The sequence below is a fragment of the Phascolarctos cinereus genome, unplaced genomic scaffold, assembly GCF_003287225.1.
Source record: "Phascolarctos cinereus isolate Bilbo 61053 unplaced genomic scaffold, phaCin_HiC Scaffold_4;HRSCAF=312, whole genome shotgun sequence".
Taxonomy (NCBI): domain Eukaryota; kingdom Metazoa; phylum Chordata; class Mammalia; order Diprotodontia; family Phascolarctidae; genus Phascolarctos; species Phascolarctos cinereus.
The window spans coordinates 698,943,234-699,087,412 of NW_027555847.1; the positions used below are offsets into that span (position 1 = coordinate 698,943,234).

At 42.9% G+C, this 144,179-nt stretch overlaps 2 protein-coding genes across 3 annotated transcripts; one reads left to right on the top strand and one right to left on the bottom strand.

Annotated features, from left to right (window-relative positions):
- The first annotated feature begins 28,533 nt into the window (after positions 1-28,533).
- CCDC63 (coiled-coil domain containing 63) lies at positions 28,534-82,971 on the top strand. Of its 2 annotated transcripts, none has more exons than XM_020970113.2 (12): positions 28,534-28,643; positions 36,058-36,142; positions 37,291-37,460; positions 40,163-40,352; positions 61,862-61,981; positions 64,544-64,725; positions 69,484-69,665; positions 71,836-72,056; positions 74,234-74,308; positions 77,986-78,178; positions 79,002-79,202; positions 82,841-82,971. In XM_020970113.2, exons 2-12 carry the CDS (start codon positions 36,134-36,136, stop codon positions 82,969-82,971), a joined length of 1,674 nt encoding a protein of 557 aa, XP_020825772.1. In that variant the 5' UTR covers positions 28,534-28,643; positions 36,058-36,133. The 2 variants fall into 2 exon arrangements, with proteins under 2 accessions (XP_020825772.1, XP_020825773.1); XM_020970114.2 differs by lacking the exon at positions 28,534-28,643 and adding an exon at positions 31,322-31,348.
- Positions 82,972-91,907: 8,936 nt separating this feature from the next.
- MYL2 (myosin light chain 2) lies at positions 91,908-104,254 on the bottom strand. The gene is made up of 7 exons (XM_020970309.2): positions 104,146-104,254; positions 101,202-101,291; positions 99,681-99,756; positions 98,603-98,707; positions 97,613-97,691; positions 95,077-95,125; positions 91,908-92,294 (listed from the first exon to the last, which is right to left on the bottom strand). Exons 1-7 carry the CDS (start codon positions 104,146-104,148, stop codon positions 92,196-92,198), a joined length of 501 nt encoding a protein of 166 aa, XP_020825968.1. The 5' UTR covers positions 104,149-104,254; the 3' UTR covers positions 91,908-92,195.
- Positions 104,255-144,179: the final 39,925 nt, after the last annotated feature.

Sequence of the window (144,179 nt, forward strand, 5' to 3'; positions counted from 1 at the left end):
CGTGGCGTGTCCCTCATTAGAGGAGGTCTTGTGCTCTATGAGCAAAGCAGAATTGAAGCAGCTCAAAAGAAACTCAAGATGGAGACTTAGAGAATCCACCCCAAAGGTTCACATGGACTCTTTGTGCCCGACCTGTGGTAGAACATTCCGCGCTCATTGGTCTGACCAGCCACAGTCGGACACACTGAAACTTGACTGTAGCACAGTGACGTCATTTTGGTCCTCTTGGAGAGGACAACCAAAAAAGCAGCTATGCTAGGTGCTGGGAATACAAATGCAATGAACAAGCAGTCCTTGCCCTCAAGGAGCTTACATTCTACCTAGGAAGACAACATGGACATTTGTCTATTTTATTTTATTTTAGAGGCAATCAGGGTTAAGTGACTTGCCCAGGGTCACATGGCTAGTAAGTATCTGAGGGTGAATTTGAACTCAAGTTCTCCTGGCTCTAGGGCTGGTGCTCTATCCACTGAACCAGACATTTGTCAATCAATGGATCAACAAGCATTGTATTATTTTTATTTATTATTAACAAGTGTTTATTAAGGGCCCACTGTGTTTCAGGCATTGTGCTAGGCACTGGTGATAGAGAGACAAAAATTATATTGTCCCTGACCTCAGGGAGCTTACATTTTGCTGAGAGATAATGATACTAATAACAGTAGCATTTATGGAAATGCTTTAAGGTTTGCAAAGTACTTTACATATGCTATTTTATTTGATCTTCACAACTCTGGGAGGTAGGTGTTATTAATTAACCCCATTTTACGGGTAGGAAAATTAAGGCTGAGAGGTAAAGTGCTTTGCTCAGGGACAACGCAGTTAACAAGTCAGGTCTTCCCTGACTTCAAGTCTCTCGCTGTCTCCATCATACAATTTGGCTGGTTAACTCAGGATACAACTTGGACACAGGTAAGTACATAAAGAGAAGAAACAAATAGAAAATCATTTCTTCTGGGCTGAGAAGGATACTAACAAGCGGAGGGATTAGGAAAGGCCCAAAGTAGGAGGTGTCACTTGAGCTTTGAAGGGAGCTAGGGATTGTAGGAGGTGGATATGGTGGGTGAGAGGACCCTGGAGACATGGCAGCTAGCCCATGTAAAGGGAGGTAGGTGGGAAGTGGCGTGCCATGGGCCAACAGCCAGGTTGGCTGGAACATAGATGAGGGGGAGTCATGTGAAATCAGTCTGGGATGAGAGGTGGCAGCCAGACTGTGAAGGCTCCAAATGCCAAATAGAGGAGCTTGTATCCTAACTTAGAGGCAGTGGGGAAAATATTGGAACTGCAGAAGCAGGGGAATAGCATGGTCAGACCTGGGATTTGGCCTGATTTTTCTGGCAGATGTGTGGATGGAGTCAGAAGAGACTGGAGATAGGAGGACCAATTAGGAGGCTGCTGCCTTAGCCCAGGAGAGGTGATGAGGGCCTAGCTGTGTCTGTGGAGGGGTAGGGAAGGTAGATTGGTGGGACAGATGTAGGCAGGGAGCGTGGACCAAACTGGGCAGCTGATTGGATGAGGGGAATGGGAGGTGGAAGGGCTGAGCTTCCTTCAGGTCCCTCTTCTCTAAGATGGATTTGTTGGGCCTGGGGAGCCCTCCAGTCCATTACTAGCTCTACACACTAGCTATGATTGAAAAGTCAAAAATGAGGAAGTGAGAGTTCTTTCTGAAAGCTGACAGAGATACAGGGCAGCTCCTTCTGAAACATGGGGGCCCAAATTGAGCCCTGGGAAAGACCTTGATTTAGAAAGGCCAAGGTCACCCTCTGCATCCTGGCCATAACTAGCCGTCCTGCCCCTGGACTCCGATGACTCTGGAGGCCAGAGTGAGGCTGATGACTTTGTGAAGCTCTGACTCACTTAAATCTGATTCACAAACAAGTCAAGACATCACCCTCATAATGTCATTGGTCTTCAGGAATGAAGGATGAATGACAACAACAAGATTCATTGCTCACATCAAGCCAGGGCTTCACTTTATGAAGCTCTCACGTAGAGAAGCAATGTGGAGCAGTAGAAAGAGAATTGGCTCTGGAGTCGGAGAAGCTGGATTCAAATCCTGCCTCTCATGTTTACTATCTTCAGCTGCTTTACCTCTTTCTATTTCCTCCTCTGATTGTTTCTGGTCATAATTGGAGAGTGAAATTTCCACTTAGGCAAGGCTAGTATTATAACTAGCCCTGTCTGACTGATAAGGAGAAAGGCACATACCATAGGGCAGCTAGGTGGTGCCATAGTGGATACAGCACCAGGCCTGAAGTCAGGAAGACTCATCTTCTTGAGTTCAAATCTGACCTCACACACTTACTATCTGTGTGGCCTTGGGCAAGTCACCATGTGTCTCAGTTTCCTCATCTGTCAAGCGAACTGGAGAAGGAAATGGTAAACTGCTCCAGTATCTCTGCCAAGAAAACCCCAAAGGGGGTCACAAATAGTTGGATACAACTGAAAATGACTGAACAAAACCCAACAAAATAGTAGACTTGGAATCAGCAGGACCTGAGTTCCAATCTCATTTCATAGACTTCCTGGATATGTGAATTGGGACAAGTTGCTTAACCTTTCTGTGCCTCAGTTTAGCCAGCTGCAAAAAGGGGTTCTTGGACTCAATGACGTTTAAGGTTCCTTCCAGATCTAAACCTATGATCCTGGAAATTGAAGGCCATAGAGGCAGGGGCTTGCCCAGGGTCTGACTGATACTTCAATGGATCTGTGATTTCCTCATTGAGGGTACTCCTTCTCAGAGCAATAGCTTTAGGAGGTATGACTTAGGTTGTACCTCACAGGTAAGAGAATTTATAGGTCACTCTCTGCATCTGAAGTCCTTCAGTCATGTCTGACTATTTGTGACCCCATTTGGGGCTTTCTTGGCAAAGATACTAGAGCGGTTTTGTCATTTCCTTCTCCAGCACATTTTACAGATGAGGAAACTGAGGCAAACAATTGCCCAGGGTCACACAGCTAGCATGTATCTGAGGCCAGATTTGAAGACAGCAAACTAATTCCAGGTGTGGCACTCTGTCCACTACAGCGCCACCTAGCTGCCTCTTCAGTAGGCTTAGAGTAGACAAAATAGAGGCTACATGGAGAGCTCCTCCCTCACCCCACCCCATACCTCCTTTGCATAAAATGGTCTCCCCCCTTGGCCAGTGTCCTATCTTCCTCTTCTCTCCACTATGTCCTGAGAGTTGGTTTCTTGTTGGACCTGGGAGCAGTTTATAGTACCTGCCCTGGGCTCAAACTTCCTTATTATACTTCTATTTCCTCCAGTGATAGAAAGGATTGTCCATGTCTTCCAGTAATGAAGCCACAGGACCATCTCAGGAGTGGTCCCATGTCTATCCCTTACAGAATCCTGGCTCTAGGAACGATCTCAGGGGCCATCTCATTCCGCCCTCTCATTGGCAGATGAGGAAGCTGTCCTGTCTTGTCCCGCATGTCTTCAGTTCCTCTGATGACATCCTTTAGTCAGTTTTTTCCTTTATGATTCCTCACCATAATATACTGCAGCCCACTTGCGCCCACCACACTCCTCTCCATTGCTCTTTGGGTGATGCTCAGAGGCCTTCAGACACTGGAACATTCCATGCCTTGTCTCCATATACCACTAGAAGAATATTCCCTTCTTTTCCTCTTTTCCTTCTCTGAGCCTCAGATACACACACACACACACACACACACACACACACACACACACATATATAAATAGCATTTATATCACATCAAAGGGTTGTTATGAGAACCATATGAGAAAATGCAGATAGATCACATTGAAAACCCTAAAATGCTATAGAAATATCATCTAATGATAAGTGACAGATATAGGCCCCAAGCCCAGGCCTTCAGAATCCTAGTTCCAGTGTTCTTTTTACCACATAAGCAAGATTAGAACTTAAGAGTTAGAAGAGACCTTGGTGACCATCCAGTCTAACCCCTTGCATGTACAGAGATGGAAACTAAGGCCCAGAAAAGGGGAAACTGCTTAATCAAATTCATACATCTAGTAAGTATCAAAGGTGGGATTCGAACCTGGGTCTTTGGGGATTTGATCAAACACTCTCTGGCTAGACTCTAGGGTCATAGATATAGAGCTGGTGGGGATTTCATCTGGTTCAATCCTCTCATTTTATAGATATAATTAAACTGACCTCAGACACTATTTATGAATTCATAAATAAATTCAATATGTAAGTTCCATACATCATTGAATTAAATACACAAAGAGGAAGAAAGGCACAGGGCTAGTAAATGACAGCCAAGCCTGAAATTAAGGACTCCTGACTCCAATTTCAGTATGCTTTCCATTCCACTATGTTGGAAATTGAAAGGGGCAATTGACATGAGGGAAATTGACATGAGGGAAAACTTCCTCAACTATGAGAGTTAACCCAAAGTAGAATGAGGAGCCCCAGGAAGTCATGGGTTTCCCTTCTAGAGGTCTTCAGCAAAGGCTGGAGGAAGACTTTCTCAGGAAGGTTAGAGGGGATTTTTGTTGGAGGGGTCTGGGGTTGGACCAGATGGCCCCTTCCAATCCTGACATTCTAGAATCCTGGGCTTCTAGTTGCTTTCTGGGGATCATGACTTCCATAATGTTTATTTTATGGATATTCTCCTGCCTGCTACCATCTAGCAAAATTGTAAAACATTGAGGGTGGAGGATAAGGCAAACAGGGGTTTTCATTCTAGATCTACCCTGAATGCCTTTGTGTCAGAGCCTGGGAAGGGGGGTAGTTAATGACAAATGAGCCAAGAAAGGGAAAATAAATTAGTGTAACTTTATGCACTGATCTAATCCATGGGGATTAACCAGGCCCTGTGTGTGTTGGGAAATCCTCGGCCAGGGAGGCTGGAGTACCTGATTCACACCCATAAAGTGATTATGTCTAAATCCCTAGCAGCTCAGTGGGCCTAGGCTCTGGGCAGAGGCACCTGCTGACCTCCTGACCCTTAAGCCGAAAATGAATCAAGGAAAACCCCAGAGACCTTGGGACTCAATTATCAGATTTTCACTTTCCATCACTTTTCCTTTCCTGGTACCTCTGAATGCAGGGGCTGCTTGGGCAGCACACACAGCTCCATCTACTATCCATCTGGGTCACAAAATGTGAGAATGTCATAGTTAGAAGGTCTGGAAGATCATGCGTGCAACATTTGCTATGTGTCTTCTGTGTGCAATGAATACCTTGCTTGACATTGGGAATGCAAAGATGGAAATGACCAGGTACCTGTCCTCAATGAACTTTCATTCTACTGGGAGTAGGAGGAGGGAAGATACAACATGGACGCAGATAAGTAAATTCTGTGTAGGAATTGAGAGGGAGATAGCATGGCATAATGGGTTATGCAGAACTGGATCCGGGAAGATCTGGGTTCAAATTCTACCTTGGATACTAGCTACGTGACCCCAATCCCTCTTAATTCTAGTGCCTCACATCTGTTGATTACTTACTGTTTACCTGTGTACTGCTTCTCTGTACATAGCTGTTTGCATGTTGTCCCTCCCATTAGATTGTGAGTTCCTTGAGCACAGAGATTGTCTTTTGTCTATCCCCAGTGTTTAGCACAATACTTAATACATTTTGTTGTTGTTTAGTTGTTTTTTTCAATTGTATCTGACTCTTCATGACCCCCATTTGGGGTTTTCTTTCCTTTCTTTTGGTGAGGCATTTGGGGTTAAGTGACTTGCCTAGGGTCATGTAGCTAGTGTCAAGTGTCTGAGGCCGGATTTGAATTCAGGTCCTCTTGACTCCAGGGCCGATACTCTATCCACTGAGCCACCTACCTGCCTTGACAAAGATCCTATTCTCCATTTCCTTCTCCAGCTTACTTTACAGATGTGGAAACTGAGGCAAACAGGGCTAACTGACTTGCTCAGGGTCCCACAGCTATTAAATGTCTGAAGCCAGATTTGAACTAAGGAAGATGAGTCTTCCTGAATCCCAGGTACTCTATGCACTATGGTGCCACCTGACTGCCCCTAACACATAATAGGCACTTAATAAAGGCTTACTGACAGACTGACGACCTCCTTGTGCATCTGTTTCCTCATCTGTACAATGGGGATGGCAGAGGATGAGATGGATAGACAGTGTCATGAAAACAACCAACATGAGCTTGGGCAGATATCAGGAGACAGTGGAGGATAGGAGGGCCTGTTGTGCGTGGGGTCCCAGAGAATTGGACATGACTGAGCAACAGCGACAATGATGAGGAGTTGGATTGGACTCTTTCCAAGGTCCCTTCCAGCTGTAGACCTGCGACCCTCTGAGAATGCCAGCCAAAATACCAGAGGAGCCTGTAAAGGAGGAAAGAACACTGAAAACTTCCCCAAAAGTCATCCTAGAACAGGGAACATCCAAATCGAGCCCAGGGGGAAAGAGGGATTTTGAAGGACAGGAAACAATTCGCAAGGAAGTTATGCAGCCATGATGGAAGTTCCACTCCACTGCAAAGTTACAAAGATGGCAAATTTAGGCTTGACATGGAAAAATTCCTCACGAGGAGAATTGTACCAAAGGGGAATGCACAGCCTCAGAGAGCCATGGGTCTCCTCTGCTCGAGATTGGTAAACCCAGGCTGGCCAGTCACTTCTCAGAGATGTTGTAAGGGGGGGATTCTTACTCAGGTACAGTAGGACTCGATGGCCCTTGGAGTCTTGTCCAGCTCTGTGACTCTCTGAATGTACTCTGGCTTGGGGCTGTGCATAGCAACAACAGTCAGATCCTAATTGTGGCAGTTAGAACATATGATATCATTTTTCTATACCCACCCCTGCCACCCCAACTAGACTACAAGCTTCTGAGGGCAGGGGCCTTTCATATTTTGAGTCCCCAGTGCCTAGAACAGTGCCTCTGATTGAGTCTACTATGGAATGTTAGGGCTGGAAGGGATCTGAGCATTCGTCCGGGGTTCTTTGCACAGGGTCCATGAACTTGTTTTAAATATTTTGATAGCTGTATTTCAATATAATTGGCTTCCTTTGCAATTTGGTTTTATTTATTATTAAAACAGTATTTTATTTTTAAATCTGTATTTTATTTCATGCATTTAAAAACACGACTCGGAGAACAGATCTATGAGCTTTGCCAGATTGAAAAAGGGTTCATGACACAGAAAAAGTTAAGAACTCCTCCTCTAGTCCAAGTCCCTTATTTTACAGATGAGGAAACTAAGGCCCAGTGAGGGGAAGGATGTGCCTAAGGTCACACAGTTGATGACCAAGTCAGAGCCAGATCCACCAGCTCCCTATCCTATGCTTTTTGCACTGTGTTAGCCCCAAATAAAACGTTTGTGAATGAGAATGAGTTGACCCCAAGATGGAAGAGTTCTGTGGCTGATTTGGAGAGAGATTAAAAACGGACAGAAAGCAAATTAAGTTAAATAATGTCTGAACTATGGTCCTCATGGGAGGGCAGGCCTAGCTTTTCTGCTCTTAACCCTGGCCCAACTGAATAAAGAGGAATTAGAAGGTCAGGCCTAGTCCATTACTTATGATGGGGAAGTCTCTGGTGTCTTGGCATCAGCCCAGGGAAAGTGTGGGGACATAGGGGAGGAGCGATGGTCACCTGTCATGAATGCCATGAGGTCCACCAGCCTGGATGTCACTTGGAGAGATTTCTTTCAGGGCCTGATATGGCCTTTACTGGCTGGAAGGAGAAAGAGGAAGGAGATCTAGAGAAACTAGAGGAACTGAAGTGTGGAAGGAAATAGGCCTTCCTTGTTTATAAAATTAAGAGGTCAGACTATCAGTGGTTCTCAAAGTGTGGTTCAGGGACCCTTGGGGGGTCCCTGAGGCCCTTTGAGGGATCTGTAAGATCAAGTTATTTTCACAAGAACAATAGGCCATTTAAATTTCTAATATGGTAAATATTGATAGACATAACCTTCATAAAGAAAAACTCTTGGGGGGTTCCTCAATAATTTTTAAGAGCATGAAGGGGTTCTGAGACCAGACCCATTTGGGAACCACTTGATCTAATCACTTCCATCTTGGACAGACTATGCTATCAGGTCATTTACAGCCCCTCCATTCTATGCTGGAAGGTTACAGAATCACAGAACCTCAAAGTAGGAAGAGATGTGAGAGGCCATGTGGTCCAACCCCGACCTGGAACATCATAGAAGCATAGATTCAGAAAAGGACATTAGAGACCATCAGATCCAACCTTGACCTGGAAGAGAACTCCTTCTGTAAAGGAATGTTGTTTTACACAGCATGTGATCCTCCAGCCTTTGCTTGAAGGCCTCCACTAAGGGAAAATGTGCTACATCCCCAAGCTGATTATTCCACTTTGGGGACATAAGAATTGTTGGGAAGATTTTCCTTACTAAAGCATTCAACTATTCACATGGATCTCATTGATTTAGGAGTTCCCTCCAACGGTGTATCTGTTAACCTTTCCATGTCTGCCTATCCTGTGTGGTTCTAGTCCATGTGACCATGGGGCGGGGAGTCCATCCAACATTCTGGAGACCTTGTATTCTTTCTCAGGCCCAGAATACACTACATCCTCATTCCCATCTCTCAGAATCCCCAGTTTCCTTCAACATTCAGTGTGGATTCCATCTTCTCCATATGAAGACTTTCCAAAGGCTGGAAGCCTCCATCAGATTGTATACTCTGTGAGGGTAGGAACTGCCTTTTGTCTCTTTTTGAATTGCTTAGCACTTAGCACATCACCTGGCACAAAGCAGGCACTTAAATGTTTGTTGATTGACTGATTGAAGCAGCTAGTACCTTCCCTAAGCCCACCAATTACCTTGCATTTATTTTTTAACATATCTTGTATATGTTTTTATGTATATATGTCATCTCCAACATAATTGTAAATTCTTTGAAGGAAGGGAAAGCTTCATTTTTGTCTGTCCTTTGCATTTGTCCATGCCATTTTTTTGATGTTCTGTGTTCTAAGGCCTCTTCCAGCTCTGACATTCCATGTTCTAGAGTCCCTTCCAGCTCAGACATGCTCTGGCTCTCTGACCTCCCTTTGCCCCTTTTGTCTCCTTGTGAGGTTATCTTCCAGGCCTGTCACACTCTTTGGTGAAATCTCAATAGTGCCTGTGGTCAATGCAGGGACAATAATCCTGGGGTCAATTTCTCAGGGCCAGCAGGGAGTGAGTTTCCCTTCCTCCTAATCTCAATCAGTTCTATATTATTAGCAAACCCCGTCACTATTTCCACTGAGTTCCCTCTTTATGAAAGAATTGCCTATTTCTAGCCACTTAATTTTTCTCCATCCAAGTCTGCAGCTGTGAGTCAGTGCCCATACTGTTTGCCACTCATTATAGGCAGAGGGGGTGGTCATAGGAAACCAACTCCCATTTCTATGAAGTCCTCTTTATAGGCAGTCCCCATAGACAGGGGACCATAAACAAGATATACCTTTGCTTGCTTGCAAACTGTGCGACGAGGGACAAATTGGGCCCCTTCTTTGGGCTTCTACTTTACAGAATCACAGGATTTATTTTTGGGAGGGTCCTTAGCACCTCCCCAGGATTACTCCCCACTATAACATATTCATCATTTAGCTTCCACTTGAAGCTTCCAGGGAGAAAACCCCCACCCCCTTAAAGGAGTCTCATCCTCCACTTAGACGGCTCTGATGGTTAGGAGTTTTTCTTGGTATCAAGAATTGGCCTCTTTGCATCTTTTATCCACTGCTCCTGCATTGGAACTTTGTGACCTAATAAAAAACCTTATTCTTCTGAAAGTCAGCTTCCATAATGCTTGAAGGCAACTATCATATTTCCCCAATTCTTTTCTTTTCTAAGCTAATTACTCCCAGTTCCTTCTAGCAATCTTCCTAAATGACATGGATTCAAGGTCTTTCAATATCCTGGTTGCCAATTTTAGATGTTCTCCATCTTATCAATGGCCTTTCTAAACAGTGGTACCCAGAAATAACAGATGAAAATAACAATAACAGCTAATAATAATAATAATAATAACAACATTTATTAAGCACCTACTATATGCCAGGCAGTGTGCTAAGCACTTTACAGTTATTATCCTCTTTTAATTCTCACAACGACCCTGCGAGCTAAGAGCTATGACTATTCCCATTTCACAGATAAGGAAACCGAGGCAGAGTTAAGTGACTTGCTCAGTGTTTGAGAGATTAGCACTGTCTGCCAAATGTGTTCTGACAAGGACAGGGTACAGAGTGACCATCACTTCCTTATTGCTTTCATCTGTGCCTCTCAATGCAGTTCAGACGCAGTTAACTTTTTTTTAGTTGCCACATCACATGGCTGACTCATAATGAGTGTGAGGTTCTTTAAAACCCTCAGATATTTTTCAGACAAACTGCTTTCAAACCGAGCCTCCCTTATCTTGAACTTGTGAAGTAGATTTCTTAAACACCAATGTAAGTCTTTACATTTTATTTGTTCAGATGCGTTTGACTCTTTGTGACCCCATTTTGGGTATTCATGGCAAAGATACTAGAGTAGTTTGCCATTTTCTTCTCTAGCTCATTTTACAGATGTAGAAACTGAGACAGAGTTAGGTAAGTGACTTGCCCAGGGTCACACACAGTTGGTAAATGTCCAAGGTCACATTTGAACTCAAGTCTTCCTTACTCTAGGCCTGATGTTCTAGATCCACTGAACCACCTAGTTGCCCTAAGTCTTTACATTTACATCTGTTGAATTTCTTCTTGTTCATTTCAGTTCAGTACTCTAGGCCAGTGGTGTCAAATTCGAATAGAAATGGATCCCTGCTGGCCACATATTGACTAGAAAACCACAAATTAGCAACATTATTTATGTTTTATTGAATTTTTATTTGTTTTGTGAAACATTTCTAAATGGCATTTTAATCTGGCTTAGGTCCCACGGGAAGGAGGGTTTGATACCTTTGTTTCTAGGCTGTCAAAATCTTGATGCTGGCAATGCTAGTCAGTCAGTAAACATTTATTAAGCACCCACTATGTTCCATGCATTGTAGTAAGTATACAAAGAATGCAAAGAAAGAGAAATGATAGTCCCTGCTTACAATCAAGAAGCTTACAATCGAATAGGGCAGACAATAAGCAAACTAATATATACAAACAAGCTACATACAGGATAAATTGGAAATAATCAACAGGGGAAAGGCATTAGAATGGAGAGAATAAGTAGGAAAGGTTTTCTGTAGAAGATGGGATTTCAGCTGGGATTAGAAAGAAGTCAGGGAAGCCATGAGGTGGAGATTAGGGGGAGAGAATTCCAGGCATAGGGGACCACCAGTAAAAATAACCAGAGTTAGGAGAGGATGTCTTGTCTGAGGAATGTTGAGGAGGCCAGTGTGACCCCATCAAAGGATTTATGGTACATGGAAGGATGTAAGGAATAAGAAGACAGGAGGGTGGGGGGAAGGGCAAGTTTTGAAGTCCAAAGAAAATATTTTATATTTGATCCTGGAGGAGTTTCTTGGAGTTGGGGGTGACACAGTCAGATATCATGTTAGCTCCAGCTTTGCATCATCTACAAATTTCATGAATATTTCATCTATACTTTTATCTAAGTCACTCATAAAAGGGGTTAACACAGAGAACTGAACACAAATGCCTGCAGCATCTCATTGGAAACTTCCTGCCAAGTTGACATTGAACCATTGACTTGATTTTTACTTTGGCGATTCAACCAGTTCCAAATTTATCAACTAGCTCTTCTCTCTCCATCTTTTCCACTATCATAGTATAAGATGCTTTATCAAATATTTTGCTGAAGTTGCTACAAACTATAAAGACTGCCTTCCCCTGAGCTTCTGGGTTAGTAACTCTGTCATAAGAGGAAATAGGGTTAACTTTTTTTTGGCCTTTCTTCATAGACTCAGTAAGGGGAATGGGGATCCTGTATGACTGGACTGAATCCTCTGTAAGAAGTTCCTGGACCTTACTATTATTTTGTGAGAAATCATAGAAGCAGGCAGTATAAAAGTTTGGAATTCATCTTAATGGCCTTAGTACATAGTACTACGTGCATAGTAAGTGCTTGATAAATGTTTATTGACTGACTGATTTCCCAGGAACTGTTTTCCTTAATTGTAAGTGTAATTTAAGACTAAGAAATTGGACTAGAGGATCTCTGAGATCCCTTCCAACTCTAAATCTACAATCTCAACATAAATCCAGGATAATTTAGATATCATACAATTTAGAGCTGAAAGGGACCTTAAGAATTCTCTGGTTCAACTTTCTCACTAAAATGTGTATATGCATACACACACACTAACACACACACATCTGTCTCAGTGTCTTTGTTTTATATCACAGTCATTTGGATATACACATATTTGGATATTTGGATATATACATATACACACATATGTGTACATGTGTATGTGCATGTGTGTGTATGTGCGTATGTATAAAACCTGTCTTTTACATCACCACACGAGTCTTCTTTTATTTTTATTTATTTATTTATTTGTTTTTATTAATTTATTTTGATTTATCAACAATCACTTCCATATGCTTTTGAGTCGAAAATTTTTCTCCCCCTTCCTCCCCCCCACACTCCCCAAGACAGCACACGATCTGATATAGGCTTTACATTTACATACCCATTAAACATATTTTCACATTAGTGAAGTTGTAAGTAAACATTAAAACCAATAGGAGGAACCATCAGAAAGATGAAACAAAACTCAACAGAAGGTAAAAATAAGTGATAGCTATTCGACTTCCATAGTTCTTTCTTTGGATGTGGACAGCATTTTCCATCCCGAGGCCTCTGGAGATGTCTTAGATCCTCGTAATGCTGAGAAGGGTTCAGTTTAACAATCTTAGTCATTGCATAACATGGCTGTTATTGTGTACAAAGTCCTCTTGGTTCTGCTCACTTCCCTCAGCATCAGACTATATAAGTCTTTCCAGGTTTTTCTGAAGTCAGCCTGTTCATCATTTCTTATAGAACAATAGTATTCCATTACATTCATATACCACAACTTGCTCAGCCATTCCCCAGTTGATGGGCATCCTCTCAATTTCCAATTCTTTGCCACCACAAAAAGAGCTGCTATGAATATTTTTGTACATGTGGGTCCTTTTCCCATTTGTTTGATCTCTTTGGGATATAGCCCTAGAAGTGCTATTGCTGGATCAAAGGGTATGCACATTTTTGTAGCCCTTTGGGCATAGTTCCAAATTGTTCTCCAAAATGGTTGGATCATTTCACAACTCCACCAACAATGTATTAGTGTTCCAATTTTCCCACATCTTCTCCAACATTTATCATTTTCCTGTTTTGTCATGTTGGCCAATCTGATAGGTGTGATGTGGTACCTCAGAGTTGTTTTGATTTGCATTTCTCTAATCAATAACGATTTAGAGCATTTTTTCATATGACTATAGATGGCTTTAATTTCTTCATCTGAGAACTGTCTGTTCTATCCTTTGCCATTTATCAATTGGGGAATGGCTTGTTTTTATAAATTTGTCTTAATTCTCTATATATTTTAGAAATGAGGCCTTTATCAGAGAGACTGGTTGTAAAAATTCTTTCCCAATTTTCTACTTTCCTTCTAATCTTAGTTGCATTGGCTTTGTTTGTGCAAAAACTTTCGAATTTAATGTAATCAAAATTATCCATTTTGCTTTTCATAATGTTCTCTATCTCCCGTTTGGTCATGAATTCTTCTGTTCTCCATAGATCTGATAGGTAAACTATTCCTTGTTCTCCCAGTTTACTTATGGTATCAGCCTTTATATCTAAGTCATGAACCCATTTTGACTTTATTTTGATATATGGTGTGAGATTGGGGTCTATGCCTAGTTTCTGCCACACTCTTTTCCAGTTTTCCCAGCAGTTTTTTTTGAAGAGTGGGTTCTTATCCCAGAAGCTGGGGTCTTTGGGTTTATCAAATAATAGATTACTATAGTCATTGACTATTGCGTCTTGCATATTTAGCCTATTCCACTGATCCACCTCCCTATTTCTTAGCCAGTACCATGCAGTTTTCATGATTGCTGCTTTATAATACAATTTAAGATCTGGAATTGCTAGGCCACCTTCCCCTGCATTTCTTTTCATTAGTTCCTTTGATATTCTGGACCTTTTGTTTTTCCCAATGAATCTTGTTATTATTTTTTCTAACTCTATAAAATAATTTTTTGGTGGTTTGATTGGTATGGCACTGAACAGTAAATTAGCTTAGGTAGGATTGTCATTTTTATTATATTAGCTCAGCCTACCCATGAGCAGCTGATGTTTTTCCAATTATTTAGATGTGATTTTATTTGTGTGAAAAGTGTTTTGTAATTGTGTTCCTAGAGTTCCTGGGTTTGTTTCGGGAGGTAGATGAGTCTTCTTTTATTAAAACAACAGCAACAGCAGTTAAAGCAAAATCAACCAACACATTTGAGAATGTATGCTTCATTCCATATCCATAAGTCCCCCCACATCTCTAATGAAAGAAGAGAGGTAATTTCCTCTTCAGGACCAAGACTGGTCATTATAATTACTCAGCACCCAACTTTGTTTTTATTAGTCTTTTCATTTACATTGTTGTCATTAGATCTCTTATTTTTCTGGTTCTGGTTCTGGTTCCATTACATCAGTTTAGCAAATCTTCCATGCTTCTCTGAATGACTTCCATTTGTCTTTTTTTTTTTAATGGCACAGAGACGTGCCACTACATTTATATGCTGCAATTTGTTTAGTTATTTCTCAATTTAGCAGACACTATAAGTCAGCTCTAGTTTTCTAGTTTCCTACATTGCACCATGTAAAGACTCTCTTTCCATACCCCCATGTCTGTGATTATATAGCCTACCACTGCCTTATATCTCCCCTGATCACTTTCCTTCTTCATCTGCCTCAATATCTCCTCCCTGTATCCTAAGTCCTCTTATTCCCCTAGGTGCCAGTTGTCCCTGTGAATTCCAAGTCTTCCCTTCCAGAAGCAGGAAGTCTTTTCAGGGACCAAATCCTCAACAGACAATACCCACCCCATGGTCACAGAATGTCTCTCTTCACCCATAGGAGCATTCATCAGTGGAACCCCCTTCCAACACCAAAACAAAGCCTCCTTCTTTTCTCCCTCCTTTAATTTTTCTCCCATTCTCCTCACCCAGTACTCTGAAAGCTTTTGTCTTTCTGAAAGACCACAAGGATCAACTTCCCTTTATTTCTAGACCTTAATTTGACTCAGACACATCACATATGCTTCTCTATTCTCTTTCCTCTTCCATACACACTACCATTTTATATTGTAGTTCTACAAAAAATGTTGATTCATCCACAGGTGGGATGTTGCAAGGTTTTTTCTATAATGCTCCAGGGCCACCTCTCCACCGTTTTTTCCACCTGACTTCTGCCTTTATCCATGTCTCCTTGTATATATTTAGAAAGAAGTCTCTGGTCTGTGAAAGAGAGGTGCACTAATACATTGTTGGTGGAGCTGTAAAATGGTACAAACATTTGGAAAGCAATTGGGAATTATGCAAATCAAGTGAGTAAGATGTCCATACCCTTTGAAGCAGGGACTCCGTTACTGGGCGCATACCCCATGGAAGCCATTGAGAAAAAGAAAGTCCCCATATACACCCAAATATTTATAGTAGCCCTCTTGTGGCAAAGAATTGGAAACAAAGTAGATACTCATCACTTGGGGAATAGCTAAACAAATTGTGGTACATGAATGTAATGGAAAATTACCGTGCTTCAAGAAATGATGTGTGTGATAGATAGATAGAAAGGTAGATAGATAGATAGATAGATAGATAGATAGATAGATAGATAGACAGACAGACAGAGAGAAGAAGCATGGAAAAATCTATACAACCTGAGGCAGAGTGAAGTTTAAAAAAAACAACAGAATACAGTATATGCAATAACTACAACAATATAAATGGGAAGAACAATCACACACTAAAAAATCAAAAGTAATAAAACAAAATTATAAAGATCAAGTGAGACCTGAATGAAGAGACATGAGAATACACCCTTCATAGAAGTGGGAGGGCTGCAAATGTTACACATTGCACACATTTTCAGATTTTTTCAATTTATCAATGTTGTACTGACTTTTTTCTTTTATAAAAAGACTACAGATTATGTGGGAAAGGGAAGTGGAGGGAAACTTGGAATAATTATGATGGTATAAGAAACAGAAGACATCAATAAAAACTTATTAAAAGATGAAAGAAGTCTCTTACAGGTCTTTCTTGCAGTCACTCTGTTACTGTTGCTATCCTGGGCTTCTGCATTTGCTCATCCTTCCTGCCAATGCACGTATGTTGTCTGGAATATTTGAGAAGCAAATGATCTCTTCATGTCTGGTTTTCTTTCTAAGAATATTTTGGATGCCTCTTATTATTGAATATCTATCTTTTTTCATTTATAGTTAAGCTCAGACTTGCAGGTTAGGTCACCCTGGCCTTCATCCTAGATCCCTTGCTCTTCAGAACATATTATTCCATTCCTTCTTATGTTTTCTGATAGGTACAGAATAGTCTTGTGTTATTCAAATTTCCTTTCCTTTGTATTTAAATTTAATCACTACATGTTTTGACAATTGTAACCTTGAATTTTATTTTCTTTTCTGGAAACAGTCTATATATTCTTGAACTGGTATTTAATTTTCTGTGCTCAGAAGTTCTGGACAGTTTTCTTGTATTATTTTTTTACATTATGGTGTTCAGGTTTTTTGACTTGTCGTGTTCTTCTGGGAGATCTAGAATCCTTACGTGGTCTCTATGCATCCCATCTTCAAAACTGATATGTTTTGCTTTTTGCTCCTTTTCTTCTAGATTGCTTTTCATTTTTATGTATTTTATTCACAGTCAGATGTTGCCCCTCTCCTTACCATTACAGATTCACATTTTTCTATTCTGTCAATTATTTTTGCTATGCAAGCCATACATTCTGCTCTCATAATTCTCATTTCTCTTTTAAATAATTTAGAAACGGCATGTTGTGGTTCCATGTTCTCTTCAAATTCCATGGGGTCCTCTGCCTCATTGAGTGTTGGATTATTTTCCTTTATTTTGCAGTATTTATTCACAGATGCCTGAACTTGTTTACTAGATCTGGAGGACATATTTCCTTCTGCTGTTAATGTTTTTCCCTATTGATTTATCTGCTTATGTACCAGTCTTTGATTTTTCTTCTTCCTGAGATCTTTGGTAATTTTAGTGTTTCCCCCCATTATTGTTCACATTTTGACTCCCTCCCCTCTGAAGGTGAGTTCCATGGGGACTGGATCTCAAAATATTTCAGCCTTCTCCACACTGAGCAATTAATTCACAGGTCTCTGCCCCAAGTGATTTTTTTTTTGAGGGGACAGAACCGGCCCTAGTTGGATGCTGGTCTTGTTCTCTAAGATTTATTAAAGTGCCTTAAGCCCTGCAGACAGCCCCTCCTCCACCCTCGATGCAGTGTGTTTTGTCCCAACCCCTTTGGTTCTTCAGATCTCTGACTCTGCAGCTGAGGTTAATTTCTATCCTTTGGAGTTTGGATCTCTGAGGCTGGGTGGTGGCGGTGGTTGAGAAGTGGGGTGGCATGTGGGATTGCCATCTATTTCAAGCCCAGATACGTGTCCTATCCCATCCCCTCTCTTCTTATGTTTTCCTGTATAATTTTTAATGACACAGAATGCTACGGGGCACTGGCCCCTGTGGCCCCAGCAAACTTTTACAGCTTGGAGCCCAGATCTCCATGGTATTGGACAGAGGGAGAAGGGACCAGGGTGTGGGGTTGAGTTTTGCTGCAAGTTCACAAGTCAGGTCCTTGGGACAGCTAGTCCAGCCTTATTGCTGGTAGCATGGTAAGTGGTGAAGGAAGGAATGCTAAGTGAGCCCAAGGTAGGCATTAGTTCATGGACTTTCTTTTTATCTTTTGGGCCTAGAGTCAGGAAGACTTGAGTTTGAATCTAGCCTCAGATGCTGACTAGCTGTATGACCCTGCACTAGTCACATAATCTCTGTTTGCCTCAGTTTCTGCATCTGTAAAATATGGATAATAATAGCACCTACCTCCCAGTGTTTTTGTGAGGATCAAATAAGATAATAATTGTAAAGGACTTAGTACTTACTGAGTTACTGACATACTTACTATATAAATGTTAAGTACAGTTATCCTAAGGCCTCACCCAGCTCAAAATCTATGATATGACAAAGTTCAAAGATTTAGAGCTAGGAGGGACTCTAGGGGCCATCAAATTCAAACCCTCATTTAGATGAGAAGACACTGAGGCCAAGAGAGATTAAATACCTTCCCCAAGTTAAACAGGGAGAAGTGCCAGAACCAGGATTCGAACCCAGGTCTTCAAAAAAAAACCTACACTGCATCTGGCCACCATATCCTTCAATGTTTGCAGGGTAGAGTAGCTCAAGGAGGCTCAGGTAGCCAGAGGGAAGAGTGAACAAGTGAACAGAAAACATTCTGGAGCATTTGTGAGTTTGCTGTATGCAAATATGTTGGGAGAAAGAAGAGCCCAACTTTGCTACCAGTTCCATCTGGTCAAGGACCCTACTGGAGTGGCTGGGGGGGAGGGAAGGGGAGAGGAAGAGTACACAGGCTAGCAGGGGCCACAGATCAGACAGATGACCCCTCCATTCAGGAGTTCTCATTGCTATCTTCAATCGAGGAGTACAGAGGATGCTTTCTGTGACTTCCCAGAAGGTGTCACAACTAGCTTGGCTGTCCTAGGATCCAGTGACATCTGTGCACTAGCAGTTCTGGCATGTGGGGCAAGCAGCTGGAAATGCATCCTCAAATCAACTTTGTAACTCCTGATGTGCACATAATAGGTCAAGTAATTGAGAAAAATTCTGTGTAGTGCTGGGGCTGAGAGGGAGACCCTGAGAACACCATCCCATGGTGAGGAGATAGAGAAGTCAAAGTGAAAGCCCCTGTTGGGAAAGACTGTGGGATACTGCAGGGTCCTGATGGTTGTCAGAGGACCTTGACTTCAGACTTTAATTCCACTATGTACTATGTGTGTGACCTTGGGCAAGTCACTTCCTCTTCGCATCAGTTTCCTCAATTGTAAATTGTAAAATGAAAGAGTTGGACCAGGTAGTCTCAATGGTCCCTTCTAGCTCTTAATCTATTACCCCCGTCCTTGAGATTTTTTTTTCTGGAGAGGCCACTATAGAGGAGGTAGGCATCAGAATAGGGATATATCAGGGGGCCATGGGAGAGGCAGAGTGGGCCAGCAGAAAGGGTATTGGCTGTATTATTTATTTATTTAATTTATCACATTTGGAGGCAGTTAGGTGGCAGAGTAGGTAGAGTGTTGGGCTGGGAATCAGAAAGTTAAATCCTTCCTCAGACATTTACTAGCTGTGTGGCCCTGATCAAGTTACTTAATCTTTGCCTGCCTTGGTTTCCTCATCTATAAAATGAGAGGTTTGAACTCTTTGGCCTCTAAGGTCCTTTCTAACTCAAAATCAGCGATCCCATTAGTCATTCCATCTCTCTGGGCCTCATTTTCCTCATCAGTAAAAACTGGGCAGTTGAACTAGACAGCATCTAAGGTCCCTTTCTTTGATCAAAGATCAAAGTGAATGATCTTACGATCCTTTCCACTCTAACTTTAGCTTCCACTCTAACTAATTATACTTGCTAGCTGTGTGCTAAGCTTAGTTGTTTTCACAATGCTGAAGGAGTGAAAAGGCTGCCAAAAAATAAATGTAACAACATTTAAAAGATGCAACATCTTTAAAAATCATTATTTAAAATTTTTATACCCATTGAACTTTGTCATCATGGAGCAAAGCCCTGGTTGACTCACCCTAGTTACGGCTCTGGGCTTCAATATAAAGCAGGCTTTCTGGTTTTCTCATATCTAACAGCCTCTTAGCTTGACAGGGCATAACTTTTTAAATCTCTTGTGTCCTTGTGAAGTAGGCAGGATAGTCATTCTCATGTTATAGACAAAGAAAACTGAGCGCGGTGAGAAGTTAAAGATTTTTGTTTCTAGTAAGGATGGGGATAGGGAGGGCATTGGAAAGAGTGGGGGGTTGTGTATATGTGTGTGTGTGTATGTGTGTACATGCACACACATAAATACACACATATGGATATATGTGTATGTGTGTGCATGCACACACATAGATATACACACATATGAGTATGTGTATGTGTGTGTGTGTGTATGAGCTCCACTGATAGCCAACCCTATTGCCAGGTTCTCCTTTGAATGCAGGTCAAACTTCCTTGAAGGCAGGGATTCTTTAACAATTTTGTCTGCTGGGCCCCTTGGGCAATCAGCTGGTGAAACCTACAGACCGCTGTTCAGAATCATGGTTTGTCATCTACATTCACAGTAGGAAGAAATGATCAATCTCAGTTGGACATCAGTGAAAATAAAGTTGTGTGTCTCTTTTACTAGCCAAGTTCATGGAACCCTGGAAAGCTATTGGAACCTCTTCTTTAAGGAGACCCCGAATGACCCTACATGCCCACGGGGACTTTGGACTCTTCATTGGTCTCATGATTTTCTTCTCCTCCTCTCCACCTCTTATTTGTGGGACCTATGACTTCACTGATGCACAGCTCACCTGGTGAGGCCATTTCTTGTCTAATACTGATCACTGTCACTTCTGCAGCTTGCAGTTAGAGAGGAGCTGCTTCTGTTTCCTCAGCCATGAAATGGGAATGACAACAGCACCCACCTCGAAAGATTGTTGTGAGGATCAAATGAAATAATATTTGTGCACAGTGCCTGGTGCACAGTAGGCACTTAATAAATACTTACTCTGCTTCCCCCTACCACATGGGGGCACTGAGGATAAGTGACTTGCTCAGGGTCACATAGCTAGTATATGTCAGAGCGTGGACTTGAACCCAGGTACTCTTGACTCCACTGGGCCATACAGCTTCTCGTATAATAAGAATAATTGGGGCAGCTAGGTGGTGCAGTGGAGAGAACACTGGCCCTGGAGTCAGGAGGACCTGAGCTCAAGTCCGGCCTCAGACACATAACACTTACTAACTATGACCCTGGGCAAGTTACTTAACCCTGATTGCCTTGCCAAAAACCCCCCAGCACTTAGGACAGCGCCTGGCACACAAGTGTTTAAATGCTTACTGATTGATTGGATACTGAGTGCTTTGGGACTCTAATCCTAAACCAAACCTATTCCAAACCCTAACCCCAACTTTCATTCTTTCAGGCTTCAAAGTTTCCAAAGTACTTTTATGTATGCCATCTCATTTTATCCTCACAACAGCCCATGGAGGTATTATCGCCGTTTTACAGATGAGAAAACTGGGGCCAAGTGCTTTCCATAGGGTCATATAGCAAGTGAGTGTCAGGGCCAGGATTAGAAGCCAGATCTCTCCACCTCACATTTAGAATGCTCTCCACTCTGGTATCTTTGCTGTCTGTGGCCTTCCTCGCTGCCATGCACTGGGGTAAGATTCCTGAATATGCCAGTCTTCAACTTCAAACACTGTCTGCCTGCAATATCTCTGGGCCTCTCTGAGGAGTCAATGTTCCCTGAGAAGAACAGGGCAGAAGGACTGAAGATCTTTCTTCTGGGAAGCTTGAGCAGTTAGCTGGGGACGGGCCCAAGTACAGGGATACAATCCTGAGATTGTTCTGACCGGCTGCTGTTTTTATCACGTCTTGATGGGTAATTAAGTAACAAGCAAGAGCAGGGTGTTGGAGGCTTCGGACAGAAAGGAAGTTTTGTTCTCTGCCTGGGCTCGAGGCGCTTTCCAATGCAGTGGACTTGGCATGAGGTGCTCTCAGAGCTCACCCTGCTGGTAGAGAGGTGGTGATGGTGAGTAGGTGGCTGGTTGTACAGATGGTTGATAGCTATTGGACTTCTTGTTGTTGTTGTTAAAAAGATGAACAATTTGGCAGCTCCAGCATGAAACCAATCTGTTTTAGTTTCAGCAGAACAAATCCCTAAGTGGGAGAAGGTCACTAGCTTTTTGTATATACTTACATATGGATATGTACACATATATATGTGTGTGCACATATACACACATATGTATACATACCCTCAAATATATATATATACATACACACACACACAAATACATATGGGGGTGTTTTTACAATGAAATTTCACCCCTATTGTGAGCAGACAGTTACAGACAAGGGAAAATAAATTGGTGATTCACTGGAAAAGGGGAAGAAGTGCCAGGTACATAGAACCCTGGACTTCCTCATTTCCTCTTCTATTGTTCACAATGGTCACTTCCATTTGTTAAAGAAGCACAGGATGCAGAAAGATATGTGTCTGCAGAACTGGAGCTCCATGCCTGCCACGTAGGAATGTGCAACGATAATGTTCTATGTCTGCTTCCCTCTCCAATGACTGGAGGTGAGAAGTGGTAGATTTTGGAAAAACCAATGGGCTGGTGACAAGGTTAGTAAGACAGTGCCTTTCCTGCCATCCCTTAGCTTTCACTGTCCTGGTCTGGACCTAAGAACCAGGGGAATGGATACAAACACTTCTCTGTTATGTTGAGTTTATGATACTAATCCCAATACAAATTCCTCACTATATTCCCTTGATTTTCAGGAACAGCACTTAGGACAGCGCCTGGCACACAAGTGTTTAAATGCTTACTGACTGATTGGATACTGAGTGCTTTGGGACTCTAATCCTAAGCCAAACCTATTCCAAACCCTAACCCCAACTTTCATCCCTCTATAAACTAAAAAATCATATCAGGTAGGGCAGTCATGAGGACTGGGTTACTGGTTGATTTCCCTCTGCAGTGTTAAAGGTTCATGTGATGAGGTGCTTAATAATTTCTGCTCAATTTTTGCAAAGTCAAAGAAACCATGAGTGACTGCATTCCATGAATGCTTAAGGGGAGGCGGAGAGGGATGTCATGTCATTGAATGAAAAAGGAAAGCCCAAGTCCAGGGTGGGGGCACAATCATAGAGTTTTCTAAATAATTACAGTAATTCTAAGGCATATTTCATCATCTCCTACTCTAGATTCAGAGTCTGGCCAGCACAAATTTTAGCTTGCCTCCACCCCTCTAACTCCAACTAGTGTCTGGGGCTTAGTAGGGTGGGAGGCTTGCACATTCAGACCAGGGATCAGGCTCCAGCTTCAGAGGCTATGACGAAATCGCTTGTCTGGAGGCTTGAGGAGATTGCCACCTGGTGGGCAAATCAAATATTAAAGCTCTCGCCCTGGGCAAAATCCTGCCTTCCTGGAGAGTTAAGAAGGACAATCCCTGAGCTACTTCTACGCCCAAAGAATCACATATGTACTCACCAAGTGCCCATGAAGCCTATACTGGTATCACATAAAAATTAGCTTTGGGAGGGAGGAAGAACTGGAGGAGGGGAACCAGGAAAGGAGATAATTCTTGAACTGATCTTTGAAGAAATTTAGGGAGGTAGAGGTAGAAGTAAAGAAGGAGACTCCCCCGGGTATGGGGGATAGCTTGTACAAAGCTTCATAGGAAAGAGATTGAATGTCAAGTTTAAGGAACAGCAAAAAAGGTCTGTGTACCTGGGGTTTCTATCATGAGAGGAAGTAGTGGGGAATCAGTCTACAAAGATAAGTTGGAGCCAGGTTATGAAGAGTTTTAAAAGCCAGTTCAAATCATACCTCAGACCCTTACTAGCTGTATGATCTTGGACAAATCACTTAACATCCATCTGTCTCAGTTTCCTCAATTGTACAGTGAGGATAATAATACTCCCTGCTTTATGGGGTTGTTGTACAAGGATCAAATGAGATAATATTTGTAAAGCATTTTGCAAACCTTAAAGCCATCATATTAGCCATCATTATCATCAATATTCTTATGCCCAACAGAGGATCATAGAATGTTAGAGCTAGAAGGGACTTCAGAAGTCATCAGCTAATCCTTAAATGCCCTAATTTTACAGAAAAGGAAATTGAGTCTCATAATTAAGAGATTTTCCCCAAATCCTCCAATCCTCTCATCTTATAGAAAAGGGAATTGAGGCTGAGAAAGAGTTTAATTACTTGTTCAAAGTCCTCCAATCCTCTCTTCTTATGGAAAAAGGAACTTATGGAAAAGAGAGTTAAGTGACCTGCCCCAAAGTTCACAAGTAGTGGCAATCAGGTTTTGAACCCAGTTCCCTAACTTCAGATGCGGTGCTCTTTTATTAGAGAGCAAGTGGCTGCATTAAGGGTTCCTGGTGGAACCATTCCAGCATCAACAACATGCAGGCAATTTTTCTTGCATCTCATTGGGAAGGTCCCAGAGAGGAAGGTGGGTAGAGGAGAAGGAGAGCTGGGAGTGCACCTAGATGAACTTTAAGATCCCTTCCAGCTCCAATGTTCCATGATTTTTTGACTCTGGAGAATATCTGAGTTCCCTGTCCTCTCTAGAATTCTGGTTGTAAGGGGGTTGTGAGGAAGTCTCCAGCTGACTCAGCTTTGACCTCATCATCAAGCTTGGCCCACCAGGACTCTTGTCTTACTTCTGCTTGACTCCTCGTAGATTCTCAGTATTTCTTGGCTCTTCCATCTAAACTCCTAACTATGATTTCTCCAATAAAATGTAACCTCCATGAAGGCAGGGACTATTTTTTAAAAATTTATGTACCTTCAACAGCTGGTACATAGTAAGTACTGGGCAAATGTTTATCCAATTGAGTAAAATGATTTTCTTTCCCTCAAGGGCCATAGCATATCCGTATCTGAGAGCTGTCTATGGTGCTGACAGTCTGAGGCACCTCATCTGAGAACCTCAAGGTAACTGAGAAGCTGGCCCTGTGTGACCTGGACCTTTCAACCTCAGTTTCCTCATCTGTAAAATGAAGATGGTTTGATGTCTTCCAAGGTCTCTAAATCTACTATCTATGATCCTGTAACTTTCTGGGCCCCATTTATAAAAGAGAATTGGACTAGATGATCTGCAGGGTCTCTTCAAACTCCTCTCCAAAAGATGATAACATGGCCAACTAGGATCCCTAACTTTTATGAGGTGATTTGGACCCAGAGGCTTTGGGTCTCCTAACATTCCTTCCTTATGCTGAAGACAATGTGGAGCAATGGAAAGAATGTTGGACTTAGAAGTCAGGAGACTTGGGTTCTAGGCTTGGCTCTGCCACTAATTCATTGTGTTACTTTGAACAAGTGACTTATCTCTGGGCCACAGTTTCCCCCTCCGTAAAAGGTGGAGAAGTAGGTCATGAGAAATGAGTAAGTTGATGAACTATGAACTGAGAAGTTAGGGTTTTTGAGGGAACATCGATATGTATGCTAAAGTACTCTTGGATGAAGGCAAGAGGTTGGGAAGGACAGATTGTGAGCCAGGTCCTGAACTCATTGGGGAGGAAGGAGAGAATGTTCTGGAGGAACGCAGACAACTGTTACCAGGATTTTGATTGGGGGTAGATATGGATTGTGTGAACCTCAGAAGAGGAGAGGTCATACAGTTAGTAAGGGATAGAAATGGGATCTGAACCTAGGTTTTCCTGACTCCAAATGCAGTGCCCTATGTGTGGGTCTCAGGCCTTGTGCTTTTCCTCAGGGTTCTTTTGTTGCTGCTGTCGTGCAGTCATTTTCAGTCACATCCGACTCTTTGTGGCTGCATTTTGGGAGTTTTCTTGCTAAGGGTACTGAAGTGTTTGCAATTTCTTTCTCCAGTTCATTTTACAGATGAGGAAACTGAGGCAAACAGGGTGAAGTGACTTGTCCAGGGTCACACAGCTAATAAGCATCTGAGCCTGGATTTGAACTCATGAAGATGAGTCTTCCTGATTCTAAGCGCAGTGCTCTGTGCACTGTGTCACCACCTAGCAGTTCCTTCAAGGTCCTTTGGTCTCCCACAAAAAATGAAAGGAAGGGGTTAAGGACCAGAACAAAAATCCCAGCTGGAGTTGTGAGGCATCATCCTTTCACTCAAACCTTTCCTCCAGATTCCAGCCTTTATTATGGATGTGTGGTCGGCAATAAGCCCCCCAGGTTTGGAGCAGCCCCTAGAGGAGTTCTACTTGTTCCTTTGGGTCAGAGGGCAGAACTAGAACAGTGGGCTTGGTGGGTGAGTGGAGAACAGAGGTGCAAAGAAGCCAGGAAAGAGACTGGGAAAAACTGTCTAGCAATTGGGGCTGTCAAAAAGTAGAACCGCCAACGGACACCCTCCCCTGAAATCTTCAAGGAAAGACTGGGTGACCCTTTGTCTGGTCTATTATGGAGGGATTATAGATTTGGAGCTTGAAGGGACCTTAAGAGGTCACTCAGTCCAGCCCCTGATTATACAGATGAAGAAATGGGGACTGAGAGCAGTGAAGAGACTTATCCAGGGTCACACAGCTAAGAAGTGTCTGAGGTGGCATTTCAACACAAGTCTTTTTTGACCCTAAGTGCAGTGTTCCATGCACTATTCCAGGCTGGCCTAGATGGCTGCTGAGGTCCCCCTTCCAGCTCTGTTATTCTGCTGTTCTACGGATCTCAGATGTTCTTGCTAAACATGATTTGTGATGTCAGCTGGGTATTTAAGGGGAAGATATATCAGCCAGTTCCATACTTAGCCCAATGACTCACAGGTTTCAAATGTCAATGTCTGAAAAATGATTAAGAGCAATTATGCTCCAGACTCTTTATAAATAGAATCCAATAGCAAGAATTTATTAACTTTGCATCAGAGGCAGCAGACCTCTGGGGCCCCTAACCAGTAAGGAGTAGTCATTTCAATTAAGCAACACAGCAATCCTTTTTGTTAAGTGATTCTTCAGTATCTATCAACTCTGGGCACATGGAGCCTCGTGAAGCATTGCCAAGCCAGCGAGGAACACTGAGACTCTTTGGGTAGCTGGCACTAGAGAAATATGGGCAAGAATAATAAATGGGCCCCTGGGAAGATTGGACAAAGTCGTTGGGCATAATGAGGTCTTGGCTAATATGTTATATATTGTATAGCTAACACTATACAATACAAAGTGATATACTATACAAAGTGATTTGCCTAGATAGGGTCACACAGCCAGTAAGTAATAGAGACAATATGGTATAGCGGCTGGTACACTGGACCTGGATTCAGGAAGACCCAAGTTCAAATCTTGCCTCACAGACTTACTAACTTGGTGACCCTAAGCAAATCACTTAAACTCAATGAGTTTCAGTTTCCTTCTCTATAAAGAGGGGATAATAGCACCTTGTGGTTGCTGTTCTTTGTGACCCCATTTGAAGTTTTCTTGGCTAAAATACTGGAGTGCTTTGCCATTTCCTTCTCCAGCTCATTTTACAGATGAGGAAACTGAGGCAAAGAGGGTGAAGTGACTTGCCCAGGGTCACAGAGCTACTGTCTGAAGCCAGATGTGAACTCAGGAAGATTTGTCTTCCACAGACCTGGCCCTCTATGCACTATAGCACCACCTGTCTGCCTCCCATCCCCCACCCTGGTTTGTTGTAAGGATAAAATGAGAAAATATTTCATAAGGCACTTTGCAAAACTTGAAGTGCTATATAAATGCTAGCTATTATTATAGAGGTTTTTTTTTCAGGTTTACTAAGTCTTTTACATATGTTTACTCATTTGATCCTCATAACTACTCAGTGAGTAGGTGTTATTATTCTGATTTAACCAATGGGGAAACCAAAGCTCAGAATGGGCAGGTAAGTGACCCAGCAAAGGAGTCAGGGAGATAAGTTCAAATCTGGCCTCAGACATTTACTAAGCATGGACTCTGGGAAAGTCACTTCACCTCTGCCTGTCTCAGTTTCCTCATTTGTAAAATGGGAATAATAACAACACCCACAACCCAGGGTTGTTGTGAGGATCAAATGAGATAATATTTGTAAAGCACTTAGCACAGTGCCTGGCACATAGTAGGTGTTATGTAAATGGTAGCTATTCTTATCTGTAAAATGGGGATAATAATAGCACCTATATCGAAAGGTTGCTGTGAAGATCAAAAAAGGATAATATTTGTAAAGTGCTTAATCCAGTGCCTAACACTAGCTATTATTCTTAAGTGACTTGCTCAGGGTAACAAGGCTGTTCTCCAGGACCTCATGTTCAAATTGGAAGACAAGATATAAATAACCAGGTGCATGCAAAACTCATACAGAATGGATGGAAGGGAGGCCATAGGCTTAGAAGGTTAGAGCTGGAAAGGAATTCAGAGCCATCTGGTCTAATCCTCTCATTTTCCGAAGGTGGAAGATGAGGTCCATGGAGATTAATTGCCCCAGGGTCTCATAAGTGGCATTAGAGACAGGATTAGAACCCAGGTCCTCTGATGCCATAAGCTAGTGTACCCTTGGAATCTTTGGCTCCAAAATCCAGCATTCTTTTTACACTGCAATACGCTACCTTCTGGAACTGCCCATTTTCCAGATGAGCAAGCCGAGGCCACAAAACACCTCGTTTTACTTGCCCCCGTATCACAGGGCTAGGAAGTGTGAAAGCTGAGATTCAAGCCTCCCCATTCCAATTTTATCGGGTGCCCTTTCTATCTCCTTTTTTCCCCCCTTGGGCTGGACAGAAGGCTACTCTAGTCTCCCACTAAAGTTAGCAAGGGACCCCTCAGAGTGAGGGTTGGAAGAGTCCTTTTTTCCTCGCGGCCCAGAGGCAAAGAATGTCCCACTTGGGTCACAAAGGCGGCCCGTTCCAGCCCCACCCCAGAGAACATCCCAGATTCCAGGAGGGAGAGGGCCAGTGCCCACCACCGCAGCGAAGAAGGGGCTCCTCGCCCGAGCCGGAATCCTAGATCCAGACCGGCCGTCCAGCCACCCCCTCCCCACATTCCTGCGTAAGCACAGCCCCCAGCGCCCCCGCGCTCTCGTGCTCCCCAGCGTCCAGATGTGCTCTGTCGACATCCAGAGGCGGCGGGACCCATCCCAGCGTGCCGATGCTCTGGGCGGCCAGTGGAGGAGCGGAGAGGGTCGTCCGCAAATCAAATCTCCTTCCCAGATTCTAGGATCGCATTGACCACTACTCTAGATCTGGAAAGGATCTTAGAGCTCATTCGATCTACCCTGGCCTTATTTTACAGTTGAGGAAACTGAGACTTCCAAGGTGTAAACAGCTGGGGGCAAACACTGCATCCGCCTTGGAACGGGGACGATTGTTCATTCTCTGGGCTTTGCAACTTGCTTTCCCCCTCCCTCCCCCCATCCAAGAAGCAAAATGGTGTAATGGAAAGAGGTTTGGCTCTGCAGAGGAAGTTGGTTCAAATCCTACCTCAGACGCTTAATTACTGTTCAAGTCACTTAATCGAATAGCTACCCTTTACGTAGGCAATGCTTTGCTTATGTTATCTTCTTTGATACTCATAACAACGTTCTGAACTAGGTGCTAGTACTATACCCATTTTACAGATATAACTGAGGCAGACAGTGGTTGAGTGACTTGCCTAGGGTCCCATAGCTAGTGTCTGAGGCAGGATTTGAACTCAGGCTTTCCTGACTTTGAAGTTCAGCACTCTAGCCACTGTGCCCCTTAGATGCCTCCTGTTAACCTGTTTGCCCTGCAGCCCCTGGTCTCTGAGGTCCCTTCCAGGTCTAGATTTATTTTCTATTCCTAAGTTTCAAACTCTGCCCCAGACACTGCCTAGGCAATCTTGGACAAGTCAATTAATTTCTCTGACCTGTTTCCTCTTCTGTAAATTGAGGACTAGACCTCCGAGGTCTCTTCCTGCCTAAATCTATCACCTTGGCTCTGCTTTCTGAAAGCTGGGGCGTACAGGATCCATTCACCCGATATAGCTTAGGCGCCCCGTGGTGAGCACTGGAGGGTGGTGGGGTGAGCAGAGACAGAGTGTATATCAGACATGGTCTCATTTAGCCCATTTTTGTTAGGGGGAGAAGGCCCCTGTACAGATAAGACAAACCATGGGGAAGTAGAGGCAGTGCCATATGAGGATGGGCTGAAGAAAATGGGGATGTTTAACCTGAGGAAAAGAAAACTTGGCGATACTTGGGTGGTGTGGAGGAGGGGAGGGGAGGGAAAGAAATCTGTCTTCAGGTACATAAAGACTTTCCTATAAGAGACAGGTTAGACATCTTCGGTTTGGCCCTAGGTGGCAGAACTGGGAACAGTGGGTGGAAGGTGGACAGAGGCAGACTTCAGCTTGATGGAAGGGAGACCTTCCTAACAATGAGAGCTATCTAAATGTGGTATGGGCTGTCCTGAGAACGTGGGGTTCTCCCGCCCCCAGCAGGGGGTGTGCGATCACTCATGAACAGGGCTTTAGGGGAGGTCCAGCTAAGACTAGATGGTCTCTCAGATTCCTCTTAATCTGGAGCTTCTGCACTTCTGTGATGGATGCAAGAGATGAGGGCTATGTGAGATCTGAGGGGATTGGGAAAGGCTTCTGGTAGGAGGAAGCATTTGAACTGAGTATCAAAAGAATGAGGAAAAAAGAATTCAATGGGTGAAGGGAGAGCATTCATAAACTCAAAAGCCTTAGAGATAGGAGAGATTTAGAGGCATCTAGTCCAGCCCCCTAATTTTACAGATGAGGAAACTGAGGCTGGAGAGGTCAAGTGATTCTGCCAAGATCACACACATTGCAGGCATAGGAAAGAGTGTGAGCAAAGACACAAATGTGGGAAAACACCAGGTATGTTTGGGGGTGGGGGGAGGAGGAGAGTAGTCCAATTGGGTGCTATTGAAAGTAGAATGTGTACAAAGAACTATGAGATAACTAGAAGGGTGAGATGATGCCATATGGTAGAAGGCCTTGAATGCCAGTTTAAGGAGTTCAAATGTCACCCATATATAATTTTATTTAATGTAATCAAATTATCTCACTACCTGCATGCAATTTTCAACTGCCTACTCTTTTCTTGAATGTGAAGTAGCTGTATAAATTAGAAGACAAAGCTAGACATACCATCCATCTTCAAATATCTGAAGTGTTGTCCCATAGATGAGGGATTATCCATAGTTGCCGAGAAAAAATACAGATGAGTTAGATATTACAAAGAAGGCATGGATTTCAGCTTGCTTCATAGTTTCTTGACTCTTATCCAACAATAGAACAATCTCTCCTCTTGGGTGGTAAACTCTCTGTCATTGGGATATCCAAGAAGTCAGATGATTCACTTGGAAAGGGGACTACTGCTTGTGATCCCCTTCCAGCTCTAATATTGGGTAGGGGATTGATCTAGGTATCTTGAGAGGCAGGGTGGTGCGGTGGGTAGGGCACTAGACTAGAGCTGAGAACACCTTGGGTCCTGTCTCTGACCCCAGCTGTGTGACCCTGGGTTTAAAACACATCAGCTCTCTGGGTCTCATTTGGCCCGTCTACAAAATGAAGGAATTGGTCTAGATGGCTTCTAAGATCTTTTCCAGCTTTAGAGCTATGATCCTATGACCTAGAATCCTAGAAAGTCTCTGTGAGGCTTCTTCTAGTTCTTAGATTCTATGGCTCTATGAAGTCACTAAGAACTCTACTCTAGATTGAAAAAGTTCTTCCAGAGGTGAGTAGGCTTTTCCCTTGTGGCAAGTCAGGTATTGTTGGCTTTCCTTTTTCCTTTGGTCCCAACCAGGGGAGGATTAGCCTGTGGCAACTATAGAGGGTTGGGGAAGGAGGGTGTTTTCTACCATTGAAAAACTTGGTGACTTTGGGTTCCTGGGACCTCATCCTCAAGGAAGACAGTGGAACTTAGAAAGTTTCAGAGAAGCCTAGCAAAAGGGAAAGCCATGAGTTTGTTTGAGAAAGCTAGAAAGAACTGGACTCTGCAAGACGGTGCCTGCATGGGTTGAATTAACAACAATATAACACCTTCTGGCTTACTTTGGGGGATCCATGATCTCACCGAAGTGTCCGTCACTGCTGAGGAAGTGGTTTCAGCAATTTAAAGATTGGGAAATGTTTCATCTTCCATGTGGGACTTGCCCAGAGAGAAGTGACTCACCCAAGGTGTCACGCAGGGAATAAATGGCAGATGTGGGATTTGAACCTGGCTCCTCTGACTCCAAATCCATTGTTATTTGTTTATTTTTGTTTTTGTTTTGTTTTGTTTTTGGTGGGTCACCGAACAGTTTACCCATGGTAAAATCCCCAGCCTTAAGCGTACTAGGACAGGATACAAGGTCAGTTGAATGGAGCATTCATTGGACCAGGGAGTCACAATTGGCCATACTCTGTTAACCATTTCATTGGATGACTTTGGGCAAGGGGCTTCACCTTTGGGAGCCTCAGTTCTTTCATTTTCAAAATGGGAATGGTGATACTTGCCCTACCTACCCCCACAGGGTTGGGATGAGGCTTTAATGAGCTAGGTCCATGATTCCGGAAAGCTGAGACACAGGTATTATCAGCACCCTGTGCAAGAGGCATGATACCCTCCTCTTTTGGGCACTTAGGGCAATAACAGCCACCTTAGATGTGCCTTTCAGAGAATATTCATTCCTGACATTTCTATAGCATTTTAAAGTTTTTGAGACACTTTGCATCCATCATCTCACCCAAGCTGCATAAAAACCACGGAAGATGCTATTATCCTCATTTGTAAAATGAGGAAATAGAAGCTGAGAGGTTTCATGACTGGTCCACTGGGGTCTAGTAAAGATTCGAAGGGGAATTTGAACCCAGAAATTCCAAGTTCCAAGTCCTCTTTTGATCATGCCTCTTTAAGAGTCATTGAGTTCAACCCCCTCATTTTACAGATGAGGAAACCGAGGCTCCAGAGAATTGAAGCAACTTGCTTGGTGTCACACAGCTAGGAAGCATTTGAGACAGGATTTGAACCCTGGACTTTCTGACTTTTAAGGCGAGCACTTGATCTATGCTTGGCTATCCACTGTCCTGCCTTGGAGTAGAATCACAGGATGTCACATGGTAAACGACCAGAAAAGGGGCAGTTTGAAGTTTAGTGGAAAGAATGATCACCTAGGTTTGAGTTCCAGCTTGCCTCATGAGGTCAGAGCCAACCTCTCAGTCTTCTGTAAAATTTGTAAAATGGGGGGCAGCTAGGTGGTGCAGTGGATAGAGTACAGGCCCTGAAGTCAAGAGGACCTGAGTTCAAATCCGGCCTCAGACCAAACACTTGTCACGTACTAGCTGTGTGACCCTGGGCAAGTCATTTAACCCCAATTGCCTAAAAAAAAATTAAAAAATTGAAATTTGTAAAATGGAAAGGTTAGACCAGGCTGTGGCAAAGGCCTCTTCCAGCCCCCCAATCCCACTGCAATCTTCTGATGACTGGGTGACAAGTATCTCTAGGTCAAAGACCAGATCTCCACTTCTCTCCCCTCATAGGTCCTACCACAAGACTGGACACAGGGGAAGAGTACAATAGCATAGGGAGAGGGGACTGGACCTGTGATTGGGATGGGGATCTCCTGGGTGAGAAAACTCCTATTTACCGACATAAGTCAGCACCTTCTCTGCAATCTTTATAATTTTGTATATTTACATATGTACTTAAAATCTTATATATTTGTATATATAAATTATATATAATTATAATCTTGGAGCACTTAGAGGATAGGTGACTCACCCAGGGTCATACGGCTAGTATATGTCAGAGACAGGACTTGAAATGATCCTCTTGGCTCCAAGGCTGGCTCTCTCTTCAGTGATGCAGTGGATAGAGTGCTGGGCCTAGAATCAGGAAGCCCTGAGTTCAAATCCACCTCAGACTCTTGTTAGCTGCATGACCCTGATGAGTCACTTCACCTCTGTCTGCCTCAGTTTCCTCAACTATAAAATGAGGATCATAACAGCCATGGTCGTGGTGAGGACCAAATAAAATAATCATTGTAAAGAGCTTAGCATGTTGCCTGGCACATAGTAGGTGCTTCCTAAACACTCCCCCCCCTTCTCTAACCATTATATTATGCTGACTTTCAGAGCTCTTACTAAATAGATCAAATGTAAACCCCTCCTTTTGGCATTCAATGCCCTTCATGACCTGGGTCCAACCTTTTCAGTCTTATTACACATTAGTTTCTTTTGCATATGGTCCAGACATTCCCTGGTGTTCCTCACACAGGACATTCCATCTGGCTCTGCACAGGCTGTCCTCTTTGCCTGGAATGCCGTCCCTTCTCCCCCCTCTCCCCCTTAGAATCCTGAGCTTTCTCGAAAGCTCAGCTTCTCTAAAGCTCATCCTCCTCCATGCAGCCTTTCTTGATTCTCTCTAACTGCTAGCCTCTCCCTCCTCAAATTACCATGTTGTTATTTGTAACTATTTTCTATATGCATACTTCTAAACACACATATTGTCTGTCCTTCTGGAATGAAAGCACCTTGAGAACAGAGACTGTTTGTATCTATCCCCAGTACTTAACACAGTTCTTGGCACATAGTAGGTACTTAGTAAATGTTTGTTGATTGATTGGTTGAATGAAATGAAGAGAGCCTCTGGAACTTTTCTGATTTCCAGACACTCAGAAACTGTGGTTTGATTTCAAAACTCAGGGAATCATAGATTTAAAATGGGAAAGGACTTCAGAAGTCATCTAGTCCAATTCCCTTATTTTATAGATGAGGAAATTGAGGCTCTAGGGCAGTAAGTGACTTGCCCAAGGTCACACAGATCATAAGTGGATGAGTCAGGATTCAGACCCAGGTCATTTGGATCCCAATCCACGGCTCTTCCCACAGAACCATGCTACCTCTCTCTTGTTCAAGAAGATTAATTTTTCAATCAAAATGAGTTGAAATTACTTTTTGTTCCCTGAGACTTCTTTGACCATTTCTCAACACCCCTTTGGATAATTGGAGATGCTTTGGGGGCTGCTGCAAAGCTCAGTTTGGTAACCCTGCTTTAGAAACTCTTGTTTACCCTGAAGAAGGGGAGACTCAGTGGGGAAGGGCGTCACGGCTTTCTGTCCAACATCTCAGGAGTTATGACAAGGAAAAGGGAAGAATATATTTGTTCAGCTTGGCCCCTGATAAAGGCAGCAGCAGCAGCAACAATAGGTGAAAGATGCAAAAAGGACAATTTTAAGCTGGTTGTCAGGAAGAAGCCATAGGTGGAAGAGTGACATTCAGCTCTCTTTTCACTAGACTTGGTGTTTCCACAAAGTGGAGTTTGAATCTAGAGGGTACTGGAACCTTTATGTGGAGGGAATTTGGCAAAAATAATGGGGATTTGGTGCATGTCCAGACCATTTCTGATGGTGCCACCCACGTGGAAGACACTAGTGGACGTGTTTGATTCCATATTGGGCACCAAATCCTCCATTAATAATAATATTATTAACTAACAGTTATATAGCTAATATACAACACTAATATATAATATATAGCTAATATACAGTAATAATAATAGTAACAATAATAATAGTTATATAACTAACAGTTATATATGTCAGGCATTGTGCTAAGCACTCTATTATTTTCTCATTTGATCCTCACAACATAAAGAAGGTAAAATGTTATTATGATCCCCATTTTACAGATGAGGAAACTGAGGCAAACAGGTTAAGTGACTTGCCCAGGGTCACACAGTTAGCAAGTATCTGAACCTGGATTTGGACCAAGGTCCAAATCTGTGCACTATTTCTTGTTGTCTTTTCAATATGTTGTAGAAGAATGAGTTCTCTTGGAGATGGTGGACTCCAAAAGTGGAATTACCTCTTATTATAAATGCTATAGTCTGAAGGGATCCTTGGTCAGGTACAAGTTGGGCCCCAGGGCTTCTGATGTGCCTTTCAATTCTGAGATTCTGAGAGATTTCTGCTATTCTATGAAAGTCACAATTTGAAGGTCAAAGCCTCACAGAAGCATGAAAAATGAATGCATTAATACTGCTTTGAGCTCTCCAGATTATATAAGGGCAAAATGTGATCCAAATGTAGATTTTTGTAATAATGATGATCTGCGTTTGTCGGCAGCAGATTTAAATAAAGGAAAAATTAACACCCACAGGAGAAAAGCAGACTGGCAGAGAGAAGAGTTTCACGTTAACCCCTTCGGTGTTTGGCCTGCCTGGGATGGGTCAAATTGGTCCTGTCCAAGTGACACACGAACATTCCTTCTTTATGGGATTCCTGCTTTCCCCCTAATAATAAACTCAGTAAGATGAACAGATTTCACCTTAACATTGGTTTTAAAAAAATATGCCTCTTCTATATGCCCAGGGAGCCATGGAGAATGCTGTTTTCACGAGCCAATCAGGATCAGGAGGGAGAGTGCCCAAGAACTAAACCCTAGGCCTGGACCTCAGCAGGCTTCTAACTATTGACTTCTCTTCCATTCTGGACAGGACATTGCTGAGAGGAATTTGCTAGACTTTATCTGGACACATTCTCTGTGCAGAAGAAAAGTGAGATATCTTCACAATGCCCCAGGTGAGTGGAGGGGAGGAAGCCCTAGTAATGAAGACAATTATGTAGGAAAATATAGTTGGTGCCATCTTTGGTTTTGGAACCAATAAGGTGGGGGTGCTATTTGGGAATTAAGGAGGGTTTGGATTTCAATTAATGAACAAAGGTATAATTGAGTAAGTAAATAACTATGTTTTTAACCCCAGCCACCCCTTTCTATTTCAGTAATCAAAAGTCCAGTTTCTAAGTTATGGGTTCTTAACCTAGCCATCCATGGATAGATTTTAGGGAGGGTTGTCAGTTTAGATGGGAAGAAAATGACATCTTTATTTTCCTAAACCTCTAACCGAAATTGAGCATTTCCTTCCTTTTTAAAAGTTTAAAAAAAAAAATTTATTCTTTTTTTTTTTTTTGGCTAGGCAATGGGGTTAAGTGACTTGCCCAGGGTCACACAGCTAGTAAGTATCAAATGTCTGAGGTCACATTTGAATTCAGGTCCTCCTGAGTCCAAGGCCAGTGCTGCCCCTTTCCTTCCTTTTTTCTGCAAACATGATTCTAAAAAGAGGCCCACGGGTTTCACCAGACTGCCAAATGGTCCACAACGCTGACTGGTAGCCATGGGTAAAAGGTGGCCCAGCTGCAACCCTAGGATAGCCTTTGAGGCCCTCAGCCCTGCCTGGAGATGGCACAGGGTGAAGGAGAATCTTCCTTAGACTTTCTATGGATAGAGTCAATATCACTGGGTTATTTTGTTCATCTGCTCAAATATGTACATGGTGTCTTCCCTCCTACAATATGAGGTCAGGGATGGTTGCGTTTTTGTCTTTTGATCTCCGGTCCTTAGCACAGTGCCTGGCACATAGTAGGCTCTTAACAAATGCTTGTTGATTGGTTGACTGATTTACTTCTACCAAATACCAACTTGGCCCCTTAGCTGGATTCTCTTCTTAGCTTCCCTTATTCTCCTTTCCCCCATTCTTCTCTTTTATTGAAGACAATGAGGGGAGGGAGAAAAGAGGGAATCTGAAGGGATAAGACAAAAGGAAATTACTTTCTCACCTCGACCTCCTCCCTTGAGCCCCATCAACAGCAGAAATTCTGGTGGGGATTTTTTTTTCTCATTCTGGTCACTGGGGAAGAGTCATTCATTGCTTTCTTTTGCTTCTTCCAAGTCAAAACAACACAGGAGAAAGCACTCCCATGAAAACCTAGAACTTTTAGAGAAAGAAAAGCAACAGACCACGGAAGTGGAGTTGCGGCAACTCAGGCAGCAGTTTCGGAAGATGGTAGAGCAACGCAAGTCTTTTAATTTCAAGTCTCAGCGGCAGATTCAGAGCCAGTGGTGAGTTTGTCTGGGACTTTGGGGCCAACAGGGGCCAATGGGGGTGTGGGCATGGCCTGAAGAGCATGACCTAGGAAGATGCTGAGGGAATAAGAAATGTTGAGTCTGGAGAAGAGAAGACTTGGAGGTGGAATGATAGCCAGAGCTGGAGTTAAGGTGAAGCAGCTGGGCCTTGGCCCCAGGGCAGCAAAATGAAGGGGGCACGGCCAGTGCTTGCACTTCTTCAGCAAATAGAAACAACTGAACTTAGCACTCCAGGTGAGCTCCCTTCTGCTCAAGCTCCATTTACTCAAATCTCTGTTTTTCCCTTGTGGGGTGTGTCCTCCAATTCTCTCACGATTGAATTTGTTCTAGAAATTGATTCTGTTTGTATTCTGAACCTGGAATTACAGAACAATGGGGGAAACACCTTTCTGGATTTAAAGAACTTTTCTCTAGCCTTCCCCCCTCCAAATTCCTTCATCATGGAATGAACACCTAAAAGGGATTAATCTGATTATTCTGGTCCCTAGAGAGCAGAACTGGTGGTCAGAAGGTTGTTATTCAGTCGTTTCAGTGATGTCCGACTCTTCATGACCCTATTTGGGGTTTTCTTGGCAAAGATACTGGAGTAGTTTGCCATTTCCTTCTCCAGCTCTTTTTACGGATAAGGAAACTGGGTTAAGTGACTTGCCCATGGTCATACAGTTAGTGTCTGAGGCCGGATTCGAACTCAGGTCTTCTGACTCCAGGCTTAGCGATCTATCCACTATGGCGCCACCTAGACTCACTAGCTTTCATTGCATTGGCTTCTTTCTGAATTCTCCCCTGTTATTTATTTGCCTTTCCTCAAACAAGACTCTCTATCTCAGCGTCTATGTACTTTCATTGGCTGTCCTCCATAGTTGGAACTCTTCTCCTCCTCTCCCTGCCTTGGTTACTCTGACTTGCTTCAAGTCTTAACTAAAATCATCCCTACCCCCCTTAATGCTAATGCCTTCCCTCTGGGATTCTCTCCAGTTTATCCTGACTATATCTTGCATGTTGTCACCCCCATTAACCTGCCAGCTCTTTGAGAGCAGAGACTATATTTTGCCTTTCTTTGTATCCCCAGCATTTAGCACTGTGCTTGGCACATAGTAGGTGCTTAATAAATGCTTGTCAACCTGACTTGACTGCTACCCATTTGCATCTCCCAGCAGAGTGCATGTGGGTGAGGAGGAGAAGGGGAGAGGGATTAGATGGGGAAGAAAATGAAGTGAAATACAGATAATTTGGTAAGTGGTTGGAAGCTGAAGCAGATGATGGGTGGTGGTTGACATGTAATTTTTGTCTATAGGTTTATAAATTTAATCTAAAGCCTAAATTGAAGTGTTTGTGAGGGAGAGGGAGAGGTTAAGTGGTGTAACATCATTAGAACAATGCCTGGCATATAGTAGGTGGCACAGTGGGTAGAGATCTGGGCCTGGAGTCAGAAAGACTCATTTTCATGAGTCCAAATTTGGCCTCAGATACTTACCAGCTTTGTGACCCTGGAAAAGTCACTTCACTCTATTTGCCTCAGTTTTCTGATCTGTCAAATGAGCTGGAGAAGGAAATGGTAAGACCACTCTAGTATCTCTGCCAAGAAAACCCCAAATGGGGTCACAAAGAGTCAGACATGACTGAAAACAACCGAACAACAATAACTGACACATAACAGACATTTGATAAATGCTCATTGACTTGACAGGGAGGAAAAAGTTGGAATCAGGGGACAGGTTCAAATCCTGGGTCTCTTATTTGCTACCTGTGTGACACTGAGCAAATTCCTTAATCTCTGATCCTCCTATAACTGCTTTAGTTACTAAGTCATAGATGGGTCATCAGGTAGTATTGGTGGAGGAAGCTCCCATGCACACAAATCACAGATCACTGATGTCTTCACAATCTACACCATGTTGGGAATCAGACAACTGGGGTTTGGATTCTGGCTGTGATGTCCACTCCCAGTGCGATCCCCCTTCTCTGGGGAAGTGATTGTCTATAAAATGAGAAAATGGGATTAGAAAAATCTTCCAGTGCCTTCCAGAGTTCCTTCCAGACTTATGATGGAAGGTACTTGTCCACCCCCAGGGAAAGAACTGGTGGAGCCTGAATGCAGATTGAAGATACTTTTTCTTTACTTTATTTTTTTTTGTTGTTGTTGTGTTTTGGTTTGTGTTTTCTTTCACAGCTTGACTTGTAGGAAATGTGTTTGCGTGACTACACGTGCATGACCTATGTCAAATTGCTTGCCTTCTCAATGGGGGGGGCGAGGCAGGGAGAGAATTTGGCACTCAAAATTGGAAAAAAACAAAGAATGTTAAAATTTTTTTACATGAAATTGGGAAGAAAATAAAATATTAAACAAAAAAGGTAAATAAAGTCCCTTCTGGCTTTAAGAGCCTATGGATTGGGGATAGCCATGAGCCTGTGATTTCACTGGTATTTGCAATTCCTGGCTAAGGAATCTCCCTTCACCAATGCAGGTCAGCCCCTTCCCTAAGTCTTACCTAGAACAGTGAGAGATGAGGTCCCTCTCAAACAATCCATGTTGTGTCAGAGGCAACATGGGAACCCATGCCTTCCTAGTTCTGAGACCATCTCTCTAACCATTATGCCACATTGCCTCTAACATCTATGATAAAGGAATAGCCTGCATACCCAAAATTGATCACATCATGTTGGCTTTTTTTTAACAGTAAAGAGATAAGTATTTTACAAGAGGAACAAGACGAGATCACGCTGCTTTTGAGTCTTATGAGATCACCCAAAAACTTGGAGCTGGACGATAAGAATTACGCCGAACTCAAATTTTTGCTACAAACCAAGGATGAATATGATGCCTTAATTAAGGCAATGAAATCCCTATTAACAGAACTGGATGAGAAGGTGCAGTCTTTTTCTTAACAGCTAATCAGGCTGTGTTGGTAGGGATGGGTGAATGGGGGAGCGGGGGAAGCAAAGGAAGAAAGGAACTGAGGATGATTTGGGGAAAGCCCTGTTTCCAGAACCATAACCAGGGCAGGGACACAGGTACTTTGTCCCAAGGAGAAAAATTTGAAATGCTTAACACCTAGTTAGCAAGAATAATTAGTTAAAGTAGTTAAAATTAGTTAAAAAGAGATCAATACAGGGCAAAGTTCCTCTCATTCCAACTCCCCATTCCTTCCCCTTAAAGGGCACAGTTTGTGGTAGTTACTCTGGGCACAAAAAAATTCCTAGTTTCAGCTCTGCCTACTTCTAAACCCACTTTGCACGATCTGTTCATCCCCTCTCCCGAATCTTTCCAATCAACTCTCATGTGTCCACAACTGACTGTAGCTTCCACCATTATCACATCTCAACAAGGGGGATAAGAAGAAAGAGAAATGGATGAAGAAGAGAGGCTGGAAAAGCATGCCATCACAAGATGCCTTAGACCTGTTAGCAAGGGAAAGGAGGAATTAAGACTTCCTGAAAAATAAAAAGCCGTATCCCTCAGAAGTCAGTGGAGTTTTTGAGATCAAGGACTGTTTGATTTTTGCCTTTGCAGCCCCAGTAACTAGCACAGTGCCTGGCACACAGTAGGACTTCAATCCAGGTTTGTTGATTGATTGCAGAGGAAAGAGCACCGTCAGAGCACCTGGGCTAGACTCCTGTGACTTACTCCCTGTGAGACCTCAGCCACACTTAACTTCTCTAGGCCCCAATTCCCTTCCCTGTCAAATGAAGGGCTTGGGCAGGGTGACATAGTGGAAACAGCCCTAGATTTGGAGTTGGTGAACCTGGGTTCAAATCCTGACTCAGCCGCTTACTGGAGTCAGCATGACACAGTAGAGAGAGCCTTGGCTCAGGAGCCAGAAGAGCTGGGATCCAATTCATCCTTTGGTACTTACTTCCCAGAGCAAGACATTTAATTTCCCTGAGCCTCAGTTTCCTCATCTGTAAATTGAGAGAGTTGGATTATATGGCCTCTGAGGTCCCATCCAACTCTAAATCTATGACCTTGGGAGTCTCACTTCCTCTCTGCAGACCTACAGTTCTTAGTCCACAAAATGATGGGAGTGGACTAGGTGACTTATAAGGTGCCCTCTAGCCTGAAATCCTTTTGAAGGCTCCTGGAGTCTTCTCAACTCAAGAGGAACACAGTAGGCACTATATAAATGCTAGTTATTCTTGTTAAGAACTTCTGATTTAGTCCGGCTCTTTCAACATGCCGTTGACTGTGGGCCTTCATTTCCCAGAACACGTATTTACATTCCCCTTGACCCTGAGCCTGAATCCTCTGACTTGTAGGAGTAGCACGGAGACAGGGGAAGCGTTTCCTCTGGACAGAAGCAGCTGGATGGTACAATGGACAGAGCACGGGCCTTGACTCAGGAAGTAGTTGTTGTCTTTCAGTCAATTTCAGTCATGTTGGACTCTTTTTTTTTTTAGGCAGTTGGGGTTAAGTGACTTGCCCAAGGTCATACAACTAGCAAGTGTCAAATGTTTGGTTTGAGGCCGGATTTGAACTCAGGTCCTCCTGACTTCAGGGCCAGTGCCCTGTGCCACCTAGCTGCCCCTATGATGTCTGACTCTTCTTGACCCCACTTGGGGTTTTCTTGGCAGAGATACTGGCCATTTCCTTCTCCAGTTCATTTTACAGATGAAGAACTGAGGCAAAGAGGGTTAAGTGACTTGCCCAAGGTCACACAGCTAGTAAGTGTCTGAGGCTGGATTTGAACTCCTAATGATTTGGGTCAGGAAGACCTGAGTTCAAAATCTGGACTCTGACAATTAATAGCTGTAAGTGCAAGTCATGTAACCTTTGTCTGCCTCAGTTTCCTTATCTGCAAAATGGGGATAATAACAGCACCTACCTCCCAGGCTTGTTGTGAGGATCTAATGAGATTATGATTGTAAAGCACTTAGCACAGTGCCTGGCACATAGTAGGTGCTATATAAATGTTAGTTATTATTATTATTATCTTATGAAAGAAATAACAAGCTGGTTGGGAAACCACAACTGGCTTGGGGTTGGGGGAAAGCCCTCTCCCTTTGCTGCAGTCTTTGCCAACATCTCTCATTGGCTGACGCTGTAATTACTCAGAGTATCCCAGGAGCAGTGCGCAAGCATTGAGCTGCCCCAGGGGACAAACTTCAGAATTTAATCACAGGAGTCTTCAGAAAAATTGCTGAGTCTGCAGTTTTCCTGGCCGAGGCGCTTGGGCTTGGAGAGTGATTCTGAACAGTATGAAATACTGCTGTTTCCTTCTTAATTAAAGATGCTGAAAGCTGAAGATCCCTTTAGGGATGGGCTAAGGACGGAGCAGAGGAGATGACAGCTACAAAGAAACATGAAGACTCTATTTTATGTCATTACTAAATTTGGAGAAAAACTTGGCAGCCATCTAGTCCATCCCCTGCCCCTCCCCGGCTTTCTGTAGATGGGGAAACTGAGTTGGGGAAGTTGAGTGGCTTGCCTGAAGTTCCATAGATAGTAATGTGAAAGGTGAGATTTGAACCCAAATCTCTGATTCCAAATCCAGGATTCTTTGTCCTGTACCACCCTGCATCTGGTTCGGTGGTTCTTAACCTGGGATCTGTGAACTTTGTTTAAAAAAAAGGTTTTTTTTATAACTATTTTTCAATAGAATTTGTAATCTTAAGCATTACTTTATACATTAAAAACATGATTCTGAGAATACATGATTTATAATCTTAAGTATTTTACTTTATACATTAAAAACATGATTCACCAGACTGCCAAAGGGGTCTTTTACTCAAAAAGAGTTAAGACAGCTATGGGGTGCCATAGTGCACAGAGCTCTGGGCTGGGAGTCGGGAAGACCTGAGCTCAAATCCACCCTCAAACACAGTCTAGCTGTGTGACCTTGGACAAGTCCCTTAACCCCTCTTTGCTTCATTTTCCTTATCTGTAAAATGGGGATAATAACATCTGTGTCTCAGGGTTGTTGTGAGGATCAAATCAGGTAATATTTATAAAGTGCTTAGCAGAGTGACTAGAACATAGCAGACACTATATAAATGCTGCTTATTCTTGTTAAGAACTTCTGATTTAGTCGAACTCTCTCATTTTACATATGAAGAAACTGAGACTGAGGAGTCTTAGTCACTAAGTGACTTGCCCAAGGTCACATAGGCAATGAGCATAAGTCATAGGATTTGAATGCTAGCCTTCTGACGCCAAAGCCGGTGAGTACACTTTCTCTTCCTTTTCTTTTTTCTTTCTTTTTTTTTTTTGGCTAGGCAATGAAGTTAAGTGACTTGCCCAGGGTCACACAGCTAGTAAGTGTTATGTGTCTGAGGCTGGATTTGAACTCAGGTCCTCCTGAATCCAGAGCTGGTGCTCTATTCACTGCACCACCTAGCTGCCCCTCTTTCTCTTCCTAAATTGCAGCTGGGCCAATCCTCCCATTTTTCAGATTAGAAAACTGAGGCCCAAAAAGTCCCATAAGTAGTATCAGGAGTAAGCTCTGAATCCAGGCCCTCTAACTCCAAAATCAATTCACCATATGGCATCTAGTCCAACCCCTTCCTTTTAAAAATGAGGAGACTGAGGGGAAAATGACATGTCCGAAGTCACACAGGTTGTAAATTACAGAGACAGGATTTGAACCTGGGACCTCAGACTCCAATACCAATGGTCTTTCTACTGCTCTTCCACTTACTACCTTCAGCTAATTTGGAAGATTTCATGTTAAATATGTCATGATAATGGATGCAACAAGAAAAAGCAGAAACACATAGAATTATAAAATTCTGATTTTGGAATAGGAGCTGTGTAAATCAACAGCCTGTAAAGAATTTTGAAGAATCTGCAAATTTGTCATAGTCATCACCTTATTCACCTAAATATTGAAAGTCGATGCCTTTGAATGGTCCTAATTTAATGACAGGCAAAGGCACTGTAGTTTAGAATAGTGGGTCAAATTCAAGTAGAGACTGGGTCCATTTGCTCAATATATAAGAACTGGTGCAGGCTGGATGTTGACTTAGAAAACCACATATTAACATTATCTGTGTTCTATTGTATTTTTATTTTGTTAACTATTTCCCAGTCACATTTTGATCGGTTTAGATTTATGGGCCCAAGGCCGCCATGTTGGATTCTTCTGCTAGAGTGCAAAGAATATTAGTCTGGGAGCCAGGAGCCCTCGGTTGAAATCCTAGCTCTAAAGTTTGAGAAAGTCATTATATTTCTCTGTATACTATGTAAAATGGAACCAATGATACTTGCCTCATTTGCTTTTCCAATATGGAGAGGGAAATACTTTGTCAATTTCAAGGACTCTGTGAATTTCTATCATGGGAATTCAGCAAGCTTCATTACTGGAGAGAGTTTAAATGAGGAAAGATTTTACCTGTAGGACTTACTGTTAGGAGAATTAATTCATCCACCAGAGTGCTGGCCCCTGAACCTAAGATTTGGCTTATGGCCTCTCTTCCTATAGAGAGGGTCAGGGTCATAGGTTAATGGAGTGGTTATATTCTTATAGCATTTTACAGTTTAAAAGTGATTCTAATAGCTAACATTTATACAACCCTTTAAGGCATATAGTGTTTTTACACACTTTAACTCACTTGATCCTTTCAACAGCCCTGTCAGGTAGATGCTATTATTATCCTGATTTTACAGATGAGGAAACTGAGGCTGAAAGAGTTTTAAGTGACTTGCCCAGGGTCATGAAGCTAGGGAGTATCTGAGGCAGCATTTAAACTCTGGTCTTCCTGACTCCAATTTCTGTGCTCTATTCACTTCGCCATGTAGCTGCCTAGTCACAATAACTTTGTGAGAGGATCAGGATTCTAGATTGAGAGCTGGAGGAAACTGGAAAGATATCATTGAGTCTTACCTCCTCATTTTACAGATGAGGAAACTGAGGCACATATAGGTGAGGCGACCTAGGATCTGAAGTACAATTCAAACCCAGGTTTTCCTATTTCTAAGACCAATGCTCTATCTACAATACTATGATGCCTCCAGTAGAGATGAAACTTTGCCAAGATACTTGCTTGGAAGAATTGTTCTCAGTAACTTAATTGTCCCATATAACTCATTTTAGTTATGGAAGCTCAAAGTATCAGACATTCACAGCCCAATTCAGCCTTCCTTCCCGGGGCCACATGGCTCCTCTTAGACCAGCTTTCATTTTTTTTTTCTTTTTCTTTTTTTAAAGTATGCTTCAATCTGTATTCAGACACCATCAGCTCTTTCTCTGGGGATGGATAGCATTTGACCAGCTTTCCTTATGATGCATTCTACCTACCTATCTACCCATCCCCCTGTGCCATCTGCCCCTCCCTCCCCACAAAGCTCCCATCCCCAAGTCTCTTATTACAATGCACAGGCTATCCCCCCTTACCACACCTTAAGATGTTTCTCCTATTTCGGAGGCAAGGTTCCCCCCTTCTTCTTGGGATTCCAGTTTCTCTTTTTCTATCAACAATAGTTATAATTCTTTGTTATCTCTTTTCTTTCTTTTTCCTCCCTCTGTTTCCCACCACATTTAAGTAGCAATCAGTCCTTAGGAGATCCATACATTTCCTTTCCAAGTCAGGGTTAGAAAGAGAATGGAGTTTCTCATAAACCACCAGGTAGATGTAGCATCAGGTTTTGTGCCCTAAGCTGAAGATTGTGCCAAATTAAAATGGAAATGGAGGCTGTATACATAAGGGTCTCTGCAGGCCACATAGTGATTTAGAAAACTACATATTAACATTATCTATGTTCTATTGTATTTTTATTTATTTTGTTAAAATTTCCCAATTATATTTTAATCTGGTTCTGGCCCCTCACTCTGGAGAGTAGCTGGCAGCCCAGAGGCCCCATGTTTGACATCTACCTACTCACTAGTTTAACATTTTGGCTACCATAACACCAGGAAACCTTTTGAATATAATGAATACAATACGCTAAGACGTTTGTCTAGAGGTGAAATGTTTCGGAACATTAAAGGAATCAGTAAAAATCTCGTAGATGTAGGTCCCTCCCTATCTTATTTTCTGTACTGAATATATATATAGTCTCTCTCTCTCTCTCTCTCTCTTTCTCTCTCTCTCTCTCTCTCTCTCTCTATATATATATATATATATGCATATATATATACACACATATATATATATATATATACACACATATATTTATATATATTTCTAAATCTTTTATCCTCAAGCTCTGAACCCTATCTCTAAGCCCTATACACAGTGCTCATAACAGCTTCCAGCTTCACTGAGAGAACACCAGCCATATGTTTGTACAGAAGGAGTTCCCCAGTTTTACTCCTCCACTCAAAACCTGGTGCCTTGGGAAAAGCTCTGATTCAGAGTTTAAGGATCTGAGTTTGAATGAAACTTCTGCTTACTTACCAACGGTGTGATTCTAAGCAAATCCCTTCCCTCTCTGAGTGGGCTTCACTTTCTTCATCTGGAAGTTGATGGGGTTAGAACACATAACCTCGAATATTTCTTCCAGCACATAGGAAGATTCAGCATGAATACGGTATTTCTGACCCACATGAATTTTATCTAGATAATGTTGACATTAGCAGGTATAAGAATGCTGAGGGGGGGATCTCTTGTTCAGTTACCTGTTGGACCAGATGGACCTCAAGCTTCCTTCCAATTCTGTGATTCCATGACTCACACAGGACCCTCCATCTCCAAGCTTCTGGGCATTTTCTCTGACTGTCTGCCATTCCTGGAATACTTTCCCTCCTCATCTCTGCCCCCTGGCTTCCTTCAAGTCCCAGCTAAAATCCCACCTTCTACAAAAAACTTTTTCCCGATCACTTTTTTTTGAGGCAATCAGGGTTAAATGACTTACCCAGGGTCACACAGCTAGTTAGTGGCTGAGGTTGGATTTGAACTCAGGTCCTCCTAACTCCAGGGCCGGTGCTGTATTGACTGCACCACCTAGCTGCCCCTCCCCCCATCACTCTTAATGCTAGTGCCTCCCCTCTGAAATTACTTCCAATTTACCTTGTGAGTGTGTGTGTGTATATGTATGTATGCATATATGTGTGTGCATATGTACAGATAATATGTATGTACAGTTTGTACATTTTTGTTGTTCAGTTTGTACATGTTGTCTCCTTTATTAGAATGCAAGCCTGTTGAGGACAGGGTCTGTTTTTTCCTTTCGTTGTATCCCCAGCACTTAGCACAGAGCCTGGCTTGTAGTAAGGGCTTAATAAATGCTTGTCGATGGACAATTGACCACCTGTGTATAGCTACAGGACCGGTTATGACCACGGGCAAAGCCATTTTATTTGCAGGTGGGTGTACCTATCCGGGATGGGGCTTTTCTCCCTGTCTGCAAGTGGTTCCAAATCAAGATGTACCAGCCAGGCTTTAACAGAGGATTATTAGGAATGCACATGTCAAGTATCTGCATTTGTGATTCACATAACAGACAAAACAAGGGACACAATTAGGAGGTATTTGTGAGGAGGTGGTGGGAAAGCTGACTCAGGAACTTGGAGAGAAGCACCAGAATTGTTTACTCCAGGCTAGTCTTTGTTTCACCTAATGGTTTTGAGTAGCTACCATTTGTTTGTTGAATTGATTCGAATGTGCAGCCCACTTCCTGGGCCATTGTTGGCACTGCCTTCGAAAGAGCTAGTTTGTACCTACAAGTCACCAGATACATAAGGCAAAAAAAAAAAAAAATCCCAACTTGCATAGATTCCTTCCATTTTAACAGTCAGTCTGGAGAATTCAAAACCTTTTATTGAATCCCCCTTTCTACTGATAGATGCCTTGGGGGATTCTGGTTTGGATTCCACTTCTACTTTGCTTCTTTCTTTTTTTGTGGGTCATACAGACCAAATCTGGACAGGCAAAAGTGATTTTAAATTTTTCTAACTTATTTTCCCCCTTGGCTGACTTGGAAGACCTAGGTTCCAGTCCTCTCTCTGACATTTGTTTGGTGATCTTGGACAAATTACTTCTCCGAGACTCAGTTTCTTCACCTGCAATAAAGGATGTAATACTGTAGCATCTACCTTCCAGGTTTGTTGTGAGGTTCAAATGACATATGTAAGGGACTTTGCAAACTTTAACACACTATAGAAATATGAGTTTAGAGGCATGGGTGAAAATAAAAGGCATTTGTTAGTGACAATGATCCTAATTGCTGGGGATACAAGTACAAAATGGAGGAAAAATCTTGCCCTTAAGGAGGTTATATTCCAATAAAGGAGACAGCACATAGAAGAGTATGTCGGCCAGGGAGGTATGCTCTGGTGTGGAAAGTGACCACAGGGTGGTGTGCACCCACACCCCTGTAATCCCTGTCACCAGGGAGGTTGAAGCCAGTCAGTTTCTTGATTTTGTGTCCCCATTACTAGTAACATCAATATGGTGAGTCCCCTTCCCATGCAGGATGGGGCAGGAGGACGTCAGGCTGTTTAAGGATAGGCAAACTGCATACCACCCCTGCCCCCTCAAATGGAGCAGGTCAAAGCTCCCTTGTCATTCAGCAGTGGGGTCTGGCCTATAAGTGTACACCGCACTTCCAGACAGGGTGAGCTGGGGAGGCCTAGCATCAAAAAAAGAGGAGAAGGGGAACAGTAATGATAAGTGGAACCATAGGGGAACAGATGGACATGCCTTTTAAAGGAAGAATGACAGAATTGATTTGATTATAGTCCAGAATGGGAAGAGGGATGGAGCAGTGTAAAGGTATAGTAAAACATTGTGAGATGGCAGGCTGGATATAATGGTGGCTCAGGACCCCTCTCCCAATATCAGGACATCAGGGCAGGAGGTCGAGGCATGCAAAGGCTCAGTCTTCTAGGACTTGTGGGTAGACAGTTGGCTCCAGAATTAGGAAGACCTGGACACAAGCCTGGCTTTAGAAAAATGCTGGCAAGGAGACTACGGTCAAGGGCCTTAACCTTTAGCGGTGGCCCCAGACCATTATCTCATGCTAAACTGTAGAGAAGGCACCTGTTTAAATTAATAGAAGGAACTTCATTTAGGAATTACCTGGACTAATGAAATCATAGGTCTGGGCTCACCCCCTCAAAAAACAAACAAACAATCTAGTTATTATTAATATCTGAGATACCTTGACAAGAAATTTTGTTAGAATTAAGCCGTGGATTTAAGCTAAAACAGATCGACTCTGTCCCCAGATATTGATGCAAGAGTCAATGTCTGGCTACAAATAGTGAAGGATGGAAAAAAAGGGAGGGGGTTGGATTTTAGTGCGATCTCCCTTCCCCTCTGTCTTGTCACCTCAAACCTTCTCGGTAGTGCCATTCAGTCTCTTCTCCTTTTCTCCTGTTTCAGAGAAATGTTAGTGGAGGAGGAATGGACAAAGTCTAGGACCAGGAGCTAGTCAAAAGATTTGGGTTCTTGGTCTGTGTGATCTTGTGCAAGTCATTTCAAAAGGTGGCTCCCAGGCACTGTTTTCTCAATTGTAACATGCAGGGAGTTCAACTAGGTCAGGGTTTCTTAACCTGGAGTCTGGGAACTTGGTTTTAAAAATATTTTGATCACTGTATTTCTCCTCCTCCCTCTTCTTTCTTCTTCCTTCCTTCCTTCCTTCCTTCCTTCCTTCCTTCCTTCCTTCCTTCCTTCCTTCCTTCCTTCCTTCCTTCCTTCCTTCCTTCCTTCCTTCCTTCTTTTCTTCTCCTTCTCTATCTCCTCCTCCTTCTCTTCCTCCTCCTCCTCCTTCTCCTTCTTTTTCTTCTCCTCCTCCTCCTCCTGCTTCTCTTCTTTCTCTTCCTCCTCCTTTTCCTTCTCCTTTGATAAATTACTCAGTCAGTCAACAAGCACTTATTAAGCTCTTACTGCATGCCATACACTGTGCTAATTGCTGGGAATACAAATAGATGCAGAAAGAAAGCTGGTCCCTGCCCTCCAGCAGCGTTCTAGTAGGGGACTAGCACACATCAAATGGAGCTGAAAAGGGAAGGGCAGGGAGGAGAGGAGGTACCTGGCAAAAAAGTCCTGTGGACAGGACTCAACAGTGCATCCTGGAGGGGAATGAAGACTATTAAATATTTTATTTAAGAAACTTTAGTGAGCAGTTTTATGATGAATCAGTATTGATATAGTTATGCCTACAAAGAGCTCCTAGTTTAAATGTTTACACAGAGTTAAGAAATCAGTAGAGCCAATAAAAATTTTCATAATAGTCTGCTAGGGGCCCCAGTAGAGAGAACACTGGGCTTGGAGTAAGGCAGACCTGAGTTCAAAACCTGCCCTAGACAATTTTCCGTGTGACTTTGAGCAAGTTACTTACTAACTGTGTGATCTTGGATCACTTAATCACTGTCTGCCTCAGTTTCCTCATCTTAAAATGGGGATAATAATAGCACTTAAGGTTGTTTTAAAGATCAAATGAGATAATAATTGTAAAGTACTTTGCAACCTAAGAGCACTACATATTATGTTAGCTATTATGACTCTTACTGAAATTGATTTGCTATTTGAATAAATTGACTCTTTTTTGGGAGCATCCTGTGGATATAGGCAGAGAATGAACTTATTACAAGTTAGAAGTATAATGCTAATAGCTAGCATTTATATAGTGCTTTAAGATTTAAAAGGCTCTTTAAAATATTATCTCATTTAATTCTCAAAATAACCCTGGGAAGTGGGTACTGTTATCATTGCCATTTTACAGATGAGAAAAGTGAGGCAGACAGAGGTTAAGTGACTTACTCAAGATCACACAGTAAGTAAGTTTCTGAGACTGGAATCGAATTCAGGTTTTCCTGGCACCAGTTCCAGCACTCTAGCTGCCTTCTGGGAGAAGCATTTAACTGCTTTATGCTATCTATCCATCCATTTATCTATCTATCTATCTATCTATCTATCTATCTATCTATCTGTCTGTCTATCTATCTGTCTATCCATCCATTCATCATCTATCTATCCATCTATATACCATCTACCTATCCATCTGCCTATCTAATCATTGATCTATACATCATCTATCAATCCATTCATCTATTGTCTATCTAGCCATCCATTTGCCTATCTCTCTCTCTCTCTCTCTCTCTCTCTTCTCTCTCTCTCTCTTCTCTCTCTCTCTCTCTCCTCTCTCTCTCTCTCTCTCTCTTCTCTCTCTCTCTCTCTCTTCTCTCTCTCTCTCTCTCTCTCTCCTTTGGGGGATGGGGCTGATAAACTCTTTCAGTGCCTTGTTTCTGTATTTGTTCGTTAACCCTCCCCCCACCCCATCTAGGCTGAAATAAAAGCTGACATACTTTCCACTCTCCAAAACAAATAAAAGATTTTTTTCTCTACATAAATTGAAAAAAGGACATTGAATAACTTGAAGAATAAAATTCAAGCCCCTGGCCTGGCATTCCAGACCCTCCAGGATCATGCCACAGTCAGTATTTCTGACCTTATGCTTTCCCACAGTTTCCTCATATTTCTCCATGCTCTGGTCCTTCTTGCCTTGGTATTTTTGTTTATCTGCTTTCTCTACCTCGAATACTCTTGATTGTTAACCCGTGGTCCTGGGGTCTTTAAAGTATATTTTGATCATCGCATTCAATATAATTGGTTTCCTTTGTACCCCTGTATATTTTATTTTATGCATTTAAAAATATGATTCTGAGAACAGGCTTCACCAGACTGCTAGAGGGGTCCAAGATACAAAAAAGATTAAGGACCCCTAGGCTAAATGATCTCTACAGCCCTTTCTAGCCCTCATATTCTAGAAAAACCATAGTAACCAAGTCAAGACTTTCACTTGATGCTGCAACTCCATAGACTTGTGCTTAGAATAATCATAGATGAGTAGACTCAGGGTCTCCATCTCCCTTAGGCTATCTGAAAGTGGATGATAGAGTTATAACTAAGATGAGGAAACTGGGTCTATGCCTTAGGGCACTGACATTTATGGGGGATGCTGACAACCCTTATACTTATACTCCTCTAGCAATGTAGAAACCACTCACTTTAGCACCTAGTCAGCAAGAATAGTTAGTTAAAATTGTAGGATCCCAGATATATCACTTCCTCTAGGCCTTTACCCTCCTTATGTTCTGGGTTTTCTGTCTTCTTCCCCTCACAAATGAATTTGTCTCTAAGAGGTAATTTGACCTTAAGGGTGTTTTGTGAAGCTTACCCTGATGTGAAAAATGCTAGTTACAGCTCTCTGCCTGGAGTTATCATTCCCTGTGGAATTGTCTTCGAGGCCCTTTTTCTCTTACATAGTCTTCTCTGACCTCATTCCCAGGCTATTCTGCATTGCTGAGTTTACAACCACATCCTTTCACAGGGTCTCAGAGTCAGAAGGAATCCCAGGCGACATCTGTACCTGATTAAGCATTGCCACCAGAGTATCCATTCAGCCTTAAGAGGCTCAGAGATGAGGGCAGCTGGGTGGTAAAATGGATAGAGCGCCAGCCCTGGAATCAGGAGGACCTGACTTCAAATCCAGCCTCGGACACTTAACACTTAGTAGCCATGTGACCCTGGGCAAGTCACAACCCCATTGCCTACCAAAAAAACAAAAATAAAAAAAGAGGCCCAGAGATGTAGCCCTAGAAAGGACCTTAGAAGTCATCTCATCCCCATTTTATAGATGAGGAAACTGAGTCCCAGAAAGGAGAAGCCCAACGTAGCAAAGCTGAGATTCCAACCCAAGTCTCCTGACTCCTTTGTGCTATACCATGCTCCCTCTCTAACACTGAATTCAAGACTTCTCACCATGAGAGAGCCCATTCCCTGCCCAGGAGACCCATCCCACCACTGGACAGCCATAATGTTAGCAAGCTCTCCTTTCTGTTGAGCCTAAGTTTGCCTTTGTCCAGCTCCTACTTATTCCTCCTGGTTCCATCCTCTGGACAGTAGAGCTGGTTGCATCCCTCTTCCAAATATCAGCCTTTCAAGTACTTAAGGATGGCTCTCACATACCTTATTCCCATCCACGTTGGCTCTTTTCTACATTAGACATCACCATTTCCTTCATTCGATCTTTGTAAAAACTCAGGGTCCTTCCCCATGATTTTTTTGGGGGGCCTTTCTTTGTACCCCCAGTACTTAACACTGTATTTGGCACACAGTAGGTGCTTAATAAATGAATAAATGAACTTGACTGTTATGGTAGCCTTTTTCTGGACACTTTCTGGCTGATCCGTGGCAGCCCCAGAATGAGAGGTCTTAAGAGACTGTTATGTGTTTAGATAGTTTTTTTCTGTTCATCATAAAAATTTTCATCTCATGATAGGTCCCTTTTTTTTGAGAGACAGCTAGGTGGCACAAAAGACTAAAAAGGTGTGTGTATGTGTTGGGGGAAGGGATTAAGGGGGCAGGTGATGAACTGAGGTGGGGAACACTGGGTCTGGAGTCAGGAAGACTTGAGTTCAAATTCTACCTCATATACCATATAGTCTTCCATCCAGTGATACTGGCCTCCTCGCTGTTTCATGAACATCTCTTGGCTCTGGGCACTTTCTCTGTCTATTCCTCATGCCTGGAATGCTCTCCCTCCTCAGCTCTGACTACTGACCTCCCTGGCTTCCTTTAAGACCCAACTAAAACCCTAGCTCCTCCAGAAAGCCTTCCCCAACTCCTCTTAATTCCAGTGCCTTCCCTCTCTTGATTATTTCCTGTTTCTGTATGTAGCTTGCTTTCTATATATTTACTTGTATGTTGTTTCCCCCGTTAGATTGTAAGCTCCTTGAGGGCAGGGGCTATCTTTTGCTTCTTTTTGTATCCTCAGTGCTTAGCACAATGTCTGGCACATTGTTTTTCAGTTCAGTCATGTCCGACTCTTTGTGATCCAGTGGACCACATAGTCCATGGCATTTTCTTGGCAAAGAAACTTAATCCGGTGGATTAAGACAAACAGAGGTTAAATGCTTTGCCCAGGGTCACACAGATAGTAAGTATATGAGGTGGGGAGTAAGGTGTAAGAAGCCTGGATAGGTAGAGGGGGCAGGTTAGGAAGGGCTTTGAATGCCAAACACAGCATTTGGTATTTAATCCTGGAGGTGATAGGGAGCCACTGCAGTTTACTGACATGATCAGTCTTGCATTTTAGGAAATCCACTTTGGTGGCTAAATGGAAGCTGGACTGGACTGGGGAGAGACTTGAGGTTCCTATCTTTTTAATGTGTCACTGGCTAATTTTTTTAGTATTGTGCCCCTAATTCCATTTCCCCACTAAGTCTATGATTTTTATTAAGTAATGTTGCCTCTTGTTACACTTTTGGGGAAAGTATACGTCGTGTTATAGCAGAACTGATCATAGTTTAAGTTTTTTTCTGGTTCAGTTTATTTCACTGTATCAGTATGTATAAGTCTTCTCATGTGTCTTTGTTTTTGTTTTTAAAATTTTATTTCCATATCTCTTTGAAACCATCCCCTTTACCATCTTTTATAGCTCAATGGTGTTCCATCACATTCACTTATGACAATTCAACCGTTCCTCAAACGTTAGTTTCCAGATTTTTTGCCATTACAAAAAGAACTGCTATAAATATTTTTGCACTTGTAGGACCTTTTCATATTTCTTTGATTTCTTTTGAGTGTAGGCCTAGGAGTGATATAGCTTAGTGAAAACACATTCATAGTTTAGTAGCTTTTTGTGTATGAATCCAAATTGCTTTGTAGAATGGTTGTACCCATTCCCAGGTCCAGCAACAGTGCATCCATACACCTAATGCTCCACAGCCCCTCCAACATTTGTCATCTTTGCCAATCTGTTGGATGTGAGGTAGAATCTCAGAATCACTTTAATTTACATTTCTTTAATTACTAGTGATTTGGAACATTTTATATAGATAGCCTTGGTTTTATCTCTTGAGAATTGCCTGTTCATATCCTAAGACATTTATCAACTGGAAAATGACTCTTATTCTTATAAAATCGAATCAATTTCACACACACACACATATATGTATTATATAGATATGTGTATATTTATACATGTATATGTATATATACATACACACATGTATGTATATATGTATATAAATATATGTATCTATGAAATAAAGCATTTGTTGGAGAAACTTGCTGCAAAGATTTGTTTCTGCAGTTAATTGTTTCCCTGTTAATTGTAGCTTTATTTGATTTTTGCAAAAAAAAATCTTGTTACTTTTATGTAATAAAAATTATTCATTTTATCTTCTGTGATCTTCTTTGTCCTTTGCCTGGTCACAAACTTTTTTCTATCCAGAGATCTGAGAGGTCATTTTTTCCATGCTTCTCTAATTTGTTTATGATGTGACCATTTATATCTAAGTCACACATCCATTCGGAGCTTATCTTGGTATACGGTGTGAGATGTTGGTCTAAATCTATTTTTTTTCCCCATACCACTGCCCAATTTTCCCAGCAGGTTTTTTGTTTGTATTTTTTTTTAAATCAAATAGTGAATCCTTGCCTCATTTTATAGTTGAAGACAGGAAGGAATTGGCTAATTGACAGAGATGGAGGGGCACTGACTCTGACATCCAAGGGCTGGGTTCAAATCCTTCCTCTGACACTTACTATGGATACTTATGTGTTCTTGGGCAAGTCACTTAGCTTCCTTGGGCCTCAGTTTCCTCATCTGTAAAATGAGCGGGTTGGACTAGAAGGTTTCTGAGATCTCTTCCAGCTCTAGATCTATGATCCTATGAAGAGACAGACAGAGACAGAGACAGAGAGAAGAGAGACAGAGAAGGGAGAGAAAGAGAGAGAAAGGGAGAGAGAGAAGAGACAGAGAAGGGTGAGAGAAAGATAGACACATAGACAGACAGACAGAGACAGAGAGCAGAGACAGAGAAAGGGGGAGAGAGAGAGCGATAGAGAAGAGACAGAGAAGGGTGAGAGAGAAAGACAGAGAGAGACACAGACAGAGAGAGAGAGAGAGCAGAGACAGAGAAATGGGGAGAGAGAGAGATAGAGAAGAGACAGAGAAGGGTGAGAGAGAAAGATAGACAGAGAGAGGCACAGACAAACAGAGCAGAGAGCCAAGACAGAGAAAGGGGGAGAGAGACAGACAGACAGAGAGACAGAGAGAGGAGAGCCAGAGAAGGGAGAGAGAAAGATAGATAGAGAGAGACAGAGACAGAGACAGAGAGAGGGGAGACAGAGAGAGAATGAGAGACAGACAGGCAGAGACAGAGAGCAGAGACAGAGAAAAGGGGAGAGAGGCAGACAGAGAGACAGAGATAGAGATAGAGAAGAGACAGAGAAGGGTGAGAGAGAGACAGAGAGACAGACAGAGACAGAGAGACAGAAAGAGCAGAGATAGAGAATGGAGAGAGATAGAGACAGAGAGAAAGGGGGGAGAGGGAGAGGGAGACAGAAGGGCAGGGAGAAGAGACAAGAGGGAGACTAGATGGAAGAGAGGCCATAGGCTCATATTCTAATGGAGGAAAGCTTACATTGTTCTCATCCTTCAAGGCTCAGCTCAGGAGCCATCTCTTTAATGCATTTCCTGATGATCTCTGAAGCCCTCCATCCTCAAACATCCCCAGAGCACTCTAAGGGTCTTTTTCCTCTTCCTCACTTTCTACCTTGCATCTTTGAGGACAAGAACTTACATTTTTAATCTTCACAGTCCCAGTCTGGATCCCAGTGCCTGGCTCTGAATGAATGTTGAACCAACTTGAGGTTGATTTTGTTTAAACAACCGTACAATTAATGGCCATGTTGGGCTGTCCCCTTCCCTATTCTTTTTCCATTATGTCACTTGTCGCTAAGTCTTTCCTTAGAGGTCTTCAAGCAGAGGATGACCACATGTTGGAGGAGGCAGGGGAGGGAGAATCCTCCTTTCAGTACAGATTAGATTAGGTGACTTCCAGAGTCTCTTAACAACTGAATACAAACCTGAATCGCTCTGCCCTAATACAGATGCTGGAATCTCTTAATTAGCCACATGACTATATATATAGTTAAGGAAAGTATATTCTCTGCTATGATTTTATATTCTCCTTCTTAATCTTTCTTTACCCTTAATCTCGGATCTCCTTTTGTGATTCTGTGCCAGATGTGGCCTCCTCAGTGCTGCTGCTGCTGTCTTGGAATCACACATCTTCCTGTATCAGGATGAGCAGGGAGAAGATTTGGAGGTAGAGGGCCTGAGTTCAAATTCTACCCGTGCCACTCTCTGCTACATCCTGGCTTCCGACCTCATCATTCCACCAAAACTGCTGTGTTCAAAGTTACCAAGGATCTCTTCATTGGCTGATCCAACAGCCTTTCTTCAATCTTCATTCTCTTTGCCCTCTCTGCAGCCTTTGGCACTGTCCATCGCTCTCTCCAATTTGATACTCTCTTCTCTAGGTTTTTGGGACATCTCTCTCTCTCTCTCTCTCTCTCTCTCTCTCTCTCTCTCTTCTTCTGACCACTCCTTCTCAGCCTTCCTGGCTTCCTTCAAGTCTCACCTAAAATTCCACTTTTTCTAGGAAGCTTCTCCCAATCCCTCTTAATTCTAGTGCCTTCCCTCTGCTGGTTGTTTCCAATTTCCCTGTATATAGTTTCTTTGTACATAGCTGTTTGCCTGTTGACTGACTGACTGTGCTTAGGGAAGTCCCTTCACCTCACTGGGCCTTCATTTCCTCACCTGTAAAATAAGGAGGCAGGGGGTTGACTTAGATGACCTTGAATGTCCTTCCCAACTGTGGATCTGTGAGCCTGGAATTCTTACTCCTGTGTCTTATATTGCCTATTATGCCTTCTCAAAACTCATCCCTGGGTTAATGCTGCCATCTACCTTCTTTGCCTTTGTTTGCTGCTGAATAAAGTGACAAAAACTGTGCCAATTAGGTCCATCCAAAAGCATGTTATATATTATCAGCCCCGCCTTCACCATGGCAAGGCAATCCTCTTACCCCTTCCAAAGTCAATTCACTATTCCAATTAGCACAGAGTCTATTTCAAACCTTTTGGTCTCTCAAGTATTCCACCCACCTTCCACCCTCTAGAGTGAGGACTTCACCTTATACTTTACTGAAAAAATTGCTGTCTTTCACCAAGAGCTAACTCTTCTCTCCTCCTACTCATCTCGAGTCACTCAGACATCTGCCACCATATCCTCTTTCAGTCCCAGCTATAATAAAGAGGTGATTTTTCTCCTTGCCAAGGAAAATTCCTTCACGTGCACCCAGAATCCCACTCTCTCCCATTTTCTTCAACAAATATCTCCCTCAATCATTCCCACTCTATCTTTCTCTCTGTTCTTCCATATCTTCTTATCTACTGGCTCTCCTTTCTCTCTCTCTAAATAGATATAGATAGACATGTCTATATCTCCACCATCTTTGAAAAAAAAAACCTTCCTCTTATTCTGACCATTCCTCCATGGCTATTGTCTGATGAGGCTCAACTCCTTAGTAAGGTTAGCTTCTCTACATTTCCTTTCACTCTCTTCTAAACCCTCTGCAATCTGGCTTCCAACTTCCTCATTCTACCCTCTCCAAAGTTACCAAAGATCTCTTAATTGCCAAACCTAATGGCCTTTTCTCAATCTTCTTGACCTCTTGGTAGCCTTTGACACTGTTTATAATCTCTTTTTCCTCTCTCTATTTTCATATTTCCTCTCCTGAGTCTCCTATCTAACCATTTCTCATTCTCCTTTGTTGGATCTTCATCCAAATTTCTCCTGCTAACTATGGGTGTCCTCCAGTGCTCTATCCTGGACCCTTTTTTCTTCTTTCTTTATATTATCTTGCTTGGTGATCTCATTTCCCCTTTCCTCCTCCCCTCACCATCTGGGCAGATGATTCTGTAGTCTATATATCCAGGCTTCATCTCTCTCCTGAGCTCTAGTCTCTCATCACCAGCTGCCTTTTCAGCACCTAGAACCAAATGCCCTATAGGCACCTCAAAATCAACATGTCTAAAACAGACCTTGTTATCTCTCCCTCCACTTTTCTGCTTCCCATCCTCCAACCTTCTCTCTTCCTAACTTTTCTATTACCATTAAGGTACAACCATCCTCTTAGTCACTCAAGCTTGCAACCTCGGTTTTATTTTTGACTGCTCACTCACATGCACCCCACATATCTAATCTGTTGCCAAATCTCACCATTTCTATCTGGAGTATATGTCTCATAAATGCTCTCTTTGCTCCTCTGGCAGTATAAGAGGTGGTGGTAGTTTCACTACACTGGTACAGGTTCTTATCACCACGTGTTCTGACTATTGCAATATCCTACTGACTTGTCTCCCTGCCTCAACTCTCTCCCCACTCTAGTCTATCTTTCAATACCAAATGGTTTTCCTAAAGCTAGATCTGACCATGTCACTGCCCTACTCAGTCAGCTCTAGCATCTCCCTAATACCTACAGGATCAAATGTAATCCTCTTTTGGCATTTGAGGTCCTTCCCTACCTGGCCCCTATCTGGCCCATACTCTGTGATCAGCTATTCTGGACTCCTTGCTCTTCTTCCAACAGGACCTTCCATCTTCTGACTCTGTTTTTGCACTGGCTGTGCCCTCTGCCTGGAATGCTGCCCCCCCTCACCTCCCCTTCCTGGCTTGCTTTAAGATTCAGTTCAAATCCCACTTTCTGCAGGAGGCCTTCCCCCTCTTCCCTGCTTCTATTGGCTTCCCTCTGGGACAACCTTCTATCTACTCTGTACAGATCTTATATGTACCTAGTTATTCACATTTTGTCTTCCCATGAGAATATGAGCTCCTTGAGGGCAGGGATTATTTTTAATTTTTCACTGAATGCAAATTTGAAGTTGGCTGGGTGGCACAGAAAATAGAATGCTGGGTCCAGTCAGGAAGACCTGAGTTCAAATCTACCCTCAGACACCTGATAGCTGTGTGACCCTGGGCAAATCACATCAGCTCTGCCTCAGTTTTCTCATCAGTAAAGTGGGGATAATAATAGCACCTCATCCCATGGTTGTTGTGAGAATCAAATGAGATATTTATAAAATGTTTAGCATAGTGCCTGGTACATAGTAAGGACTATATAAATTCTAACTATTACTATTAATGATTATAACTGATTGGAGGAAATAAGACATAGAAACAAGACTCCTTGACTCCAATGGATCTGTAACCTCATCAGTGTGGGAGTTTTCTCCAAGGACCCACACAGATCATGCTTCAAAGGAATTCTCCACAGGAGGGATTTACCTGATGCTGGGGGCCTTTTCCAAATTTTCTTGACATGGCACGGATGCCCATGGGGCCCACGGGCTGTCCATTGGTCTTCCTGAGCTCTTAGTACGAGCATCCCACTATTTTTTCTCATCATACTTTTCTCATTTGGCATCCTCTTAGAGAATGCCCCCATGTGATTCCTTGTTTGCAATGTGATGTGGCCTGTGCAGTTTCCTAGTTCACTCTTGTCTTTGTATCTCCACTGCCTGGAACAATTTTCTTTCTTTCTTTCTTTCTTTCTTTCTTTCTTTCTTTCTTTCTTTCTTTCTTTCTTTCTTTCTTTCTTTCTTTCTTTCTTTCTTTCTTTCTTTCTTTCTTTCTTTTTCTTTCTTTCTTTTTCTTTCTCTTTCTCTCTCTCTCTCTCTCTCTCTCTCTCTCTCTCTCTCTCTCTCTCTCTCTCTCTCTCTCTCTCTCTCTCCTTCCTTCCTTCCTTTCTTTTTCTTTCTTTAATTTTCTCTTTCCTTCCTTTTTTCCTTCTTTCCCTGGGATTTTATCAGTGCAGAGAGCTCCCAAATTGAATCTCCTTTAACTATGGCAGATCAACAACTGCTCTGGATGGGAGAGTCTTAGAGTTGCCTGGGGTCCTTGAGGGGTTAACATGACTTTCTAGGAAGTGTCAGAGATTCAACTTCAACCCAGTAAAACTGCTGTGCCATGCCTGAAACATAATAAATGCTCAGAGGCAGCTCAGTGGCATAGTAGATAGTGTTGGACTCAGAGTCAGGAAGACCTGAGTTCAAATCCAACCTCAGACATCCACTAGCTGTATAAACCTAGGCAAGTCATTTTATTGTTCACAGCCTCAGTTTCCTCATATGTACAATGTACATCTATATGTAAATCTCAATCTGTGAAAACTAGGGAGAGGCAAGGGAAATCTGTAAAATAACCCTAATAACCTTCACAGGGTTGTTGTGTCAAATGAGGTAATGTATGACAAGTGCTTTGTAAACATCAAAGCATTATGGGAATGTCAGATATTACCATCATTATTATTACTGTCAATGGTTTGATTATTGATTGACTCTGTGTGTGTGTGTGTGTGTTAGCTGTCTAAGGCCAGCCCACCTAGGTTTACAGAGGTTCATCACCAGGTTTGCTGGAGGTTGGAGGATGATGTGGTATGTTTTTCTGCCATAGTAGCTCTTAAAGTCACCTCCAAGTCACAAGATCTGCACTGGTGAAGGGGGAGTCACTCCCCATTATGTGTCATTATCATGGGAAACAAATCACGGGTCGCTAAGTATCAAAGAAAAAGGCGGGCAAAATTTTCATGGGCATCAATACAGCTGGATTTCTTTTCTTCCTCCCTCCCCCCCCCCACTCCAAGATAATGGACATAGAAAACAAAATTTTGAGACAAAAACGGATCTTGGTGAAAATACAAGAAACCCAAAACCCCCAGAAGTTACGAAAGCAAATTTCTATTCTGGAGACCCATTTGAATCTGGTAAGTGATGTCATTGGCCTCACTATCCAAACCACCCCTTTCCCTTTCAATGGGCATAATGGGATATGATGGGAGCTGCACTTGGGCAGTCAGAGGACCTGAGTTCAAATGCTACCTGTAATAGTTACTATCTCTGTGACTCTGGTCAAGTCCTTGTGTCTATGGGAGTCTATAAAAGCGAGGAAATTAGAGCCTATGGCTTCTGGAGTCCCAGCTCTAGTCCTGGGATCCTATTATCCTGTGACCAGGAGAAGCCTCATTTTTTCATTTGTAAGGTGGGGGTGATCATATTCATACTCCCCATTTACAGGGTTGTGAAGAGGGAGAACCATTGTTAACCTTAAAGTGCTTAGGAAAGCCAAGTTATAATTTGATGGAAGAGGCAGGAGCTTGTAGAAATAGACACTGGGCTATCAATTTTTGGGGATCCTGGGGTTGAGTCCTAATGCTCTGTGGGGAAATGACTTTCTTTGTGACCTTTCATCTCACATTGGTTGCCTTTTGCCCAGGGAAGGATGATGCATGAAGAATCCTTAGAATTGCCCTGAGTTCCCCCTAAATAATGCTCCTATTGTCTCCCTGGTACCCAAAATATAACTATCTCTCTCTCTCCCAAGGTATAATGCCTTTTATTTCCCAGTGATCCATCAGGCTTAAAATGCAGCTCCCTTTTGGAGAAGGAACTCACTGGAAAATGTCCACTGGGGGATAACTGACTTGTATGGGGCAGCTAGGTGGTGCTGTAGTGCATAGAGCACCATTCCTGGAATCAGGAAGACTCAATCTTCCTGAGTTCAAATCCGTCCTCAGACACTTACTACGTGACCCTGGGCAAGCCACTTCACCTTGTTTGCCTCAGTTTCCTCATCTATAAAATGAGCTGGAGAAGGAAATGGAAAACCACTGCAATATCTCTGCCAAGAAAACCCCTAATGGAGTCATGAAGAATTGGACATGACTGAACAACAAAAATCAGGTCCTTTCCTGGGATGAATGAGCCAGGGGCTCTCTGGGTGTTTAAAGAAGATACACCATGATCCTTAGCACTTTTTAAAGTGCAACTCAGGTGGGACCTACCTTCCATTTTCCAGTTATCATTTTCCTTATCTCACCCCTTGACATCACAAGATGCCCATTTTTTTTGTTTTGTTTTTTGGTGGCAATCAGAGTTAAGTGACTTGCCCAGGGTCACACAGCTAGTAAGTGTCAAGTGTTTAAGGCAGGATTTGAACTCAGGTCCTCTTGACTCCAAGGCTGGAGGTCTATCCACTGTACCACTTAGCTGCCCCCAAGGTACCTATTTTGTATGGACATTCTATGTCCCTGTGTTGTTTTTCCTCCTCCCTGTAGAATGTAAGCTGTTAATGACCAATCCAAAAGGAGAACTCAGGTTGTCTGGGCACTCTTCCATGCAGTACTGTCTTTAGTCTACCTATCTCCTAGGTGTGTGTTGTGAGGAACATATGAATTATTTTCTGTGAATATCTTTTGAAAAGTGCCAAGTATTCTTCACAAGATGACTCTGGCAATGGAGTACATTTTGAAGCAAAACATTGTTGTTTTTGTTTTTGTTTTTAAACTGCTATTCACTGTCAAGAGAAGCAAATAATTTAACTTCTCAGTGCCTCAGACAATTCTCTAAGTCTTTAAGCTTCAGAGTAGGGGACAGTCTTCAATGGTTGAGGGGGCTTTCTCCTTGGAAATTCCCTGTACCAATTCAATCATGTTTCTGGTCCCTAAAAATAAAGCCACAGTCCTACCTGAGCAGGGCACCTTCTCTTCTTCCATTGGCACAGGAATGAGCTAATTAACCCCACACATGAGGAAAGGACATTCATAAGCTGGAGTGTGTCCAGAGGAGAGCAATGAGGATGGGGAATAGACTCCTGATCATTCCATATGGAGGGTCAGTAGAAGGAAGTAGTGTTGTTTAGCTTAGAAAATAGAGAGAAGTCTGGGGGTCTGGGTGAGTTGGTGGGTGGGGGCATGAGGGTTCTCTTCAAGGACTTGAAGAGTCCCAAAGGTTAGCATGTGAAAGAAGATTCTGCTTCCTTCCTTCCTTCCACCAAGTTAAAACTAGCAGCCATGGGTGAAAGTTACCAAGAGGCCAGTTTAGGAGTGAGAATAAGAAAAACTTCCCAGCAATGGGAGCTGTGACAAAGTGGACTGGCCTGCCTGGGGAAGGATCAGCTATTCCTTCACTGTAATCTCTAAGCAAATGCTGGGTGAGCACATGCTGGGTGGGATGGAAAGGAAATTCTTTTTCAGTTCAAGGGTGGATGGCCACTGGGAGACTCTGGGATTCCAAGAATGGAGCCATGGTTACAATCAGAATGACTGGAACACTTCTTAGGACAGAGTGACTGTGAGATCCTAGTTCCAGTTTCCAAAGGGGAGGAAAAGGAGTGTCTTTAAACTTCTTGCATGAAAGGCAGCTGATGTAGGGGAAAGAGCCTTAGACTTAGACTTGGAGGCAGAGAAGCTGGACTACTCGAGTCATATACCATGTTTCCATGCTGCTCCCTTTTCCCACTAAACCCTGACAGGTAGTCTCTTGGGTAGGTCACTGTCCACTTTGACACGTTGCTGACCACCAACTCCAAGCTTCGGCATGACATAGAGGATCTGAGATTTGAGAAGGCAGCATATGACCATGTCTACCAGCAGCTCCATCGGCGGCTTGTGATGCAGAAGAAAACGATGCATGTGGCCATTGAACAGTCTACACAAGCCTACAACCAGTGGTAGGCAGGGAGAGAAAGATGGCAGGTTGGAAGAGGGCCTTTGCAGGGCTTGGCTGAGAATCTGGCACCCTCTTGGGACCAAGAGGGAAAAAAAATCCACCTCCATTTTGGTTATACAGAGGTTGGCCTCTTCTGTGTAGAAAGGTTTCTGTTGCTTACAAATCAATGTTTTTTGAGTGGCAAAGTTGGCTTTAGAACAAAATATCTCAGTAAAGAGAATCCAGTAGAACTCCATAGAGTTCTATAGGAAAAATTAGAGATATGTTTGCAGAGGGGAATAATTTCCCTCTTTACTTCTAGTACCAAACACAATAACTTATGATCCTGTCTATCTATCTATCCATCCATCTCTCTCTCTCTCTCTCTCTCTCTCTCTCTCTCTCTCTCTCTCTCTCTCTCCCTCTCTGCTGGAAACGTTCAGTGAAAAAGAGGGTGAATATGGTGGCCAAGCCCATGGATTCTTGGCTTTTGTAGTTCTGGGAATATTTAGTTTTGGGTCCCAGGAATAGAATATTCTATTCTGTAGTCCTGGCTTCAAATCCAGGTTCTGTTGCTACCTGTGTGACCTAGAGCAGAACAACCAACCATTCTAGGTCTCAGTTTCTTCATCTGTAAAATGAGTGAGTTGGATTAGATTTCCTCTGAGATCTCTTCTAGTTCCAAGTCTATGATATCATAATCCTGTTTTTAGTACTTTGTAGACTGTTGGGCTCTGTGCATCCCTAGTACCTAACACAATGACTTGCTTATATTCCTATATGGGAAGAGGCTGTGATTTTGTCAGTATGGGAAAGTTCTGGTGTGGGAACTTCCTCCACCCATGCATATAGAAAACTAGGTCCTAGAGAATGGCCTGAAACCCTGAGGGATTAGTGACCTGGCTAGGGTCATAGTTAGTGTCAGAGGAAGGATTTGAAATCAGGTCTTCCTGACTCCAAGTTTACAGCTGTACCATACTACCTCTCACCTATGTGCTTTGCACATAATAGGTGCTTAATAAATAGAATATTCAGCTGAATGTGTAGGGCTCCCTTGATTCCTCTGGAGTCCTGTTTCAGGGGCTTGATTCACTCAACTTGCACCTTTTTTTTAGTTTAGAATTAGAGTGGTTCAGTGGAAAGAGTACTGCTAACGTTCACATCTCACCTCTGATGGTTACTGTCTGTGACCTTGGGCAAGTCACTTAAACTCCTCATTTGGGCCAACTCTCTCATTTTACTGGTAAGGAAACTGAGGGCCAAGGAAGTCAAGTGATTTGTCCAAGGTCACATGGGTAGTTGGAGGCTAACCAACATGAGATTATATTGATCACCTGAAATTCAGATATCAAGTTTAATGAATCAGGGGTTATCTTGTTATATATTTATTATAAATATATTATATTAGCTCCAAACTCTGTTCAATGGAGCTTGCTTAAAATGAAGAACTACTTTAAACTCACTTACAATGGTTATTTGTTGGTTAAAAAAGAAAGGACAGAAGAAAAGTAGTGGATGGCCAGTCCAGAACTCTGGGTTATGTCCATGGACAAGTTTTCAGACTTGCTTTCTTACAATGGGGTCTTGAGCCATTCCCTCAGTCTTTTTCTTTTCTGTCAAACAAGGATAATCGCAATTGTTCTCTGTCTACTTCTCCAGCCGGAAATGAGATCAAACTCCGAAATTTTCTGCAGCCACCTTGAGTGACAGACATTTGCTCCCCATGAGGCACTGTCCTCATCGATAGCTATCTCACAATGTCAAAGCTCTTGTCTTTGTTTTCTCATAAAAGGAGTTAGGCTATAAGATTGGGAGGTTAGGAACCCTCCATTTGTCTGCCAGGTCTGAATAATTTGAGGTACTTTGGATTTAGGACAGAGAAAGAGTGTAGAAGAGTCTTGCCTTGTAAGTGATTTGGTGTTATGACAGAAATAGTTTAACTGAATCCTCCCTGATGAGTGGCAGATGCTAACTTGTTGCCAGAGTAACAAAGAGCCTTGTTACTGGGAGACCTGAAGCCTCAGTAGGAAGCCCTACTGATGCTGGTGAGAAGAGTTGTCAATAGCTTCCTCTATTTCCACCATGAGGGCTAGAAAGTAACATATCCTTCCCCAGCAGAAAAGTTTGTGGGCTGCTGGGAAGGGACATGAGTTAAGGTCTGAGTCTGCAACTGACTGATCTTAATCAATTGGTTTGGCCTGAAGAATAATAGAATTAGTTTGATCTCCTTATTTTCACTGTATGTCTATGTTTTAAATATTTTTCTTGTATGTTGTACATGGTTAGGATTTTTTAAAAATCCATTCCATCACTTTTTTTAAAATGGGGAGTTTAATCCATTTACATTTAGAATCTTAGTTTTTAAATCTGTATTTTTTTCCTATTAAACTCTTTTATGTTGTTTTTCCTCTCCTCTTTTCTGTTAGCACTTTGTTCCTGTGGTTTGTTTCGCTTACACAAATCTGATCCAGGTCTCTTCCCAATAACCATGGAAAGAGATCTAATAACCCTCCCATTATCCTGCCAACCTCTATTTCTTTTAGTTGCTTTTGTTATTCTCTTTCTCATCTTATCCTTCTCTTTCCTAGTCAAGAGAAGAGTGTGGCATCTTCCTGTTGATCATTTACTGCTCTCTTGCATCAATTGCTTCTATCTTCTCTTAATTTCAGTGACATAACTTTGTAACATCCCTTTCTAAAAAATGCTATTTTTATCTCACCTCCCTTTCTTAAGTCCTTTCCTTTTTAGGATATGATCAACTGATTTGGGGCACTTGGCATACTCAGAGAGATGGAAGGGCTCACTGATCTGTGTATATGGGTCTTTATCTCCTTAGCAGAATGTAAGTCCCTTGAGGAAAGACACTATTTCACTTTGTTTTTGTGTTGCCAAAACCTAGAGGAGAGTGCCTACCATGTAGTAATTACTTAATAAACGCTTCTTGAATTTAATTAGCTACCAAGCCAATAAAGTCTGCTGAACAGGCCCTATTCATGTTTTTAAATTCTGAGCAAATCCTGTCTGGTTTCAGTGAGTACTGAAATAGATTTGGGAGTAACCAATTCTATTACTTTTCTATTAAGATATAATAATATCAAGACTGATTTGGAAAGGACTAGCTTAAATGAGAGAAAGTTAAGTTCTAGGGGGCCTTGGTTTTAACTTAACTGTGTGGCCTTAGGGAAGGTCTTTTCAGCTCTCTGGGTTCCAGTTTCCTTATGTTAAAATGGGATGGTGAGAATGGATAAGATCTTCTACTCTGATATTCTTTGATTCTATTCTTGGACCCTCTAGGACTGATGGAGCATTGAATGAAATGTTTCTTTGGTGGGAATAAGAGCTCACTGTCTTCTCATGTACCCTTGTCAACCACACCATGAGCTGCTAAGAAGCAACAGATTTCAGGAAATTACAATTCAAAACACAATGGTCCAGTCCAATCCAATCCAATTTAGCCATTTTTGAGGCCTCCTATATGACATGCATTATGCTTAGGCACTCAGGATACGAAGACAAAAATGGAGTTCCTGCCCTCAAGGAGCTCATATTCTACCAGAAAGATACAACACAATAATAGCTAACATATGACCCTTCACGGTTGGTAAAGTGCTTTACGTAGATTATCTTCATTTGATCCTTACAACAACACTTTGAGGTAGGTGCTATTATCATCTCCATTTTGCAGATGAGGAAACTGAGGCTGAAAGTGATAAATGAAGTGTGATTTGCCAAGGGTCACATAGCTAGTAAAAGTCTGGGGCAGAATTCCAACCCAGATTTTTCCTAACCCTATGCTCTATACCATTTATCTAGAAAGTTAAGTAAACATAGAACGTATGATAAGATAGGGACCTATAATTTCATTGGCACAAGAGACCATTTTTAAGGAAACCCCCTCTACCAAAATTGGTGCTTTCTCTGCACTTACAGTCTTAGATGGTGCCCTAAATATACAAAATAATTTTCCAGGGTAGATATGGAGAGGAGTAACAGTTTAGCAGGAGTTTGGGGAGAGAAACCAGGAACGGCTTCATATGTAAGTTGGTGGTTCCTGAGTTTGAGGTTTTATGGCAACCTAGGTGGTACAGTGGACAGAGCTCAAGACTCGGGAGTTAGGAAGGCTAGAGTTAGACTCCTGCCTCACATATTTGTTAGCTGTGTGGTCCTGGAGAAGTCACTTTATTCAACACTTTCAGCCTCAGTTTCCTCAACTATAAAATGAGGATAATGATATAATAGGGTTGGTGTGTAAGAATCGAATGAGTTAACTTATATAAAGTACTTTGAAAACCTTAAAGAGCTTTATAAATACTGGCTATGTGGGAAGGGGAGGTCCAAATAAGAGACAAACAGCTCAATTCAGCATGGATTCCAGGTAGGAGGCACAGTCTGTACAAAGACATGGAACTGAGAGGTGGAATGTCATGTATGGGGAATAGTAAGTAAGTCTGTTTGGCTGAAACCCAGCATATATGAAATGGAGATGAAATCAGTCTGCAAAGATAGCTTGGAACCAGACTGTAAAGGGCTTTTAAGTGGTCAAGCAAAGGAGCTGGCATATTATTCGAGAGGCAATAGGGAACTTCTGAAGCTTCTTGACTTCCTGTGTTAGAAGAGCCAGCATTCACCTGGGGCAAAGTTGAGTGTCTCTGATCAGTGGGAAGGATGGCTGGTTCTTCTAGGGGAAGGCAGGGATGAGGAGAGTGGCTGTAGTTGCCAATGGAGATAGGGATGGAGGAAAGCTGCTGAGGTCCCCAGCTTTGTGTCTCTCCCTGCCTAGGCTGGAAGCCATGGCCCGAATGGCTGCCATGAAGGATCGACGACAAAAAGACATCTCCCAATACAAAATGGAGATTAGGGAGCTGGAGCGCATTCATGATCATGAAACAAAGCTGAAGTCCTTCTTATTTATCAAACTTATGGATCGGAGTGAATTTGAGGAACAGGCCAAAAAGGAAGAAGGTACAGTTACCCCTCAGGGAATGGTCTGTAGATTACTGCTGATTTTTAATCTCGTGCTAATGCAGTGTGGTGTAATGGAAAGACAGACCCTGGATGGGTGAAGGGAAGAGTTGGGGGACTCGTGTTTTCACATCCCAGCTCTGCTGTCATTACTGGTGAGAGGCAACAGTGGCTAGAGAAATCGACCTGTATTCAAATCCAGCATCAGACACTTACTAACTGTGTCACCCTGGGCAAGTCACTTAACCTGTCTGCCTCAGTTTTCTCATCTGTCAAATGAGATGATAACAGCACCAACCTTCCAGCATTGTTATGAGGAGAACATGAGATAATATTCATAAAGTGCCTTATAACCTTAAAATATACTAGTCATCATCACCATCATCATTACTATTGCCAATAACAATAATGATGCTGGCCCTTGAGGAGGTCTGAGGAACTTATCATCCCCACCTGGAGCATTCTTGTGGCAATGATAATAGAATAATACAGAAAAAAGAACTCCAGTCCAGCCCTTTCTACCAGGTTCTGGGCTTTATATGCCTGTCCTCAAGCATCCTTCTCCCCATCCCTTCTACTATTTTTGAGCTGATCTCTGCACAAGTAACTTAATTCATTCTACAAACAAATTTAAGTGCCTGTGGGCCTACTGGAAGCCTGAGGGAAATACAACCTTGAGAGAAGTGTGGTCCTTGCCTTTACCTAGTAAAAAGGCAGTGGATGGTGATGAGAAACAAAGCAAATCAATCAGCAAATATTTATTTAGCCCCTACTGTGTAGGTACATGGGTGGATAGAGACCTGGCCTCCAATTCTGGAAGACTTGGGTTCAAGTCCCACCTAGGACACACACTGGCTATAGGATGCTGGGCAAGATTCCTGACCTCTCGATGCTCTAGGTAACTCTCTAAGACTATTGAAATTGCAGAGGAAAGAGCTGACCTGTACGGAGTTCCTCACCCAGGAGTTCCTTGTACTTATGAAATCACAGCACCTGTCCCTATCCCTCTGTATAGTACATAACATTACACAGTAAGTGCATGGATTCCACTTAAGCTAGTTTCCTCCATTTTCCAGGAGGTTCCCCACCACCTCTACTGGATAAAGAAGGGAAGAAGGCCTTCTAGGTCTAGAGAATCTTAACCTTGGGGTCTGGGAAATACACACACACACACACACACACATATATATACAGAACAACTATTTCCATATTATAATCCAATGTATTTTGTCTTATGTATTTAAAAAGCATTATTCTGAGAAAAGAGGCAGCAAGGTGGGGCCAGATCTGGTGTCAGGAGGACCTGAGTTAAAATCCAGCCTCAGACACTTGCTAGCTATGTGACCCTGAGCAAGTCATTTAACCCTGGTTGCCTCAGTTCTCTTATCTGTCAAATGAGCCAAACAAGGAAATAGCAAACCATTCCAGTATCTTTACCAAGAAAACCCCAAATGGGGTCTTAAAGAGTAGGACACGACTGAAACAACTGAGTAACAAAATCCTGAGAAGGAATCTATAGGTTTCACCAGATTGTAAAGGGTCCATAACACAAAAATAATTAGGAACCCCTGCTCTAGGTTGAGGGAGTCTTTCTGTGGGGAAAGAGAAAGTTGGAAGAATCCCAGGGCTACAATTCTTTGGGAAAAGAATGAAGAAGCGGGCCTCCACAGCCATTCAGGGCCTTGGGGGTATCCAGGTGTCCTTCAGGGCTTGGACTCTCCCTCAGAGGAGAAGAGAGGCAAACCTGCCACCGTATGAGTGCCAGAGGTGACCCTGAAGGCAAATGGCCCTTCAGGACTGTAGACTCTCCCTTAGGAGAACAGGGGAAGGTACCCTGGGGCATGCAGTGGCTGTCTTTCAGGTAAGAATGGAGGCAAACTCACCTCCCGCAGGCTGTCGGCTATAAGGGTCTATCAGGCCTTTAGGTCCTCACTCAGGGGGAAGGAAAGCAAATCCCTCAAGAGGCAAGGGTCCTTCAGGGCCACAGGCTCTTTATCAGGGGAGAGTGAAGACACCCCTCTCCCGAGGTGAAGGGTTTGCCCTCAAGGCAAGTGTTCCCTCAAGACCACAGATTCTCCCTTGGGAGAATGGAGGACATGTCCCCATGCCATGGGCTGCCTCTCCTTGAGGGGAAGATGCCAGCGAGGGGTGGGCTCACTGTCTTGTCCAGCCCTCAAGGCCAGCAAACATCACAAGACGCTGAAGGGAGAGAGCTTCCAGAGCTACGAGGTGGCCCACATGCGCCTGCTCAAGCTGTCTGAGCAAGGAGACTTGGAGCAATTGGTGACGGACTTCGTGGCCCAGGAAGAGAAGAACTTTGCTCGGTTCAACTATGTCACAGAGCTGAACAATGACATGGAGATGCTGAACAAGAAAATTCAGAGTATCCAGGTCTCTGCCCCCTCTCAGAGCCCTTTCCCACCCCACGGGTCAGGGTTACATTCCGCCCAAGCAGCCCATGCAAGCTGGGGGGTAGGGGTGGAGGGGATCCATTACCTATGATGGTTTGTAAAGGGAAGCAGGTTTAAAGCAATCCTCTCCAACCATCACCAATATCAAGGCTCCAGAGAGGCAGGTGGCATCCTGGCTAGTACTGTCCTTTGAGTCAGGAAGACCTGAGTTTAAATCCCACATTTACTACTTACTAGCTGGCTTAGTGAAAATCTCATCACCTCCCCAAGCCTCAGTCTTCTCATCTGTAAAAAGGGTGGTTGGACTCAATGGCCTCTAAGATCCCTTCCAGCTCTAAATGGATGGTTCTGGCAGTGCCATCTGCTGACCAAAGTATTTTAGGAGAGATTTCTCCACCTGAAAGAAGTTTAGGCTATTACAGACTCCCAGACTCTTAGAGCTGGAAGGGACCTCAGGGGGATCAGCATATTTTCTCATTGTACAAATAGGCTGGGGACTGGTGCATTTTTGTCCTCACTGAAGGAAAATGACAGTCCTTGGCCCCAGATTTTCACTTGGCCACGTTGAGCAGAGAAATGGTCTTGGAGGTGTATAATAAAGGATTGATCATGGAGTTAGGAAGTTGGGAAGACCTGGGTGTGAACTTTGCCTCTTGCACTGTGTGCTTTAGGCAACTCTCTGAGATTGCCAGGGACAGGTGGATTGGTATAGCCAGGAAATCACAGGTCCTTCTGGGAACACAGATCTGCCTTGATGAGACTATCTAATCCAACCTCCTCATTTTACAGATGGGGAAACTGAGGCCCAGTGAATTGAAGTGTCTTGTGGTCAAGGTCACATCGTTAGTAACAGTATTAGAACCTAGGTTCTTTGATTCTAGAGTTCATGCTCTTTCCAAAGTAAGATATTACCTCCTTTAGGTATTGACAAAATGTTGGGCAAGAGTTCTAACCATTCTGTTGGTTCCTAAATGCCCTAGCTGGGTATCTCGGTGTTGCAGTGGACAGAGCTCTGGGTCTAGAGCCAATGGGAATTGAGTTCAAATCTGGCCTCAGACACTAGCTGTATGACCCTAGGCAAGTCACATAACCCTGTGTGCCATACCTTCCACATCTGTAAAATGAGCTGGAGAAGGAAATGACAGCTCTGGGCTGACTCAGTTTCCCCCTCTGTAATGATAACTCTTATTTATCACCATAGCTAACATTTATATAATGTTTTGAGGTGCTATTATTCCCCCTATTTTAAGTTGAGGAAACTGAGGCAGACAAGTGAGGTGACTGCCCCAGCACTGCACAGCTAATAAAGTGTCTGCAGCTGCTTTTAAATTCAGTATATACATATATATGTGTATGTATGCATATATACACATACATATATGTGTGTGTGAATATATATGTGTGTATATATGTGTGTGTGTGTATATGTACACATATATACATATATATACATACATATATATATGTTAGAGATAGCTGGTGGCATTGGATAGCACATTAGACTTGGCATCAGCAAGATCTCAGTTCAAATCTAGCTTCAAACACTTACTAGCTTGAGAAACTGGGGAAGTCACTTCACCTCTGGTGTGCCTTAATTTCCTCATCTGTAAAAGGGGGATAATAAGAGCATCTACCTCCCTAAGAGGTAAGGATTAAGGTAAATAACATGTAAAATGTTTTGCAAACCTTAAAGCACTAGATAGATGTTAGCTGCTGTTATTATACCCCTTTTACAGATGAGAAAATTGAGGCTCAGAAACAACCTGCCTGGGGTGACGCAGGCTAGTAAGTATCAGAGGTGGGATCTAAGCAAAGTCTTCTAAATTAAGGACTAAAACTTTTTCTCTAGGCTGGGCTTCTCTCTGGAAAATGAGGGGATCTGATTCAATGCTTCCTAAAGTCTCTGAGCTCCACAGCCCATGAAAAGAAGACCAGGTGTCCCTCTCCACCAGTGACAAAGGGAACTGCCTCAATGTAGACAGACTGTTTCAGGAGGCAGCTCTAGCTTCTGGTTTGGCTGCTGTGCCTAGAGAAGCTAATAATGATACAGTTTATAATCCATAATCACACTCAGATTTATTTTTAGGGGGAAGTCGAGGTGGGGAGGGGGGAGGGAAGTGTGCTATAATCTTCACAGTATGGTTCTCTTTGGTGTAGGATGAAATTTACCTCTTGAAATCTCAGCAGCAAGTTTCTGATGATGAAGGCCAACGGACTGTGAGGGAATTGGAGGTGAGAACAGTTACAGGGAGTGGAGGTACGGTAGGAATCACTGGGCAGTCAATTGGTCAATCCCTTGGCCAGTAGATGTTGGCCAATTCTGTGACCTTGGGCAAATCGTGCCATTTCCCTGGGCCTCAGTTTCCTCATCTGTCAAATGAGCTGGAGAAGGAAATGGCAAACCACTCCAGTATCTCTTCCAAGAAAACTCCAAGAGTCAAAAAGAGTCAGACATAATTGAAAAAAAGAAAACCCCCCCAAACAAAAGCCCACCTAAACAATACATGGCAAGACTGCCATGCTAATCTGGAATATGGCACTAGGGGGCACCAAAGCACCAGTTTCCATGATCTTCTTACCCAATGTATATATGAAGGCATAGAAAGTTTGACCCTTCAACCTGGAATCCATCACAGACACATGGCCTTTGAGTGTTGGAATCTCAATCCAGGATTCCAAGAAGAATTTGTCTCTTAAGTACAACTCCCGGGAATCTGTGAACCCCCACTTGGCCAACCCAAACTTTCAAGTAGCAGTAGCCAGAACTCAGGTCCCACTCATGAGTCTTTGGGGGTTGAGAGGCCCTTTTTTCTCCCCACAAAAAAGCTGAGGTTCCCTGAAATCCCAGATGTTGAAAGTAAGAAGAAGGGGTTCTCTGGCCTGTCCAGTCATCTTTATACTTTTTGGTTGGACAAGTCATTCAACGAGCATTTATGATGTGCTTACTTTGAAGAAATACAATGTTTGCTCCTAGTGGAATAAAGTAGGTGCTTAATCAATGTTTGTTGATTATGTGCCAGGCACTGTGCTAGGCATTTGGTACACAAAGAAAGACAAAAACAGACCCTGCCTTCAGGGAGCTTACATTCTAAATGAGGAGGCAGCATGCAAACAACTAGGTATAATTAAGATATACACAGAATAAATTGGAAGTAATTTCAGAGGGAAGCCACTGGTATTAAAATGGTAGTTTGCAGTTTCCCAGGCTTCCACTTTTTCAATAACAACATTCCTCCACTCAAGACGCTTCAGTGGCTCCCAATGGCCTTTAGGAATAAAATACAAACATTTCCAATGACCATTTAAAGCTGATCACACTCTGGCACCCATGTTTACCTTTCTGGGCTCATTATACATTACTCCTCTCCATCTACTCTTAAGTTTCAGTCAAACAGGCCTGAATTTCCCATCTCTACTTACGCATGGGCTGTCTTCTATGCCTAGAATGCTCCATTTTCTTTACCTCTCTGCCCCTAGAACACCTATCCTAGAATCCACCCTACAACAGATGGGTTGTCCAGCCTATGCTTGAAGACTTCCCTTAAAGGGCAGGAGTGGGTGGGTGGGGAGGGTGACTCATTACCTGGTATGGTATTATTGCTTGTTCTGGAGTTAAAGCAGCTGGCTTTCCTTCCTACCTTTAACATTTATAACAGATGTGACCTTAGGTAAGTCATTTCACTTGTCTGAGCCTCAATTTCTTCATTTGTAAAATGAGTCTCAGAGCTCCCACTCTTGGATTTTGCCTTGGCACAAGTGCTACCACCTTTTCCCTGTTCTTTTCCTCATGTTAGAACTAGAGCCCCTCCCCTTATTATTTCAGATCTATTTTGTATGAATTTCACATTTACTTACCAGTTTCTCCCCAGGAAAATATAAGTTGCTAAAAGGCAGAGACTGTTTCTTTTTTTGGTCTTCATATTCCCAATGCCTGGCACTTTGTAAGTGTTTTTATATTTTTAAAGATGAGCTTTCAAATAAGTGCACCTCTTTAAAGAGCTTTGTCCGATGGGGACCTGCTGGAGTCCTCAGAACTGTATAGAGTAGGAATTAAATTGGAGTAGGGGTGAGGTAGCCAAACTGTCAATAAGTTATGTTACTTTGGGTAGGTCACATTACTTCCCTCTGCCTGAGTTTCCATCTTGGAAAAAGGAACAGATTGGAGACAAGAAGGTTATGTGGCACAATGGAAAAAGCCCTGACTCTAAGGTTGGAGGACCTGAGTTCAAATCCCACATAGGATGCTTATTCCCTGAGTGACCTACTTCCTTGGCCTCAGTTTCCTCATCTGTAGAATGAGGTGGTTGGGTTAGATGACCTGTAAGGTCCCTTCTAGCTCTAGATCAGTGGTTCTGTGATCCTATCAATCCCCCTTTTGAACTTCCCTATTACTGGAGAGGACATCACCATCCTCCCTGTTCTTCAGGCTCACAACCTAGGAGTCATCCTGGATTCCTCCGTTTCTCTCACCTCCCTTATCCAAGCTGTTGCCAAGGCCTGTCCATCTCACATTTGTAACATCTCTAGCATATACCTCCTTCTCTCCTCTGTGCTGCCACCCTTCTGGTGCAGACCCTCATCATCTCATGCCTGGATTATCACAATAGCTGCTTGTGTGTCTGTCTGCTTCAAGTGCATCCCCACTGCATTCCACCCTCCATTCAGCCACTAAAGTGATTTTCCCAAAATGTAAGTCTGATCCTGTCACTCCCATACTCAATAAACTTCAGTGGCTCCCTATCACCTCTAGGTTCAAATAGGAAAACCTCTGTTGGTATTCAAAGCTCTTTATAAGCTAGCCCTGTCCTCCCTTTCCAGTCTTCTTACACCTTACATCCCCCCAGCACCATCCCCCTATTGGATTCCTGGACACTGCTTCTTCACCAAGACGCTCCATCTCTAGGCTCTAAGCATTTTCTGCAGCTGTACCCCAAGCCTGGAAGGCTCTCCCTCCTCATCACCACCTTCTGGTTTCCCTGGCTTCCTTCAAGTCCCAGCCAAAATCCCACCTTCTACCAGAAGCCCAACCCCTCTTAACTCTAGTGTCTCCCCTCTGTTAATTATCTCCTATTTATCCCTACGCTATATATTATATAATGTCCTGTTACCTATAGCTTATTTTTGCATGTCTGTTTTGCTTGTTGTCTCCTCCATTTAGACTTTGACTTCCTCGAGGGCAGAAACTATCTGTTGCCTTTCTTTGCATCTCCAGTGCTTAGCACAATGACTGCCACATAGCAGGTGCTTAATAAGTGTTTATTAACTGACCAACCATCCTATGACATCGAGAGGTCTGGAGTGATAGTCATATGTTGTCCCTCAATCACCTGGTGACATATTATGCCCATTTTACAGATGAGGAAACTGAGTCAAGATGGATGGATGGGGGTGGGGTGACACAGTCTTTGAGCATCTGCTGACTGAGCTTTAGGGCCTCAGTTTCCTGGTTTGTCAAAATGTAGAAGCTGAATTAAATGACCTCCAAAATCCCTTTCAGATCTAGCTCTGTATTGGGTGTTTCAATGATTGACCCTCATCTATTAGATTGCCCCCTTTGGAGCTACAGCTAGGGTGGGGCGGCTGGGCTCCTTCCCAGCAGCAGCCTTCTGGCATCCCAGGATGCAAAGCTGATGTCAAGGCTCATTTCTTGCCTTCGGGCATGTTTGTGTTGGCCCAGGGGCAGCAGTGGCCAATTACAGTCTCCAAAGGATATGGCAGCTTCTGGCTGAACGAAGGAGCCCTTTCTAATTAACAGTAATTGCTTGCCTCCTTGTCCTGAGGCCCCCTAGTAGACCCCAGCTTGCTGGAAAGGGGTTCTACAGCATAGCCTTCCTCCTCTGCTCTCGGGGAGCTGAGACCCAAGAGTAGAGGGAAGAATGTTCTTATTTGGAATTATTGGGCCCTGGCAGGAAAAACTGAAAAAAACCACAGAAGATGCCAACCAAATTGAGAACACCAACAAAGAGATCAATAAGACCCTTGACCAGCTCAAATCCTCTGTGGAGTTTCTATTTAAGAAGATCGGTTGTGATGCCACCAAGATTCTGGAACACTTGGGGGAGACGGGGTCTATCACCGACATCAATTTGACACAGTACTTTGGTAGGTGGGGATCTGAAGCTCTACTTGCCTTTTTTATCTTATTTTTATTGATAATCTTTTGTTTGTACACAATACTAGTTAATATTTGGGGCAGCTAGGTGGTACAATGAATAGAGTATAGCCCTGGAGTCAAGAGGACTTGAGTTTGAATTCAAAAAAGAAAAGAACCCAGATCCCAGCAAAGCATATGTTCTGACTTTTTTTTTTTTGGCAAAGCAATTGGGATTAAGTGACTTGCCCAGGGTCACACAGCTAGTAAGTGTCAAGTGTCTGATATGAAACTGGATTTGAACTCGGGTCCACCTGACTCTCTCCACTTTGCCACCTAGCTGCCTCCCTGAATTTTTTTTTTTAAATTATGATATTCAATAGTTCTGCTGGCCCAATGGAGTAAGAAAGACCTGGGTTCAAATCCCATCTCTGACATTTTCTAGCTGTGTGACTGTGGGCAGATTATTTCATCCTCAGTTTCTTTTTTTTTTAAATTTAGTATTTTATTTCCCCCCAATTACATGTAAAAACAATTTTAACTTTCCTTTTTAAAGCTTTGAGTTCCAAATTCTCTCCCTTCCCCCCTCCTCGCCCCCCACCCCATTGAGAAGGCAAGCAATTCGATAGGAGTTATACATATGTAGTCATATAAAACATCCATAATTCATCCTCAGATTCTGTGAAATGAAAGGGGATGTGTGGATCAAATGTCCTCTGAGGTCCCTTCCAATTCCAGGTCTGTGATCCCTCCATCTTAGACAGTTGTCTGAATTTCCCAGAATTCAGTGTCTTGCTGGAGCGTCTTACCATCTGTCGCTTTGCCCCTCCCTAGCAATCATCGAGAAGAAAACAAATGAGCTCCTGTTATTGGAATCCTGCATTCGCTTCTTGGAAGGAGAAGGTGAAGTGGAAGGTGTCAGGTCTTTGATAAACCCTTTCTGGGGTGGGTCATCACTCCTGAAGTCCCCAGAATCCCTCAAGGTCTTTGCTCCAGCCATCACTGGCGATACTATGAGTGAAAAAGTAGAGGAATGTAAGTTGTGCTTGACCTCCACCCCATCCCTTAATCAGTGTGACAGTCTATGTTTCAAAAAAAGTCAGGGTCGTCGGGCCTGGGAGCTGGGGGTGGGAAGGCTCAGCCTGTTTAAGCATGGAGACTCATTTCTAGGTTCAGTACCAGGGGAGGAGGGATTTGGCCTTTATGGTAGGGAAGAAACAAGATGTTTTTCCCAGTGGAAACACTATTGCTTGGTCCTTTGCTGGTGTGGCAACTTCATTTTATCCCCCAAGCAATTTTTTTTTTTGTCATTTCAGTTTAATTCAATACAGTTCAGCTCAATTCAGCAAACATTTCAGGGTTACCTCCTACAAGTCCAGAGCTATACTGGGTGAGTTTCAAAGAGGAAACAGAGGCAGCAGGACACATAGAAAACAGTATTGGCTTTAGAATCAGATGGGGCTAGGTTCAAATCCTCTCTTTGTTACTATTTATACAACCTTGGGCAAGTGCCTTCCTTTTCCTTGGCCTCAGTTTTCCCATCTCTAAAATGAAACAGACAGACAGACAGACAGACAGACAGACAGACAGACACACACACACACACACACACACACACACACACACACACACACACTGTCTTTTCCCATGTCCTCATTTCCCTTCTGGTAGAGAGCCCTTTAAGAAGCACAGAAGTTCTAGGACAGAAATGTAAACGCTCGTGTCCTGCACATAGGATTTTAAAAAAATCAACAAAAGTATAGCTAGTGGCCCCTCTGAGCTTTGTCCTCTGCTTTTTTTTTTCCTTTCAGGCAATTAGGGTTAAGTGACTTGCCCAGAGTCACACAGCTAGTTAAGTGTCACGTGTTTGGTCCAAGGCTGGATTTGAACTCAGGTCCTCCTGACTTCAGGGCCAGTGCTCTATCCACTGCACCACCCAGCTGCCCCCTGTCCTCTGCTCTTGATGTTGTGTTCACACCGACAACTAGAACACAACTTGGGAAAAATAGTGGGGGGAAAGAATTTTTAAAATATGAACACACTTCAAGAATCCTGCCTGTCATCAACGACCTCAAGGACCGGCAGGACTGGGGAGTTAGCCCGGGACAAGCTGCCGCTGCCGAAATAATAGGTTACAGCACTTTTAGAGATGTAGGCTACAGCTCTTTTAGTGTGAAGGAAGAAATTCCTTCATTCAATTCTTGCCAAAATCGGGTGCACTCCTTCCCAACAAGGAAGCACACTGAGCACAGAGGCAAGAGCGAGCTTTATACTGTTCATCTGGTTTCCCCTTACCCCTCCCTCCAAGACTCGGATTGCTTTGAGTTACAATCAAAAGTTTCATAATTGGTTAGGTTCACAATTCCATATTCTAATTAGAGAAACTTCAATCTGGGTTACAATTGGTGGAAATCCTGATCCTTTAGTTAACATATGCATGAGGTTCACAGAGCCGGAGTAGTAGTAGATTCTTGTGCTCGGACATTGACCCCTAGCCGGCTTGGACTGGTTTGAGTCTTGGGCTGTAAAGACAGGAACCCTGCTGTAAACATAGCTTAACCGACCCAAGGAATATCACTCTCTGCTTAATTAGTTAGCCATTCAGCACCTTTCCTGTTTTTTTTTTTTGCAGCTTATGTGGGAACCTAATAATTCAGCATTTCTCACACTGTCTCAGACATTGACCAGCTGTGTGACCCTGGGCAAGTCACTTAACCTCTGTGTGCCTCTGTTTCCTCAGTGGTCAGGTGAAGGGCTGAACCAGATAGCCTCTGAGGTCCCTTCTTTCCCTAAATCTGAGATCCCTTAACACTCAGTCCCACCAATGGCTTACAATAGGACTGGTCAGATAAGTGCTTGAAAGGACTTCCTATCCAACACAAGGATGCGTAATGGGTTTGGTGTAACCATATGAGTTCAGATCCCTGCTCACTGACTGCCTGGTGGTCTTGGTCAGGGAGACTAACTTCTCAGGCCTCAGCTTCCTCATCTGTAAAAGGAGGCAGTTGTATTCAATGGCTTCTAAGTCTCCTTTTAGCTCTAGAGAGATGAGCGAGTGATCTCCATGTGAAAATGCAGAGCATCAGTGTAGACTGACTGCACTAGCCCAAGGCATCGAAATACAAACCCACTGGAAATGTTGATGGTCATTTCAAGCAAGAAATTACAGGGCAGTTGGATCTTACTTAGTCAGACTTCATAGTGTACGTGAGATGCGAGTGTGAATGTGTGTATGTGGGTATGAGTGTGAGATGTGAGTGAGTGTGAATGTGTGCATATGTATATGAGTATATGGATGTGAGTGTCTGAGATGTGACTGGGTATGTATGTATGTGTGTGAATGTGTATATGTGAAATCTGAGTGTGATTGCATGTATAAATATGTATGTGAATATGAGTGTGTTTATGTGAGATGTGTGTGAATGTGAGTATATGAGTGTGAATGTGAGGTGTGAGTGTGTCAGGATAGATGTATAAGTGTATGAATTTGAGTGTGTGAAGTCTGAGTATGTATGTGTGTGAATATGAGTGTGTGGGAGATACGAGTGTGAATGTGTGAGTGTATATGTATAAGTGTGTGAATTTGAGTGTGAGATGTGCATGAATGTGAGAGTGTGTGTGTGAGTGTGAATCTGTATATGTGTAATTTGTCCATATTCTTTCTCATTATCAGTCTGCATTTCACTTCCGGTTTTCTTGCCTGCTCTCATCCAATCTTATCCCGGTAAATTTTGTGGCACATGCACTTAAAAATCTTTTTTAAACCTTGGATTTTTGACAACAGTGTGATTTTATCAGTGGAGAAAATTTCCTCTGCCCATGCAGACAGGGTACGTCTGTGATGCTTTGGGTCATCAAGCCAATATGTGTCTGAAGTGGGTTTTGAACCCAGAACCTCCTGACTCAAGGCTAGCTTTCTGCTGCTTTGCCCATCTGTCTCTCATTTTAAATTTAGATGAACGAAAATTTCATTAGAATGTAAGACCCTGGAGGGAAGGTGCTGCTTTTCATTTTGTCTTTTTTATTGCCAGCCCTCAGCATAGTGCATAGCACACAATAACAACAAACATTTAAGTTCTATGAATCACTTCATAAATATTTTATCCTTATAACATCCTTAAGAGGGTAGGTGCTATGATTATCCTCATTTTACAGATGAGGAAACTGAAGGCTTACATTATTTGACTAGGGTCGCATGACTAGTGTCTGAACCTGTATCTCAGCTTAGGTCTTTCTGACTCCAGGTTCAGCTCTCTAGGGGGAAGGGAAAGGAAGAGTATTAGTATTTATACAGTATCTATTGTGTGCCAGGGGTTTTAAAAATATTATTTTATTTGATCCTTGCAATATCCCTGGGAGATATTATTATCCCCATTCTACAGTTGAGGAAACCGAGGCAAACAGAGGTTAACTAACTTGCCCAAACAAAATAAGTGTCTGAGGGAAGATTTGAACTCATGTTTTCCTGATTCCAAGCCCAGCACTCTATCCACAATGCCACCAGCTGCCCTCCTAAGTGCTTGTCAAATTAAATTGAAATTTGAAGATACTTTGGGATGTCCAGATTTGGGGATCTTGTTCGTTGGCGAGAGGTGATTAGAAAAGAAAAGCCCTTTCTTAGGCAAACGAGCATTATTTAGTGCCATGACTAATTTTCACTTTCTTTGAAACAGCTGACCAGCCTCTAGACCACAGTCATCTCCGTGGTCTGGTGGCACAAAATCTCAATTCCAGGGATATATCGGATAACATACCTGAAAAGACAGATGACATCAAAGGGAAGAGGAAGCCATTGACGGCATAGGCTGACTGGTGCCGTGCTGGGTCATGTATGTACCATAGCTCTGTAGAATAAACAGTTTGTTCTGTAAGTCTGCTGGTGCTTTCGTTTACAGATCTTCCCCAGAAATACTTGGGTCAGCAAAAGTCAAGTGCAAAAAGGAAAATCTCATCTTGATGCCAGGAGAATTCTCCAGCAAGGAGAACTGTCCCAAAGTGGACTGAGCTGCTTCAGGAAACATGGGTTCCTTCTCTTTCAGTGTTTTCAGACTTTGAAAGACTGGATGACCATTTGTTGGGGATATTAGCACAGTGTATTAGCAAGTAGTTACTTACTACATTAAGTCCTGAATAAATGATTTTATTCATTCATTCATTCATTCACTTACATAGTAAACCCTAAATTTGTTCATAAAAATTCATTCATTTATTTACATAGTAGACACTAAATAAATAATTTTTCATTTATTCCTTCATTCACTTACTGGATACATAGTAAGCTGTGACTAAATGATTTTTCATTCATTTATTCACTTGTTCATTCATTCATCCATCCATTCTTTCATACCGTAGAGAAGATTCTTATTCAGCTGTGGGTCCCTTCCCACTCTGAAATTCTGGGATTTTGAGGTCAGCTCCCTCATTTTCTCATAGGTTCTATATAGTTGGGTGGACTCCTAGAGATTATCTGGAGTAGCCCTTTCATTTTGCAGGTTGAGAAAATGAAGCCCAGAGTGACTTGGCTTTGCGAAGTGAGTAGCTTTTGCAAGTGAGTGGTTTTCCAGCAGAGAGTGGTTGGTTACTTGTCAGGGATATAGCGCAGGGAGTTCTCATTCAGGATGGCCTCATTGGCCTCTGAGGTCCTTTTCAGCTCAGAGATTCTGTGAAAAGTCACATCTGTCCTACTCAAAGGCCATAAATGGAGGGGATGTGGAAAAATAGGGATACTAATGCACTATTGGTGGAGTTGTGAATTGATCCAACCTTTCTGGAGAGCAATTTGGAATCATGCCCAAAGTGCTATCAAACTGTGCAAACCCTTTGACCAATCAATACCACCAGTAGGTCTGTATCCCAAAGAGATAAAATGAGAAAAGGAAAAGGGCCTATATGTACAAAAATATTTATCGCAACTTTTTTGTGGTGGCAAAGAACTAGAAATTGGAGGGGATGTTGATCAATTGCAGAATGGCTAAACAAGTTGTGGTATATGATTGTGATGGAATACTATTATACCATAAGAAATTATGAGAAGGATGCTTTCAGAAAAACCTGGAAAGACTTCCATGAACTGATGCAAAATGAAATGAGCAGAACCAGGAGAACATGGTACACAGCAACAGCAATATTGCTTGATGATCACTGTGAATGTCTTAGCTATTCTCAGCAATACAATGATCCAAGACAGTTCTGCTATTCACCTCCAAAGAAATGATGTTATATGAATGCAGATTGAAGTATATTTTTTTTGGTTTTTATTTTGTTTTTTTATTAGGCAATGGGGTTAAGTGACTTGCCCAGGATCACACAGCTAGTAAGTGTTATGTGTCTGAGTCCTTGTTTGAACTCAGATCCTCAAAGTATACTTTTTTTTTAAAAAAAAAGCTTTCTTTATTATTCTTGGTTTTTTGGTCTGTGTTTTGGGTTTTTTTTAAAATTTGCAACATGGCTAATACGGAAATGCGTTTTACGTGACCTCACATGTATAATCTATATTAAATTGTCTTCTCAGGGGAGGTGGGGAGAGAATTGAGAACTCAAAAATTTTTTTTAAGAAGTGTTGAAAAATTTTGCTTATGTGTAGTTGAAATAAAATAAAATAAAAATTAAATTCAAAAAAGCCATATGCAGTCTTAAGGCAGGTACGTAGTGTAATGGATTGTAGGAAGACTCAACTTACTGAGTTCAGATATGGTCTCAGACACTAGCTGTGTGACCCTAAGCAAGTCACTTCACCCTGTATACCTCAGTTTCCTCCTCATGAACTGGAGAAGGAAATAGCAAACCACTCGAGTATCTTTGCCAAGAAAACCCCAAAGAGGGTCATGAAGACACAAATGAACAGCCAAACTTTTCCATCTAGATGAGGGGCTGGCAAACTATGGCCTTTGACCCAAAGCTGTCCCACCTCTGTTTTTTGTACAAGCAGAAATCTAAGAATGGTACTTACTTTTTAGATGGTAGACAAAAAGTATCAAAAGAAGAATAATATTTCATGAAAATTATATAAAGTTCAAATTTCAGTGTCCACAAATAAAGTTTTATTGAAACATAGCCATGTGCATTCATTTCCGTATTGGTTATGGCTGCTTTCACACTAAAATGGCAGAGTTGAGCAGTCATGATGGAGACCACATGTGGTACTCTCGTTGTAGTTATGTGGCACTCTCATCATCTTGCCCCGTTGCTGGGCACACCACCAACCATAGTGCTACAGTTATAACTCAACAACACTTTGAGTGCCACATGTATCGTGGTACTGTGGCATCCTTTTAATTACCAGCATATACCCACCAAATCAAAGCAAGAAAAGAGTATAATTGTGAATTTTTTGAGCTCAGGGCTGAGTTTGAAATTTTGCTGAATGAGAAGAACCTTCCTTGACTGTTCTATTATCGAACACTGAATGGCTTTAGAAATTAGCTTTTGCTGCAGACTTCAAATGTTTCTTAATGAATTCAACCTAAAATCACAAGGTGAAGTGGTTCTTAACATACAAAAGTTATACTGCAATAAAGTCAATTTGGTGGTAACTAAGGTTGCTTAACTCACAAGTAGTGGTAAGCTGGTTTATATATTTTCAGTGTTATAAAAAATTAAAACAAGAAGTGAGATTTCCATTCTCACACAAATTTGCAATGGATCTACTTTCTGAGCTCAAACTACAGTTCTAGCTGCATTTTTCAGACCTGGATGCAAGCACAAAAGAAATCTCCATATTTTAAAATCCGTTTAGTTTAGAAGCTTCTACCTAACTTTCTTTTTTCTTTTTGGTGAGGCAATTGGGGTTAAATGACTTGCCCAGGGTCACACAGCTAGTAAGTGTCAAGTGTCTGAGACTGGATTTGAACTTTGGTCCTCCTGACTCCAAGACCAGAGCTCTATCTACTGTGCCACCTAGCTGCCCCTCCACCTAACTTTCAATTGGATTATTGGCATTGTAATGACATGATGAAAGGCAAATATCAAGAGAAGAATCTAATGGAATTTTATAAAGTTTTATATGTATTCCAGGTGATGAATATCGTCAACTAAAATCATGTTTGTTGATTGACAAATATTTACCAGTACTTATCTGAGTGAAAAGACATAAAATCTCATTACTGATCAGCTTTAACAGATAAACATTTGCAATTGATTTTGATGATAAGAAACACTTAACTGAACTCTAAGTGAAGTATTATCTCCTAAAAAGAATTCCATTCTTCTCATTAATAAATCTATACTACAAAAACAATTGTACTCAATTATTATTATTATTATTGTATTTTAAATTTCATCAATTAAAAATGGTGGAAATTTTTTCTTTTTTGTTATGTAAGTCCTCATATAACATCCTTGATTTTACCTCTTAGCTCAAAGCCTAAAATATTTATTATCTGACCCTTCATAGAAAGAGTCTACATACCTCTGATCTAGGTAAATGAGGAACATAGTGTCCCTCACAAGGAACATGGCTGGTGATAAACGGGGCTGGTGCCTAGGAAAGACTGAATAACATGGGGTGTGTTCACAGAGTCATACAATCTCAGAAGCAGAAGGGACCTCAGTGACCATCCAGGCCAAGCCAGACCTGAAGAAGAATCCTTTCAACTAGATCCTGGACAAGTTGTAGTCAAGCCTTTGCTTGAAGACTTCCAGTGTGGGAGAGACCAGCCCAGCCCAAAGCACTCTGGATAGCCTTGTTTCAAGCTTTTCCCTTGTATCAGTCCTAAATCTGCCCCTCGGACATTTAGGCCATTGCTTCTTCTTTTGGCCTCTGGGTGCAAGAACAATTCTCATCCCTCTTCCACTCCACGGCCCTTTAAAGTGAAGACAACCATCATATTCCCCCCTAAGTCTTCTTTTTCCCCCCAGGCTTAGCATTGATTTCTTCAGTTATTCCTCATTTGGTTTAAACTGGAGGCTCTTTGCCATCCTGGACTCCTTCCTGGGTGTTTCCCAGTTTGTTTAATGTCCTTCCTAAAACATGCCCAGAACTGAACTCCATACCCCAGATGTGGCCCTACCAGGGCAATACAACAGGGCTATTTCCTCTTTAGTACTAGACACTCAGCTTCTCTTGATATAGTCTAAGGCATTTGCTTTTATGTTGAACTTGTGGCCCACTGAAAAACTTTCAAAAAGCTTCAGAACTTTTTCAGATGAACAGCTACCAAACTGTGTCTCACCCAACTTGCCCTTGTGATAAAAAAAGACCTGGAGAGAGAAAGCAGTGGCTTCCAGAAGAGACAAGGTTCTTGCCCTCATCTTGTACTGGGGAGATGGTATTGAAAGATTGGAAGGTAATACAGATATTCTTCACCCTCACCTGAACAACCTGTGGGTAGTGTGTTACTGGTGCCAGGAAGATTGGCAGGTTGTTGGAGAGAGAGACACATGCACACAGACACAGAGAGAGACAGAGACAGAAAAGAGACAGAGAAAGAGTGAAAGGGGAGAAGGGGAGAGGTAGAGAGGAAGAAAAGAGAAGAGAAGAGAAGAGAGGGCAAAGAAAGTAGGAGAGACAGAGACAAGTAGAGACAGAGACTGACCAAGGGGTAGAGAGAAACACACACAGGCAGAGAGAGACAGACACGGAGTGAGTCCACTGAAGACCAATGGAACTCTTAGGATGTGACTTAGAATTTATATGCAGCTTTGAGACTAATAGTTGTTCTCTCATTGTAAACTATAAAGTGCTATTGAAATTTCTATTATCATGATTATGATTGCCAAATAGGGGAAGGAAACAAGCATTTATATAGCACCTACTATGTTCCAGGTACTGTGCTAAGTGCTTTACAAATATTTTCTCATCTTACCCTCACAACAATCCTGGGAGGTAAGTGCTATTATTATCCCCATTTTACAGATAAGGAAAGTGAGGTAGAGAGAGTTTAGGTGACTTGCCCAGGGTCCCACAGCTAGGATTTATTGGAGGGTGGATTTGGACTCAGGTTTTCCTGATTCCAGGCTCAGCAAGTGTTCCACCTAGCTGCTGTTGAGATATTTTAGCACCCTGACTGTCCCTTAATGTGTTGATTTTCCCTCCCAAATTCTTGTCACCTGCAAATCTGATAAATGTGCTATCTACTTTTGTCTAAGTCTTTGAGAAAAGAATTCAGCCAAGATCCCTGGGGCCAGCCACCAGAGATCTTCCAAGTCATAACAATGACACCAGCTACCATTCAGTACTCCAAGGTCTATGGAATACTTGCTGTCATCCTAGTTGGCCATCACGATGAGTCTAGAAAGGAGGTACTGTAGGTATCATCATCCTCAGAGGTCACCCCTACAGGCTCAGAGACTTTGGCTGATTTGCCTGTGGTCACACAGCAAGGTGGGTTAAGCAGCCAGATTTTCCTGACTTCAAGCTCAGTGCTTTTCCCTACTATGTTACCTCTAGCTGATGTTGACCCTTTAATGCCTATTCTTTGGGTTCAGTAACTTAACACATGACAGTCAATCCACCTGTCATGCAGTCCTCCCCTTTCCATCTTGTTGACAAGGCCAGCATGAGATACTCTGTCAGACTCTTTGCTGAAATCCAGGTTGTAGTTGCTGTTGCTCCGTTATATCAGTCCTGTCTGACCTTTCATGACCCCATTTGGGGTTTTCTAGGCAGAGATACCAGAAATGGTTTGCCATTTCCTTCTCCAGCTCATTTTATAGATGAGGAAACTGAGGCAAACAAAGTTAAGTGATTTGCCCAGGGTCACACAGCCAGTAAGTATCTGAGGCCAGATTTGACCTCTGGAAATCTAGGGAAGCTTTAGCTATACTACTACTCTGCTTGGCCAGCCCAGCTCTATTTTGGACTAGACCTAGAATTTCATCATTATGCCCAAGTCACTCTACCCATCTGTTCTTTTTTTTTTTTTGTCTCGGAGAGCTGCTTGGGGCACTTAAATGGCAAGTCACTTGCCCAGGGTCACACAGCCAGTGTGTGTCCATGCCAGGAATTAAACCCAGGTCTTCCTGACTCCAGGCCCAGCTCTTTAACTATCCCGATACTCTGTTCGATGATGTTATCCTGCCATGAACCCATGTGGATGAAGTCATCCAGATTCTCAGGGGTCACTGCTTCCCTTTCAAAATTCCCCCAATCTTTTGCCTTACCAATGCATTCAAGAATTTTGCCAGAAATTGAGTTATCTCCTTGACCTAGAGTTTACAGACTCCAATTTCTTTCCAATTTCTACCGATCACTCCTAGTTATGCCCTTTGGGACCAAGAAAAACAAATCTAAACCCTCTCTCATGTGACAGACCCTCTAATATGTGAAGACAGCTTCAAAGGGTTGTAGACCAAGCTGGAAGAGATAGTCCCTCAAAGATCTATCCTTTGTCCAAATCCCTTCTTTTACTGATGAGGAAACACTGTGAGGACATTTCTAGTGATCTTGGGGAGAAAGGAGTGAACTTTAGGAGAGAGAACAATGTGGTGGAAAATCAGGAGACATGGGCTTACAAGTCTAGTTCTACAACTTAAACTATGTGACCCTGAGCAAGTCATTTCCTTTCTCCGAGCCTCAGTTTCCCCATCTGTAAAATGAGAGGGTTGGACCAGATGGCTTCTGAGTCCCTTCCTGCTCTAGAGCCAGAATCCTATGAACTGGGAGATGAGATTGGCAGTCTGTGGGCAGGGGCTGAAAGGATACAAGGAGAATATATTCCTTGCCTTCTGGCAGTAGGAGACGTGCACATTCCTCCTCAGACCCTGGTTTAAATAAAAGATGAGGGCAGAGGGGAAGATTCTGCATGCTGTGTGCAAAGCTCTTGTTCGCCTTTAAACTTCAATATCTTCAAACATTCAGAGAACAAGAAAACACTGAAGAAAAGCAAAGGAATTCAGTGCTCACAGAATCCTAATGTAAGCAGCTTAGGCTCCAGGGCTGACCCCTGGTGGTCATTGTGTTTAGGGAAGCATGCTGCAGCTTGGGGTAAAGTACAGAATTCTGGACTTACCGCCAGGAGAGCCTGGGTTCAAATTCGGCCTCAGACACTCCCTAGCTGTGGGACCCTGGGCAAGTCACTTAAACGCTCTCTGCCTGAGTTTCCTGAACTGCAAAATGGTATAATAACAGCACCTACCTCCAAGGCTATTATAAAGATCAAATGAGATAATGTGTGTAAAGCACTTAGCTCAGTGCCTGGCATGGAGTAGGTGTTATATAAATGCTAGCTGCTATTATTATTACTAAGATCAAATGAGATGATATATGCAAAGTGCTTTGCAAACCTTCTCCACCTCCTCCTCCTCCTCCTCCTCCTCCTCCTCCTCCTCCTCCTCCTCCTCCTCCTCCTCCTCCTCCTCCTCCTCCTCCTCCTCCTCCTCCTCCTCCTCCTCCTCCTCCTCCTTCTTCTTCTTCTTCTTCTTCTTCTTCTTCTTCTTCTTCTTCTTCTTCTTCTTCTTCTTCTTCTTCTTCTTCTTCTTCTTCTCCCTCTCCTCCTCCTCCAATTTCAACTCCTCCTACCCATGAAGCTCCTCCCTTGCTCAGGCATTTACAACCTTAGGGATCTTCCCAGAATTGCTGGCCATTATGCGTCAGAGTGAACTTGCACTTGATCTTCATGACTATGAACTTGGCTCTCTAGTCACTTTGCCACTACTATTATTAATAATTATTAAAAATTTATTGCTAATAATATAAGGAAAGTGCTTTGCAACCTTACGTCACTATCTAAATGTGAGCTATTAATAATAATAATAAGGGAAAACCCTTTGCAAACCTTAATATACTATGTATACACCAACTATTATTTTATTAACATAGGTGAATGCTTTGTAAACCTTAAAATGCTATATGTCAATTGTTTTCATGTTTATTCTAATCTTCCAACTAGTTGGGGACATTCATTGGTAGCTAATAACTGAGTCTACAAATTCTGTTCTGTATACCAACCCTAAATTCCCTCAATAAAATTAATCTGGATTAATAATCCCTCTCCATATGACTGTGGGGCAGCTAGGTGGTGCACTGTATAGAGCTTTAGACCTGGAGTCAGGAAGGCCTGAGGTCATACCTGGCCTCAGACACTTACTAGCTATGTTACCCATAGCAAATCATTTAACCCTGTTTGTCTCAGTTTTCTCATCTGTAAAATGAGCCGGAGAAGGAAATGGCCAACCACTCCGGTATCTTTGCCCAAAAAACCTACCCAAATAAAATCATGAAGAGTCAGACAGGACTGAAAGGATGGAACAATAACAAATGTGACTATGGCATAGTCCATTTAAAAGGCATCCCTTGGGGCATCTAGGTGGTGCAGGGGATAGAGCTCTGGCCTTGGAGTCAAGGAGGACTTGAGTTCAAAACTGCCCTCAGACACTTGACACTTACTAGCTGTGTGACCCTGGGCAAGTCACTTAACCCCATTGCCTCGCCAAAAATAAAAGGTATCACATTCATAGACTCAAGGATGTCAATAACAGAAAGCCCTGTGTGCTAAGGTGCTCAGAGCAGCACTTTCTATGATCTCAAAGAACTGGAGACAGTGTAGGAGCCCATCAGTTTGGGAAGGGCTGAAGATGTGGTGGTCCCCAAATATTGTTCTCAAAGAAATGGTGTCTACAATGAATGCAGAGAATTATAGGAAGACACGTGAAATGATGCTGAGCGAAATAATCAGGACCAGAAAAAAGTGATGACAGCAATGTAAATAGAAAGAATGATAAAACAAAAAACAAACAGCCCATTTCAATGACTTATGGAGAGGAGCATTGAAGACGCTCTCTAGCAGAAAGGAATCATGACAGTCAAAGAAATGCCTCCCATTTATTGAGACATGTTTAGATCTTATTTTGTAAAAGGAAATCTAGAGTCAGGACCCAAAAGCAAAGGTGGTGGGATGTGGAGGGGGAGGGCCCAGGTGGCGGGGGCTGGGAGGGGTGCCATAGAACCGATGGGAGCAAGGCACCAGCACAGCTAATAAATGGAAGCAAGGTTAGGGAGGCGGGCTGCATACTGAGGACCAGAGCAAGTGAGTGGGTGGAGCACTTACTAGCCATGGAAGGGATGAAGGAACAGGAGAAACCCCCCCCTCCCTAATCTTTCTCTTCCCCGTGTGTGATGATATGCACAAGATTCTTGTAATCTAGGTGTCCAGTCACATCTGGAGGGAAGGCGGCAAACATCTGGTCAATCTGTAACCAAACACATCAAAACACAAGGATGACAAGGCATACTCTGAAGGGATGGGGGTTATGACTGAGGCAGGCCAGTTGGATCAGACCCCCTAGAGATGGGAAAAACAACTGACGAATATCCTCCAAAACCAACCTAATCCTCATTGCCTCTGGAATAAAATACAACTTTCTTTGACTTTTAAAGCCCTTATTAATGTGACCCTCCACTTACTTTTCCAGGATTACTGGACATGGCTCTCCTTCACTCATTCTACATTCCAGACGAACTGGTCTACTTGCTGTTGCTTATACGTAGCACTCTATCTCTTGTCTCCAAACTTTTGTACAGACTGGGAGAATTTGCTCACCTCCACCCGTTACAATTTCTAGCTTCCATCCAAGCCCAGATCACATGCGTACTCTTGCATGAAATATTCCATGATCCCCTACCCCTGCTACTGTATCCCTACTTCTAATCCAAAAGTACTTTGTATTTTTATGTATATTTCATGTTTATATGTGTGTCTATCATTTCCCTTCATAGAACATAAGCTCCTTGAGGGCAGAGGTGGGTTAATTTTTGACTTTGTATCCTCAGCCTATAATAATACCTGATGCTAAAGGAATGGTTGATTGATTGAACCATGAATATCGTTCTTGCCTCTATGTTTAGCTTTCTGTGACTTACTCATGACTAGTGTGCACAAAGGTACCTAAGATCTGCTTACCCAACAAGAAGGACGCTGGTGAGAGCTCCCTAGGTCTATCAGAGAATAAAACTGCACAGCCCCTAACAGCTGCAGGTCCTTCAGAACTGGTCAGTTGTCTGCCAATAAGTAGCTGCCTGAATTTCCACCATTAAGATGCATAGTCAAAGTCAAGTCAAAGTGAGGCCTCAAGATGGTAGCGAAGGCAAGTGCATACGGGGTGGAGCTGGAGCCAGCTTGTGAGAGCCCACTATTAAATTTCCAGTCTGAGCATTTAAACCTTAGAAATTGGCAAACGCTACAACTCAGGGATTGATTTATTGGTTTGTTGATTGTCTAGACTTAAGAAAGTGGTGGCAAAATGTTACTAATGCATATTTAACTTAAAAGTGTATGTGCATATCTTTTTTCCCCAGAGAGTTGATGGTTAAACATTTACCAGCACATCACAGGATCCTTCTCATACGAGTGAAGTATGTCCATAAAAAGTTAGTATGCTATCAATAATCCCATGCCAGACTGAGAATTGACACACCGATCATAAGGACTGAATTTGAGACTCTGTCTACGGTTCTTTGACGTTCCATTGCTGATCAACATTATGATCTGGCAATTTCTTGCTAAGGGACAGAGGGAGGAAAGAGAGGGGGACTGGAGACCTCATGAGGAGACCTAGCAGGGGGACACAAGAGGATGGGAGACTAGACTCAATTTCTCTACTCAAAGCTTATTTTCCACCAAAGAGCCTATTTGTTGTTTCTTGAACACATGGACCACCTCCCATACCTGGAATGCATTTCTCCTTTACCCTCACCTCTTAGAATTCTTCCCTCCATTTCAATTCAGTTTCTATAGTTTATGGGGAATTTCCCCCTGATTTTATCACATTTTTGTAGATGCTGATGTTATCCATGGCCTTAGTTTATCCTTTATTACTTATCTGTTTTCATAATGTAACCCCCAGTAGAATGTAATCTCCGTGAGGGCAGGACTATGTTTTATCTTGTCTCTGTATCAGCCCCTCCATGGTTCCTGTGACATAGTAGACACTTAATAAACCTATGTTGAATTGAATTAAAATCAGTGTGGTCCAGTGGAAAGAGCACTGACTTGAAAGTCCAAGAACTTGTATTCAAGTCTGTTGCTTATTATCTGTATTTCCTCAGTTTCCCCACCTATAACTTCCTGAATTATCTTCTAGCTCCAAATGTATAAGCCTGTGACTATGAACTGTAGGAGCATGGAAAATGTCTGTGGACTTCAGATAGATATCAAAAGGAATCCTGCTTCAGAAAGTCTGAGGAACTGGGGATTAAGTAACAAACGATAATGTAGTTTGTATTCAATCACAGTAAGCAAGGAGAAGAATGGAGCTCACGACTGTTCTTTATCATCGCTTGAGTTCTTAGCAAGAAAGGACAGCAGAATTCTAGCTAATCAATATGTAAAGTGTAGCACTTTCTAGACTCCATCCTGGGAGACTGAGTGCTATTTTTTTTTTAAAGGAAGATCATTGAGCATATCAATGCTAACGTCTGTCCAAAAGGAAAGTGACGGTTTCAACAAGTCTCAGAAGGACATTCTAAATCTATTTTTCTAGCCCTGCAACACAGAGTGAATAGGTGAGGGCCACCTGCATTATAGGGAGGGTTCTGACAATAATAATAATTAAAATTAACATAGCTCTTTATCTATATTATCTCACAACAATGCTGTGAAGTGAGTGCTACAGTTATTATTATCCCCATTTTACAGATGAGGAAACTGAGGTAGGTAATATGATTTGCACAAGGTGGCACAGCTAGTTAAGTGTCTGGGGTGGGATTTGAACCCAGGTTTTCTGCGCTCCAGCTCCAAAGATCTCACCGCTATTAATTTCAAATCTAATCAGCATTCATTAAGCATCTATCATGTGCCAGGCTCAGTGCTAGGGACCAGAGATACAATGCCAAAAATGAATCCAGCATCTGCTTTCGAGGAGCTGACGTTAATGACTATTGGGCATGGGGGAAGTTGTGGGTCTTGTCCCCTCCAGTAAGGGAGCCAAGTCCAGGGACCTGGAAGTTGGTTGAGCACAAAGGATAGATCCTTACCTCCTCTTTAGAAAACCTCTCTGCTTGGGTGGTGAGCATTTCCTTGATACTGTGAAGACAGAAAAGTAACCTTGTGATTCCGGAGGCAAGAAGCTAGCAAGGAAGAACCTACCAAAGTGGGTTGGGGAATGACTGAAAAATTTGCAGAATATGGATTTTTAATCAAAGATTAACATCGAAGATCAACAAATCATCTATAATTTATAGTCTTAGAGAATTGCCTATGGCACTGAAAGGTTAAATGATATGCCTAGGTTACTTGACCATTTCATGTCAGAAGCCAGATTTGAATCCGGGTCTTTCTGACTCAGAGGCTGGCCTCCATAAAACTACAAAGAACCATGGGTTGTGGGGAGGGGGGGGGACATATGAGGCATAAAGGAAAAACCAAAACAATAGTATCATCATCATCATAGTCATCATAATTGGCAAATATGCACATAATAGAGATTTGAGAACTAACTGACATCCTGGATTCGTAGTTGAGAGTCTTTCTTCTCTCAGCCCTGAGAACTATTTAGGGCTACCATGGTCTTTGAGGCAGAATGTGGACTTGAGTCATGCCTAAAAATTCTTAAAGAGAAGCAGAGTAGTCAAGACAAGGGAGAGATGGGAGATTTCAAAAACTGAGCAGCTGCAGTAGTTGGGGGAGGCATCTCTGTCCGGGAAGAAATGGGAGCAAGGAGAAAGTGAAAAGGAGGGCTGATAGCCCCTGACAGACATCTAAGAGCGGAAGATTTGAGCTGAAGTTACCAATTGTACTCACCTTTTCAAGGACTGAAGGAAGTTAAAAAAAGATGTGTTCTTTCCTCCAAGTTCCCCTTCTCATGCTTGTCCATAACAAACTCTGTAACATATTCTGCTTATTTCTTTTATCTAAATGTTTCTTGTATGCTAATTTTCCTTACAAGCATAACGAGAGTTTTTGTTGTTCAGCTGTTTCAGTCATCTCTAATTCTTCATGACCCCATTTGGAGTCTTCTTGGCAAAGATACTAGAGTGGTTTGCCATTTCATTTTCCAGTTCAATTTACAGATGAAGAAACTGAGGCAAACTGGCTTGTCAGTCGCACAGAGTCACATAGCTAGTAAATGTCTGAGGCCAGATTTGAACTCTGGCAGATGAGTCTTCCTAACTTTGGGCCTGGTACTCTATACTGCATTATCTAGCTGTCTTAGCTAGAGTTTAGCTAGAGATAAACGTACACTGAAATTAGAGTAGAAAGCCAAACCTTGGCCTTAATGTTAGGAATTTTTCCTAACTGGGGGCTCCTAGCTATTACCACTATACCACTAATTTTTTGTCTACTATAAACTCCATAAAACAGCAAACTGTTGATCTGAGGGGCCATTATATTGTCACTAGAATAAAAAATGAACTAATTATTGTAACAAGGTATGACAGATTAAATCTTCATCAAGAAAGACAGGAAGAGAGGGTAGTAACTAAAGATTATACTCTAAATCCCACTTCCCACCCCACTCCACCCAGAGGAGATAGACAAAACCTGGGAAGGGTACAAGGCTGTTCTTATCCCTTAGAGAGAGGGAGGAGAAAAAAATGGAGTACCAGCTGGCCAACACTCACATGGTATAGCAACACCCACACTCATTCAAGAAGAAAAATGTTCTGAAGGTAGACATGGAAACAAACAGGGTAATTTTAATCTCTGGTTTATGTAGCTCAGGATCTTGAGGATTTTTGTTAGTGTGGACCTTCTCTTCAATGACCTTCTCTTCAAAGATTCATAGAATTATGTATTTAGAGCTTAGAAGAAGACTTTAGAGCCCATCAGTCAGACCCACTCATATTACAAAGGAGGAAAATGAAGGACAGAGACCTTTCCCAAGGTCATACAAGGTATGAGCCACAGACAGATTTAGAGATGGAAAGACCCTTTTACCTTAGGATAATTCTATTCAGTAAGAAGTTTTTTCATTACATCCATATTGTTATGCCCATTTTATAAACTAGAGAGATTGAGATTCATACAAGGAGTGTCATATGACAGGGAAAAAAACCCATTTTAATATCTAATCAAATCCATATAATCCAATTTAGTTCCTGGCAATTTCAGATTCAAGTCCTGTGATACCAAATTCATCACTCTTCTCTCTGATACTACAATTCATCTGTAACTGAGTTGAGATTATAGTGTATAAATACACTAGTGATGAAACCCTCCAGATTTAATTACAATGGTCTTTGGACAATAGGCCTGTAATCCATCCCTGGGCCTATATTCTTTCAAGATATGTAGGACATAACTGAACTTGAGCTCAGATAGCAAAATCTTTGCTAACTATGGTCATCTTCATACCAAGATGAGTCAGCAAAGGAAAGCTTTAAGCATGGATTTTGATCATATATACACTTTTTTCTAAACAAACTATTAAAAAATAGAAGTTTGCAGTTTTATATTTAAGCTTTGAAAAGATTTTTGTTGGTATGTTCAGATAATTGTGTTGGTGGATGGTTACTAAGATTGGAATACTTTTTTTAAGTTGGGAAAAATCAGAATTTATTCACCACTTACTAGTCAGACTTCAGCACACCTTTGCCTTCCGGATCAAACACTTTGAATGCATTGAGAATAGTTTCTTCTGGGTCAGCACCTAAAAATGGAAGGCAGAGACCCCCACAGGTTGTGAATAAATGGGAAGTACATACAAGCCAGTGGATACCCCCAAGAAACAATATCAATAGCCCCAAGAGCAGGAGTTGCTGGGGGTGCAGAGGTCATGGGCTGCTTTATATGAAAGAGGGTCTACAAATATAGAGCTGTATGTAGGATGGGGTGACCAGGGCTTACAGGGGTTGGAAATTAGAGGGTCCTAGCAGTACGTGTAGCTCCTCCAACAGGTGGAAACCACTAGGCTTAGCATCTAGTTAGCAAGAATATTAGTTAAAATAGGAATAACACACTTCCTCTGCCCCTTTCCCTTCTTCCTCTCTTCACAGCTACCATACTTCTAGGTGAGTTTTTCAGAGCTGGTCTTATCTTTCAGCATTCTTAGTACTGACTTCCTTGCAGATATTTGCCATTCTGACCTCCATCTCACGACTCCTTATGTCCCAAAGCTCTCCAAGTCTCCTCCTCACCCCCAACTGAATTCGTTTTTTAACAAAAGCTAATTTCAAGGCATCTTTTGAGTTACTTAGTCTGGACCCATTTCGTGGTATTTTCCCTGGGCACCAGAGTCTCCAGTTTCCAATTCGTGCAAAGATTCGAAACAAAGAAGGTTCTCTGTACCGGAGAGCCTCTCCTGGGAATGCTTCACCCGCCGATTTTAAAGGGAAAACTGCCTGGAGATATGAAGTAAAGCCTGAAGATCAATTCTTGCTGAGAATATCAGAGTTTTCCGGCGATATCTCGGTGTGCTGACAGCTCTCTTCTGATTGGCACACATACCTTCCGGTCCCCGGGCTACCGTTCACCATCCCCACACCGTCTGCACAGACTCTTCTCTCAGGCACGCCCTCGGACGCTGCAGGCCCACCTGGTCCTAATGCTCAGGCTACTCACCCTTGAGTTTTTCCCCAAACATGGTCAGGAAGACGGTGAAGTTAATTGGTCCTGGAGCTTCCTTGATCATTTCATCGATTTCTTCATTTTTCACATTCACACGACCTGGGACACAAACCAAACAGTGGGTGTGAGGATAGGGGCAGCTAGTGGCACAGTGGATAGAGCACCGGCCCTGGAGTTGGGAGTGTCTGAGTTCAAATCTGGCCTCAGACACTTGACACTCACTAGCTGTGTGACCCTGGGCAAGTCATTTAACCCCAACTGCCTCGCAAGGAAAAATAAAAGAAGTGTGAGGCTGTAGTAGCCAGAGGGCTGGACCCGGGAGTCTCCAAACCTGGCTCTCACATCTATCTCTGTCAAGAGAATATGACCACGGACAAGTCCCCTCTACCACTCCGGATCTCAGCTTCCTCTCCATCAAATGAGCGATAAGTATCTGAGACTCTCAGGTCCCCTTCCCAGCTTTGGCATTATGCAGTCTAAGGACCTCCCAGTTCTGATAGCCTATGTTCTAAGATTGCTCTCAGATCTGATGTTCTATGTTCTAAAGACTCCTTGTTCTGACATTTCCTGTTCTAAGGCCTTTCTTATCTCTGACATTCCCTACTCTAAGACCCTTCCCAGCTCTGACATTCCCTATTCTAAGACCTGACATTCCCTGTTCTAAGGTCTTTCCCAGCCTGGACATTCTATGTTCTAAAGTCCCTCCTTGTTTAAACATTTTAGAATCCTGTGCTTCTCAGACTCTGGAGCTCCTTAAGATTTTAATGAAAATCAAACCATTGTAGGGAAGACTCATAAAGTCTTATTCAGAACAGAGGCCCATCTCTCAATAGATGGGGGTGGGGACTGGGTTATGAGTATAGTACAATGTTGCATATACTGTCAGCCAAAGTTCCTTCTGCTTAATCATTTTTCTTTGCAACAAGAGACAATTCTATGCCAGGGTGTAAAAGCAAACGTCATCATCAATAAAACTTTAAAGTAAAAAGTACTTTTTCTTCATCACCCCCCTATCATGCCTGGCACTCACCCACCCCGAGAAAGTAGAAATCAGATTCAACTAAAGACCTACCCAGGGCAGCAAATGTATCCCTTAGGTCTGCTTTGTCAATGAATCCATCCCGGTTCTGGTCCATGATGGTAAATGCCTGCAGAAGCAGAGTAGAGAGCAGAGGTGGTCAGTCAGAAGCCTAAAGGAAGCTGGGAAAGATTTAGTGTAATTAAATGCATCAAGAACCAATGGGTGTATCAAGAGAGGAGTAGAGGGATCTGTGCTATTTTTAGTTTTTCTTTGTTAACCCCCTCTCCTCAGATATGTTTTTTCTTCTGCCAATACCATTCCACAGCATCCTGAAGAGGTGATTCCCCATTCTAGAGCTTGAGGCAGAGTGAGGGAGAAGTATGTGTAGGAGGTAGTGTTCTTTCTGGAGTGTAGTGAGGACGTGCCTCCCCAAGAGTCCCTGCCTTTGACAAGGATGGAGTTTAAGATGGCCAGGTGATAAGAAAGTCAATGACTTAAAACAATGGCTTCATTTACACCAAAATATTTATAGCAGCATTTTTTTTGTGGTAACAAAGAAGTGGAAACAAAGTAGATGTCCATCGATTGGGGAATGGCTAAATAAATTGCAGTACATGAATGTAATGAAATAGTAATGAGCAGAAAGGGATGACAAATGTGATGAGTTCAGAGAAGCACGGAAAGATTCATATGGTCTGATGCAAAGTGAAGTAAACAGAGCCATGCACCACGATCCCAACAACATGAATGTGAAGGAGAATAACATAATTGAAACTGAATTATAAGGATCAAGCTTGACTCCAAAGGAAGAGATGAGACATGCCTACTCCTACGGGTGTGGAGCATGGCGTATAATGTCAAAGTTTAACATTAAAATTAAATTAAGATTCCCAATGTGGGCTTGTTTTGCTGATTTTTTTTTCTTTTTCTTGTGTGGCATAATGATGAGGGGCCTGACCTTGGAATCAGGAAGGCCTGGGTTTAAGGCCCACCATGCTGGCTCTGGGATCCAAAAGAAAGGAATTCAGCTTCCTGGTACCAAGTAAGAGCAAATGTCGACCATATCGATAGAAGGGTTTTCCCCAATGGGAATTCCCTACAACCGTGCTGGGGCTGGGGATACAGAACCAGAAATAGTTTCTGCCTTTGCGGATTTTATATTCTGCTGGAGGGTCAATTGAAAAGAAACAGCACATAAAGCAGATCGATGCAAAATACAAATGAATACAAAATATTTTTCTGTTAGAAGGAGGGGGAATTGCTAACAACTGAGGGAGGCTGGAAGGAATCTAGGGGTTCTAGGAGACAGAAATGATGTGGAGGACTTTCCAAGCTTGCACCAAGGTAGAGAGGTGGGAGACAAGGGGGATGCAACGTCACAGGAAATATCGATGAAAAGGAGTAATGTGTCATCAGTAGGGAAAGATAGATCGGAGTCAGCTGGTGAAAGGGCTTCACATTCACGTAACTAAAATGTTCACCGATGCTTCTAGGCATCATGGAGAAGAAATAGCCCCATGGAAAGACTTAGAATTTTCACGCAGACCATTCATTTTAAGAAAAGGAACTTACCTCCTTGAATTCCTGGATCTGGGTCTGCTCAAACATGGAGAAGACGTTGGAGTTAGCGCCCTCTGCTCTCCTCTTTGCTTTCTTGGGTGCCTAGGGAAAGGACGGCCATGATTAGAAAAAAGCAGGGGGCTAGAATCCAGGAGAGTGAAGTCTTGTTCCGACTGGCGGCTGATCGAGCGAGTGACCTTGGGTGAGGCCTGATCCTCTCTCTACTTGAATCTCTCATTTGAAAATCAGGAACATTTCCTGCCCTACTTATCCTCAAAGGTATCACAAGATTTATGACTGGAAGGAGCCTTACCAAGTCTCTAGTCCAGCCTACTCATTTTATGAGACCCAGAGAGGTGAAGTCCAAGGTCACACAGTGAGTAGAGAGCAGAGATGAATGTTGTGAAGATAGAATGAGATCATAGATGTGAGAGAGCTTTGTTAAAGTTAATACACTATGCAACTATAAGAAATGATGCGTAGAAATTACAGAACTAGGGCAGCAAGGTGGTACAGTGGATAGAGCACCAGGCCTGGAGTCAGAAGGACCTGAGTTCAAATCTAGCCTCAGATCTTTGCTTCCTGGGAGGCCCTGCACAAGCCACTTTACCCTAGCTGCCTCAATTTCCTCATTTGGAAAATGAGCTGGAGAAGGAAATGGCAAACCATTCCAGTATCTTTGCCAAGAAAACCCAAAAAGGGGTCACAATTACAACAACTGAACAACGATTAAAGAGCTGCACAATCTCATCGCTTCTCCTCAATGACCAGTGCCTGCCATACAGGAAAAGCTTAATAAATGTTGATTGACTGACTGACTGACTGGCTAACTCTTTATCCTTAAATCCTCTCCACTGTTCCCTTAGGCCTTAAGCAGAATCAACTCATTTTGCTGCTGCCTCTGCATGATTCAATTTAATAGCAAAAATATTTATTAAGAGCCTATTGGATGTGAAGAACTGGGTTGGATGCATGGGATACAGGAGCAAAACTTCAAAGTTAACATTGTAATGTCTGTGGGGTGGGAGAGAGGGCAGGCTATATCTGCTACAGATAAGTAGAATCCAAGGTTGAGAGTCATGGAGTGGAAGGAAAGAGCCAGGCAAAGTGATCCAGGAATGAAGAGTGGAGGGTTGTGTTAACCAGTAGCAGAGAAGAGGCAATGCTGTAGAGATGTGGATTCAAATCCTATCTCTTACTGTTGTGAATGTGATCACCCGCCTCCTTAGTTTGTAAGGGTCAAATGAGGCAGTGTGTGTGTAAAGAAGTAACATGAGCCTAGCTGTGAGCTTGCCCAGGAGAGAGCCAGCGTCTGCTACTACTGAACCATTTGACAAATGGGTCAGTCAACGATCAAAGGAGCATTGATGGGCAGACAATCAGGTCCATGAAACTGGAAAATATGGTGAGATAAAAGGAGAGTTTTCAGAGTGGACACCACAGTTCTCTGTCTCTGTCTGTCTGTCTCTCTCCCCCTCCCCACCTCCACTTCCTTGGATTCAAGTAGTCAAGGAACCTCAATTCAGGCAAATGGACAAATTGGTGATATCAATAGAGGGCTGGAATGGAGGCAGGAAGACGTGGCTTTGAATCCTACCTTCAACATGGTCTAGCTGTGTGACCTTGGGCGAGCTACCCCTCCGAGCCTCAGTTTCCTCTTTGGTACCGAGGCAGGAGATTTGATTTAGAATATAACGACCCAGGTTTCAATCCAAGCCCTGACATTGAGAACTTGTGTGACCTCAAGCAAACCTCTTCAACTCTCTGTACCTTGGTATCCTCCTTTGTAAAATTCGGGGGTTGGGGTGGGGAGGACTAGATAACACCCCTAAGGTCTCTTCCATCTGCTAGTTCAGTCAATTTTTACTAGAGTAGATTCCAGAATTTGCTGCCACCGAATTCATTCCACTAATGAGTAACTCCTGGACGCAATTGGCATATTCTGGTGCTGCCTACTTTGGGAGAAGCTTACAAAAAAAAAAAGAGAAAAATTTTTAAAATCTACCCTTCAAAAGGAATATATACATATATATGTATGTATAACATGTGTGTATTATATATATACACACACATGCATGAATACATACATAGGGACATGCATATATAATTATATATAAATATTATTTTGCATAAATACATGTAATATGTTTCTACTAAATATAATTTTATATATAAATATATAGATATGCATGTATATATGTACATATGCATGCGTGTATATGTGTGTGCACGCACATGTGTGTATATATATACACACATATATACACACACACACATATATATACACACACACATATATACACACACACACATATATATACACACACATATATATACACACGCATATATATATACACACACATACAGATACACACACACACACACACACACACACACACACACACATATATATATTCTTTCCTCTAGGTGTCCAAACAAGAAAAAAGAATTACAATTTGATCCTTAAAAGCACTCAATCCCATTCTGCAAGCCTTAGGAGTTATTGATTTCAAGAGAGGTCAGTCGACAACCCATAAAAAACCCCAGCTTTTTCTCATTCGGTTTTTCTTCTTCTATTCCCTGGGAGCCTGCATTATTTGTGACCCGTCAGTGTATTGACTGGGGTTCCATCATGAGAAGCAATGAATCGAACCTTGTGTAGCCTGAGTACTGTAAACTGTGTCCAAATGGAAAGAGCATGGACTTGGAGGCATGCCGATTTGGGGTTCAATCCTAGCTCTGCCCCTAGCTCTGCAAGTCACATTTCTGAGCCTCAATTTTCTCATCTGTAAAATGAGGGAGTGGGGAGATGAATTGGCATCAGGGTCCCTCCTAGCTCTAATCTGCGATCCTGTTTCCTTGCCCCAAATAGCCAGAGAGACTTTCATTTGAGGAAGGGTACCATTTTAAGACCCCCCCTTGACCCTCCTCCCAGTCAGACCCAGTCCCCACTCACCATGGCAGAGATGGCCAAGAAGTCTTCTTTCTGTCTGACAAGTGGGATCCCTGCTGCTGCCCCTCCCTCCCTACTCAGCCCTGAAACAATAAATACTTCCCGCCCAGGGTTAAAAATAACCTCATGACCACTTTTGGCAGTAATAGGTAGGAGAAGCCCCACCTAAGCCCCCCCATCTCCATTCTATTCCGTTGACTCTTGTTCTGGAATAACAGCTCATATCACTGGGTGACATGTGAGACCCAAAGGCTTTCAAGGTTACTGAGTCTCACCAGTTGTGTCCGGGGCGGGGAAGATGCTGACAAGGCCTGCATTCTGCAGGACGCAGCCAGGGACACATGTGCCCGGGGGCCCCACAGGAGAGCAGCCAGGAATCCTGGAAGCCTGAGATTTCAGAGTCCCAATGGGAAGGTCAACCTGCACCTGTGGGAGAATTCCTGTGGTAGAGATACCACCCATAGAGAATGGACCAGGGATGGGGAAACCTGAGTTCTCCACGGGGCTCTGGCAGTAGCTAGCAGGGTGATCTTGGACAAGACACTTCCCTGTCTCAAGGTATTGACTTCCTCCTCTATAGAAAGGTATGAGGTGGCACAGTAAGCCGAGTGTGGGACCTGGAGTCAGGAAGACCTGAGTTCAAATCCTGATTCAGATACATATTAGTGTGCCACCATGGGCAAGCCATTTCACTTTCAGACTCATTTTCCTCATCTGTAACATGAGGATAATAATTATAGCTAACATTTATAAAGTGCTTACTATGAACCAAGCATTGTGCTATTCATTTTGTAATTATTATATCATTTGATCCTCATAACAACCCTGGGAGGTGTTACTAATAATAACCAAGATTTATAGAGCGCTCACTAATGTACCAGGCACCACGCTAAGTGCTGACATTTTCTGTAACAGTAGTAGCAGTGGTAGTGGTAATAGCAGTAGTAGTAGTAGTTGCCTACTATGTGCGAGGCACCATGCTAAGTGCTGACATTTCTATAGTAGTAGTAGTAGTAGTAGTAGTAGTAGTAGCAGTAGTAGTAGTAGTAGTAGTAGTAGTAGTAGTAGTGGTGGTGGTAGTAGTAGTAGTAGTAGTAGTAGTAGTAGTAGTGGTAGTAGTAATAGTAGTAATAGTGGTAGTAACTAACGTTTCTATAGTGCCTACTATGGGCCTGGCACTGCGCTAAATGCTTTATAATTATTATGTCATTTGAGCCTCATAACAATCTAGGGAGGAAGGTGCTAGCATTATTCTCATTTTACAGATGAGGAAAATGAGGCAAATAGTACTTATTTCACAAAGTTGTTATGAGGCTGAAATGAGATGAAGTCTACAAAGGGGTCTACAAATCCCAATGTGATATATAAATGCCATTAATATTATTATTATGTACTCATGTTATGTGTAATGATTAATTATACGTTATAATTATTTCATATAATTATAATATGTAATTATGTATTATATAGGATTATTCTATAATAATAATATTTAAATTGGGTTTTAGCAAAGTGATTTACTGATATTATCTCATGTGATCTTCACAACAACCCTGTGGGGAAGATATTATTATTTATTCCCATTCTACAGATGAGGAAATTGAGGCAGACAGAGGTTAAGTGACTTGACCAAGGTCACATAACTAGTAAGTGTCTGGGGCCTGATCTGAATTCATGTCTCCCTGATTCTAAAGCCCAGTGATCTAGCTACTGTACCACATAGCTCGCTCTATCTATCTATCTGTCTATTCCTTCATTTCTAGAGACAGAGAGAGAAAGAGAGATAAATGATAATAGATGGAAGAATGGATGGGTGGATGGATAGATAGATTTCATGCTCTGTCTTTCACATTCCTTTGTATCACTAGCACTTTGCACACTGGCACATATTATCTATCTATTAGAGAGATAGATAGATAGATAGATGGATAGATAGATAGATAGATAGATAGATAGATAGATAGATAGATGATAGATAGATAGATGATAGATAGATAGATAGATAAATAGATAGACAGACAGACAGACAGATAGATAGATAGATAGATAGATAGATGGATAGACAGACAGACAGATGAAAGAATTGGAAGGAACCTTGGAGTTTTCATTTTACAGATGTGAAAACTGAGGCCAAGACAAATGAAGTCATTTTCCCCAGGCCAAAGAAGTAGTATTCGATCTATCAATCAATCAATCAATCCACAAGCATTCATTTATCATCTATTGTATCCCAGGTGGGCAGCTAGGTGGCACAGTGGACAGATGACTGGGTTGGAGTCGGGGAGACTCCCTTTGGAGTGGCTGTCACTCGGGCCTGGAGTGCTTTCTCTCTCCTATTTCCACCTTATACTCCCCTGGCTCCCTTCAGGTCCCAGCTAAAATCCCACCTCCTATAGAAGCTGCCCCCCTCTTCAATGGTGGTCTCTGCCCTCCCGTCGTTCTCGCCAATTTATCTTGCTGGTACATGGTCACTTGCTTGTTGTTTCTCCCATTGGACCTTAAGCTCCCTGAGATCATTCTCTGTCTTTTGCCTTCTTAGTACCCCTAGCACTTAACACAGTGCCTGGAATACCATAGGCACTTAATAAATGTTTATTGACAGACTGACATGAGGTATTCTTGCTTCTTGTAAGGACCTTACGTTCTAGTACCACTACAAGCAGGAGGTAGTGTGGTACCATGGAATGGTCACTGGCTCTAGTATCAGAGGGACCTGGGTTCAAATCTTGCCTCTGACACTTAGTACTTTGAGATGTTGGATAATTCACTTCCCCACGCTGGGCCCTAAGGGGTTGGCCCAGACATCTGAGGTCTCTTTGAACTTGAAATCTGTGATCCTAAGTGCATCTTGTTGAGATACCCACTTCTAGGAAGTGATGACAAAGGAATGAAAAGTTCAGCATGAAAGGAAGCTTGGCTTCTCTGGTTTTCTGACCTGGATGTGTCAGATGCTGGAATGGTTTGCCATTTCTGTTTGCCATTTCCTTCACCAGCTCATTTTTCAGAGATGGTACCTGAACCCAGGTTTTCCTAAGTGAGGTCAGATCTTTAGTCAAATGTGCTAATATTTATAAAGTACTTAGCACAGAGCCTGACACATAGTAGGTGCTTAATAAATGTTTTTTTTTTCCTTTCCCCTTCTCCCTATACCACCCTGCCCCTTGAGGGAAAAGAAGTTAGCCAAGGAAATTTTCTTCAGGTTAGCCATCAGTAACGAATTTTTCTCCGAGATGAAATTTTGACTCACTTGGCCTACTTCAATAGGAATGTCAACATTTTCAACTAGGAAACTGTACATTTCTTGAGGACAGGACCTGCTTTTGTTTTGTCTCTGTACCCCCAGCGCCTAGCACAGTGCTTGACACACTTTTATTAAGCGCTCATTGGATTGAATTGAACTGACTTGTAGACACGTGCACATGAAATCACAAGAGACATCAACAGGGCTTTGGAAAATAAAGGACAAATACTCGTGAGTGTGTAAGACACAGCGTGTATATCCCACAAGGAGATTTTTTCTTTTTGCCCCAAACTCTCTGACATTCCTAGAATTATAGCTTCCTGAGCTAATGAGCATGCCATGGATTTTCTTTAAAACCTCTCTGTGTGCAGTCATTAACTGTAAATGACCAAGTGAAAAGGTTGTTCCCTGCACAGAAGGCTCACAGAATGAGCCGGGGGAGAGGACTATGGCCCCATGTGGCCCCCGCATCCCTCATCTTGGGTTAGGCCAAACAGGCCTGGGCTGAGGAACAGCAGACTGGGACTCTCTGGTCCTAACTGGTGACTAACTTATAACATGTTATTTCTCTTCCCCAGGCCTCAGTCTCTTTATCTATAAAATTATGGATTTGCACCAGCCCTGAAGTCAGGAGGACCTGAGTTCAAATCCAGCCTCAGACCAAACACTTGACACTTACTAGCTGTGTGACCCTGGGCAAGTCACTTAATCCCAATTGCCTAAAAAAAAAAAATAAAATAAAATTATGGGTTTGGATGAGATGGCCTCTAAGGCACCTCTCTAGCTTGGACATTCCCTGTTCTAAGCTCTCTCCCAGCCCTGACTTTCTATGTTCTAAGTTCCCTCCCAGCTCTGACGTTCTCTGTTTCACTGTCCCTCTGATTCTCACATTCTATAATATTATTTAGCAAATTATGGAAAATACAAATCACTGGGGACCCTTCTGTTGGCTGTGCTTGGGACCTTCCCCTTTCTGCAGGGCTGGGGGTCCCGGAACCAACCCTCTGGTGTTTGTAAACTCTGTATGTGGGCAACTTCTGGCCCACTATTTTTGTGGCTCAGAGGCTGATGATTACAGGGAGGCCACAGACTCATCTAGAGCTGAATGGACAGGTAGCAGCTGGGCTACATCAATCTGGATTGGGGCAGATGGGTTTTCACCGGCTGCAGAAAAAGACCCCGAACAAAATTAATCAGGAGCCCGAGAGAGACAAAGAAGAGCACAAATTTCTGCTGATTTCTGTTTATTTTGGACCTTGGGGTATGTGGGGTGTTCAGGGAGACTAGCATCTCTGGTGTAAGAGCTGCTCATGCACCTTGGGTATCCACCTTTACCCAACTCTCACCACTGGCTCCAAGAAGCTGTATGCAGTGGCCATAGCCTGGTAAACTGCCTTGACAGAAGGGCCAAACCAGGTTGAGGGTAACCGACAGGCCTCAAACTTGTCAGTGAGTTAGGGGGGTGTCTACTCCAAGCATGTGAAGACTTCCCCTGGCAGAATGGGCAGATGAGAACTTGTTGCATTGGCTATGAAGGTGTCAGAAGCAGGCACTGTGGAGCACTCAGAGCTTGGTCAGACATCAAAGACACCAAGGTCATCCACTGCATCCCAGGCCATTGCCAGGCATCTTGACTTTGTCCTGCCACCGGACTTTGATGACTCAGGAAGAGAGAGGGAGGCTGATGACTTTGCCTCATTTAAATCCAATGCATGTCCAAGTCATCACCTGTGATGTCATTGATCCTCTTCGAAAATGAACAACAAATATTTTGGACTTCAATGTTCCCAATGTGGAGCTAGATGGGACCTTAAAGGTGTCATGCCTAATCCCATTATTTTTACAGATGTGGAAACTGAGTCCCAAGGAGGGAGGGTGACCTACCCAAAATATGCCTTCAGCAGATACAAGGAAAAAGTCTCAATATTCCCAGTAATGCTGTCCATCAGTGCCCCAAAGCCTGGAATCAGCAGGAGCAAAGTTTCAATGGTTGCAACTCCCCTAGCAGGACAAGGTCAGCACAGGGAACCCTGTGGCTTCAAGGCTAGTACCTGTCCTTCCTCCTTCAATTTTCAAATTTCTCATGCTGGCCTCCTCCATGACGCTTTAGGGGATACTATTCTTTCCTACCTGTTTGTACAGATTTCGGGGGGACATAGTAGTTTTCAAAAGAATACAGCATTGTCCTCTGGGCACACAACCTCTGCTTTCACGACTCCCAGTGAGTGAGAATCTGCTAGGTCTATTAGAACGTTGTCCCCAGCATAGACTTACTTTATCTCTCACTCACTCCGAGGAGTCTAGCCCTCTGGGGTCAAGTAGAATAAAGGGGATCCCTCTTCTATCTCCTCCTAGGTTCAGATGTGTGTCAATTTCAGAAGAAATTGACTTCACTAAGCTGTCTTGTTTCATTGACTCCTGGGAGAAAATGAGATTGTAAAGATGGAGCTGTCCCCTGCTGCCAGAGCCCATCACCCACCCCAGGGCTTCTGACCAGCAGAGATATTGACATGATTTGGGTCCACCAGGAGAGAGCTGGCTTCTGTCTCACCCCAGAGTCTTAAATGGACAACGCTCATCCTTTTTGCGGCCTTCCCTCTGGAACAAAAAGGCAAGAAATTGGTGGGTACATAATTTCACCTGTCTTTTCTTCAAAGGTCAGACACCCCATCCAGAAAGAATTACCTCACACACTGAAAATGTTCTTTCCCTCATGAAATTTTCTTAGGTACTTCATCTCCATCTGTCTTTTCATTCCTTTGTGTTTCATTTTATTCATTTGTTTATCCCTTAAATATGACCTCATCCTTACAAACAACTCTGTTTGGGAGGTGCTATTATTATCCCCATTTTACAGATGAGGAAACTGAGGCAAACAGAAGTTAAGGTTAAACCCAGGGTCTCATCTTGACTCCAGGTGCAGTCCCTCTACCCTCTGTGCCATTTAACTGGTTCTGGCTATAGTTTTACCCCACAGCAAATGCCCATGTCATTTTTTTCCTACAATAAAGAGTGAGGAAACTGAGACTGAGCAAGAAGAAATTCAAGTGTCCTGCTGGAAGAGTTGCATGGTGGATTCCTGGCAGGTGGTTTATAGGATATGGAGTTGGAAAGAGCTTTAGAGATCCTCTACCTCAATCCCCTCATTTACAGATGAGGATACTGAGGCCCTGGGAGTTGCCTTGCCCAAGATCACACAGCTAACAAATAATAAATCGCAGGGGACGTGGGTCCCCTGATTCCTGAACCCCTGTTCTTTCCCAATACACCATGTGGCTTTTTGTTTTTTTCCATCCTCTTAATTCCCTGTTAGATACAGCTGCTACCTGACCCCAACTCCTCTACTCCCTAGAGGGGCCTGGGGAGAGCACAGAGGAGCCTGGATGGAGATGAGACATACTCAGAAAGGCTGTAACGCCTATTGGTGGCTTTTTTCTGCCTTCGTATTTTTAGATCTTGGGCTCCTGCCTAGAGGTCTGAGCATGGTTGACAATGGAGTCCAAACAATCCTCTGGGCTTAACAATGCCCTGCAATAACCCTGCCTGTGCCTTCATAGTGATTTCAGCTGTCTACACGGCATGCCCAAAGTTTGGGAGGGTATTGTTTCTCCTCCCGCTGCATCTCCGTTTTGAGCAACAGCTGCTGGGTGTTCCCCATCTCTCCTCCCCCTGCCCTTTCTTGCCTTCACCCTGCCCCCTACCTCATCTGGCCCTCTGGCCTCCCAATGAAAATGACATTGTTTCAGCTGGATCAGCTTGTCAAGTGGTGCAGTCTGGAAGCTATATAAAGGCCCCAGCTGGGGATTGTTAATCATTTGACACGGGGCCCCGGGGTGAAGGACTTTTCAACACTCTGTCATCAGGTACGTGAGGGTTTCAGGGCCAGGGGCCCCAGCAGAGACAAGGCAGCCAGGGAGGCTGGCCCTGGAGCCCAAGGTGATGAGAGAGCCACAGAGCTGGAAGAGACAATTTTACAGGTGAGGAAACTGAGGCCCAGAGAGGTTCTAGGACCTTCACATTTAGAAGAAGAAAGAACCTCAGAGATCATACAGTCCATAACCCTGATAACTCTCTTCCCCCCACCATATTACAGGTAAAGAAACTGAGGACCAGAGAAGCGCTAGGGCCAGCAGACATTTAGAAGTGGAAGGAACTTCAGACAACGTCCTTCTGGTCATGTTCCACCCACCATTTTACAGAAGAAGAAACCAAGGCCCGGGGAGATAGTATTTAGCATCATCCGAGAACAGCCCCTTATTTTACAGATGAGGAAACTGAGGCCTGGAGAGAATCATAGCACAGAACTGGAAGGGACCTTACAAATCACAGATTGGTAGAATGATAGAATTTAAGAGTTGGAAGGCATCCCAGTGGCCATCTTGTTCAACTAAATGTTTCCATTTGTAACTATCAAGTGGTTATTCACCCTTTGCACAACTATTCTTAATGAAGGGGAACTGATCCCTGCCAGAAGCATCCCATCCCATTATTTGATAATCTACTCCAGTGTCCCCCATTTTGCTTGGTTGTTTCAGTCATGTCTAACTCTTCATGACTCCATTTGGGATTTTCTTGGCAGAGATATTGGAGTGGTTTGCCATTTTCTTCTCCAGCTCATTTTACAGATGAGAAAACGGAGGCAAACAGGGTTAAGTGACTTGCCCAGGGTCACACAGCCAGTAAACATCTGAAACTGAATTTGAACTCAGGAAGATGAGTCTTCCTGACTCCAGGCCTGACGCTTTATCCACTGTACCACCTAGCTGCCCAATTTGTATTAATAAATACCAAAATATAAACTATCTCAAATAGCTTATTGTACTCATTCTGCTCCCCCAGAGGTAAAGACAACTTTGTTTTTTATTTTTATTTTATTTATTTATTTGGTGAGGCAATTGGGGTTAATTGACTTGCCCAGGACCACACAGCTAGTGAGTGTTATGTGTTTGAGCCTGAATTTGAACTCAAGTCCTCCTGAATCCAGGCCTGGTGCTCTATCCACTGTGCCACCTAGCTGCCCTGGTAAAGACAACTTTGTAAGACTGTAGAATAGATATTTCACTTTCCCAGCCATCCTATACTCTCAAGGTCCAAAGGTGTGGAGTCTCACTGGGCCTTCAGCTGCAGGCTGATCCTGATGGTCTAGTGATCTACTTCTCTGAGAATCCTGTTGTTGCAGAAATTTTCTCCCACTGGGCAGCTGGCCCCAGACTCAGAACCTCAGGAACCAGACCCATGAGTTTACTTCTGTGAGGGCTGGAAATATTTACTTCTTAGAATGACTGGTTGGAAGGAAATATCATTTATTTATTTATTTATTTTGGTGAGGCAATTGAGGTTAAGTGACTTGCCGAGGGTTACACAGTTAATAAGTGTCAAGTGTCTGAGGCCAGATTTGAACTCAGGTCCTCCTGACTCGAAGACTGGAGCTCTATCCACTGTGCCACCTAGCTGCCCTGGTAAAGACAACTTTGTAAGACTGTAGAATAGATATTTCACTTTCCCAGCCATCCTATACTCTCAAGGTCCAAAGGTGTGGAGTCTCACTGGGCCTTCAGCTGCAGGCTGATCCTGATGGTCTAGTGATCTACTTCTCTGAGAATCCTGTTGTTGCAGAAATTTTCTCCCACTGGGCAGCTGGCCCCAGACTCAGAACCTCAGGAACCAGACCCATGAGTTTACTTCTGTGAGGGCTGGAAATATTTACTTCTTAGAATGACTGGTTGGAAGGAAATATCATTTATTTATTTATTTATTTTGGTGAGGCAATTGAGGTTAAGTGACTTGCCGAGGGTTACACAGTTAATAAGTGTCAAGTGTCTGAGGCCAGATTTGAACTCAGGTCCTCCTGACTCGAAGACTGGAGCTCTATCCACTGTGCCATCTAGCTGCCCCTGTTTGGAAGGAAATAAAGTCGGAAAAAGCCTCTTGGGGCTCAGAGACCCGTCTCAATCCTGCCCAGACCAGCATACGTGCTCCTCAGTCTGCCATAATCACTAGGGTTGAAAGGGAGAGAAATGCCCTCCTGTTGCTGGAAGTCAAAGGGAGAGAAATTGCTGGAAAAGTCCCAAAGTGAAGGGCCTCATAGATCTGCCTGCTTGGTCTTTTTAAAGACCGCTGAGCAGGCAGTTCCTTCTGACTCCATCAACCAATTTTCTTTGACAGAACAGCCCCAGTTACAAGGAGTTATTGGGCCATCTCAGCTCATGCATGTCCAGCACCATGGGAGGTGCCCCTTTTAAAAAATAAGAAATTCTGAACTTAATAAATACCAAACAATATGAACATTCCCAAATACAAAACAGAACAGGAAAAGAGGATTGTATATGAAAATGAGAATCTCTCTTGTATAATCCTTGTTCTTTCTTTTGTTTATATAATAAATTCTACCTGTAACTTTCAAAGCTGTCCTGATTATCTGTGCTCCATTCTGTTCTCTTCTGTGCTTTAAAAATATTTCTATGACTCCCTTTTCTTCCTTTTTTTGGGTACCTCTATCCCTAGACCTTCCTCGTCCCATCCTCTCCCAACTAAAAAAGAAAAAAAAACGAAACAATTATAACAAAAATGCAAAACAAATTCCCATATTGACTGTGTCTGAGAATATACATCTCATTCTGCAATTCCCCTTTCTGGCAAAAGTCGATATCTGGTAATTTCATCAGGTGAATCAAGGGAATAGGAGACTGAACTGATCAGGGGTCCCCTACTATAGTAAAGTGGAGGAGACTGGATTTCTAAGATCCTTTTTAGCTCCATATACCACAAACTGGTGTTCTGTCAGCCTGGCTTCACAAGTGGGCTAAGAATTCAACACTAGAGAGAGGGATCACAGAAAGAGCACAGTGTATTTTTGAAGGGCAAAGAATCGGCAGGTTTGCCGAGGGTTCACAGAGGAATTATATATAGCTCCAGCCCCTGCTTCTCCCCTTCTCCCTTTCCATCTATCCCCTATGAAATGCTAGATGGTCACAACAGTCCCATGAACGCAAGTGAGCCGGGAGATTTTCCAAAAGTTTCTGGGGAAACCAAATCCCACTTTGGAGTTCAAGGGCATACCCAATATCCCTTCCTGCTAAGAACTGGATGGACTTAAATGGATAAAGAAACTCTAAATATTTAGTTCTCAGTGACCACTTTTGACTTATTCACTCTCGGCCAGTCTGGGGCCCAGCTGAGATTCCAGAGGTTCTAGAATGGTCTCTGAAACTTTGCTGGAGAGCCAGGAGGGCTAAGGCACCGTGAGACTCAATGGCAAATCTGGGGCCATGACGGGAGAGTGCAAGTGAGCATCTCATTCTTCTGAAAAAAGTCCAACGGACAAAACCCAGCTGGCCAAGCTCCTCACAAAGGACCAGAGGTTGTGAGATTCAAGAGGGCTGATAAAGGGGGTGCTAATGCTTCAGCTATTCTGGCCGGGGCCATGGGTTTTAATAGATAAGCAGTAAGAAAAAGTAAGGGGTGGATAGAGCACCTGCCCTGGATTCAGGAAGACCTGAGTTCAAATCCGGCCTCAGACACATAACACTTACTAGCTGTGTGACCCTGGGCAAGTCACTTAACCCCATTGCCTAACCAAAAAGAAAAAAAGAAAAGTAAGGGGTAGGCCAAGAGAGGGTAGGAGGCAGACAAGTTACTGAGATAATGGTGTCAGGCAGAGAAGAGATTTGAGTAACTGAAGAGGCAGAAGTAGACCCAAGAAGATGCCCAGAGGGTCCTGCTGGGGTGCCTAAGGATGAGTCTCAAAGGTGCCTATTGTAACAAAGTAGAAAGGAAATGAGCAGTTGGCCCTTTGCTGAATGGAATGGTGAGAAAAGGACTGAATTTGGAGACAGAGAGTCATAGGATCATAGATTGAAGGCTGGGAAGGGACCTTAGGAGCTACTGAATCTGACCTCTTTATTTTACAGATGAGGAAACTGAGGCCAAGAGAAATGAGGTAAATAGATAGGAAGTGGCTGAATAAGGATTTGAACCCAGATCCTTTGACTCCAAAGCCAGTACTTGCTGCACCTTGTAACAGAGGGCTCTATTTTGTGAGAAGGACCTTTGAGAAACCTGCCCAACCCTCCAGCAGGACTCTCAGGGTATCATCGGGGTCTGAATCCCCTTGTTTGACTTACCAGGCCCCTCCAAGTCTCTTCTTTGCCTGAAGATATATTTATTCTCCCTCCCACCCTCTCTGTCAACCTCATGCCTCTTGCCTATCTAAGCCAGGGTCCTCGGACTCCAAGTGGAGCGTTGATTCTACTCCATCGGCTGCCTCTGTCCAGCTAGTGCCTAGCCCTGTGCCTGCTAACCTCAAGGGAAATTGCAAGGTCCTCAGTCAAATTTTGGCCCAATCCAAGAAAGCGAAAGCCTCTGAGGCCAGTGAGAGTAATCCACAGCTGACAGAGATCCCCTCTGCTCCAGCCCTGACAAGCAGGGCTTCAGGATCTGTGTGAAGTAGGGATGGCCAGGCATTCTCCTTCAGTAGCTGATTCAGTCACCATCCCGGACTTCTAACTCCAGGGCCTGATGCAGTGGGAGCTTTGGACAACCAGGCTTATTTACCCCACCCTCCAAGAGACCTCCAGTTCTTCCCTCCATTTGCTCTCTGTCTCTGTCTGTCTCGGTTTCTGTCTCTGTCTCTGGCTGTCTCTGTCTCTCTTCTTACTCCCTATTTCCCTTGGAATTATGTTTGACTCCTCTCTTCTCTTCTCCTCCCCTCTCCTCCCCTCTCTGTCTATCTCCTCTCTGTCTCTATCTTTGTCTCCTTTCTCCCTCTCCCTGGTCCCTCTCCTTTCCCCTCTCCCTCTTTTCTCCCCCCTCCCTCTCCTCTTCAGTTTGCCCCTGCTTCTGTCTCCCTCTTCCCTTCTCCCTCCTTCTCTCCTTCCCATCCCTTTCTTATCTCCCCTTCTCTCCTTCCCTCTCTCCTCTCCGTGTTCTCTGCACTCTTTTCCTCTCCTCTCTCAGTTTGTCTCTCGCAGTCTCTGTCCCTGTCTCCCTCCCTCCCTATGTCTCTCTCTGTCTCCTTTTCCCCTCTCCTCCTTCTCTTTCTCTCCTTTTCTCCTCTCTCCCTCCTTTCTTCCTTTTCTCTTCCTCCCCTCCTTCCCTCTCTCTCCCTCTCTCTGTCTGTCTCTTTCTCCTTTTCTTTTCTACCACAAAGGCTGTTGCACAGTATCTCCCTCCCAGTCAGACTACACAAAGAACAGGTGGAAACACCATCCACACACACACCCCAATTAACCTCTCCCCTTTTGCTTTTCCAAACCTCCCCTTCTATTTTTGAGACCCAAGGAGAGGGCTGAGGGCTCCTCTCTGAAATCCCAGCATTGGCCAGAAGGAGCAGTGTTATTTCAGCCTTAATATTTTGGTCCCTTCTGGCAGGGAAAGGATAGGGAGCAGACACAATCTGGACACTCAGGTAGAGAATTTTTTTTCCTTCCCCACCTGTTCCTCACCCCTTATGCCAACCTGCTCTTGACGAGATGGGGAAAAAAGTTGTGATTCTAACTTGGAGATTTAACTCTTTGTACTTCCATCTCTAAGGAAGCAGGGTGGTATCATGGAAAATCTACTGGACCTAGATTCAAATGCTGCCTCTGGGCTGTACCTCCTGTGTGACCCTAGGCAGGTCACTTAACCTCTCTGGACCTTAGTTTCCTCATCTATAAAATGAGGCAGTTGGAACAGATGTAAGCATCTGGGTAGCACAGATGAGCTTGGAAACAGGAAGTTTCCAAGTTCAAATATTGACCTGGCCACTTCCTAGCTGTATGACCCTTGGCAAGTCACTTAACCTCTTCCTGCCTCAGTTTCTTCAACTGTAAAGTGGGAATAATAATAACACCTCCCTTCCAGAGCTGTTTTGAGGATCAAATGAGATGATGTTTGTAAACCTTAAAGTGTTAGATAAAGGCTAGCTACTATTCAAAGCCCTCCATCATGCAGCTCGCATTCCCTTTACAGTCTTTTTACACATTACTCCCCAACACCTTCTCTTCTCTCCAGTGACACCAGCCTTCTCATTGGTCACACAGGTACCAAGTAGCAGAAACAGTATTTGAACTCAGCTCCTCCGAGTCCAAATCTAGCTTGCTTTTTTAAAAAAAGGCAATTGGGGTTAAATGACTTGCCCAGGGTCACACAGCTAGTGAGTGTCAAGTGTTTGGTCTGAGGCCGGATTTGACCTCAGATCCTCCTGACTTCAGGGCTGGTGCTCTATCCACTGTGCCATATAGCTGCCCCTCCAGCTCGCTTTCCTCTGCTACCTTTCATTTGGAATCAAAGAACAAGGTTTGAATCTCTATTCTTTTACTGCCTACCTGTGCAACTATGCACAAGTTACATGACACTCTGTGCCTCAGTTTCCTCCTTTGAAACATGAAGGCATTGGGCTGCATGACTCTAAGGTCCCTTTGAGCTTTAAATCTGTGAAAGCAATACCTACTTATGCTGTGCCCTGCTGCCTCTCACAAATGCCATCTATTTTCAGGCCAGGGTCACCTCCTGAAGGATTTGATCTGACCCTGCAGCTGTCCTGAGGATGCATTCATTCTAAGGCTAAAAATAAAATAAAATAAAATAAAATAAAATAAAATAAAATAAAATAAAATAAAATAAAATAATCCTCTTTTCTTCCTGGGCTTATGCCCAGGAATGAGGATGTCAGTTCTGCCCCCTCAGTGAGGTTCTGAGCTTCTTTCTTGGATGAGCTTTTTTCCTTCTTGGGGTGAAAAATATCTATTTTGCTTAAATGACGGGGTTGGATCAGCTAACATAAAGAGTAGGACAGTGAAGGGAGAGGAGCAGCTAGGTGGCGCCAGAGTGCATAGAATACTGGGCTCAGGTTCAGGAAGGCTCATCTTGAGTTCTAATTTGGCTTCAGACTCATACTAACTGTGTGATCTTGGGCAAGTCACTTCACTCTTTTTGCCTCAGTTTCCTCATGTGTAAAATCAGCTGGAGAAGGAAATGGTAAACCACTCCAGTATCTTTGCCAAGAAAACCCCAAATGAGGTCACAAAGAGCCGGACATGGATGAAACAACTGAACAATGATAGCAAAAAGTGAAAGGAGATTGCTGGATTGTTAATCAAAGGAGTTGGCTTCAAATTCCAGCCCTGCTTCATGCTAGCTGAGCTGGAATGTAGGGAGAGTTGGTAAGGTAAGGTTAAATCAGTCAGTGGGGCGATTAAGGGCACTTCCACCTGGGAAATTCTAAGGCTTGTAGGACCACAGACCTAGAGAGGGAAGGACCTTTGAAAGTCACCTAGCCCTACATCCTCATTTTACAGAGAAGGAAACTGAGGCCCCAAAGTCATCCAGGGAGTGAGTTCTAGAGCAAGATTTGAACCCAGATCCTTGGACTCCAATGTCAGTGCTCTATACATTATACCAGGCTGTTTGGGGAAAAGGAGAGAATCATCCTACAATCATGTGACATACTAAGGAGAAATGAGTCGAGCTGGGCGGGCACTGAATTCAGCTCCTGTGAAACACGGCTTTCGCCATCAGGTTCCCAGAATCCCTGGAACCAGCTAACTCTGGTTGAATCCCCAGAGGGGACATCGTATATGCTTTAACAAATTCACAAGGGCTGCTGAGATGTGAAATGATTATTCTCCGTGTGATCTTGCTGGAATCGCTTGACCTCTTTGTGAGGAACACGATATTAATGAAAAGAGTTAAGATCTGAAGTGAGATCTGGACTTAAATTTGACTTTGCTATTCACAGGGTCCTGATTGACCTTAAAACCTTGGGTAGTGCAGCGGATAGGGTGCCAAGCCTGAGTTGGCTTGGCTTATTCATCTCCCTGCATTGAAATCTGGCCTCAGACACTTACCAGCTGCGTGACCCTGGGCAAGTCACTTAACCCTGTGTGCCTCAGTTTCCTTATCTGTAAATGAGTTAGAGAAGGGAATGACACACCACTCCAGTATCTCTGCCAAGAAAACCCTAAATGGGGGTCATGAAGAGTCAGACATGACTTAACAACAACATATAATAATAATAACAACAATAATAACAACAAACATTTATGTAGTGGCTACAATATATGCCAGGCAGTATAAGCACTTTACAATTATCTCATTTGATCCTTGCAACAATCCTGGGAGGATGGTGCTACTATGATCTCCATCTTACAGTTGAAGAAACTGAGATAAACAGTGGTTAAGTGACTTGTCCAGGGTCACATAGCTACTAAGTGTCTGAGGTCACATTTGAACTCAGATCTTCCTGACATCAGGCCCACCTCTCTATCTACTGCCCCATCTTGTTCTCTGAGCTTTGGTGCCTGATCTGTCCAATTAAATTGGAACTGGGCTTCTTCAGCTAGGTTCCACTTGGGGGACGGTGGACAGATTTCAAAGGTTCTGTGAACTTGGACAGGAAAAAAATGACATTTTAATTTTCCATTAATTATTTGTTTCCTTTGTAAACTGCCCTATGTGTTATATTTTGTACTTTTGAAAATATGATTCTGAGACAGCTAGGTGGTTCAATGGATAGAGCAATGGACCTAGAGTCAGGAAGATCTGAGTACAAATCAGGTCTCAGACAGACACTTGACATTTACTAGCTGTGTGACTTTGGGCCAGTCATTTAATCCTGATTGAAGAAAGAAAGAAAGAAAGAAAAAGAAAGAAAGAAAGAAAGAAAGAAAGAAGAAAGAAAGAAAGAAAGAAAGGAAGGAAGGAAGGAAGGAAGGAAGGAAGGAAGGAAGGAAGGAAGGAAGGAAGGAAGGAAGGAAGGAAGGAAGGAAGGAAGGAAGGAAGGAAGAAAAGGAAGGAAGGAAGGAAGAAAAGGAAGGAAGGAAGAAAGAAGGAAGAAAGGAAGAAAGGAAAGAAGGAAGAAAGAAAGGAAAGAAGGAAGGAAGGAGGAAAGAAGGGAGGAAGAAAGAAAAAAAGGAAGGAAGGAAAGAAAACAATATTCTGAGGTGTACGTAGGTTTCACCAGACTGCCCAAGATATCCAGAGCACTTGCTCTGAAAGCAGAGTACCTGAGTCTGAATCCTGCCTCTCATCCTTTCTGTACGTCAGTTTCCTCGTTTATAGAATGAGGTTTCTCTATTTGGCCTCTGAAGTCCCTTGTAGATCCAGAGCTAGATGAATTCTAACTCCCAATTCTAAAATCCTGCACTTTTAGGAATATTATTATTTACATGCATGAATTCATGACATGCCTGTGTCCCTTCAAGCAAAAGCCGGGCCATCACTTTTGGGGGAAGCTGCAGACAGGATTCCTGATTTGGGCAGGGGTGAGACTAGATCAGTGGGTCCCATTCAGTGGTTCTCAGACCCCTTGGGGGTTTGTGATGATGGTTCAAGGGGTTCATAATAAAAATTCTCAAATGGCAATTCTCAAATGGCTTCTTAATCATCGTAAAGAATATTCTGAGTAGTATATTAAATTACCTTGAGGTAGTATATTAGTTTTTTTAAAATTTTTATTAAAATTTTAAATTTTTATTTCATTTATTTAATTAAATTAATTTAAATTATTTAAATTGATTAATAATTTAAAATTATTAATTTTATTAATTGTTTATCAATTTTTTTTTATTAAAAGGGGATCAACGAACATAAAACATTGGGAACCACTGGACCCTATCATAGGGTTAATGATGGACAGTGCTCAGAGATCATCTAACCTAAGGAAACCAAAGATCAGAGGGGTCAAGTGACTCATCGTGGGTCACACTGTCAGTAAGAGGCAGAAGAGGATTTGAATCCAGGTCCCCTGGCTCCACACTGGGTCTCTTTCTATTGCACCCTTGACAGAGGGCTCTTACAACCATGGTATCCTAGATCTTGAGTTGGAAGGGCCCTTTGGGGTCATTGAGTCTACCTTCTCCCTGGGGTCACACAGCTAGTAAATGATGTAAGATTTGAACTCAGGTCTCTTTGACTCCAAGTCCAGAGCTCAGTCTATTGCACCTCAAGGATTCATTGATTCTCCCATGTCTTGTAGACACTCAGAGCTATTAACTCCTCTCCAGCTTGGCTTTCACACTGGGGGGGCCCAAGTCCATCCCAGTTACAAAAAGCCCCTCTAGGGATGAGTCCAGGGGCAGAGGAATTACTGGACTGAGCAACTGGGGAATTTCACTGGGCCATTAACTGCCTCTCTTCCCTTGGCAAGGGAGCCCAGCAGCCTTTCCCTCTGATCTCAGTGTTTGGAACACCCTCTGTTGGCGAAGCTTATTAACTGCGTCCTTGCCATGAAAGCTGAGATATGTGCAAAGCCAGGCTGAGGTTGCAAGGAGTCAAATCTGCAGGATGCCATCTAACGAGGCTTTGAGCTAATTTGCCAAATTGGTTTCTCAGCCCAGGGAGGTGTTTGCAAAATTCCAACAGGGTGGGACTCTGGAGAAGATGGGAGCCAGACTGGCAAAGGAGAAAGGAGAAAAAACTGGGATTCATTATTGGGAGCAGACTTGTCAGAGAGAAGGAACTGTGCAGAATGGGTTAGTCTGGCGTCCAAGGACCTGGGTTCAAGTCCTGGCCTTTGGAGTTTATTTGCTGTGTGACATTGGGCAAATCACTGAATTTCCCTGGGCTTCTTCTGTACAATGAGGAGATTGGACTAACTGTTCTCCAAAGATCCCTTCTACTTCTACGTGAATGATCTATGAACTTGAGGCAAGAATTCAGACTCTAGGGAGTCCCTGGATGTAGGACTGATTAACAAAAAGTTTCAGTTTTTCCCCAGGAGGTTGAACCAGGGTGGAAGTTACTGAAGCCAATTTAGGCTTAATATTAGTTAATAAAAATAATGATGATGATGATGATGATGATAATAATAGCTCAACAGACCATTTCCCAGGGTCATGGGGAGAACCAACTGAGATAATCCATGTGTAGCACCCCCTCTGAAGCTTTCCTCCTCTCAATTTGCAGGTTGTGTCCCCCTGGACACAATTATTCAAGGTTCAAAGCGTTCTGCATCCCATCTAAGACTGTTGCTCATGAGCCCCTGCCAGTGGGTTTCACTTGTTTCTGGTCAGCCAGAGGACAAGATTAGCTCAAAACAAAGGCATTTGCTGAAATGGAATAGTTAGAGCAGTTGTTCTAACTGTAGAAACAGTTCCCTCATAAACCTGGGGTGCACACTCCCCAAGAGTGGACACACAGAGTTCACAAGTGGAAAGTCACGCACTTGGAATAAATATATGTCTAAGGAAACATATAATGCCTGTGCTGCGGGCTCCTCCCCACCCCAGTGTCTTGTTAGGATAGCATTATCAACTTTGGGCTCAGCTGAAATAGTGGCCCAGGGTACCGTGAACTTTCAGAAACAACCAGAACTCAAATTCTGTTATTAGTAATACCCTTCCTGGTTGCGTTCTCCAGAGACTGTACTCTGAGACCTGCTTTCTCCTGAGTAGCAGGGTCCTGGCCCCAGGCACGAGGCTCCTGTCCTTCTTGCCAGCTAATTGACTCCACTCTGAGTGCTTCTGGGCCAAGACACTGTTTCCAATAATGTTCCCATAGTTTCAGTTATTAGCTCTATGCAGATTTATATTTGTTGTTGTATAGATGTTTCACGTTTCAGACTGTTCATGACCCAATTTGAAGATTTCTTGGCAAAGATACTGGAGTGGTTTGCCATTTCTTCACTGTCTCATTTTACAGGTGAGAAAACTGAGGTCAACAGGGTGAAGTGACTTGCCCAGGGTCCCACACTAGTAAGTGTCTGAGGCTAGATTTGAACTCAGGTCCTCCTGACGCTGGGCCAGCACTCTAGCCACTCTGCCACCTAGCTCCCATATCCAGCTTTAATCTCTCTTCTGAGAACCTTCATCACATCTTGCTTTGAGGGCAGGTATCAGGCTTCTTTGTATCCTCTCAGTGATTTTCACATAATAAATGCTTGTTGACTGACTTGGGGAGGGTGGAAGATAGGTCCCATCCTCTGCTTGCTGCTTTCTGATAGATGTGCTCCCAAGATCTCCAGGGTTCCATTAGAATCCTATTCTTCTGCTGTGATGGAGGATGGAGGTAACTCTCCATCCTGGAATCTCCAAGACCAGAGCAGTAGAACACAAATTCTGGCTGATCTAGGCTACTGCCAAAGGCTTTGAGCATGAGCCCAGGGGTGGAGTGTATGTCTAGACACTCTTAGCAAAGAGTAAGTTCAGAGAGATTTGCCTCCAATGTCGCAGCAGTGATGAGTGTTGGACCCCAATGACTCTCAAAGACCATCTTCCAGGTCACAGAAGGTGTGCAATCCTCTTTGCTTTAGAAGAAGGAAGACCCACAAGGGTGAAATCACAGAAGCTTGAAGTAAATATAACACATTCAATAAGCATTTATTAAGCACCTATTACATACCAGGTACTGTGCTAAGTTCTAGAGATACAAAAAGAGGCAAAAGACAGTCCCTGACCTCAAGGAGCTTACAGTCTAATGGGGAAAATGACAAGCAAACAAATACGTACAAAGAAGCTATAGACTGAATCAATAGGAAATAATTAAGTGAAGGCACTAAGAAAGAACTGTGTACCAGTCAGCCAGTAAACATTTATTAAGCACCTACTATGTACCAGGCACCATGCTAAGCAATGGGTTAAAAAAAAAGAGATAAAAAACAGACCCTGGCCTCAAGAAGCTTCCAGTCTAAAGCCTGTTTTATAACATGTTTATTACTGAGGCTCTGAGCTCGGAAAGACTAAGCTCAGTCTTAGGGACTTCCCCCTACAATCTCCTTGCTGTCTCTACCTAAGTTTTTCCTCAGGAATGTTAGAATTTGCCTCTTCTCTAGGCCTCCTCTCAAAAGGGGCAAAGTATTCTCATTTCCCATGCCAGCATTCAGGCAAATAAGCATCAGATACAGTCCAGGTTTTATTTCACCTTTGAAAAAAGCACAAAAGAAACAAGCCCATCACCTTCCTTTCCTAAGGGGTTTAGGCCTTCTCCAGAAACCTGTGCAGCTCCCTAGACTTTATGACTACCCTGGCAGGTAGAGGTTCACCAAGGAAGGGATTTACTTGACTACAGCGAGCCCAAGTCTCATGTCCTTACAGGGGAGGCCCACCCAAGGTAGTATAATAAATCTCATGGACTGTTGCTGTTCGTCCTTTGTTAGAAGAGGACCATGACATCAGGGAGATGATGACATGACCTGCAGTTGACTTTGATTTAAGAGAGGGCAGGCTGTGCAAAGTCACCAGCCTCACTTTATCCTCTAGAGCCATCTGGGTCCAGTGGCCAGATATAGATCAGGATGACCGGAGATGGCCCAGGATGCAGTGGGGGACCTTGGCCTTTTTAAGCTGAGGGCTTTAACAGGTCTCAGTTTGACTGAGGCAACACCCATTCAATGATTAAGACTAGGTAAGAAATGAGGCAGAGAATGGCTTCTTTTACCTAGTAAAAAAAAATCAACCTGGGAAGGGAAAACCCTCAGGATTTCTGACCAAAATAGAAACAATTACTATTTACATTCACTCTGAGCCAATCAGGGCCCAAACAATGACCAAGTGGGGCTTGTCCTGGGACCTATTGTTGGCCAGTCAGTGAGAGCAAAAGTGATTTGGGTTTTAGAGCTGGTCTGTAAGAAAGAAATCTAGCCAGTAAACCCTGATATCCAGAGCCATCTCCATTCATATCCGGCCACTGGACCCAGATGGCTCTGGAGGAGAAAGTGAGGCTGGTGACCTTGTACAGCCCTCCCTCACTGTAATGCAATTCACTTGCATGTCATGGCATCACCTCCCTAATGTCATGGTCTGCATTGGGAATGAGGGACAAACAATAACCTCTGTGAGTAGTAGTAGGAGTTGCCTCTCTGAGGACCAATTTGGGCAGCACAGTTCTTCCTTCCTTCCTTCCTTCCTTCCTTCCTTCCTTCCTTCCTTCCTTCCTTCCTTCCTTCCTTCCTTCCTTCCTTCCTTCCTTCCCTTCTTTCTTTCTTCCCTTCTCTTCCTCTCCTCTCCTCTCCTCTCCTCTCCTCTCCTCTCCTCTCCTCTCCTCTCCTCTCCTCTCCTCTCCTCTCCTCTCCTCTCCTCTCCTCTCCTCTCCTCTCTCCTCCTCTCCTCTCCTCTCCCTCTCCTCTCCTCTCCTCTCCTCTCCTCTCCTCTCCTCTCCTCTCCTCTCCTCTCCTCTCCTCTTCCCTTCCCTCTGTCCTCACAGGGTATCATACCCTTACCTGTGGGTGCTCTGCTCAAAGGAATATAAATTTTGATGCACTGTATAGGTCCCTGGGAAAGGCAGGAGCCCACCAGACAGAGAAAGCTATCCAGAAGCTTGATTTCATGAGTCTTTAGTGTGTTTTTTTCTTTTCTTTTTTTAAATAATATTTTCCCCCAGTTACATGTAAAGACAAATTTTAACATTTATTTAAAAAATTTTTTGAGTTCCAAATTTTCTCTCTCCCTTCCTCACCTCCTCCCTTCCTGAGACAGTAAGCAATTTGTTATGGGTTATACACGTTCAGTCATGCAAAACATATTACCATATTAGCCATATTGTGAAAGAAGACACAGACCCAAAGGAAAAAATATACAAAAATATAGAAAGTGAAAAATAGTCTGCCTTGATCTGCATTCCGACTCCATCAGTTCTTTCTCTGGAGGTGGATAGCATCATGAGTCTTTTGGAATTGTCTTGGATCATTGTATTGCTGAGAAGAGCTAAGTTGGTCATTACACAGTGCGGCTGTTTCTGTGTACAGCGTTCTCTTGGTTCTGCTCACTTCACTTTGCCTCTGTTCCTGTAAGTCTTTCCATGTTTTTTCCCCCTGAAATCCACCTGCTCATCATTTCTTAGAGCACAGAAATATTCCATTGCAATCATATACCACAACTTGTTCAGCCATTCCCAAATTGATGGGTATGTGTTTTTTTCAGTACTGAATAAAGCTCACCTTGTTAGCCTGAGTCCACGCATGAGAAATGAGAAACTTTTCCCATTTTCTTTTTTCTTTTTGGATGGAGATTTAAACCCAAGTCAAATTGTAATGTTCCCAGAAAAAAACTTGTGAACTTGGTTGTGAGTCCTTTGCTTGTTTCCCCCACCAAGGCTGAATAAAGCCTGTCCTCTATTTGATGTCTTGTTAGACTGAGTGCTTTCTGCATCATGTCCTGTTCTATAGTGTTTAGGACCCTTGAAATGGAGTAAGGAAAGCCTGAGTTTGAATCCCATTCTCAGGCACTTACTGTGTGACCCAGGGCAAATCACCTATCCTCCTAAAGCCTCAGTTTTCTTTTCTGTAAAATGGGGATCATAACAGCAACGTGTTTGTTGTGAATTCCAAAGCACCAGATGTGAACATTGTTCTTAGCAGAAAGGCAAGGTGAATAGGGAAAAATGGAACTAAGTCTTTGTCACAGTCCCGAAGATAAAATCTGTCTCTTAATTATTTGGTCCTTCTGATCAAGCTGAAGTTGAGCCCAAGTTTAGGGGGAACACTGAGGTACAGTGAATTGGGAATCAAATGTCCTGGGTTCAAATCCTGACTCTGTCATTGTCCATTTGCTCAACTCTGGGTCAGCCAAGTAACTTCTCTGTGATGCTTATAAAAGGAGGAATGGTCTCTGGTTCTTATACTATGATCCCGTGAGCTGAAGCACGTGTAAATAAGAGCTAGAGTCAGGGGCCCTTTTAAAGGCACTCACTTCTCCCAGCTGTTGGAATATAGCCCTCCTCTCCCGTGTGGCATTCTTTCATTTGAACTGCACGCTGGAGATGAAGATTACAGAGGCACAGAAAAATTCAAGAGTGATCAAGGGCCAAGGAGGAAAGACAAGATTTCAGCTGAGATTTGAAAAGAGATGGAGAATCAGCCAGGCAGAGAGATCCACGGATTTTCTTTCTTTTCTTTTTTTTTTTAAATTTAATTAATTAAAGAGTCAATGCAAAGTAGGGCAGAATTCTATGGAGGCCACAAGGCTTTGTTTCGGTTTTGTGGGTCATTTTTGTGTGTAGCTAAGCTTCACTAACCCTAAAGAATTTAAATCTCTCCTGCCCACTGCTTTGCCCAGTTTTGGCTGAAGGAGAAGGCTTGGAAGACAAGGAGAGGGAGGGTAATATCTCTGGGGCATCTCTGCCCAGGCTTCGCCAGAGAGAAGCTAGGAACAGAAGAGCAGAGGAGCCAATGTTCCCTCTCATTTAATCAAGGTCGGGCTTCTGTTCCTCCTAGAAAGTTCAGCACATTAATTGGACCCCAGTGCAATTATCTTAATTTACATCATTAGGTAAAAATCTATAGCTGTCAGGCGGTGATGCTCAGAAATTGCATGGGGATTGTCATTGGTGCCACCCCCTTGATTTCCCTCCTGCTCCATGCCCCCTGAAACTCCGAATTGGAGCAGCCCTGGGGAGTATGGGACAGCCAGGGCAGGTAAAGCCCTGAGAAATGTACAGGTGAACTGGGATTGTGGGAACCTGGGTGGGTGAGACTTTGTAGCATTTGCAAGTCTTTATTCTTGGAGCAGCTAGGTGGCGCCATAGTGCATAGAGTGCTGGGCCTGGAGTTAGGAAGACTCATCTTAAGTTCAAATCTCTACTCAGACACTTCCTAGCTGTGTGACCCTAGGCAAGTCACTTAACCCTGTTTGCCTCAGTTTCCTCATCTGTAAAATGAGCCGGAGAAGGAAATGGCAAACTACTCCAGATCTTTGCCAAGAAAACCCCAAATGGGGTCACAAAGAGTCAGACAGGACTGAAAAATGACAACAGTAATAACAAGAGCCATGGAGCAGGGGTCAGAGCACCAGTCTGACATTTAAAGGAGGCAGCTATGTGGTACAGTGGATAAAGTGTGGAACTTGCAGTCAGGAAGACTTGAGTTTGAATCCTACCTCAGATCAACACTGGGGCAAGTCATTTCACCTGTCTGCCTCAGTTTCTTCATCTATAAAATGGAAATGATAATACCCCTACACCTCAAGGATGTTGTGAGGATCAAAGGAGATATATATATATAAAGCGCTTTGCAAACCTTAAAGTGTTCTATAAATAAGAATTACTATTATCATCATTATTTTTATTAATAGCTAAGTCACTAGAGAATCATTTCCTCTCCCTAGACTTTTGCTTCCTCATCTATCAAATGACAAATAGTTGCATTAATAACTTTGCAGGACTGTTGTGAGGGACACAAGAGTGTAAGGCATTTTGCAAGCTTTAAGGAGCAACAAAAATACCAATAACCATTATTTTTATTCCTTAGGATCATGGGAACATAGGTATAGAGCTGGAAGAGATCTTACAGGTCATTGAATCCAACCCCTTCATTTTTACAGATGGGGAAACTGAGGCCTAAGGTGGTCAAGTGACTTGCCTAAGGTCACACAAGTCATAAATGGTAGAAGAAGGATTCAAACTCAGGTAGCTGACTCTAAATCCAGCCTTCTGGAGAGGAGAAATGGGTGGGGAACAAGCCTTGGAATTAGGAAGACCTGGGGTCATGCCCTGCCTCCAATATGTGAGGGCAGGTCACAGCTTCTCAGGATTCTAACAACTCTTTAAGACCAAAAATTGCAGCAAATTGTCGATCAGCATTGGTGGAGGGTGTTTCCATGCTGGGAGCTCCCTATGCTGATGAAATCACGGGTCTGAGCCCAGACGTCTCCAAGCACTTATTCACTCCTTTGGCCTGGATTTACCTTCCATCCACTGTGTGGGTCAGAAGGAGGCAGGTATCTTCGCCTCTGTTTTAACAGCTAAAAACTGACCCACTCCACCAGAGGCCAAGCCAGTAATAGATTTCAAGAATTTTAGCTTGAACCACTGATGCTCAGTACCTGCATGGGTTACTTTTCCTCTGTGGCCCTCAGTTTCCTCATCTGTAAAATGAGGAGATTAGACTTGCTGGTCTCAGAGGTCCCTTTTGGTTCTCTTCCTACGATCCTCTGAGACTATGATCCTCCTCTTCTATTTATAATAGCCCCCTTTGGTCCTGACTTGACCACTTTCTCGCTGTGTGACTTTGGGGAGGTCACTTCCCAGTCTGAGTAAGCCTCATTTTTCCAATGTGTAAAACAAGGAGGAGAAGACTGTGGTCTATAAAGTCTCCATCTATGGTCCTATCTCAGCTGGCGAAGCAGTGGAGAAGGGAGGGTGTGGCTCTGTTTTTAGGGGCCTGTCCTTTCTTTTTACCTTTTGGCAGCTGTGGACATTCAATGATATCTCACTGAGCTTTAGTGGATGGTGATGACAAGGGAGGCCGGTTCCTGGATTCTCTCTCTGCCTCCTGTGGGGAGGGAGGTACTCTGCATGTGATGACAGAGGTCAAGAGGCATCAGGAGCCCCAGGCGAGGAGGCTTTCCAGGACCAAGAGGCCAAGATTAACAATTTCGCTCCTGGGTCCCTCCTGGCTTCCTTATCCCTTTTTTTCTTGTGCTTTTGTTTCCCCTATTTGCCATTGATTCATTCATGCATTTGTTCATTCATTCATTCAATCATTCATCCACTCATTCAAGAATTATTCACTAAATTGGGGCAGCTAGGGGGCACAGTGGATAGAGCAATGGGCCTGGAGTCAGGAGGACCTGAGTTCAAATCTTGCCTCAGACCAGACACTTGACACTTACTAGCTGTGTGACCCTGGGCAAGTCACTTAACGCTGATTGCCTCACCAAAAAAACACCCCCCCAAAAAGAATTATTTACTAAGTGGTCCTGAGTCACCACCTGCCAGCTAGATATCTCCACCTGTATGCCCCCGAGGCATCTCAAATTCAACCTATCCAAAACAAGCTCTTCCTCCCTCCAAATCTCATCCCCAACTTCCCTATTTCTGTTGGAGGCATCCCTACAACAATAATGATAGCTAGCATTTATATGGTGCTTTGGCGCAATGAAATGGCTCAGTGTGGATAGCTGAGCACTGGGCTGGGAGTCAGGAAGACCTTAGTTCAAATCTGGCCCCAGACACTTACTAACTGTGTGACCTTGGACAAGTCACTTAACCTCTGCTTGCTTTAATCCACTGGAGAAGGAAATGGCAAAAACCACTCTACTATCTTTGCCAAGATAACTCCATGATCTACAGGGTCATGAAGAGTCAGACATGACTGAACAACAAATATGGTGCTTTCTAAATATTAGCTCATTTTTTCCTTACAACAATCCTGTGAAGCAGATACTATTACTACCACTGCTCCTCCTGCTGCTGCTGCTACTGATATTATAGCTACTGCTGCTGCTGCTGCTACTACTACTATTACTACTACTGCTGCTGCTACTAATTTGGAATTTGAACTGAGTGTTGAAAGAAATAAGGGATTTTCAGAATCAGAGGTGAGGAGGGAGAACTTTGGGGGCATAGGGGACAGCCAATACAAAGACATAGAGACTGGAGATGGGAGGGGTCAAGGGCTGGGATTTGAACTCACACCCCAGGCTCCAAAGCCATAATTCTCTCCCCTGCCTCTTAGGGTGTTGCCTGAGAGCCAGCACAGTAAAGTAACTTGCTCACTTTCACTTAGCAAAGGTGTCACAGCCTGCTTTTAAATCCAGGGCTTCCTCACTAGTCTATGTCTGAGATAAGCCCTAAGGCATTGCCTCAGGCCCAGAGCTGCTCACCGACTTGTACATATTCACATAGGTAGGAAATTGAAAAGCTGAGATTCGAACCCAGACTCCACATGACATCCTGGTAAATTACCTGAGGCACACAGTGGTCCCCCCGCCTTTCCCAGGCTCTCCCAGCGGGTGAGTCTCAAAGACCCCTTCTCCACCTACAAACCCAGCCCTTTCTTCCTGGGTCTACAGCTGCCTCTTTGGAAGGTACCCCAGTAACTTCCCACCTACCCCAATTGTAAAGGCGAGCTCTGGAAGCCCAGGGAACGCCAGCCCCCCGTCTCTCCTTCTCACTTCAGAAACACGGGCAGTGACTATGATAGCAGTCATTTCTGGGCTTGGATCACACATGTGCTATATGATGGATTGGGAGACGTTGACAGGATGGATCAGATACTAAAAACATATGACTGCATATGGAAGGCCATGGTGTGGGATAAAAATCCTGGATGGCTGCAGGCTGCAGATGGCTATGTATAATTCTCCGGTAATTTGTAAGACTATACATCTGCTACGTTGCTCATTTTTCAGTTGTCAGACAGACATAATCCTGAGGATCCTATTTTATGACACAGATTTGCCAAAAGGAATGGGGAGGGGGAGCTAGTGCTTGGAGACAGGGCCACTGCCAGGAAAACTCAAAAATAATCTGGGGTGGGAGTCCAGTGTGGTGACAAGAACACTGCCCTAACCCATCACTCCAGGGAAGATGCCAGGAGGCAACCACGGGGCCTACTGGTCAACCTCGCCAGGCCAGAGAAAGTGCCCAAAGAGAATGAATAGGACAGGCAGGTATCTTCAAAAAGAAAGGCCATCTCAAGGGTGGGACTTGGGAAAGGGCCCTAGATTTGGAGTCAGAGAGCCGGGTTCAAATCCTGGCTATAGATAGTACTTATTGTCTGTGGGATTTTTGGCAAATCATCTTTCTGAGTCTAAGGAGGGGTTTGGACCAGGTGATTTCAAAGTGTTTTTTTTTTCATTGCTAAATCTTTTAACTCATTCTATGATGTGCCACCCCCTCTTGGAAGCCTTCTCTGATTACTCTACGTAATGTCACAGAATCCCAGAGTTGGCAAATGTTCTTCAGAGACCCTCTAACCCAACCTTTACTTGACCACCAATCTGCCCACCCCACCAAGGAGCTTCTCAGTCCAATGTAAGGTTGTTAAGAGCTAGGTAGGACAATTCCATTTTTCTATCCCTTTTACTGAACATTGTGCCTGACACATATGAATAAGTCAATCAATGAATCAAGGAAAAAGCATTTACTAAGGGTTTACTCTGTGCCAAGCACAGTGTTAAAGCACTGGGGATACAAATAGAAAAATCTATTGGTGTATTTTGTAGCTGTTCAGTCCTGTCTGACTCTTCATGACCCCATTTGGGGTTTTCTCGGCAGAGATACTGGAGTGGCTTGCCATTTCCTTTTCCAGCTCTTTTTACAGATGAGGAAACTGAAGCAAACATGGTTAAGTGACTTGTCCAGGGTCACATAGCTATTGAGTATCGCAGGCTAGAAGATTCATAAAGATGAGTCTTCCTGATTCCAAGCCCAGCACTCTATCCACTGCACCATGTAGACAATCTCTCCTCACAAGGAGCTCACATTCTAATTAGGGGAGGAAACACATGCAAGAAAATGCAATTACAAGGCCAGTGGAAAAGTTCAGAAATCTTAAGGTTTCATCACCAGGGGCAGATGGCGAATCACAGGGATCCTCTAATTCTGCTAAACTCCTGATTTTATGGACTACTTTTCCACCTCTACCCCAACAGTCTTCTCACATGAAAGACACCTCTGCTCCTGTGACCTCTTCTTCCAATTGATGAGTTCCTCCATTGGAAGGACTGATCAAGAGAGCCAAGCTCACCTCTAACCTGGCTTAGTTCCCAATTCTCCTGATTGTCATAGGTGCCTTTGTGCATGGATACTTTGTTTCCCCACTGCCATTTTGGGTCCCTTTTATATGTTGTCTTCCCCCATTAGACATAAGCTCCTTAAAGCCAGGCACTGGCTCTCTTTTTACTTCTATGTGTATTCCTGATATCTTAGCATCTACCTACCTACCTACCTATCAGTCTAATCATCTACCTACCTACCTACCTACCTACCTATCTATCTATCTATCTATCTATCTATCTATCTATCTATCTATCTATCTATCTATCTATCCTGACATGGGTGCCCTTTGTTCTAGGAATGAGGAATCATAATCTAGATCTAAGATCTTATGATATCAATAATAATAATTGCAAGCATTGATATGGCACTTATTTATTTAGTCTAATCTAATCCTTAAGTTCTATTGGTAGCTAACACAATAGTGTAAGGGTCTGCAGGCACAGAATCAGGTTAAGGTCATGGGCCATGTTCTGATATGCCTGGACCATGCTTCGTGCACACCCATGGTAGGTACTTAATACATGCTTCTTGGACTGAATTTCTTTTTCTGCCATCTATAGGAGCTAGTTTTGGGAGAAGAGAGAAGAGCTTGAGCCAGATAAGAAGGAAATCATGAAGGTGATTTGGAGGGGTCTGTGTTTATGAAACAGGCTAGAGGGTGAATGGGAATAGAGAGGAAGAAGAGAAATATGGAGCATGGTGGAAGAAACTGGATAACAACTTAAAATAACAACGGTGGACAGTGTTTTCTCAATAAATTAATAATAATAATCCATATTATATATATTATCCACATAATCCATAATAATATATCCACAAAAAATGCCCTCCAGGTCCCTATTCTACCTCTGGCTTCTGTGGGAGAAAATTGAAAGAAGATCAGGATCAGGGCTTATCCAGGGGTACCTAGAGGGATTAAAGTTAGGGCTCAAGGAGAAGGTAAAGGAAATATATATTGGCAAGCCAAGCCAAGCAAACACTGAGTACATTAAGCATATTGGTGAAACCAATTGTGTCGTTAAGCCTTTGTTTTTCAAAGAGGACCAGTGACATCATGGGACTATGTCTTGACTTGCATGTGAATTGGATTTAAGTGAGGCAGAGTTGTGCAAAGTTCTCAGCCTCACTCACTCTTCCTGAGTCATTGAAGACCAGTGGCAGGACAACAGTCAGGTTGACTGGTGATGGCCTGGGATGCAGTGGATGACCTTGGCATCTTTGATGTCTGATCAACCTCTTAAGTGTTCCATGGGGCTTCCTTCTGGAATAAAAGGTTAGTGAAGGGAGTGGTGGGTGGAGTCAAAGGACGACTGGTTTTTCACACCTATTCCAGTATAGCTGCTAGATTGTTCAGTGAATAGATCACTGGACCTGGAGTAAGGAAGACATAAATGAGTTCAAATCCAACTTCACACCCTTCCTAGCTTTGTGACCCTGGTCAAGTCATTTCATTTGTCTCCCTCAGTTTCCTCATCTGCAAAGTGGAAATAATGATAGCACCTACCTGTTAGGGTTGTTTTAAGCATCAAATGGGACATCTGCAAAGCACCTTACAAACCTTAAAAAGCTACTTAAATGCTAGTGATTATTACTATTATTATTATATTATTATTATTATAAAATGCTATATACATGCTAGCAATTATTATTATTGATATCATAAAATCATAGATCTAGATGTGATTACTTGTTCCTAGGGCAAGAAGGACACTCATGTGAGACTACCCAGGGACCGAAAGGTGGAAATATAATGGAGAATATCTGGGAAGATCAACAGAGGAAGAAATAGAAGCAATTTTGTCGAGTATAACACACACCACCTTCGCAGAAAGAGGAACTAGATGAAGAATTTGGGAAACAGATCACAAGCCTGTCACAAAGACATGAGACGGTAGTGATGGGGGACTTCATTTTATCCAGACGTCTGCTGGGCGTTCTCTCTTTCCCTAAAACAGAACAGCAGGTAACGTCTTGGTTTGCCTTAGTGATGTTTTTATCCTTCAAAAGTTGTAGGAACCAGCAAGGGGGAGATTCTATACTGAATCTGATTTTTGTGAAAAGGGAGGAACTAGTTGCTGGGGGTGGAAATGATGACTACTGCCTCCTACCACTGTGACAGAGGAGAGGAAGGCTGGGTATGGTCTGACGTGCACCCTAGATTTGGGGCAAATAGATTTCAAAGCATTCAGAGAAAGAATAGGTCATGTCCCAGGGACCTAAATTCTGTGGGGGAAAGTCAGCTTGGGAGACATGGGATACGCTCAAGAATGAATTCTGAAGGCATAATTCCAACAAAGAGGAGAAACAAGAGTTAGCTACACAGTGAACTCCCCAATCTACTTGGATTAAAATGGATGTACTACGATCCAAGACAATTCCAAAGGACTCATGATGAAAAATGCTATCCACCTCCAGAGAAAGAACTGGTGGAGTGTGAATGCAGATAGAAGCATACTATTTTTCACTTTCTTTAGTTTTGTGGGGTTTCGTCTGTATCTTCTTTCACAATATATTTTACTTCATTGCGCATGTATAACCTATATCAAATTGGTTGCCATCTCAGAGAGCGGGAAGAGGAGGCAGAGAATTTGGAACTCAAAATTAAAAAAAAAACTGAATGTTAAAAAAATGAATGTTAAAACTGGTTTTTACGGGTAATTGGGGGAAAAATATTATTTTTCAAAAATGGATGTACTCCTAATAACAAGAGCTAACATTTGAATAGCACTTTGAGGTTTGCAAAATGCTCCACTTATATTTTCTCATTTGATTCTGACAACAGAAGAAGGAAGCAAGAGCCAGTAATGGAGGATGAACAGATGAGGATTGTATGGCCAGGAGTGCTAAAGCTCAGAGTGAGTTAGGTCGGCCAGGGAAGCTAAGGACAACACAAGGATTTGGAGTTTTTTCCCCCTATGTTAGGGAAAAGAGGGAAAGCAAGGAAAGGAGAGAGGCTCACTGCTTGGGGTAGACAAGGAAATGCTAACCTGACAAGTGAAAGAAGGCAGAGCTGTTTAAGGATTATTTTGTTTCTGGTTTCTTGACAAAGGAAAATTATATTTGCTCAGGAATAACAGAGCAAAAATGGCTAACAGAATTAATACTCAAGATAAGTCAAGATATAGTAAGAGAGAATCCACTTGCCTTTGATGAATTCAAGTCCCCTGGCTCAGACAAATTAATTGCATCATCCAGTATTGAAATAAATAGCAGACATGATGAAGCCTATGGGAACTCTTCTTAGAATCATATGTTTTAAAAGCATAAAATACATAAGATTACCAATGGAAGGAAACTAATTACATTGAAATACTTCTATCAACACTTTTTTAAAAGTTCACAGATCCCAGGTTAAGAACCCCTGGAGTAGATTGAAGGTAATCTTCAAGGAGAAGACCCTAGAAGGAGGGGAACCAGGAAAAGGTCTCCTACAGAAAGAAGATGGTGCTTGACCAGAGTCTTAAAAAAATTTTTTAAAAAAACCTTTCTTTCCAATTACATGTAAAAACAATTTTTAACATTAGTTTATGTTTTAGTTTTTGAGTAACAAATTCTCTCCCTCCCCCTCCCACTACCCCTCCTTATGAAGGCAAAACATATTTCTGTATTAGTCATGTTGTAAAAGAAAATGCAGACCAAAAAATAAAGAAAGAAAAAGAAGAACAGAGAAAGCAAAAAAAGTATGCTTTGAGCTGCATTCAGAGCCCTTCAGTTCTTTCTCTGGAGGTAGATAGCATTTTTCATCATAAGTCCTTTGGAACTGTTTTAGATCATTGTATTTCTGAGAATAGCTAAGTCATTCACAGTTCTTCATCATACCATATGGCTGTTACTGTGTACAATGTTCTCCTGATTCTGCTCACTTCACTTTACATCAGATGTTCATATACATCTTCCCAGATGTTTCTGAAAGCATCCTGCTCATCATTTCATATAACACAATAGTATTCCATCACAATCAGATACCACAACTTGTTCAGCCATTTCCCCAATTGCTGGGCATTTCCTCAATTTCTAATTCTTTGCCACCACAAAAAAAAGAGCTGCCACAAATATTTTTGTACGTATAGGTCCTTTTCCTTTTGTAAAAAAAATTCTTTGGAATACAAACTTCGTAGTGGTATTGCTGAGTCAAAGGATATGCAATTTCATAGCTCTTTCTGCATAATTGCAAATTTTGATCTGAGTCTTAAGAGAAGCCAAGGAAGCAAAAGGGATAGCAATGGAACCAGTCTAAACAATGAAGGTTGGATTCCACTGAACAACTGAACAACAAAAAAAATGTGCTGGGCACTGTGTTAAGTGCTTTACTGTCATGACAACCCAGTGAGGTAGGTGCTATTATCCCTATTTTAGAGTTGAGGGAATTAAGGCAAATAGAAATGAAGTGACTTCCCCTGGGTCACAGAGCCAAGTATTAGAGGATGGATTTGAATTCAGGTCTTCCTGAACTCCATACCCACTGTGCTATCCACTAGCAAAGAGATAGAGTATTGTATGTGAAGGACAGCAAACAGGCTAATATGGCTCCCAGGATGGGGAAATCCATTGCCTAGACTTGGAGTTATGGTATCACATGCCTAGGCTGACTGCTTAGGTCAAAGTGGGGTAGGCATTTCTTAGACAGAGCCCTTAAGGTGATTATCCCTTCTCCTATTCATGGAGACACAGCTGTAGAGCTCCAAGGAACCTTGGAGAAGACAGAATCCAGCCCCTCCATCGTACAGATAGCAGAACCAAGACTCAGGGAGCGGAATTAAATTCCCATAGAGCGCAGCCTTTGGTTTTGCTTAATCACCGTTGTTTGATGCCTTTATGCCTTTATGTTTCACAAGCAGAAAAACAATCAAGGCTCTTTTCAACATCATTTGCCATTTTAGTGACCAATAATCATGTTAATAAAAACTGTTGAATTTGCATATGAATGAATGACTGAAAAATTAATCAACAAGCATTTATTAAGGACTCGTTGGGTACCAAGCTCCATTCTAAACACTGGGGATCCAAATGTCAGGTACGGCCCCTTTCTTATGTGGACGTTTCATTTATTAAAGGGGGCAGGGGAAAAAAGGACATTTTGTTCTAAATAGAGAAAAACAGCTTGGGTAATTCTGAGAGAAATATGAGCATCAGTTTATTGGACAAAAGCACTCGTGGAGAGAAACATAAAGTTCTGAGAGGACCAGGGGGAAAATATGCCCCTACAAGGCAAAAAGGTATTAACTGATGCCAAAGGTAGTGTTATTTTCTGGGGTCTAACTTACTTACACAGGGCTGTTTTTACCAGGTAGATTTTTTTTGGGGGGGGCCTAGGAAATTCTGAACTGATGAACTATTTTGGGACTATGGGACTGTTGTATAATAGTTATTTGTGTTATAACTGATAGAAATGTGGATTTGAGTGTTTCTCGATCTAAGTTAGAGCTGGGTCACTGTATATGATTTGAAGCATTAAAAGCCAGATCAGAAAGCAGATAGAATGATCAGAAGGCCCTTGAGAAGAGACAGAGAAGCTGGTGAAGTAAGCTGCTTATGGAAGGAGAAATGTTAGACTGAACATTGAAGCCGGGACACCCCTGCTCCCCACCAGAGGCAGACAGGCTCCAAACAAAATACAAAAAGAGCTCCTCAAAATATTTTTATACATTTGGGTACCTTTTGTTTGTTTTTGATCTCTTTGGGGAATAGGCCTAGCAGTGGTCAAGAGACACATGCACTTCAGTAATTTTGCGGAACTTTTAAAATTCCAGATTGTTTCCAGAATGGCTGGATCAGGTCACAGCTCCACTAACAGTGCATTAATGTACCTATTTTCCCTGATCCCCTCCAGCATTGGTCATTTTCCTTTCTGGTTAACTTTGCCAATCTGATGGGTGTGACATGGAACCTCAAAATTGCCTTAATTTGCATTTCATTGATTTTTAATGATTTGTAACATTTTTAAAAACGTGGCTATTGATAGCTTGGATTTCTTCCCTAGAAAACTACCTGTTTATATCCTTTTATTTTTTATCTCTTGGGAAATGGCTCTTATTTTTATCAGTTCCTTATACATCTTGAAAATGAGAGCTGTATCAGAGAAATTTGCTGCAAAGATCTCCACCTCCCTATTAACGGTTTCTATAGCTGCACTGGTTTTGTTTGTGCAAAAACTTGTTCATTATATGTAATCAAAATTGTCCATTTTATCCTCAGTGATCCTCTCTATCCCCTTTTTGATCATCAATTCTTTCACTTTCCATAGAGCGTAATAATAGTTTATTCCTTCTTTTTCTAATTTGTCTACTGTGTGCACTTTTATATGCAAATTATATGTCCATTTGGAGTTTGTCTTGGTCTATGCTGTGAGGTATTGGTCTAACCCTAATTTTTACTGCTGCTGTCCAGTTTTTTAGGAGTTTCCAAACCATGATCTCTACTCAATAGCCATCCTTCTTATCTGCCTCATCCGCGTGCTCCCCCCCCTCCCACCCCTGCCACTGGAACCATGGACCTTGCCCCTGGGACCCTGAGCTCTGAAAATCAATCTCTTACTTTATCATGACCAGAACTAGGCCTGCACATCACTTCGTGGCTATTTTAAAGCTATACAATAGCAAGCTTACTCCTCTAATCCTCCCTCTCTTTCTAGCTCCTTTTTATATGTGCTTTTTTCCTATTAAGTGTAAATTCCTTGAGGTCCGGCACTATGTTGCTTCCTTGTTTGTATTTGCTTTGTATTTGTATTGTTTGTATTTGCATCTGTGCAATGGCTGGTTCATAGTGCTAAGTGCCTTTTCATTCATTCATTCTTTCGTTCATCTAGTATGTAGATGCCTGAGTTCCATTCTCCACCAGAGGGCTGTTCAGGAAAGCAGAAGAACAGGGCTTTTCAGGATGAGGTTGGGGAAGAGTTACCGTCTTGCTCTGGCATATCAATCTGCTTTTCCATTTCTGATGTCTTAGGCAGGAAAATATTCAGGACTTACTATCAACACCTGGTTGGATATAACCTGGGTCTAGAAGTTGCCAAGAAGCAAAATTTCAAGATAGGCAGAAAAAAAGATGCAGAGATTGGGAAGGCCAGGCTGGAGGAGGGTTTGTGGCTACAGCAGAAGGGGCCTGCTTCTCAAGAGCATCATGGATCTTTTCAAAGAGATCCCCAAAGCAAAGATGATTCATACTAGCCTAAACACAACATGGTGTAGTAGATAGAGAACTGGCCATGAAGCCTTGGAAGGCCTGCACTCCAGTCCCTCCTCTGACACATTCTGGCTAGGCTGAGCCTCTCCATGCTCTAGGGTCAGATAATAATAGATGTCTGAGGCAAGATTCAAACTCAGGCCTTGCTTATGTTTATCAGTTGACAGAGATTGTCACAGTATGTTAGAGGTGGGACTTTTGTTGTCGTTCAGTCAGATTGCTTCTCCTTTTCCCCTGCCTGGGATGCTCCAAGTCCTCACCTTCTAGGTTAAGAATCCTCCTTTTCCTTCCAGGTCCCACTCAGGTGCCTCTCAAAGTTTGTCAGAGGCTAGACCCCAACCTGGGTCTTCCTGACTCTTAAGTCCAGCACTATACCCATTAGGCTACACTGCTTTTTGAGGTCAGTAGTCTGGTCCCAGCGATGTTTCCATTATTTCATTACAATGTGCTACATATCTGTACCCCAGGCAAACCAATTAAGATGGCAAGTTACAGAGTAGGTGCAGAGAAGATGGACTTTCATCACTGGAAATGCTTTACATTGACGAAATTGCAGGAAGTCTGGTAATTTAAAAAAATATATACACATATATATTTCTTATATATACATACACTATGTATACTTATATGCATATACACTTATACACATAGAGGTACAGATATATATACACACACAGACAAGTATATGCACACACATACATGCACTGACTTTCTTTTTCCTTTAACAAATGTTTATTGACTACCAACTAAAGCTTAAACCACGCTAACACTTTTAGGACACCCTGTGTATAAACTTATACACACACAGAGAGCCCATACACATAGATGTGTGTATGTATATATGCACACATATACATACACAATACTGCATATGTCTGTACGTCTTTATGTACATCTGTAGATGGTCAGGCACTGTGTAGGTGCTGAGAATACAAAGACAGAACCCAAACAAAATGGCCTCAACCCTCAAGGAACCTACATTTATTGTCTCTCAGAAGAATGGGAATGGCAAGTGGTCCAAGGACCAATGGGAAGGTGGATGGTGGGTATCACCAGGCTGAAGTGCATTACCATTAACTAATGTGTGGATAGCAAAGATAGAGGATGGAGGTCACAACATTCATTGACTTTGGAGTCAATGAATCCCAGGTCTGATATTTACTATCCATCCACTTCACTGAGACTCAGTTTCCTCCTCTGTAAGATCAGAAGTTAGACCAAAAAAAAGAAAAAAGAAAAGAAAATACAGGATTTGCCAATTCTACCTTTTTTTTATTCAAATTTACCCATTTACCAATTTTGCCTTTCTCTGTATCTCCAGTACTTAGCACATTTCAAGGGCACACAGTAAGTACTTAATAAATGCTGGTTGGCTGATTAGGCCACACCCCATTCTGCCAGTGTGATCTTGGTTTTCTGTCTCCAGGCCTGCTTCCTCCTCAACCCAATAATAGGGTTGGGTCATTTCAGAGCATCCTTGCTTTCTCTCTTCTTTCTAAAGACTTGGTGTGCATCCCGATGAGCCTAGAGCCCCAGTGGGGGCTCTTTCCCTACCCACCCCCTTTCTCGGCTGGGGAAAGATGGGGAAAGGAGAGATGAATCTAGACCACACAGTGCGAGGGGAGGGGAATGGAATGAATGTTATCGCACCAGAGCAGGGCCCCCCTGCCTGGGCTCGGTTGCAGGGACCACGCTTCATTCATGCAGAACACACCAAATTGAAAAGATCGCGGGTTAATCAAATCCTATTTTGCTCTGTTTTTATCAAACTCAAGAGGGGCTGCCCTATTAATTAGAAAGGCTTTTTCATGTAAAACACAGGGCACTTTGGAGATAAGAAGGGAAGAGACTTGATTCTCCTGGTCCCAGCGATGTTTCCGTTATTTCATTACAATGCGCTACATTCCCTCGCTGCACCACTGCTGAGCCCGGCAAAGGGCTCCCCTTCGCATCCTCCCCCCCCAAACACATACATTCAGAGGCCAACTGGGGGAGAGAGACACACATACACAGAGAAAGAGACAGTGACAAGGAGAGACAGAGACAGAGAGAGACAGAGACAGAGATTCATTCTAGGTGACATACACTGAAATCATTCCACTCCTGCCTTTAGCAATGCTTGCCATATAGTAGGTGCTTAACTGGCTGCCTTGAGACCCAGCTAAGTGTGGGAAACTCTGGTCCAGAGTTAAGGACAAGAGATGGACAGTCAAGTAAAATGGCTATATAGGAAACCCTTGTAATAACAGTAACTGACATTTATGTAGCACTTCAATCTTGCAGAACATTCAATAGACACGATCTCATTTGAAAAGCCCCAGAGGAAGTAGTCTGGTGGGTTGGGTGCATCCCCTATCCAGGATTTATGAAAAGTCATAATCATTCAATCAAACAATCATCAATTAGCCAGCAAGCATCTATTAATTTTCTACTGTGTTCCAAGTACTGGACTCCATTCTGGGGGCACAAAAACAAGATTACTGACATGCACAGCATCACGCTGCCTGCCCCAGGCAAGGTCCTTTTGCATCACTCCATATCACATGTTTAGAACTAGAAGGGATTTTGGAGGCCAGTCTAACCCCATTAAAATGAAATTTTCTTTTTTTTTCCCCAACCACCTTATTTTACAGATGAGTAAATTGAAGCCTACAGAGAGTAAATAGCTTAGAAATAACTTAAGTTCATAGAATTTAGAACTGAAAGAGACCTCAGAGGCCATCTATCCAAACCCCTCATTTTACATATGAGGAAACTGAGGCCCAGGAGGTGAAGTGACTTGCCCAAAGTCATAGAGGTAGTAAGCATTAGAGGCAAGATTTGAACTCAGATCCTTTGACTCCAGAGGTAGTATTCTTTCCACTGTATTGCCCACATCCAGAGTCACAGAGCTAGTAAGTATCTAAGAGCAGGATTTGGACTTTTGTTCTCCTGACTCCAACTCCAGCTTTGTTTCCTATGCTGAGCCATAACTAGCAATTCTGGTGTCTAGGGAAACCATAAAAGGTCCCCTCAAGTCAATTTTTCCATATTGAAAAAAATATGCCTATCTACTTTAAAATGCCACTCCTTGGGCACAGGTCCACCTTGGATCTGTGACCCAGAACTGGTTAGTTGGTGACAAAGTTACCAGATGGCTCCTGTTCTCATGAAGGTACCCTATATCTGAGAATCTGAGACAGCCTCTTGCCCTGGTGCACAGCTTCTCCTTGGACACTGGCATATTCTTGGGCAGACCTCATCCCCAGTGTCAACTGACATCTCAGTATATCTCCTGCTCCCTACCTGGACTGGAAAAAAAATTACTCATGGTGACATTTTCTTGGATTTCTACATCAAGATTTGGGTCTGGTGCATTTTCTAGATCTGTTTGGAGAAGTTGATTGGGGTGGGGGTGGGTGAGGAAGCTTGCTGGACTGCTTCCTGCTACTCTTTTAAGTCATTTAAAAAAATTTTTCCCCACTTAATAGTATTTTATCTTTTCCAATGACATTTAAAGATAGTTTTCAACATTCACTTTTGTGAGATTTTGAGTTCCAAATTTTTTCTCCCTCCCCTCCCCAAGATAACATCCAATCAGATATAGGCTATACATGTACAATCATGTTAAACATTTTTCCACGTTAGTGATGTTGTGAAAGAAGAATCATAACAAAAGGGAAAAACAACGAGAAAGAAAAAAAGAGAGAGAAAAAATAGTATGCTTTAATCTGCATTCAGACTCTATAGTTCTTTCTCTGGATGTGGACGGCATTTTCCATCATAAGTCTCCTGGAATTGACTTAGATCATTGTATTGCTGAAAAGAGCTAAGTCTATCAAAGTTGATCATCGCACAATATGGCTGTTACTATGTACAATGTTTTCCTGGTTTTGTTCACTTCACTTAGCATCAGTTCATGTAAGTCTTTACAGGTTTTTCTGAAATCTTCTTGCTCATCATTTTTTATGGAACAATAGTATTCATATACCACAACTTTGTTCAGCCATTCCCCTATTGATGGGCATCCCCTCAATTTCCAATTCTTTGCCACCACAAAAGAGCTACTATAAATATCTTTGTACAGGTGGGTCCTTTTCCCTTCGTTAAGATCTCTTTGGAATACAGACCTAGTAGTGGTATTGTTAAGTCAATTTTTTAAAGACAAATTCCAACGAGTGCTTTAGAAGTCACTGAAAGTCTTCATGTAATATAGGCT

Coding starts and splice junctions, on each gene's coding strand:
- CCDC63 (XM_020970113.2), top strand. Junction 37,461..40,162: donor CGGCAGATTCAGAGCCAGTG/GTGAGTTTGTCT, acceptor TTTTTTTAACAG/TAAAGAGATAAGTATTTTAC. Junction 64,726..69,483: donor ACACAAGCCTACAACCAGTG/GTAGGCAGGGAG, acceptor CTCCCTGCCTAG/GCTGGAAGCCATGGCCCGAA.
- MYL2 (XM_020970309.2), bottom strand. Junction 97,692..98,602: donor GTTTGGGGAAAAACTCAAGG/GTGAGTAGCCTG, acceptor TTCCATTTTTAG/GTGCTGACCCAGAAGAAACT. Junction 92,295..95,076: donor AGAGGTTTTCTAAAGAGGAG/GTAAGGATCTAT, acceptor GTTTGGTTACAG/ATTGACCAGATGTTTGCCGC.